This window comes from Panthera tigris, chromosome D3 (genome assembly GCF_018350195.1).
Source record: "Panthera tigris isolate Pti1 chromosome D3, P.tigris_Pti1_mat1.1, whole genome shotgun sequence".
In the NCBI taxonomy this organism is placed as follows: Eukaryota; Metazoa; Chordata; class Mammalia; order Carnivora; family Felidae; genus Panthera; species Panthera tigris.
The window spans coordinates 27,948,967-28,087,268 of NC_056671.1; the positions used below are offsets into that span (position 1 = coordinate 27,948,967).

The 138,302-nt window shown below is 53.4% G+C and overlaps 7 protein-coding genes and 1 non-coding gene across 54 annotated transcripts in view; 3 read left to right on the top strand and 5 right to left on the bottom strand.

The window, feature by feature from the left end:
* Positions 1-9,715: 9,715 nt before the first annotated feature.
* Positions 9,716-14,782, top strand: CCDC188 (coiled-coil domain containing 188). Of its 23 annotated transcripts, none has more exons than XM_042962417.1 (10): positions 9,716-10,351; positions 10,539-10,646; positions 10,746-10,910; positions 11,094-11,150; positions 11,259-11,318; positions 11,720-11,777; positions 12,024-12,073; positions 12,351-12,549; positions 12,994-13,062; positions 14,487-14,782. In XM_042962417.1, exons 1-10 carry the CDS (start codon positions 9,818-9,820, stop codon positions 14,741-14,743), a joined length of 1,557 nt encoding a protein of 518 aa, XP_042818351.1. In that variant the 5' UTR covers positions 9,716-9,817; the 3' UTR covers positions 14,744-14,782. The 23 variants fall into 23 exon arrangements, 22 of the variants coding, with proteins under 22 accessions (XP_042818351.1, XP_042818342.1, XP_042818348.1 ...); XM_042962408.1 differs by lacking the exon at positions 12,024-12,073 and adding an exon at positions 11,476-11,540 and having other exon boundaries at positions 11,639-11,777; positions 12,164-12,549; positions 14,487-14,748; XM_042962414.1 differs by lacking the exon at positions 12,024-12,073 and adding an exon at positions 11,476-11,540 and having other exon boundaries at positions 12,164-12,549; positions 14,487-14,748.
* On the bottom strand, positions 13,094-28,893 carry ZDHHC8 (zinc finger DHHC-type palmitoyltransferase 8). 2 transcript variants are annotated; one of them, XM_042962406.1, is made up of 11 exons: positions 28,790-28,893; positions 21,715-21,836; positions 21,383-21,540; positions 21,123-21,295; positions 20,796-20,898; positions 20,257-20,348; positions 19,949-20,090; positions 19,619-19,739; positions 19,437-19,546; positions 17,084-18,084; positions 13,094-14,059 (listed from the first exon to the last, which is right to left on the bottom strand). In XM_042962406.1, the coding sequence occupies exons 1-11, from the start codon at positions 28,891-28,893 to the stop codon at positions 13,834-13,836; spliced, it is 2,352 nt and encodes a 783-aa protein (XP_042818340.1). In that variant the 3' UTR covers positions 13,094-13,833. The 2 variants fall into 2 exon arrangements, with proteins under 2 accessions (XP_042818340.1, XP_042818341.1); XM_042962407.1 differs by lacking the exon at positions 13,094-14,059 and adding an exon at positions 14,669-15,949.
* Positions 28,894-32,873: 3,980 nt separating this feature from the next.
* Positions 32,874-40,672, bottom strand: RANBP1 (RAN binding protein 1). 2 transcript variants are annotated; one of them, XM_042962508.1, is made up of 6 exons: positions 40,542-40,672; positions 39,081-39,217; positions 36,758-36,915; positions 34,533-34,661; positions 33,807-33,872; positions 32,874-33,299 (listed from the first exon to the last, which is right to left on the bottom strand). In XM_042962508.1, exons 1-6 carry the CDS (start codon positions 40,554-40,556, stop codon positions 33,175-33,177), a joined length of 630 nt encoding a protein of 209 aa, XP_042818442.1. In that variant the 5' UTR covers positions 40,557-40,672; the 3' UTR covers positions 32,874-33,174. The 2 variants fall into 2 exon arrangements, with proteins under 2 accessions (XP_042818442.1, XP_042818443.1); XM_042962509.1 differs by having other exon boundaries at positions 32,874-33,296; positions 40,542-40,670.
* LOC122232857 lies at positions 33,650-33,775 on the bottom strand. Its single transcript, XR_006210265.1, has one exon. It is a non-coding gene; the product is annotated as a small nucleolar RNA SNORA77 (small nucleolar RNA).
* Positions 40,673-40,793: 121 nt separating the features above from the next.
* Positions 40,794-45,893, top strand: TRMT2A (tRNA methyltransferase 2 homolog A). Of its 6 annotated transcripts, none has more exons than XM_042962502.1 (13): positions 40,794-41,032; positions 41,195-41,276; positions 41,516-42,072; positions 42,331-42,439; positions 42,725-42,906; positions 43,093-43,207; positions 43,300-43,415; positions 43,494-43,605; positions 44,220-44,342; positions 44,556-44,631; positions 44,868-45,062; positions 45,179-45,275; positions 45,395-45,893. In XM_042962502.1, exons 2-13 carry the CDS (start codon positions 41,253-41,255, stop codon positions 45,624-45,626), a joined length of 1,938 nt encoding a protein of 645 aa, XP_042818436.1. In that variant the 5' UTR covers positions 40,794-41,032; positions 41,195-41,252; the 3' UTR covers positions 45,627-45,893. The 6 variants fall into 6 exon arrangements, with proteins under 6 accessions (XP_042818436.1, XP_042818440.1, XP_042818441.1 ...); XM_042962506.1 differs by having other exon boundaries at positions 44,877-45,062; XM_042962507.1 differs by having other exon boundaries at positions 44,946-45,062.
* Positions 45,894-46,813: 920 nt separating this feature from the next.
* Positions 46,814-83,629, bottom strand: DGCR8 (DGCR8 microprocessor complex subunit). 4 transcript variants are annotated; one of them, XM_042961956.1, is made up of 15 exons: positions 83,479-83,629; positions 78,555-78,783; positions 77,783-78,456; positions 77,142-77,301; positions 74,904-75,046; positions 74,459-74,741; positions 72,128-72,325; positions 71,765-71,866; positions 70,904-71,002; positions 69,300-69,382; positions 53,265-53,365; positions 52,828-52,934; positions 50,929-51,056; positions 49,402-49,515; positions 46,814-48,424 (listed from the first exon to the last, which is right to left on the bottom strand). In XM_042961956.1, exons 3-15 carry the CDS (start codon positions 78,443-78,445, stop codon positions 48,341-48,343), a joined length of 2,265 nt encoding a protein of 754 aa, XP_042817890.1. In that variant the 5' UTR covers positions 78,446-78,456; positions 78,555-78,783; positions 83,479-83,629; the 3' UTR covers positions 46,814-48,340. The 4 variants fall into 4 exon arrangements, with proteins under 4 accessions (XP_042817890.1, XP_042817888.1, XP_042817889.1 ...); XM_042961954.1 differs by having other exon boundaries at positions 77,783-78,783; XM_042961955.1 differs by lacking the exon at positions 83,479-83,629 and adding an exon at positions 83,116-83,235 and having other exon boundaries at positions 77,783-78,783.
* A 5,333-nt stretch (positions 83,630-88,962) lies between these two features.
* TANGO2 (transport and golgi organization 2 homolog) lies at positions 88,963-125,313 on the bottom strand. 8 transcript variants are annotated; one of them, XM_042962073.1, is made up of 11 exons: positions 124,931-125,232; positions 124,428-124,479; positions 113,091-113,187; positions 104,471-104,559; positions 100,609-100,728; positions 99,952-100,066; positions 96,373-96,443; positions 93,654-93,695; positions 93,158-93,311; positions 91,586-91,690; positions 88,963-90,035 (listed from the first exon to the last, which is right to left on the bottom strand). In XM_042962073.1, the coding sequence occupies exons 2-11, from the start codon at positions 124,441-124,443 to the stop codon at positions 89,915-89,917; spliced, it is 930 nt and encodes a 309-aa protein (XP_042818007.1). In that variant the 5' UTR covers positions 124,444-124,479; positions 124,931-125,232; the 3' UTR covers positions 88,963-89,914. The 8 variants fall into 8 exon arrangements, with proteins under 8 accessions (XP_042818007.1, XP_042818006.1, XP_042818008.1 ...); XM_042962072.1 differs by having other exon boundaries at positions 124,428-124,559; XM_042962074.1 differs by lacking the exons at positions 124,428-124,479; positions 124,931-125,232 and adding an exon at positions 125,281-125,313.
* Positions 125,314-125,445: 132 nt separating this feature from the next.
* The window catches only part of ARVCF (ARVCF delta catenin family member), a 53,786-nt gene continuing 40,929 nt past the window's right edge, over positions 125,446-138,302 (top strand). For 6 of the 8 annotated variants that reach the window (XM_042962915.1, XM_042962912.1, XM_042962913.1 and 3 more), the window contains exons 1-3: positions 125,446-125,969; positions 126,589-126,627; positions 135,410-135,463. The gene's annotated coding sequence lies outside the window, so the exon portion shown is untranslated. Of the gene's footprint in view, positions 125,970-126,588; positions 126,628-129,766; positions 129,960-135,409; positions 135,464-138,302 lie in introns of those variants that run through there. The other 2 variants (XM_042962907.1, XM_042962908.1) reach the window with 2 other exon arrangements.

Consider the following 138,302-nt stretch of genomic DNA (forward strand, 5'->3'; position numbering starts at 1 on the left):
TCATCGAGGGATGATACTGCCCTTTATCATCCATGTGGGGCCTTGTTAAGAAGAATGCCTCACGCTACCTCCCGGCAGGTGCCTGCTGGCTCCACCACACAGCCCTGAGTGGGCAGTTGTCAGCTTGAGAGGCGCTCGGCAAGCATGTAGTTGGGCAGGTGGGTGGGCGGCTGGCCCCTTTGCTGGATAGCTGGCTAATGGTGTGGGTGGTTGGCAGGGGGCTGGCCAGTGTCTCAGCCCAGGCCCCCCAGAAATCCAGGCCTGAGTCCGCAGGGAGGGAGAGGTCAGGGAGGGGCAGCAGTGAGTCAGACAGCCCCCTCCTGTTGACCAGAGCTGACCCAGGGAGCCAATTGCCCACTGGGCTGGGCTGGGCACCCAGGGGCCCTGTGGCATCTCAAGGTCAGCCACCTAAGAGGCATGGGGGGTGCAGAAGCAGTGCCAACAGGAAAAGGGAAGTAGGTGACCAGTCACTTGAACGGTCAGTAAGTTTGTTAGCTAGCTTGTTGGTGGGGTTGGTGGTCACAGTTAGATAGTAGGTGAGTTAACCTCTTGCTGCCTGGGTGGGTGGGTGGCCTTTTTTGGGTGGTAGGAAAGTTGAAGCCCCCAGACTGTTGACTGAGTTTGCTACAAGTGTTTGCAGGCTGCACCCAGCAGACCCACCTTCAAAGGACCCAATAGGGACACTACTCACATAAGAAAGCCGAGTGGGGGGAGAAGGAGGGTAGTGTGCTAGTCTCTGTTCTCTGGGGACAGGAAGGGTAAGGCCCAAAGAGCAGCTTTCCACTGAAGACGTCTGGGTGTACTTGGGTCAAGGGAAACAACACAGGGTCACCAGGGGACTGGGATGCTGGTTCTGAAGGTCAAGTGGCCTTGGGACTAAACCCTATGGCAGAGCAACAGAGGGGACTGGAATGGGGAAGCAGGGGAGGCAGGCAAGGGAGGATGATGGACAGCCCCAGGAAAGAACTAAATGCCCTACACCCCACGACTATGCACCCACCACCTCTCTGTATCCCATCCAGCCCTGCAGGCAGCCATGCAGCCCAGGGCTTGTATGGAGGCTCTGCTGGCATTGTTGGTCTTGAAACCCCATGGTCTGGTGGCAAAGTGCGACCTCAGTCCACCTTCCAGCCAAGCGTCCTGATCCTGAGTGAGGGAAGCCCTGACACTCCCTTGTCACACCCTCCCAGCCATGTGGGAATTACAGCTAAAGGGAGAGACTGCCTGGGGCTACAAGGGACAGCGAGGCTGGGCTCAGGCCCCAAAAGCCCAAGGTTGAGACAGCCTGTGTCCCTCACCATCTCTGGCCTGCAGCCCCATGCCTCAACCCAAGAGCCCCTAGCCCATCCCCTGCCCACTTCCCTCTGACCTCACAGGCCCGGCCTCATATTGACCAGGCCCACCCAAGAGCCCTCACAGCCAGGGCACCTTCTCTGGGCCAGGCGCCACGTGGTCACACCAAAACAGTGGCATTGCCTAGCCACCTGGCCAGCCCTCCACCCAGGCCAAAGCCCGGGGTGGCATCTCTGGGCACAGGGTGCCAGTGTCCCCCACCCCACACCACCACTGCCACTGTGGGGTCAAGGCAACTCTTACTTGTGTTTTATGTTTTGTAGGTGACTCCTTTACTGACCCCCTCACTGGCTCCACTGTCTTTTTCCCTCTCAGCACCTGCGCCACTTTCTAGCCAAGCCCATTCCACGGCAGTTGCCAAGCACTGGCCAGGGGCAACCGTGAACCTGGGACCCCTCATGCCATCGTAGCTGTCCACTAACAAGCAGGGCACCATGGGGCCAGCCCAGGTGGCTTGTCAGGAGGGCTCCACCTGGGGAAGGCCCACAGATGGGAGCCCCAGGCCCTTGGGAGGAAGCAGGCGAGGGATCCCTGAGGTATGCAGTGGTAAGAGTCCCAGGGCAACTTATCATGGCATAAACAGTGAGGTGGAACTAGAGAGGAACATTCTGTCCCAGTCAGCCAGACAGACAGAACCGCGACAGAACCGCAGATTCAAGTGGGGAGGAGGTTTCTGCCCCAGCATTGTCTCTCCTCCATCCGGGGCAGCCCCCTGCCCAGGGCCTGGGGTCCCCTAGAGCCATCAGCCTGTTTGCAGAGTTGTGGCGCCATCTGGTGGTAGGTCTTGGGCCCCACACCTGGGCTGGCTGGAAGAAGGTAGGGTGGGAACGCCCTGGCACCCATTGACAGTAGCCAGGCTTCTGACCACTCCAGGTCTCCCCGCCTCACCTGACTCCCAGTTTCTCTCTCAACCTCTTTGAGCACATTTTTTGGGTGCAGTGACACACCCAGGGAGCTCATGGCGCAGCACTGTCCACTCTCAGCAAGAACAAGGTAGGGGCAGAGGGTGGGCAGCAAGGTGGACAATCATCCTGTATCCTGGCCCGGTAAGGACATGTGGAAGTGACCCTGGCACTGACCAGACACTCGGGCCAGGCTTGGCCCCCACGTACTGTCTAGCTAGCAGGGGGCAGTGGGCCATGGGAGTATCAAGAAAGGGACAAGCCTAGCTGGATGGGATATTCTGCAGGGAAAGGTCTCTGGGCCCAGGCAGGAGTAGGCACACCATATTTACCCATTCTGGAGCACAGGGGCTCTGGAAGCCCCCAGAATGACCATCTCCCCAGCCTGGAGCCCTCAATGCCTTCCTTGGCTGATAGTAATTTATTGGGGCTGTGCATCCCTGAGAGGATTTTCCTTGACATTCTTATTATCTCTCTGATTCTTAAATAAAAAATGTGAGCAGTAGGTGTCCAGAGAGTCACCCTGGAAGGGAAGACAAATGTCCTGCCACTGCTCATGATCATGCCAAGGACAGGACAGACATGGGAGCATCGCCTTCTACCCCCAAGCCTCAGCTTTTGAAATGGGACCACCCTAGGTCCTCCCGTAGAACCCTCCCCTCCCAGGGCCCTCCCTGCCCTTCACTGCACCCCATCCTAGGGCCCACCCCCAGTCTGTTCACTATCCAGCAAGGCTGGCCCCACAGGCAGGGAAGAGAGGGAAGGCACCTATCTTGCCTGCCCTTTGGCCCTGGGGGGGTGGTCACTCCCCAGGATGCCCTATCCCTCCCACAGCCACACCCAGTGGACCCATCCGTCCTCTTGCAGATGCAAGACCACCCTTGGAGCCTATGGGCCCCAGCCATAGACCACCCTCTGCTCCATGCTCAGAGCAAAAGAGAATTCACCCCTCCCCAGGCCCTGGAAGGGAAATGAGGGGGCAAGAGTGATCCGAGTCCCCAGGTAAGAGGGTAACTCCCAGTCTCAGGCAGCTCCAGGAAACTTGCAGGGCCTGAGGGACATACAGGCGGCTCTGAGTCCTGGAAAGGGAGAGTTTGGACCAGGACCCTGGATTAGGGGACACAGTGATGGGGCTTCTCCTAAGGGGCTGCACTGGCCCAGGTACCCCAAGTTCCATTTGCTCCAGACCTGTTTCCCAGCTTTTGATATGAATGGGGCATTGAATGCTGAAGCCACCCCAGCTCCCAGCAGGAACACCCCAGCCCGACTCAGGGCAGGAAGGGCATGGTCTGCCACACCACCACTTCCTTAGCCACCCCCTGCTCACAGGCCCCAGGCTCCTTGAGGCCATTGGGCATGGTGGCAATTTGGGCAGGAAGCAGCTGCCATGGCAACTGGCGTCCAGGGAGGTGTGCTGCCAGGCAACAGGGGCCATGGCCTAGTGCTCCCTACAATGCTCTAGAGCCATGCTTTCCGCCCATGGACAGGAATTCCGGCCAGTACCAGGACCCAATACAGATTCACACCCACCCTCACATGGACATCCTGAAGCCCAGACTCACTGCAGAACCCCCCACACCCGAATCCTGGGAAATGCATGCATTAGCCTAACTGTCCCTATTCATGGGAATGTCATCACAACTATGGGTCCTAAGCACCCTCTCTCCCTCTGAGAGTAACCCCCCCCCAACTTGGGGTGTTGTCCAGCTCAGGGCCACATTGCAAGGACCAAGGGAGGGAGTGAGGATGGTTTCAGGGAGTTGGGTCTTCAGGGCTGGGCTCTGAGCCTCCAGCAAGTGGGGGCACAACCTGGGTAAAGGTGAAACCTCAGGGAATGTGAGGTTTCCAGTTTGGGAAGGGAGGTGCCTCAAGGTCACAGGCAGTGGAGCGGGAGCCCCTGTGTCATCAGGGTGCTCTGAGCATCTTCTCAAACCCACTCAGGGATTACCACTGCCCTTGGGCCTAACAGCCTGGCCAGGGTGCCCACAGTGAGATATGAGGACCCCATCCAGTAGTTCTGTGTGACGGCCACTGTCACTGCGGGAATCACCGGTCTCCACAAGGACCTGTTCTCCCTCTCCCATTTCACATTCCTGAGCACCTGCTGGCACCTGGCAAGCTGAAAGACACTGAGGGCAAAATGCAGCACCCCCCTCGCCTGCCCTGTCCTCCCCACAGCAGCCACTCAGGAGCTTTGCCTGGACTGCCCCATGGCTGCCTCACCCAGAGGTCCTCCAAGAAGGCTTCCTTGGCCCTAAACTTGAGTTGCCCTGCCCCCAGAAGGGTACTCTGAACCGAGCACATCCTGAGACCTGTGGGATTCCATAGAGGCATTACAAGATAGAGGCCCATTCTTGCCTCTGGTGGCTGAGCAGTTTGGGGGGCAGCTGATGCCTGAACTGGGCTCCAGGAGCACCTGCCCCAGGTCATCCCCAGCCAGAGCCTGTGGTTACAGGCCGCACAGATGTACCCCGCCCCCTAGAAACACAGAGAGGCCTCCTGGGGCCAGGGCCACGTGTCCAGCCCAACACGACCTATGAACTGTGCACACTGCCTCCTCAGTCACTGAGCCACCCCGCAGTGGTCCCTGCAGTACACCTGCCCCACATGGAAAAAGGACAGCAGAAACACATCTGCAGATGAGGGATTTTGACAAACTTCTTCAGATAGGAAGTGAGGGCTGGCTTAGTGGAATAGCCTGGGTGGGAATAAGCAGGAAAACAGCACTTGCTAGAGGATAGCTTGGGTGACCATCCAACACTGTGGTGAGGCAAACGGTGCTCTATTAATCACGATGGCAGGACCGCAGTTGATCCAGGAACTCTCCACACCGTCCCCTATTCCGGGCCACAGAACTGCAGCAGGTAGACTGCTCAGAGGTGGGAGGACCTCCTTTCAGGGACCTGACATTAGGATGCTCCAGCAGTTCCTAAAGTTAGTGGGGAGAGAATAATGCCAGTCAGCTCTTTCCTGCCTCACTTATACACAGGAGTAGAATAAAAAGGAAAGCCAGACATTTGGGGACAGTGTCTAATAGGAGTTCCCAAGACCAAAGAAGAAAAGAACCACAAAGAGAATAAAAAAATGCAGGAAGCAAAAAGTTCCCCTCACCTCTAAACCTACTATATCCCTAAAACAGAACAGGATGTTCTGGAAAAAGAATAAGGGGCATTCAAAGAACAATAACGATATCTTGGAAATTTAAAACACAATTGCTGATGTTCAAAAGCCCAGCAGCCACGCTCCTAGCAGCACTGAGGACCTTGAGGCCTTCCTCAAATTCCCATGGGAAAGCACCCTCTGAGCTCATTCTCTCCTCAGCCTGACACCCAAAAGGCCCGAGGTCAGAGTAAGGTGCTTTGGGACCTGCGAGTTGTCTCATTATCTATTCCCATGCGATTGGCCACTTCAAAACTTAGTGGCTAAAATAATCACAACGTAACCTGGGGCTTGGAGACCTGGCTCACCTCTCAGAGCAGTTCTTTGAGGGTCATCCTGGGCTAGTCAACCCACCTTTGGGCCCCACTGGGGACAGGCTGTAATGACAGAAACCTTTATCCCCCTTACCTCTCATCTGACAACAAGGCCATGACTTCCCAGTGGCAGAGGGTCCTCAGGGCAGCAAAAGAGGCCCAACACACAAGCCCAAATGATGTACAAGTTTAGCCCAAAATCCAGGTGAATAGAGGAACCCTGTTTCCCTCTCTCTCTCTCTCTTTTTTTTTAAATAATTTATGGTCAAGTTAGCTAACCTATAGTGTATACAGTGTGCCCTTGGCTTCTGGAGTAGATTCCCACAATTCATCACTTACGTACAACACCCAATGCTCATCCCAACAAGTGCTCTTCTCAATGCCCATCTCCCATTTTCCCCACCCACATCAACCCTCAGTTTGTTCTCTGTATTTAAGAGCCTCTTATGGTTTACCTCCTTCTCTGTTTGTAACTTATTTTTCCTTCCCTTCCCCTAAGGTCTTCTGGTAAGTTTCTCAAATTCCACATATGAGTGAAAACATATAATATCTTTTTCTGAATGGCTTATTTCACTTCATAATACCCTCCAGTTCCATCCACATTGCTGCAATTGGCAAGATTTCATTCTTTTTTCATCACCAAGTAGTATTCCATTGCGTATATATATATATATATATATACACATACCACAAGATGTGGTATACCACATCTTCTTTATCCATTCATTAGTTGATGGACATTTGGGTTCTTTCCATGATTTGGCAATTGTTGAAAGCACTGCTATAAACATTGGGGTACATGTACCGCTATGAATCAGCACTCCTGTATCCTTTGGATAAATTCCTAATAGTGCTATTGGTGGGTCATAGGGTAGTTTTATTTTTAATTTTTTGAGGACCCTCCACACTGTTTTCCTGAGTAGCTGTACCAGTTTGCATTTCCATCAAGAGTGCAAGAGGGTAGGAACGTTGTCTCGATGTGAGGAGGGCAAAGTACAAGGAGAGGGACAAGGGCAAGGAGAGAATGGATTTGTGGCCATTTCTACCACTCAAGGACTTAAGTTTTGCCTGATCCACCTTTCTGAGGATGTTACTTGAGGATGGGCTTCCACAGAACAAGGGAAGACACTGAGAAAGAGGAAGGCATGGAATCAGGACTTCCAGGAGCAGTGGGGAAGGCTGTGGTAAGACAGGCCACATAACGCTCTGCTAGAAAGAAGGGAGGAGCAGCAAACCTGGGGCCTGAATCTGGCCCTAGCATTGGATGTGTGATCTGCAGCCATTAAAAAGATTTCTGTTACATAGGGGCGCCTGGGTGGCTCAGTCAGGTAAGTATCCAACTCCAGCTGAGGTCATGATCTTGCGATCCGTGAGTTCGAGCCCCACATCAGGTTCTGTGCTAGAGCCTGCTTTGGATTCTGTGTGTGTGTGTGTGTGTCTCTCTCTCTCTGCCCCTCCCCTGACTTGAGACTCGAACTTCTCTCTCTCTCTCTCTCTCTCTCTCAAAAAAATTATAATAAACATTAAAAAAATTTTTAAAAAGATCTCTGTCACAGAACTACAATGAATAATCCTAAATTTGCATGGAACCACAAAAGACCCCAAATAACCAAAAAATTCTTGAAAAAGAACACGACTGGAGGTATCACACTCTCAGATCTCAGGATTTATTACAAAGCTGTACTAATGGAAACAGTATGGTACAGGCACAAAAACAGACACATAGATCAATGGAACAGAATAGAAAATCCGGAAATAAACCCATTATTATATGATCATTTAATCTTGGACAAAGCAGGAAAGAATATCCAATGGAAAAAAGACAGTCTTTTCAACAAATGGTGTTGGGAAAACTGGACGGCAACATGCAGAAGAATGAAACTGGACCCCTTTCTTATGCTATACATAAAAACAAATTCAAAATGGATGAAAGACCTAAATATGGGACAGGAAACCATCAAAATCCTAGAAGAGAGCAGTAATTTTTTTTTTAATTACAGGCAGTAATTATTCTCTGACATCAGCCATAGCAGCATTTTTCTAGATATGTCTCCTGAGGCAAGAGAAACAAAAGCAAAAACAAACTATTAGGACTTCATTGAAAGAAAAAGCCTCTGCACAACAAAGGACATGGTCAACAAAACTAAAAGACAGCCTCCTGAATGGGAGAAGATACTTGTAAATGACATATCCAATAAAGGGTTACCATCCAAAATATATAAAGAACTTATAAAACTCAACACCCAAAAAATAAATAATCCACTTTAAAAATGGGCAGAAGTAGGGGCACCTGGGTGGCTCAGTCGGTTGAGCGTCCGACTTCGGCTCAGGTCATGATCTCACAGCTCGTGAGTTCGAGCCCCGCGTCGGGCTCTGTGCTGACAGCTCAGAGCCTGGAGCCTGCTTCGGATTCTGTGTCTCCCTCCCTTTCTGCCCCTAACCCACTCGCATTCTATCTCTGTCACTCTCAAAAATAAATAAAGATTAAAAAAACTTTTTTTAATGGGCAGAAGTCATGAACAGACATTTCTCCAAAGAAGACATCCAGATGGCCAACAGACACATGAAAAGATGCTCAACATCATGCATCCTCTGGGAAATACAAAGCAAAACCACAATGATATATCACCTCACACCTGTCAGAATGGCTAAAATCAACAACAGAGGAAACAACAAGTGCCGGCAAGGATGTGGAGAGAAAGGAACCCTCGTGCACTGTCGGTAGGAATGCAAACTGGTGCAGCCACTCTGGAAAACAGTGTGGAGATTCCTCAAAAAATTGAAAATAGAACCACCATATTATCCAGTAATTCCACTACTGGGTATTTACCCAAAGAATACAAAAATGCCAATTCGAAAAGATACATAGATATATCTACCCCCAATGTTTACAGCAGCATCATCAATAATAGCCAAACTACAGAAGCAGCCCAAGTGTCCATCAATAGATGAATGGGTAAAGAAGATGTGGTGTATATATACAATGAAATATTACTCATCCATTAAAAAAAAAAAGGAGTGAAATCTTCCCATTTGCAACAGCAGGGATGGATATAGAGGATATAACCCTCAGTAAAATAAGTCCGTCAAAGACAAATGTCGTATGATTTCACCCATACATGGAATTTATGAAACAAAACAAAGAAAAAAAGAGAGAAACCAAGAAACAGACTCTTAACTATAGAAAAGAGACATGGTTGCCAGAGAGGAGGTGGGGGGGCAGGGAATGGGAAAATAGGTGATGGGGATTAAGGAGGCACTGGTTGTGATGAGCACTGGGTGGTTATGGATGTGTTGAATAACCATATTTTACCCTGAAACTAATATAACACTGTATGCTGACTATACTCCAGTTAAAAATTTTTGAATAAAGTTCTCTGAGAGGTGGGGAAGGCTTCTGAAATGCCGAAGAACAATCTTGAATCTGCTTCCATCACTTAACAGTGATGTGACCTTGGGCAAGTGACACAATGTTTTGTGCCTCAGTTTCCCCACCAATAAAGAGGATGATAATCATCCTTACAGAACCATTAAAGTAAATGTTTAATAAATGATTTTTTAAAAGTAAAATCCCAAAGATAGGTCAGGTAAAAAAGCCAGGTGGTGGGCTAACCTCTTCTGTGTGATGAGGAGGTAAAGGCACAGGGCGCTCAGCTGTGCTGAATGTGCAGCCAACCCCAGAAAGAGCTTCATGATCAGGCTTGTGGGTGGTGGGGGGCGGGGGACTGAGGTGGGAGAGTCACACTGGACACCTTGTTTGGCGTTTGTTTTTGTTTTAACCTTGTGTCTGCATGATCTGTTTTATGTTTTCAGAAAATAGCTAAGGCTGGTGAGTGAGCTAGGGTGAAGAAGAGGCAGAGGGGGTGAGTGGAGGAGGGTACTTCAAAAACAGGGATGGGGTGGGAGGGGCCCCACCAGCCCTGGCTCTGGCCACCGCCCTGACCCATTGTGACCTCCCTGGATGTGCCCAGGCCTTTGTGACAGGCACCCTTGAGGAAGACCTGTGAGCCATGACACCTAGAGGGCCCTCAATAAGAGGGTGGCACGTCAGGCCAGGCTAGAGCCTGGACCTGGGGTTTAGAAGGGGTTATGGAGGGGCCAAAAACCCTGGGTCCCTGTGGCCACTCCCACCCCCAATGCCCCCAACCATCAGCTTCGAGCAGCCATGCAGGTTGCCTGGATCTACCCTGCCAGGGGTTTGTAAGATGGCCCTGCCTGGTACCTCTCAGCTCCACTCTCTCAATAGAGTCGGCCAGACCTTTCCCACCTCCGGGGGTAGGAGGCGGGGGGTCCAGGGTAGGGGCTGAGGTACCTGGGAGCTTTATGGCAAATGAAGAGGGAGAGATGCAGCAACAGAGACCGAGAGACCCAACGGGGACAAAACGAGGGCAAGAGGAGGCAAGGCTGGGGTGGGGCTGGCCCCTGCACTCAGGACGAGAGCAAGGGGCCTCCAGGCCAGGGGGATCCCCCAGCTCAGGGCCCAGACCCGGCCCTTGCCCACCCCTGCCAACAGGGGCAGGAACCCCGGCTTCACCCAAGGCAGCCCCCTCCCAGCTCCAGAACGTGCCCCTGGGTCCTGCAGAGCAGTCCTTCTTCCAGCTGGAGCAGGAAAACCAGAATCTGGTAAGTGAAGAGCCCACCGAGGCTGTGGGGCCAGCCCAGGCTCAGAGCCCATCTGTGCAATGGGTTTGAAGCTGTTCACAGAGCCGCAGCTTCTGCCCCAGCTTCTGCCCCAGCCCCCGCTATCTCAGTCCCCTGCCCAAGAAGTGGCTATGACAAGCACTCCCATCTTTCTGCCTCCCATCCTCAGAAAAGACAGAACCAGGATCTGCGAGAGCAGCTGGGGGCCCTCCTGGGGCCAGGGCAGCAGTTTCTGCCCCTATGCCCGGAGCACTCGAGCTGCACGGCCCTGGCCTGGGTAAGTGCATGGCAGACATCTGGCCCCAGCTGGACAGAGGGCAGCTGTCAGGAATGACCCAGTGACTCCATGTACCATACCCCTGCTCTGGCTCTCAAGCAGTCCGTGACCACAGATGCTGCCCATGGCCTTGGGGCTGACCCAAGGGCTCTTCCACAGACCCCTGAGCAGACCAGTGCCCAGCCCCTGGAGGACGGGGCACCCTTGCAGCTGCTGCGGCAGGAGCTGTGCCGGGGGGAAGAGTCCTTCGTGCAGCAGTCTCAGGTGGGTCCCTGGGAACTGGGCTGAGGGGGCAGGGTCCTTCATGCAGCAGTCTTAGGTGGGTCTCCAGGAGTTGGGCCAGAGGTGGGGGGCAGGGGTTCTTTATGCAGCAGTCCTAAGTGGCTAGAGGAAGAAAGAACTGACACTGCTGGCCTTGCCTGTGCCCACATGGTGACCATCCTCCAGAATGAACTGCAGCAGATCCGACTGTCCTTTGAGAGGAAGAAGATGGCCATTACCGAGGTGCCTGCCTGGCTGGGATGGGACAGCTGCTGGGGGACCCACCTGGTGGGACACATCCATGGGTCTTGTTCCTTGGAGCATGTGACCCAGCCTCCCCTCTCCCACCAGGTATGGGATGGCGTGGCCGAGGTACACATGGCCCTGAACAACCAGGCCACTGGGCTCCTGGTAGGTACTCAAAGGGTGACACCTGGAGAATGAAGGGAACAGGGACTAGGCAAAGTGTGCAGGGGCAGGGGAGCTTTGAGAAACAGGGGAATATAGCAGAATAGTCAGGGTTAAAGGACCTGTCTTACTTCCTTTGCCTCCCCCCGCCCCCCGCCAGAACCTTAAGAAGGACATCCGGGGAGTACTAGACCAGATGGAGGACATTCAGCTGGAGATTCTAGGGTGATGTGCAGGGTCAGGGGTCTGGGGCCCTGGCTGAACTGGGAAAGGGGCTGGTGTTCTGACCAGGATGGGTGGATCAACCCCTGACCCCTCCCCAGTTCCACTACACCAGACCGAGAGGTGCTGCAGGCTGGGGTGGGGGACGTACATGGCCCTGACTATACAGCCCCCGTCCCCAGGGAGCGTGCCCAGTGCCGCACCCAGGCCAGGAAGGAGCAGCAGATGGCATGCATAGCGGTAAGCCCCCCACCCCACACCCTTTCCCAGTCTGACCTCACCCTGGAGGCCCCTCTCAGGGAGGAGATGCAGGCTACAATGGAGGAGGCCCCAGGGAGGGAGCCACACCAGGAGCCAAATGACCCTGAGACATGGCTGCAGGTGCCTGTCCTGGGCACTGGTGGGGTAGTGGGGAGAAGGTAAGAACTCGCAGCACAGGGACCCCTGCCATTGGGGGCAAGCTCTGACCCAGCCCCTCCCCTGCAGAAGGCAAGGCCTCAGCTGGGATGTTCCGAGGGCCTCAAAAGCCAGCTCTGGTAGGTGGCTATGTGAGTGCATTGGTAGAGCCCAGTCCCCTGGGACCATCCCCATGGGCACCCCCGCCCCCTGACCGCCGCCGCCCGCAGGCTGCTGGCCCTGAGGCTGCTGCTGGGCACCCTGCTGGCCTGTACCGCCGCCTACGTGTACGTGGTGGACCCCGCGCCCTTCGAGGGGCTGGTGCCTCCCCTGCTGAGCCGCGCCGCTGTCTGGAAGCTCCGGGCCCTGCTGGGCCCATTCCTGCACCTGGAGGTGGACGACTTCCTGCCCTTCTAGGCCGGAGGCCCAGCGGCCCCAGCGAGGAGGAGGCCAGGCGGCCGGCGCTGCCCCGGGTGCCCAGCGGCCGCGCTGGCCCCTGCCCACGGCACTGCCACACGCCATCCCCACCAGGAGCTGCGGAGAAGGGTGGAGGCGGGGTCTGTCCTGACGGCTGGGCCTGCGGCTGGACATACAGTCGTGACACACACGGCAGCGCGTGAGCTTGTTTCCATGGAAACAGGGGAGAGGGGCAGGAGGTTTTGCAGCCTTCTGAGGGCAATCTCACAGTGGGGATTCCTCAGAGTGGTGCCCCTGCCTCAGTGCCCACACCCCATCTGTCCACTGGTCATCAGCGCCTCCACAGGAAGCCCCCAGCCCACCCCTGGCCACCAGGGAGGGCTCTGAGCAGAGGGTGTAGCAGGAGGGTCTCCACTGAAAGTGAGGATGAGGATCCTCAGGCCTCATCCCTGGGGCTGGGCCCAATCAGTAGACCTCAGGGATGAGGTTCTCAGTCCTGAATCTGCTGACCCACTGACTTCACACCCCTCATGTAACCCTCTGTCCTTATCTAGCCGACCACCCCACCCTCCCCACACTTGACCGGCCATCACCCTCCCACCTCCCACTCCTGTCCCCTCCCTGACCCAGGGTCCCTGTCCAGCCCAGCCTCCTGGCACTGCCCCAAGGCTCGGAGGACAGGGGGACCACGTTGGTGGACAGAGCCATGGAGGTAAACACCAAAAATTTTATTTAGGGCATTAAATGGGGTTGGGGGAAATACCTTTTAGGACAATAGAGAGTAACTTTGTGGCTTGCTCATCCCCAAGTGGGAGAATTAGAGGCACCGCCCAGGCAGGAAAAGGGCTGGCCAGAGCTCTGCCCTGCCCCTGGGGGCGTCCAGGCCCTGGCTGGCTGGCAGGGACTGTAGGGCTGTGGGCAGCCAGGCCGTCTGAGGTCCCCCAGGTGCCACATCTCGGAGTGAAAGAGTGAAGACTGCTGGGTGGGGTCAGGCAGAGCTGTCACCAGGAACACACTGGGCTGGCAGGATCTCCTCCCCGCCCAGGCAGGGCCTGGATGACTCACCAGGCTGGCGGCTCCAAGAGGTTAAGGCATCTGTTCATGTGCTGGGTGTGGGGAGGGGGGAGTGCAGTGACCTGCAGGGGCAACCTGAGACCCCCACCCCAGCCCAACCCACAGAGGCCTGGGCTCCCTGGGGAGGAAGTGGCATCTAAAGTGCTTGGTCAGGCAGGGAGATCGGGGTGATTAGTGCAACACCCCGGGAAGGCCATGCTGGTCCCAGCAGCTCCAGGGCCCCTGCCTGGGGTGTTGGACCCCCTACAGCAGGTGGGGACTTCCTGAGGTGGGTGGGCACAGGGTCACAAGCCCCAGTGGGCTGGGAGTCAGTCAAGGTGCGGCTGGTGGAGAAGGGACCCCCAGCCCACAGCCCAGGGTCTGTGGCAGCCTGGCTTCCTGGGCTGTCCTCTCGGGGCCCCGGAGCTGCCTACTTGGTGTCCCGCTCAGGCCCCGAGAGACCGGGGAAAAGGCTGGAGGCGGCTGAGTGCAGGCGGCACATAGCCCCTCGGGGAGGCGCCCTGGCGGCCGGGCTCCAGGGTGCCCGCAGTGGCGGGCGGTCCTCAGGGAGGCCAAGGTGGCATAGGTGCAGGCCGGGGGGCACCCTGGGCTGGCCACGCCGGCCCCATCCACGGCTGCAGGTGCCGATCCGCCCCCTGTGGGCCGCAGCGTCCCATGAGAGAGAAGCAGAAAGGTGGAGGTCAGCATGGGGCACAGCTGCCCAGTGCAGGGTCCGAGGCCCAGCTAGCCTCCCACGTTGGGCCAGCCCGTGCCCCAGACCCCAAGTCTTTGACCTGGCTGTCTCAGTCCTAAAAAGCTGTGAATTCCCAATTCCCCCACCCCCAACATTTGGCAGTGGGAGGTGGGGGAGTAGGGGAGGCACTCAGGTTGCCAGGAGGGTGAGTTCTAGTAAATGTAGCTACAGGATGCACCACTGGCACCCACAGGGCCCTCAGCTAGCAGGTGGCCCCCAAAGCACCCTCTACTTCCCTTACTCCATCTCCCCCAAAAGCCGCTGGGTTCCCAGGGGGCCCTAGGGTGGCTGCAACCCCAACCTTTCTCTAAATGGCCTGTTACTACCAGGGATGACGCAGACCCATGGGAGCCTCATACCTGGCAGCCAAAGACCCATCGGCCAGCCCCCACCTTCCAGGCTTCCAACTCAGCTTAAGTCAGTGGAAACACCCACGAGGAATGCCCACACCTTTGGCCAACACCTCTCCCAGAGCCTGACCCACTCTGCCCCCTGCCCCTGGAGCCCCCGCATTGCAGCAACAGCCCTGGCCTTGCTGAAGGAAAGGATCAAAATGACTCTTTTTCTTTTTTTAATAAAATTATAGATATATAGATGTAGATATAAAAACATAAAACAGACACAACGCAAGCGGACGCTGCCGTGTGCTTACTCTCGGGTCCCTGGCGCCAGGCAAAACTCTGACCCCCTCCCCGATGTGCTTCCCACAAGGACGCGGAGGCTCCAGTAGGGCCCAGACTTTGCATGCCATGGGGTGGGGAATCTCCAGTTTGGCAGGGAGGGGACTCCTGGTCTCATGGGCACCTTGTAGCAGCGTCCGGCCCGTGCCTGCTCCCACCTGCCCCCAGTCGCCTCCCACAAGAGCATAAAGCAGAGGTTAAGGCTTCAATGAAAGCGAGTTTCCCGGCAGTGGGAGCAGCGGGGGCCCGAGCGTTAACACATGGGACGTGGCATGGCAGCGCAGCGCACAGACACGGGGACGCACCCACCAGCTGGGTGAGACAGGACACACGGAGCCGAGACCCCACCCACAGCTGGCTGTCTGTCTGTCCATCGTCCACCTGTCTGTCAGAACCCAGAGCAGTCCCAGAGCTGGGTGCCTGGAGGCCGGGGCTGGACTCCCCGAAGAAGAACTGGCCTTGCCAAGCTACAAGCTTCCAGCAGGTCCCTGAAAGGCAACGAGTTAGGAGCAGCCGGGCGGTGGGGCCTCGGTCCAGTACAGCCAGGGACCCAGGCCTCTCTGTCCATCTCTGGGCCACAGTGACCCGTCTGTAAGGGGAGTAGGTGGGGACCAGCCTGGGGACAACCTCAGGGGCATGGATGCAGTCGGTGCAGATGCAGTCCGCACCACCTTGCCGCCCCCACCTGTGGGAACAGGGGTACCAACACACAGATCCTGCAGCCTGGGGGCCCTCAGCCCAGCTGTGCCCTGGAGAGCAGATGGGTGGATGGACGGGCGGAGGAAGAGGGACAGGCTCGTGGAGGCGTGGTCTCTTCTGCTGACGTGTCCACACCAGGACTGGGCCTCCTCATCTCCCAGGGCAGAGAAGTCGGGAGGGGGGGCAGCCGCTGGGGGTCCTGGTCCCCGGGGCTCCACGGCGGATGGATGGCAGTCAGTCCTCACACTGAGATCTCGTACGTGGTCCCACCCACGCCGGACACCTTCTTAACGAGCGTGTGCCGGGCAGGGCTGGCGGAGGGCCCTGGGGGGCCAGCAGCAGGCCCCAAGCGGGCCAGGCCCGGGGACTGCCCGTTAAGCTTACTTGGGGGGGTCTTCAGCTGAGGGTGGTCCCTGCATCAAAACAAGCACACACACGCACACCCACAGTGAACACGGGATCACGGCATGACAGAGGCCAGCGGAGGCAACAGGACAGATGACGCAGACGTAGATAGAGCCCAGGGCAGCCCCTGCCTCTGAGCCCAGAAGGTCCCACCAGCAAATGGGTGGGGATGCAGGGCCTGCAGAGGGAGGGCTATTGCTGTCACAGGACAGACAGACAGATGTCAGAATGGCCATCACCCCCCTCCCAGGTCCCTTGGTCCCTCCCACTGGCACAGATCACAGAGTGCAGGGAGGCCAGGTGGACACTGGCCAAAACCCCAAGCCCTGCACTGTTCTAGCGCCCCAAGCTGGGGAGCCCAGGGGTGACTGTGGGACCCCTTCCCTACTACCTCCTAGGAAGATGAGGGGAGGTCTTTCTGCCCTCCAGCCTGCCTAGTATTGACCAATAGCATTTCTGATCTCACTGCCCAAACATCCACAAGGGTGGGAGCCACTCCCTCCTTTAGCTGCCACCCACTGGGACAGTTACACCCACACAACAGGGACCTCCTCCCTGACTGAGCCTGTGCTCAATGTGGCAGGGGTGACACCTTGACGATCCCCATGCACCCACTGTGGGGCTCAGCACACACCATGTGTTCAGCTCATATACTTGGACCCGACCTGGCAAGGCAGCAAGCCTAACTTCCAATTATCCGTCTGCTAGGGACCTAGAACCAGCCTGCCCTGCTAGGCCTCGGTTTCCCCATCTCTGAGCAAAGGCCCTTACTTCCTGGGGCTATGTGCACCCAGGGCAGCATGTTCTGCCATGGGGTGATGTCCCCCAGATACAGCCTCCTGGACAGACACCATTTCCAGAGGAAGAAGCCCTGGGGTCCCTGCTACACTTGATCATGCCAGCTAGGGGAGAAGGTGTTCAAGATGCAAATCCTCCTGCCTCCCATCCTGGGACATGCCGGGGTGTCCTTAAAGCTGGGTGACCCCCATATAGGCTGGCCAGGAGCCTCCAAGGAGGGTGAGGCTCACCCCTGTAGGCAGCCATTGGCTTCCTGGACAACCCCCACGTGCTCAGCCAAGAGGCCCCACAGGCGGTTGGACACTTGATTGGTGCTGGGAAGCCCCCTGCCCCCTGGCACCCACCTCTGCATGGCCAGCGAGGGTGGCGACTCCGGGAGGTCCGTGTGGATGAAGGCGACAGCTTTGGGGCCTGCATAGGAGGGTGAGCGGGGTGTGCTGGGTGGGGAGGGTGGGCCCTGGCGCACCGGGGACCTGTGCGAGCCGCTGCCGGGCCGAGGCCCAGGGGCGTTGTTGTTGGCCAGGTCAGCCTGCAGGGAGGAGGAGGAGGTCCGCGGTGCCCGGCTCACGGCACTGGACAGCGAGGACAGTGAAGTCTGCAGCGCGGGGTTGCGGGCACCACCGAAGCCAGGCCCTGCCACCAGGTCATCTCTGGAGCCATAGCGCAGGGAAGGGCCCCGGGGGCCCTCGGACAGCACACTGGCCTGCTGCAGGCTGTAGGAACTGGGCGCATCATAGACGCCTGAGTCGCCAAAGAGCGAGTCGGCCTGAGAGCGCAGCAGCCGTTCCCGCTCCTCCCTGTCCTTGCGCTCCTGGATGGAGGCCATGATGGTCCTGGACAGGTTGTCATAGCGCACAGGCGAGGGCTCCCGTGGCCGGGGACCCAGCACCGGGCTAAAGCTACGGGGCGGGGGTCGTGGCGGGTCACCCACTGCCCCCGGGTGCAGGTAGGGCGAGCGGTAGCTGGCCATGCCAGCCGAGGGGTGGGCTGGGCACGTGTGGCCACTGGGAGATCCAGGGTTAAGCAGACTGTCATAGGACAAGCTGCCATTGCGGTTGGGCAGCGCGTGGGGGGCAAAGATGCTGCGGTGGGGTGTGGGGGGCCCACCCTCAGAGCGCAGAGGCTGCAGGGCCACGTGGTCCCCGCCCCGCCGGCTTGCTGCCTTGAGGCTCAGGGAGCGCAAGGCACCCGAAAAGGTATCAGCAGCACTGAGTGGCGGGGATGGCGGGTAGGCTGCGTGCAGGCCTCCGGGCGTGTAGTCGGGGAGGTCCAGGCTGGGCTCTGATGCAAAGTCCAGGCTGTGGATGCTGTCCTCCCCTAGTGTCAGGGAGTCAGGGCCCGGGACCTGCAAGGAGAGAGGGCACACCTCTACCACTGCCCAGCCACCATGTCCCACCCAGCCACCACGCGCTCTGTGTCCACACAGAAGCTACAATCCTGGTGACATCAAAAGTAGCCACACGTGCAACCAACAAGCTGTTCCTGGAAGCTCTCCATCCCCTGACTACCTCTTCCTTGCCCACCACAGAGGCAAGTGGGTACAGGGTAGACCAGAGCACCCAGATGCTGCCTCTCCAGAGAAGGCTTTGCACCCTGCTCCTGCTCTTACTTCCCCGGGGAAGAGGAGAGGGCTGTGGGAAACAGCCACAGGAGCTGGACCTTGAGGAGACACAATAACCACACAGTGGCCCAGAGCCCTCTGCTGGGCACCTCACAGCTGAGGATTGGAGTCTCTGCAGGGTAAGACCAGAGCTGGCTGCTACATCCACCCAGGGCAGTACCCTCAGAGCCCACCTGGGCAGGATCTCCTGGGGAGGGGCGGGGGGGCAGCCACAGCAATAGGGAGGAGGGGCCTCTTTGATTTTCCCGGAATCAAGGCATGCCGGAGCCGGATTGGGCTGGGGATGAGAGCCTGCATAACCTCAAAGCCGAGACAGGGTGTTGGTAGGGACAAATGTGGCCTTGGGGTACTTGGCCAACCAGCCAGAATCCTCATGGGATCGAGGACAATCCCAGGAAGGAGATGAGGCAGGTAAGGGTACCTAAAGCCTCCCATTCCCAAGGACACTCCTCCTGGGGCAGGGCTATGGCATGTTGGCCAGGGAAGCCCAGATGCCCTGCCCAGCCCAGAGGGTCCTGAGATGCAGGGTCAAACAGGCCAGGGGTCTTGAGGAAAGGGGAGTGGTCCAGGTATACTGGCCCAGTCACAGGCTAGCCTCTCAGCCAGCCATGAAGGAGGGTGGGCAGCCTGGGAATGTTCAGGGTTCTGGATCATTCCTCAAGCTGTCCAGGGCTGCCAACCGCTCCACAGTGATTGTAGAATACTTATACAACTCAGAAAAAATAAATGTGCTTTCTTAAACAATCTCAAATTCTTCTGAAGCCTTCCCGTGGGCCTTACAGAGTGACTAATGGTGGAATTTCAGGCATCCTGGCACATACTGCTCCTGGGGGCAGCCGCCTACCAGGCCAGTGGGCAATGCCAGCCAAGGAGAAGGGGCCAGCCAGGACTGCTTGTGCCAGGCCTTCCCTCATGCCTAGCAGGGATGCCCACAGGGTGAGGCCCTGCTGGTACCCACAAGGCTCTCTATGACCCTATGGCCCCAGGGGTGGGGCCTCTAGGAGTGGGACCTCTGGGGACAGGGTCTCCAGAAGGGGTAGAGCAGGATCTCCTGGGGCGGGGCCAGGCCTCCTCACCTGCTCACCAGGCCCGCAGAAGGGAGCCTTGGGACCCGAGGGAAAAGCAGGCCGGAACTTGTACATGGCAGGTGTCGGGGGGCTGGTCCTCTGCACCGACAGGGCGCTCTCTGGGGAGATGGACCGCGGTCAGGCTGGGGTCAGTCCATGTCCCTCCCTCTGTCTGGCCACCCCTACCTCACCAGCACTGCTTGGGCGTGGGGTCTGCAGGTCGCCTCCGAACGTGCCGGCCTCCACCTTGGGGGGCAGTGGCGGCCCCAGGTCCAGCGGCTTCTCATCCAGCCGGTCCAGACTGCCCTTGGACTGGGAGGGGGCGTGGTCAGTGGTAGGCAGGGCATGGGCCAGGGGTGGGGCATAATGGGGACTCCTCCCTGGGCCCTGAGCTCTAGACCATTCCCCAGAATCTACCCAATTCCTCCCCCTTCCACTTCTAGGTCCCCTCCAACATAGTTGCTTCCTGCCTTCAAGGGTCTGCCTTCACCCCATCCCCTACCTGACCCCAGGGCCCCCACCTTGCTGCGGCCCAGGCCAGCCTTCAGCCCGTTGTCACTAAGCTTGACCTTGAGTGGGGCAGCTCGCTCCAGGAGCTCAGGCCGAAGGAAGGGAGGCTTCAGGCGAGCAGCCAGCGGCAGCCGGGGAGGCTCCACCACGTACCTGCACCAGGGGCAAAGGGGTCAATGGCCAGGGTGACCTGGCCTGAACGCTCACCAAAGACAAGGCTGGCCACACCTGCCAAGGGCAAAAGTAGACCAGGCTGAGGGTCCGCACCTGCCCACCCCAAACCCTGCAGGGGTCCCTTGACACCCCGTTCAGGCCTCACCGGGGTGCCAGAGGGCTGCACAGCACGTGCTCCACATTCCCATAGCAGCCTCGGGTGAAGGGGTTCACTCCCCCACGGAACTTCCCCGTCACCTGTGGACATGGGACCCCTCAGCCAGCCTGGCCACCCAAGGTCCAGGCCAAGGTGGACCAGGGGACAGGCAGGGACAGCTGGGGTTCCTCAGATGTAGGCTGGGCAGGGTCAGCCCATGAGTGCCCCCCCCCACCCATTTACCCCGAGTGTCCCTGCAGGAAGCTGTAGAATTTCTGGGCCCTGAGTTACTGCTAGTACAGTTGTCCACAGGTAGGAGTGAGCAGGGGGACAGGGCAGGTGAGGTCCCATACTCCATTCCCCCACCCAGAGTCTCCAGGGCCAGATCCTCCCCCTATAGAAGCTGCACAGTCCACCTCACTAGAGGGCTCCAGTAGCCCTTTCCCTGACACCACCCCCACATGGTCCTGGTGTAGTCCTGGCCCTCTTGGCCCATAGGGGACCCCCCCCATTCCCATCACTGCATGGCCCTCTCCTAAGGTCAGCACCTGCTCGTTGGTGGTACGCCCCCGAGTGACTAGCACCACATGGAAGCCAGTGAGGCCGATGACAGGGATGAAGAAGAGGCCAGCCACACACATGACGGCCATGCTGGCCCGTTAAGGCCAATGGCCATAGGCAAAAACATGGAGCAGGTGCCTGTGAACAAACTATTCCCACCACCACCCAACCAGGAATGGCAACCCACCCCCTGGGGACTCCCAGGCAGTCCCCAGCCCACACTGTCAGGCAGTCCCCAACCCACCCCGAGCCTCAGTTTCCCCCGTGGAATGTGCCCCCAGCCCATACTGTCTTTGCGGTTAGGCCAAGGATACGTGATGGTAGTGTGGGCGGCTCCCAGTCCCTCAGCGTGGTTCAGCACATAGACCAGGCCAAAGGCGACGACACCCACCATGTGTGCACTGAGCGACAGCAGGAACAGGAAGAAGTAACGGTAATTGCGGCGCCCGATGCAGTTGTTGACCCAGGGGCAGTGGTGGTCAAAGTCCTGGGCAGGAGCAATGAGTCAGGGCACAAAATGGGTGGGAGAGGAGAGACATGGAGATGGGGGCGGACAGGGTGGTGGGATGGTCACCTCTACGCAGTTGTCGCAGACGCTGCAGTGGGAACAGCGAGGTGGACGGTAGAAGTGGCAGGTTGCACACCATTTCATTCGGACCTGGATGCCCCGTACATCCACATTCTTGTACAGCGGGGCCCGGAAGTCATCCTCCTTATCCTCGTCCTCATCCGCTGTGAGCCAGAACCAGGGGAAGGTGGCAGGAAAGTGACTTCCTTGGCAGGAGAGCCCTTCCCGAATCTCTGCCAGCCCACACACCAGGACCCACCCCACCCCAGGCTCTTTCATGTCAGCCACTTACACTCTAGTGAAAGTGAGCAGATTATGTGCCCGGTACAGGGCCCTACCTCGGGGGAAGACGCCAGGGTCCATGAAGGTGGCCATGCTGAAGTTGGCCAGGACAAAGAGAAAGATGATGCCATTGTAGACGGGAACAGCTGGGGACACAGCTCGAGTCAACCATGGGCACCTGCATTGGACAGCAGGATAGAGGTGGGTCTGGGGGTGCTGAAGCTGGGTGGGGAGGGGAGGTGGCAGCAGATGAATTAGGCATGGCCACACATAGGAAGACTGGGCCACTGAGACCACCATCAGTGCTCAGCGTGGGAGTCAAGAAGGCCACTGCTGCCACATCCCTGCTGGGAGACGCCTGTACATCAGCCTGCTGCTCCTCTACTCAACCATTGGGGCTGAGCACCTTGTGCATGGTGTGCTGGCTCCCTCTATGCCAACACCAACTCCAGCAACCCTCCAGGTGACTATTAGGAGCTCAACTCACAGTTGAAGAAACTGAGGCTCAGAGCAGCCCGTGGGCCGGAGGGGTGGCAGACTGGGGGGCGGGAGCCCAGGATGAGAAATGAGCCCACTCTGCCTGTGTACTATGATAGACAGAGGCCAGCCCCAGCCCTTACCCAGCCCTGTCCCCAAGCCCAGCAAGGCCCCTTCACCAGGGAAAATTCTGTCAGTAAATGCACGGTGGGTTGTCACCCCCGGTTTTCCCTGAGGGGTGCAGTCTCAGTGTCTGGGCCACTGGGCACATCCCCATCCAGGCAGCCCCTTCTTTTCCCTTCTTTTTAGTTTGTCACCTTACTATCCATATGGCAGTGCAGAATACCTGGAGACTCTAGAAAAGCACAATACCCCGCAACCACTCATCATCTCTTTCTACCCCTCAGCCCTTGGCTCCAAGGCTGCCCCCTCTTCCAGGAAGCCTTTCCAGACTCCTGGCACCCCATAAGGGTCACACACACCTCCCTGGTGGGTGTTTTGTCACAGAGAGTGTCCTCTTCAGCCCTCTTGGGACCTGATCAGAGACCCCTCCCTGGAGACAACCAGTACTTGGGCACATGGCCTGTGGTCCCCTGCCCTGACCCTGCAGCAGGGTCCCTGAATCCATTCACTTGATTCCCATAAAGTTCCTCTGGCCTCAGGTTCCTGATCTCTCCCATGGCTCCTGGCTGCTTTGACAAGTGGGGGGCACCCACTTGGGAGTTGGGGGGGTTGTTCCCCTTCCCATAACTAGCCCCTCTGTGGAGTTGGGAGTGCCAGAGGAGATCCCCTACGGTAGCCCTAAGAGGACAGGGCATCGTGGCCTCCAGCAGGGTGAGCAGTACCCATGGCCTTACCCACCGCCCCAGCGCACACTGGCCACGCTGGCGCACCCACGCCTGTCTTGGCCAGGAGCCAGCCCTGCCACCCCAGCAACCACCTCCATGGTAGCAGAACTTCGCTATTTTTAGTGGAAAGCGAGAGGCTATTTAAAGATTCCACTTCCCACGGCAGCAGGCTCAGCGGGCCAGGAGCCGCAAGTTACCCCATCCTCTTCTCCAGGACCTGCTGTGGAGGTGGATGCACTCCCCGAGGACACAGGTCCCCTCTGCCGGGAGGGCTTTTCTCTACCACCCCCTGCCCAGGCAGCCCAGAGCACCCACCAGTAGACGCCTTCCACATTCCCCATCCCTGTGGGCTGAAGCCTGGCATACAGATGGTGCTGAATGTATGCTGTGGTCTCTGATCCAATCCCATTCAGCAAAGTGACAGTGGGTCCCTGAGGCATGGTCTGCTCAGCAAGGCGGGGTGGGGGCAGAAGCCAAAATGCCAGTGGGGATGGGCTCTCCAGGCAAGTGAGAGCTGCCCGCTTAAAAGAACCAGGTACTCCGAGGAGCCAGGGAGAGGTGCGGGACTGTGGGCCCCGCTCAGGTGGTACAAGCCAGCTCTCCATGATGCCTTCTGGGAAGGGCTAGCTATGCAATCTATACAAAATGAAAATGCGGGCGCCCTTGTTTAGAAAGTATCAAGGGGCTTCTGGGTGGCTCAGTCAGTCCAACTTCGGCTTGGGTCATGATCTCGTGTTTCGTGGGTTCGAGTCCCATGTCAGGCTCTTTGCTGACAGCTCCAAGCCTGAGCCCTCTTTAGATTCTGTGTCTCCCTCTCTCTCTGCCCCTCCCCCGCTTGCACTCTGTCTCTCCCTCTCTCTCAAAAGTAAATAAACATTAAAAAAAATTAAAAAGTATCAAGAATTTCAAGACACTGACAGCAAAATCATTAAGGGCAAGTGTGGGCTCTCATGCACCTGTGAGTCCCGTGGCATCAGTGGGGCCAGCCTGCTCTGGGAGAGGAAGGAGCTGAGAGGTCCTGAGGTGCTCCAGGGCCTGCAGATGTGCACACACAAGGTGGAGGTGGGTGGGCACTGAAGGTAAGAGGACACATAGGGGAGGCCAGAGCAAGGGCCCTGTCCATTACTGTTGTCCAGATTTTGCCAGTGGATACTACCTGCCCTGTGCAGTAGAACATGAAATCCACCCTTCCAGCTGTGGGGGGTGGGTGTTTTTCTGTTTTCTCTATTTTAGAGGCAAGGAATAGGTATAGGAGAGCTTGTCACATATCAAGGCCTTGGGGTGAACCTACGTCTGGGCTGGGATTCTAACCATCATGCAGGCAGGCAGGGACTGAACCCCATGGGCAACGCCCCAGCCACACTGACCAGAGTTTCCCGTGGCCCAGGTGGCCTGTCCTCCCTGAGCCTCAATGATCCCGCCAGGCTGCATGGGTGGCCCTGAATGAGATGTCTGGGGCTGGGGGGAGTGGACAGCACCTGCACAGCAATGGGCCCATGTTTGGGATCTGCACTGTGATGGGGCAACGTTTGCATTGAGGTGGTGGGCAGCCTCTGTTCACCGTGGGCGCCAACCCCCTGCATGCCTGGGCCACACATACCAGGGAGAGTGGGGTGGGGCCTCAGCTGGTGTTGGGCAGGCTTTTGGGGAGGTAGTGGGCAGGTTCTTGAACAGGGACCTGAGCCATTGGCCCCTCTGCCCACCATTGCCAAGCCCCCAGGCTTGACTCAGATGCAGGATCAGGCATTCCCCATGCATTCTTGTCCTCCCCATCCTCCCTCAGGGGGCCTTTGCCCCTAAGCCATGCCATAAGGAGGGTCCTAGCCTGGGTCATGCCTAAGGAATACATATCCTCATGAACATGCAGGGACACACGCACATACACATAAGCAATGCACACACAGATACACAATATGCTCCAAGACACACTTGTGTGAATACATGTCCGTACATGCATGCACACAGACGCATGTGCATACATAACCACATTCAAAAGGCACATGTATTCAAGCACACATCGACACGTATTGACACGGAAGACACACATGAATAAATATTTGCAAAGACAGATAGGCCCGCTTGTGCACATGCTGGCACACGTGCAGAAACACACACATAGATGCAGACGTGCCCTTCCTCACACTGACCCCCTTCCCTATGCTTCCCATGGACCAGGCAAGTGCGAGGACATGTGAGGACATGAAAGCTCTGTGGGCAAGGCCTGGCAGGCAGAACTGCTCAGTCCACCTTGAATCTATCCTAGGCTCCAGGAGGGCCCCTCTGCCCACAAGTACAACACTCCATTCCCACCCAGGGGACTGTATACTCCGGGCAGAGGATGGCCACCCCTTGCTCGCTGCAGCCATACTCTGGGCCCAGGGCGGGCCCGAGTGGGGGATGGCCCAGCTCTGAAGCTAGAAGCCCTCCTCCCCATCCAGCCCCCGCCTCCTGAGTGTCAGGGCCACACGCCACCGCCATGGGCCCCACCCAGACTGAGGCCCCAAGTCTGCCTGGCCCAGCAGGGAGACACCACCCAGTGGGGGTGGGGGGTTCTGCAGGGACAGTATGCGCACCGCAGCTAAATGTGGAATGGAAAATTTTACCTCAGGAGTTTTCATTTAAATCGGGTTCTTCATTAACACTGTGTTTAAGAATAATGCTCACACACGGGAGCACCTGGGACCAGAGGGTTTGTGGCCACTCTGCCCTGGTCAGGCCAGGCAGGGCCTCTGTCCTTGTGCACCCATTCCAGTCCCTGCAGACATCTGAGCAGATGGGGAAACTGAGGTTCAGGAGGCCAAAGATACCCTAGGCCACAGGTAGTGAAGCCTGCCAAGGGGCTCACCTCAAGTTTCCTTCCTTCCCATGTGGACCCTGCCAGGAGCTCTGTCCACCTGGGCCTTCTGTCCTTTCTGGGCCTCTGAGTATGGGGAAGGCTCAGGCCCGTCCTGGGAACTAACTGCGACATCCCAGAAGTCAAACCTTTGGTCCTGGACAGACATAAGATGGCCTAGCCTGGCCCCAGGTGTTGGTAGTCTGAAAGCAGCTCCAGTTTTCTGATGTCTACAGGGTCCTCTGTCATTCTGCAGACTGGCTCTGGGAGGAGAAAGGGGCTGAGGTGGAGGCTCTCAGAAACGGCACCTCCCACCCCAGCACCTGACCCAACCTGGCACTGAGCCACAATGTGAAGGGTTTCTGGAGCCCAAGGGGACACGACTGTACCAGGAACCTAGGAAGGCTTCCTGGAGGAGAAATGCCTCTGGATACCTGTCCTTCAGTGTGATGCTCCCCATCCTCCAAGGGGGATGCCCCACCTCTGGTCATCCTATCCACACCCCAGCCTCTCCTGGGCAACATGTCTGAATATCCTGCTTGTCCCAGCCCCCTCAGTGAACTGGCCCGAGGAAGGGGTCCTCGGTCTTCTAGGCTCCTGGCTCCCCACCCTGTATGATGTCAGTGTAGACCTGCCTCAAAGGGGGCAACTCCTGTTTGCTGAACAGAGAGGGGGCCTGGGGCCACACAGCACCCAGTGAAGTTCAAGGGGGAGAGACAGAGAAGAACCCTGTGGGGACCCCAAGGGCAGGGTGGGGAGGACACAGGAGTGGACTGCTCCTTTTTGAGCACATGTCTGAGTCTGCAGAAAGAGAGTAAAAGTGTGGGGGCTAGGGTGACCAGAGGCTTGTCCCAAGGAGGGGACCACTGGGAGCCCTGCTTGCCTGGAATCTGCATGCTGTGAGTGGTGTCACTAGGCCTGGTTTGCCTGGCAGAACCCCTCTCAGGAGCCCAGTTGTCTTGGAGGACTCCAGGGGAGCCAGGGGTGGGGGTGGGTTAGGGCCCCCAGTGGCCTTTTGGCCCGGAGAATGTGGCCTCAGAGGCTCAGGGGAGCCCGGTCCCAAGGGCAATCAAGCCTCCCTTGGCTAGATGGTCACTGAGCCTGGCCCCCAGCTAGTGCCCTTTCACCCCCATCTTACCGCAGGGACACATACCACCTTCTTTCAGGCAGAGTGGGTCACATACAAGGCAGGACACAGGAAAAGGCCTGCAGTGCCCTTGAGGGAAACCTGCACCTCGCTGGGCTGTTGTTCCTGAACCCTGAACCCAGAACCCCAGCTCTGAGAACAGAGGAAGGAAAAACTTGGCAGGGTCCAGGAGCATCAGCGCCCACATCTTGGGAGTCGAGTTCATAGGGCAGTCTTGTAGGGGCCCTCTGAAATCACGGGAAGGGCTCACAACAAACTCACTATAGTGGGGCTTAGGTGAGCCTAGGAGGAGATACAGGCGGGCTCTCTGGGGTAAGGTTGATTTCAATTTCTTTAAAGATTTATTTCCGTGCATTTCACAAGTTCTTGAAAGAGAACACGTATTACTTTTAATGTTAGAGAGGAAAAACACTGAACTGCACTTTGGGAGTGAGAAACCAGGATCAGTAAGTGGAGGTCAGGCTACCAGGAAGCACACCTGAGGCCCTTCCAAGTCCCAGACACTGGCCCCGGGGCCAGGACGACTGGGCCCCACACCTCCAGAAGACCTTGCACCCACTGCCCACCTGCCCCTCTCCTCTCTGCCCCACAGCCAGCAGCATCTGAATAACAAGAACATGCCTGCTTGCCAAAGCCAGAAATAAGCCCGTCCACACAGGCCTTTTTTAAACACACTCTTGGCAGCCTGTGGTGCCCACCCAGTCCCGGCCTCCAGGTAGAGGGCTCCCGCACCTCCATGGGCACCCAGTGCAGACTCGCTATCCTCACAGCTGCTATCCGCACTCTTCCGCGCTCTTGCTAAGGCCAAGGGTGCCAAGCCAGCTCCTGCTCACTCCTGCTCTGGGCTCACACTCCAGGGCTGACCTGCTTCAGAACAGAGGCCTCACTGGCTACAGCCACTTGTCAGGCTTCAGGTTCCCAGGAAGGCTTGAGTGGTCATAGCTTTAGTTACCTGGGCTGTCTCGGCATGGGACCTGTGGAAGGGGGTGGCCCCAAATCTGTACGGCTAAAGCCTGGAACCCCCAACCCCTACTTGTACCTGGGGTGGGGGGTGCCCCACAACAATTGTGTTGTAAACAGGCTGATGTGTGAGCCAACCTGTCTCAGGTAAAGAAGCTATGGCTGCATGGGCCCAGGGCTCTGCCTACCTTCTGACTCAAGGGTCCCAGTGCCTGACATGACTGGTGTCCCTGGATGTGACCTGGTCTGGGCCCTCCTGCTTCGACCCTGAGCCTTCCTGAGAAGGTCAAGGGAGGGTGGAGGGCATTGCCAAGCCAGCATCAAGGGTGGCTTTGGGGCAGGCACGTGGCAGCCAGGCCAGGCCACACCTACGCAGGAACAACTTGGCTCTGGCCCTGGGCTGGACACCCAAGAGCTGCCCTCAGCTCCTTGCTGGAGGCTGGTGGCTCTCTACAGCCCCTGTCCCCTCATGCAGCCTGTTGGGAGGGGAGGGCTGCAGCCACACCTTGGGCAGCCACAGCACACACTCCCCTATTCGGGCCCAGCTCCTCACACTCAGGGCCTGGCACACCCATGAGATGCCCACCAGCCACTAGTGTCCCCACACACAGAACTCACCTGTCCCTGGTGCCCCAGGATAGGTACACTCACTGTTTCTGTCTCAGCCCAGGCGGGGGGCTCACGGGCGCATAGCCCTGGTGCCAGCCCTGCCATGCCCAGCCCTCCCTGCCCCTGCCCCCCTGCCCTGCCCAGCCCGCGGGCCCTGTCCCCCCAGCCCTGCCAAGCTTCATCCCTTGTTGTACCGACCCCTGCCCCTTCTGGCCCGGCTGTGGTCGCCTGTGCCCCCGGTGACGCGGGGGACTCACGTGAACACGAAGAACAGGGTGCTGGAGCCGACCAGCAGCGCGGCGGCCGTGGCCACCGGGATGTACTTGGCGGGTTTGAGGCGCGTCCCGGGGCTGCGGGGCATCCTGGGCGCCGCGCCGCCGCATCCCTCCCCGGGGCCGGGCGGGCGGGGCCGGCCGGGGTCGGGCCGGGGTCGGGCGGGGCGGGCTGGACGCGGCGCAGGACCCGCGGCGGCGGCGGCGGCGGCGGCGGCGGCGGCGGCGGCGGCGGCGGCGGCGGCGGCGGCGGCGGCGGCGGCGGCGGCGGCGGCGGCGGCGGAGGAAATCCCACCCCACGGGTAGCGGCGGCGGCGGCGCGCTGATGTCAGCGCGCCCCTTAAGGTGGACCGGGCGGGGAGGAAGGGGGGCCGCGGGACTGGGGCGGGGCCAGAGGCGGGGCCGGGGCGGGGCGGAGCTCGGACCCAAGGCAGACGCACCCGGCCCCCGCCCCGCCCCACGCCCTCCTCCCGGGGCGCTGCGTGCTGGAACCGCCCAGACTAGGGAGCCACCGAGCTCCCTCGGCCCCGACTGTGCTGGCGTCCTGCGTGGCGTTCGGGACGTGGGCCTGGAGGCGCCGTTCCTCGCCTTGGTGCCCCAGCCAGGCGTGTGCCCGCGGCTCTGTGAAGCCACCCAGCCGTCGCACACCTGCAGTCCCTGCCCGCCGGGTGGACACCGCGGCAAACGCCAGGGCCCCTGTTCCCACTCCGCAGGCCCTGGCGCTGTGGCCTGTAGGTCGCCTCCTGTGCCTCTATTTGCACAGACTTTTCCCTAAACACCTTGGAGCCTGTCCCTGGGATCAGGTTGATGTCCCTGCTATTCCCGGATAGGGCCAGACCCCTCTCACCTGGAGCCCCCCTAGCATTCAAGGGGGTGGAATATTTGTGACACTGTATGGGCACCTTCATTGTTTATCTCCTGTCCATCCCACAGCCCTCGGGCCACTCGACTGAACTGTCCTGCTAGTGGGCAGGGTAAGGAGGGCAGGGGGCGCTGGTGTCTCAGGATCCTGGCCCAAGCTGCATGCTTGGGAATGTGTGCATGTGGGAGAGCTAGGGCCGGATGAGCCCCTCAGCCTCCCCAAAGCAGGGTGGAGTGCCCCTCGGGAAGCGCGGGGCACCCTGCCCCTGCCTGGGATAGGCCTGTGGGCAGGCCCACCTCCTGCAGGAAATCCCACCCGCCAGTGCCGCTGCCGCTTAAGGTGGACCTGCAAGCTTTGCAGTGCCTAGCTGCGGTATGGCTGGAGTGGGCTGAGCAGCCTGGCAGCAGTGCAGAACCTCTGGGAGGTTGGGACCTGGGGCAAGTTCTGAAGCCTCCACAGTGAGGACCAGCCAGTCTGTTCCCTCCTACACACTCCCAGAGCCCTCTGCCCAAAAACCAAGACCCACCAGCCGCCTCCCCAGGTGGGAATACAAGGTGGGGGGGTTGGCAGGGAGGGAATGGTCCCCACCCTCCTCAGCCTGACTTCCACATTTTGGCCAGAATCCCTTGCTGCCCAGGGGCCACCTCTTCAGGCCATGCTACCACAGGCCCTGGGGCTTCTTCACCCTGTGCCCTTCCTGTCTGTGTGAGAGCCTTATGAAGGCCCCAGCAACAGCTCTGCAAGCTGCTGGCTGTGAGCCATTAGAAAAGATGCCAGGCTGGGGGCCGGAACTGGAGCATTAATGCTGCTGCCTGACAGTAAAAATGGTAACGGGCTTTTCTTCCCATAACATCCCAGTTGTAACCTCTGCCCAGTGGGGAGCCCACTCCAGGGGGCCCAGCATGGGGTTGAGGGATACCCTAGCACTAAGTGGGTTAAGGCAGCACGGATGCTTGAGCTGACACGTCCTTACCTCTGCCTCAGCACTCTAGTGGCCTCAGGTCACCAGATAGAAGATCCAGGGTCCTCACATACAAAGACTCCAGCCAATACATGCCCCACCCACAGCTTCGCCTTTGTTCCTGCCCTTCTGCAACCCCAGCACTGGGATCCCAGGCCCCCGGAAGCCTCTGGATGCAGGCCCACCCTTGGGGAGGCATTCCTCCCAACACGCTCCCAACTGGTGGCTCTTGCCCAGGTCTGACTCCAGGTCTGTGTAGGGGTACCAGGATGGCTGAGAGCTGTGAGTGCCAAGCACTGGTCATGGAAAGAAGGGGTGCTTGTTACCTCCTTGGTGACATCCCTGCAGACTTGCCTGGGCAGAGGGGGGTCCTGGTGGGGGAGAGGAGTGCTGGGGGGAGAACCAGTGAGGCCTCCAGCCCAGGAGTCCTCTCCTAAGGAGCTAAGATGCCCAGGAGAAGGAAACCACAGCAGAAAGCTTGCCCAATTTGCAGCCCAGTGGACTGACCTGGAACAGAAAGGTACATCATCTCACTTCTTACTCCATCCCCAATATTGTCAGCATCTCAATTCTGACTTTACCATTGCCTTTTTGCCACAGGGAGGAACCCAGCTGAAAAAACACTGGCTGGGGAGCAAGGCAGAGCCCCCCCTACCCCCCAACACACCCCTGCTGACATCCCTGCTCACTGGTGAGACCCACTGTCAGGACTGCATGTCTCCCTTTCTGCAGCACATTCTGCATTGTCAGCAAGCCACACCTTTATTTTTTATTTTATTTTTTAGCAAGCCACACCTTTAAATGCACCCCGTTAATGTAGCCTGGTCACAGCACAGCTCTGTTCCCCAGCCATTCTGAGGGGCCTACCCCGCTGTCAGGGTTTTAACCCCTTGGAGACACAATTCATCACCCAAGAGGAAAGAAGTCAGCCTGTGGTTTTACATCAAGTGGGATTTATCTTGTTTTGGAGCCCAAAGCAAAGACTATTAAACAACCATTCTGTGCTGAAAGGGATGTGTGACTGCCCTTCCCTGAAGGATCAAGCCCTGGGCAGACTTACACACATCAGTGCATCCAACAGAGGCCCATACAGAAGCAACACCTGTCCTTTACAACATCAAAATTCCAATTCAAGATAGGCAAGGTGCATTTCACAAGCTTCAATGTCCTTCCTTGGCGGGAAGGACCTCTGTGCCAACACCAACTTCAAGAGCATCCAGACCTGTACCTCTAGAGGCCCAAGGCTGCCAGAACACAATGCTGACCAGCAAAGTTTTGTTTGGCTTTCAAAAAAAGAGCAGCTTCCTTTGGAGGTGCATCCCCCAGAGGGAACAAGGATCCAAGGTTTGGAATCAGACACAGGTCACAGGACACATTGGGAAGTTGGACAGAACAGGACACAGCTAAAAGACTGGCCACAACGTAAAGCACCTCTAGCAGGTGTTAATGACCAATAGCCGAGTGAGAGTGCATCCACTCCAGACCCCAGTCCTAACTTGCTCCTCCCCCACTGGAGGGCAGTATGGCCACACTTCATAACCCAGGCGGTCTCCTGGGACCCTTTACCACATATGCTTTTGAAAAGCCTGCTGGTGCACTGAAAAGCCTTTCCCCCACTTAAGATAATGTTTAGAGACCATTTGTTTTATAAGACAAACCCCTAAATGGCACTAACCCATTTGCATTCTTGAAAACGTCCCTTTATTTAAAGCTACTGCAGATGTCCAAAATTGCACCCAGATGGAGACACCATTGAGTGAGCGGGTAAGACAGTTCTCTCCAAGGATGGCAGTGAGCTGTCCAACAAGGGCTGTGGGGCCAAGTCCCACCAACACAGTGCACCAGACTGGACATGTGTGCTATGGGACTGGCCCTTCCCTCCACCAGGGCAGAGGGCCAACCAAACACGGCCTCAACCAAAGCCTGGAAACACACTTGGCCGTCTTGCACCAAAAGCCAGGGTACTCTGGCAGTCTTCCTTTCCCTACCTCAGAGGCAAAAAAACAACAAAAAAGCCTATTCCTTGCCACAGGGCAGAACCGCATGAGTCCCCACCCCCCCACCCCCCAGCACACCTGCCCCACCTCAGCTGCATCATGGCCCCAGGGACCAACAGCTGCCCTGAGCCCACAGCAGAGCCAGAGGCGATGAGTGAGACCCGCAGCGCTGCTCCAACATCCTGGAGCCAGGAGGAACCCACACTGCTCCCAGGACAGGGCCGGCGCACACATGGTCCTGCCTCCGCGCAGGTTTCAAATGTGTTGTTTATTCACTATTTTTGATGACTATAAATAAGTGTTTCCACTATGGAAAAGAAAGTTAGCACAGTACATTTTCATGACTGGGGAATGGATTTTCTGAAGTCATCTTCAATAGGGCAAAAACTTAGAAAAAAACCACCTGAATGTTGGAATTCAGTTCTTTATATAAAGTCCCTTGTAAAAACAAAACAGAATAAAAACAAACTGAAAAGAAGGGGCAGGGCAAAATTTTAAAAAAGAAAAAAGAGGAAAAGAATGGAAGGAAGAGAAAACAAGGGAAGGCGGCTTATTGCTCCTCCTCCGCTCTATCCTTGGTCTCGGCGTCTTCCGACTCCTTGCTCTCCTCCTTCACCGAGAGAGCTTCTAGCTTCTCGGCCACCTTCTCAGCATTGTCGTTTTTGCCCGACCCTGCTAAGACATAGGGGGACACAGTAAGAAAACAGAGAAGCACCACTCTTCCCAGCCCACCCACCTCCTGTGACCCTGGGCGAAGGCCACAGGGCAGGCCACTTCACCATGTGCCAGCCAAGGCAGCCTCCAGGGTCACCCAAATTAAGAGCTCACACCTAGGACCATGGTCAGGCAGCTCAGTTATATCGGGCTCCAAGTAAGCAAGTGACTGTGAGGACCTCTTGAAGCCCCTTTGGCCTCTGGTGGGCTCTAGCCAGACGTCATTTTACTTGACGGCCAGCCTGGGTGCTGTGAGGCCAGGCCAGTGAGCACATGCTTGGGGCCTCTATGGCTACCTCACTCCCCAGAAGCACCGTGTCCCCAGACAACTGCATCACCCTTGATAGGTCAAGGTGGTCACAGCACCCTGGGATGTTACTCTGGCAGACGGAAAAAGCACCCGCCTGGGGCTGCAGCCAGGTGCAGAGTGAGTCTGCGAGGCAGTCCCCACCCCCAACTCCACGTCACCTTTCTTTTCTCTCTCTTCAATCTCTTTCCTGCATTCTTCAAACTTTGTTTTAAATTTCTGTGCATCTGCAGAAAGAAGAGAAGAGACCTCCTAAGAGCCCTAAAACGTCTGAAGAGCCAAGATTCACAAAGGGCTCGTCCCATGGGTGACTTAAGGACACAGCCCTGGGCTCACTCTTGCCTGGACCAAGCAGTGACTGTTTCTCAAGTCCCTCCAGGGACTGGTAGCTAGGTTGGCCCACCTCCCTCCACCTGACTCTGTGACAATTTGGGCAGAATGGTACACAGCACTGGTGGCCGTGTAAAACCAAGGGGTCAGGAGCCTCCTGGCCAGACACTCTGCTCTCCACTCATGTAGCTACTAGATGAGGCCCACTGGGCACTTGTGACAATCAGGGCTGGAAAAGACATCCAAGCTGGGGAGAGGTCACCATGGGCCTGGGATCCCAGCACCTGCTGGCAGTCAGGTGGCTGCGAGGGGACATGCCTGCCCTGGGTAGACTGGATGCCCAGCTCCCTTTGAGGTTAAGAGGGAAAAGGCACTGCTCTCATCAGAGCCCACATGAAGCCTCAAGGGTACACAGGTCGACTGCAGCACTCACATTCCTGCCCCTGAGAGAGCACCAGACAGCACAGTGAGACTGGTCCCTCCCACAAGCTTCTCACAGGCACTATCAGTTCTTCCTGAAAAGCAGTACCCAAGGGCCTGGTGGCTCTTCTGCTTACTTTCAGCATTTAGGAAGCGGATGGCCAGCAGCTCTGGCTTGGGGCACTCATCGGCAAAGTCGGCGTGGGTGTTCCAGACCCAGGCACGGTCGCTGCCTGCGTTCGGCTTCAGCTCCATCATTGGCGTGACTGGGGAAGAAGAGCCATGTGAGGATCCTGACAACTGCTGCGAGACTACCCCGCCAACAGGAGGTCCCGCCTTGGGGTCCACCAACCAGGCCTAGACAAACTCCTGTGGGATACAGGATCTTACTCAAACCTCTTTGAAAATGTCCCATGTTCACTTAAAACCAGGACTGTCCTGGAGTGTCTGGGTGGCTCAGTCAGTTAAGTGGCCCAGTTTGGCTCAGGTCATGATCTCACAGCTCGAGGGTTGTGAGTTCGAGTCCCACATCGGGCTATGTGCTGACAGCTCAGAGCCTGGAGCCTGCTTCTGATTCTGTGTATCCCTCTCTCTCTGCCCTGCTCGCGCACTGTCTCTTTCTCTCTCTCAAAAATAAACAAACATTGAAAAAAAAACCAGAAAAAAAACAAAAAAACCCCAGAGGACTGTCCTAAATCTGGGAACAGGGTGACCTGCTCCCTGACGAGAAGAACACCTCAGAAAGGATCTCCAATCCCACTGGAACAAGGGCTCCAACGCCAACAGAGCCACTCATGCCCAGCCCTTCCTGTGGAGCACCCATCATGTAGCTATGTCCTTGCTCAACCACACCATCAGGTAGCTGGCCCATTGGGAAGTGGGGGACAGAAGCCATAAGTGGGGTAATCATCCAGGAGGACATGGAGTCAGCTTTGCACTTGCCAGGGTCCCTAGGAGACAAGGCCACCACAAGTAGATACCATGGGCCCTAGTGACATGCACATACACCATGGAATAAGTAGGAATCTGGAATAAGCAGATACACCCATGTCCTCAGGCTCTGCACAGACCCAAAAGGAGAAACTGACTGCGCAAAGAACAAGAGCACACTTGTGCACCCCTGTGCCCCTGGCAGAGGTCTCCTGAGCATATACTGACCACCTGAACCGGGAACAGTCACACCATCCCCATGCAGACACCTGGCGAGCCCTTGACCTCTACAGAGCACAGAGATGCCATGGCCTCCTGCTGCCACCACCCACCTGGCACATTAAGGGTCTATGGTATGTAGGGGTCCCAGAACACACCTGCAACTCAGAAACAACCCAGTGATCTGACAAGGCTCCTGAAGAAGCATAGGGTGTCAGGAAGTCCCCTGGGGAGCGATTCAAATTGGAGTGGAGGCCAGGGGCCAGAGCAGACAGGTGGGGGAAGAGGGAGAGACACAAGAGGACTACCAGAATGGCCCCTAAGGAAGGCAAGAAAGCCCCTCCCTGCCACCTCTCAGGACTTCTGCGAACCCGCCCATCTTTCCACATCACCCTCAAGAGCTGCTCTGCTCAGGTTCCTGCCAGGTCACCCCAGGTGTCCAGAAGAGGGGCCCTCCCTTGCCAGACATGCATTCTACCCAGTAACACAGACACAGCACCGGATCAGGAATGGAGCCCAAGACATATCTACTTCCAAACACACATAGCACTGCAGAACAACCTAGCAGCCAAAAGACTGATATGGCGGGGACTTACTGTCACCCCTTCACAGGCCAGGCCTGGTGTGGCTTTCCCCAGACCCTCCCATCCCCCAACCATGTTGAGCCCAGGGTTAATGCATCACACCTGTTCAAGGGCCTCAACCTGTCACCACCCACTACCTGTTTGGTCTCACAGACACCTAAAGATGAGGCAGCCACCTTCTCTCTGCACCCCTTCCCCTCTGTGTTCTCACCAGGGAACACCCGGCAGGGACAGAACACACCAAAGAGTGGGAAGGCTGCCTACTGGGCACATCAAAATACAAATGGGAGCACACATCCTCACAGCACTGCCCAATCCTTGGGCAGGTGCTCCACGGACCTAAGCCCACACTGGGGCTCTGCTTCCACCCCATCATGTCCTTTCTGCTTGGGCTCCACATCTTGTGTGCTATAAGCTTCTCTGCAGGTCTGCTCTGAGTACAGAGCATGCTGGAAAACTTCATTTCCTATTTTAAATTCAAAACACACTGCAAATATGCACTCTATGTCATAATGCACTCCCAGATTCCTAGCCCAGCACTGAAAGCAACCTGCCCAAAGATCTGAAAGGTATCCTCATGTGCAGCGCTGGAACTTAGAGTGAAAACACACTCCCAAGAGGCCACCTACTGTAGTGGTTGGCGCATATCTTCAGGGTCTTGTCCCTCCTCATGAGGAGGCGGATGGTCCCTTTCTCCTTATGCTTCAGAAGCTTGACATCACCTGTGCCTCGTTCCTTCCATTCTGGGAGATCGTTCTCTGAAGCAAATCGGAATAGCTTTGCCCGCCTTCAAGAAAAGCCATTACAAGAGAGCTTAAATGTGTGTGAAGACAGAATAAACAGTCAAACGTTTGCTGGCAAACAACACTTATTTCCTGTACCTGGCGTCTCCACGGACGCCCCTTCCTTTCTTTGTACTTCTAGGACGATTAAGTCAAAAAATTACCAAAAAAGCAAAACAACATTCCTAGTATTTACTTGGAATAATGAAGTGAAAAAGAAAAGGGATTTCTACAACCACAGAACTTTCCAATTTTAGTATATGTGCTGCCAAAGCGAGTACAACAACCACAAAACTTTCCAACAGAAAGACACAACTTCTCAACAAAGACACCTCCTGAATATGCTGGGCTTGCCTGTGACCGTAGTGCAGGGGAGCCCCTGGTGTCCCATAGGGCTGCAGAGGGTAGCAAGGAAGCAGATGGAGGTTGAGGACCCCTGCCCTCCACAGGGCCAGCCCTTCCCTCTGCTGTGAGATGCACCCTGTGTTTCCCAGGCCCCCCAACCCAGAGAGACCTCTGCAGACCTCTCTGTTCAGGCCACGAGGCTCTGGCCCAAAGTCTTGCCTTTTTGCTCTGAGTAGCACCTCACACTGGGCCCAGCCAAGGCTCCCACCCAGATGGGCTCCCATGGTGAGCCCAGCAGTCCTGCCTTTAGGACTTCAGGCTGATGTCCTCCATTGCCTTACCCACAGGACCCCAGCCTTGCTGGTCCATTTCCTGCACCACACTCTGCTCTCTCTCCCAAACTCAATTCCGTTACGGGAGACAGTGCCTTCACAAGGATGCCCCCAAAGCTTTCACCTGGAGCCCAAGGGCCCAGACGCAAAGGCCTGACCTGCTGGCCTCACTTCCCTCAGGAAAGGCCTGTGTCCAGGACACTGAAAGCAGTTCTCGGCCCTGTGAGGGCTGAAGAGGGTAAGAACAGCAGCACCAGCTGCTGGGAGGAGCCAGCCCCTGGCTGCAGCACCATTTCCGGGCAAACCAGAGACGTGGAAAACCAGTATCTTCAGGGACTCACCTACCACTCTGAGACCAAGAGGATGTATATGACTCTCCTTCCCCAGGCCTTTGGGGGTGGTGGGAAAGGGCTGGTCTCCCCAGTCTGCCTTCCTCAGAGGGAGGGATCACTGTTCCTGCCCCCCACTCACAGCAAAGCACTCAAATCCTCATCTGGCTTCTTCGTTAGAATCTGAAGAAGGTGGGGGAACTCCACTTGGACAGGAAAAACGCTCCAGCCTGTTTCCATTAACTTGTGACTGAGTCTAACGTTCCCTGTGATTCTGAGTACAGACAACAGGTCAGTCTCAGCAGTGTGGATTTTGTCGCAGACATCTCAACACATGGCTGGTGCCAGTAATACTTAAAAACGACACATGCTGTCATAGCCTCACACTGAAGGTGTCAAACACATGCAGGATAGTATTTAGAAAGTAATCTCGATAAGCATAACACATCCATTTTCATTTGTAATTCCAGGCATTATTTTGTGCATTAAAAACGCTGAATTGGGAGTTCACAAACTTCAGGATGCCAAAGTCTGGCGTGCAAAAGAAAAATAATATTAATAATGGTAGAGACTCCCTATTCAACCAGAAGAAGGGGGCCATGGGAGTTTTGGGAGGTAGCAAGCCTGTAAGGTGACATGAACAGGAGGCTGTGGAGATGCACCTTGGTGGGCAGAGCAGCAGGGACAGGACACCAGGGAGCACCTGTGCTCTCCACAGCACTGGCCGCTGGGAAACAGGGGCACCCAGTGAAGAGTTATCCAAAGAGTAGATTCTAACAGCAGCCCTGATTTTCCACGTAGGATTAGTCATCACACAATTCCAAGCCCTTTCTTCAGCCCCAGTCCAATTTAAGGTCAGGCCAAGACCTTGACACCTGTAAAAACTGTAACTTCAATCTTACATTAAAAGATACGTGTTTCTCAGGATGCCTGGGTGGCTCAGTTGGTTAAGCCTCCAACTTTGACTCAGGTCATGATCTCATGGTTCATGGGTTCGAACCCTGCGTCGGGCTCTGTGCTGACACCTCTGAGCCTGGAACCTGCTTCAAATTCTGTCTGCCTCTCTCTCTGCCCCTCCCCTGCTCACACTCTGTCTCTCAAAAAACAAACATAAAAAAAAAAAAAAAAAGATACATGTTTCTGGAGCAACATGAGCTTACTTACATTTTAAAAAGCTCTTCTTCATCTTCTTCCAGCGTTTTAATTTCTTGCTCAGGAAGAGACACTATAGGCTCAAACTGGGGGTCATGGTTGGACTCATCTGCATTCTCAGTGGAGGTGTCATGGTCCTCATGGGTGTCCTGTGGAGTGAGGTGCAGAGAGGTGACTCTGCTGGTGCCAGAGCGTGCCCCTCACCCAGAGCTCAGCAGTGGGCACCCCTCCTAGTGGACGGCCTCATCCCCAAACAAGAGATTAAGCCCACAGTCTTTCACATAAGGGTTTGCATGCACAGAGTGCAATAAGATGCTGAATTTCAGCACCCTCCCCAGATGCATCAATCACATCTGTGCACATACTGGGGATCCTAAATTGAGCCACCTACTGGCAGATGAGAAACTGCCTCATCACTTGAACCTCAGTTTCCTCATCTGTAAAATGTGGATAATCACAAGGGCAAATGATTAAAAGATGCAATGACAGAAGAGGGTCTCAAGTGGAGTTGTCACCCTTTAATCAAAAAGCAACCATTTGGGTTTTTACTGGTTGAGAAAAATCTGTGCTCTTGCTTAATAGAAAGGAAAAAGGTTGCTACAGGATGGCTAGTGCTCACACGCAATTCACAGTTCTATCAGCAATTTGATCTTAAATCAGAAAGTTGATGTGTCAACAGAAATCGTACAATGAACCCTAAGATTCTGATGCAATTTATTAAACTACAGGGCACAAAGAATCATATTTGAGGTTCAAGTCTCACAGAACACGTGGCTTGATGATCTATAAATCTGTAAGCTGGGAGACCTCCCTACCAGACTCGAGCCAAAAAAGAAAATATATAAGCTTTCATTGCTTTCCTTGGTTGGATAAGCACTGCGGCTCCACCAGGGTCAGCTCACCCGAGCAGATGCCCTCGGACAACAAAGCCACCCCGACTCTGGGTCGGTTCGACCAGGACCCGTCCACCCCGCTGAAACGTGAGTTTCTGCCACAGAGGCCTGTGGCGGCTCAAGACGTGAGAACAGAATGAATGAAGTACTGCGTAGGCGACGGGAGGAAGGGACGCACGGTTTTGGTGGGAAGCCTGCAAGTGGGCCGAGCCAGGGGAAACCCGCCACCCGCCCCACTTCTCAGGCGAGCGGCGAAGTAAACTCGAGACCGAGGAGTCGGGGCGGCGGGCCGCCCCACGCCTGGATGGAGCTTCCCGGCCCCACTTGGGACCGCCCCAAGGTCACGCGGGCGCCAGGCAGCCCCCGAGCCCGCGGAGCCATCGTGCGACCTGGCTCCGAAGGCCTCCAGCCCCCAGGCCGCGCTCCCCAAAGTTCCGACCCCGCGCCACCGAGGCCCCACAGGAGCCGAGCCCACAGGCCAGCGGGGGTTGGCAACGGCGGCGCGGGCCGCCCACGTGGCCGCCGATAGCGGCCTCGGCCTCCCGGCCCCCGCCCAGTCCCCACCCGAGCCCGGCCGCACCTTGGCGGCCGCCATGGGGACGCGGCGGCGGCGGCTCGGCTGGCTCGGTCGTCGCTGGCTCCGCGGCCTCTCGGCGGCTAGTCGTGGCTCCTTTCCTCCGCGTCTGGCGCCGGCGCCTCCCGCCCTCCCGCTCTTCCCTCCGCCCCGCGACCCGAACCCCGACCCCTGACCCCGGCGGCGGGAAACGCGACGCGATTCAAAACCAGTGCAGCTTTATTGGCTCACACGGCGGACATCTCATTGTCCAGCCCACCCCGCGCTTCCCGCCAAAACGCCCGCGGCGCATGCCCGGCCCGCCCGGCAGCCAGGGGAGTGAGTACTCCCGGCGGCCCCCGCGCGCGCTTCCGCCCCACCGCAGCGCGTGCCCCTCGAGCACGAGAAAAGGGCTGGGGGTAGGAGGTGACGCGTGGTGATGATGTCACCGGAAGCCAGGATGATAGAGACGCGCGGCCTCGGCTGCACGCGCTGGCGGCGGGAGAGCGGCCGGCTAGGTGAGCGGCCGGCGCAGGCCCCTGGCGGGCAGGCGGCACACCCCATGCCCGAGGCCCGAACCTGAGCACGGAGGGTTCGAGTCCCGCCTTGTCCGGGGTGGAGCCGGGGATAGACCTCGCGGCGTCGCACCCGCCCTCTGAGCGCCTGCCTCCCTTTGCCAGGACCAGGACGAGGTGGCGGAGGCAGCCCTCGTGGAGCCCCCAGTCCGGGCAGCGGACGATGAGTGATAAACTCGACAGTGAAGTAAAGTGAAGGGAGATTCTGATGGGAGACCGGGTGGGAAGGGATGGAGATGGGGGCGGAGGGGGAAACCCCTGGGAGAAAAGTGGGATCGGAGGTGAGTTGGGAGAGGAGGGAAGGGAATGGGGGGTGAGGCTGGGCATAGGGTCCACTAATGGAGGTCTGGATGTGGGGCTAGCGAACTGGGGCGTTCAGGTTCTAGGGTGCAGCCCGCAGCCCAGCCCCTGCCTGTCTCCACACAGGGCCCTGTGCCCATGGAGGGCTGCAGCCAGGACAGCAACAGTGCCCAGGGCAGCCCTGAAGCCCTAGCCCCTCAGGAGGAGGAGGAGGAAGGTGGGGCTGGGGTGGCTGCAGAGTCTGTACCTCAGCCTGGGCTCTACAGCTACATCAGGGACGACTTGTTTACCTCGGAGATCTTCAAGTTGGAGCTGCAGAATGTGCCTCGCCACGCCAGCTTCAGTGATGTCCGACGCTTTCTGGGCCGCTTTGGCCTACAGCCTCATAAGACCAAACTCTTTGGGCAACCTCCCTGCGCCTTTGTGACATTCCGTAGCGCTGCTGAGCGGGACAAGGCCCTGCGCGTGCTGCACGGTGCCCTCTGGAAGGGCCGTCCACTCAGCGTGCGCTTGGCCCGACCCAAGGCTGATCCCATGGCCAGAAAGAGGCGGCGTGAGGATGAGGGTGAGCCCACGGCCACATGCATCGCAGATGTAGTGACCCCATTTTGGACCGTGCCCTATGCTGAGCAGCTTGAGCGGAAGCGGTTGGAGTGCGAGCAGGTGCTACAGAAGCTCGCCAAGTGAGTGCGGGTGATCACCCTCTTGGCCCTGGAACTTTGCTCAGCTCTATGCTTGTTCAGCCATCCCGTGCTCTGTATAGACATCCTTAAGGCCTGCATGGTCTCTTGGGTAGCTAACCACTGAGACCCATGTGTAACCAGTGGGGACACTGAGATCCCAAGGGAGGGGCCCAGAAGACCTGGGTATTTGGAGAGTGGCTGGGGAGGGTTGCAGGGGCAGCGGGCTGAGTCCAACCTTGGCCCCACCTCATCCTGCAGGGAAATTGGGAGCACCAACCGCGCCCTGCTGCCCTGGCTGCTCTCACAGAGGCACAAGCACAACAAGGCCTGCTGCCCGCTGGAGGGGGTTAGGCCATCACCCCAGCAGGTCAGGCCCGGCTGGTGTGGCCAGAAACTCACCTCATGTTCTTAAAGGAGCTCTTCTCACTTATCTTTGCCATCCCTTTTCATGCTTTGTATTTATTTTTCCTATTTCTCACATGACTGTTACTTGTTGTCAGCCCCATCTCCTGGACTGCCAGGCACTGTGGGGGAACTAGAGCCTCTTGCTCACCACCATCTCACTTGATGAGCTGTTCTGTCCACTCACAAGTGCTGGATGGCCAGGGTAAGGTCAGGCATGTCTCTCTGCCTCCCTCTACCCTCCCTGCAGACCGAATATCGTAATAAGTGTGAGTTTCTGGTTGGCGTCGGGGTGGACGGGGAGGACAACACAGTCGGCTGTCGGCTTGGCAAGTACAAGGGCGGGACATGTGCTGTGGCAGCCCCCTTTGACACCGTGCACATCCCTGGGGCCACCAAGCAAGTGGTGAAGGCTTTCCAGGAGTTCATCCGGTGAGGGCTTATGGCTGGGCTAGGGGCCCCAAGAAGTCCTGAGGTGGTAGGAGCAGAGGGCCTGCCTGGGGGATCCTGGGATTGTGATCTGGTGGGTGGGGCTGGAGGGGAGAGCAGGGAGACTGCTCGCCCAGTCCTGGTTGGCAGATATTGAGGACTCAGGGCCGCTCATGGCTCCCACCACAGGTCCACTCCATACTCAGCGTACAACCCAGAGACATACTCAGGCCACTGGAAGCAGCTGACTGTGCGCACCAGCCGCCGTGGCCAAGCCATGGCCATTGTTTACTTCCACCCTCAGGTCTCAGGCAAGGAGGCCCTGCTGGGGGAGGGTGTCTGGGCCACAGTGAGTTGTGATGCAACTTTACAAGGCCTTTTCTACTGCTTACCCAGAAGCTGAGCCCTGAGGAACTGGCTGGGCTGAAGGCCTCCTTGGCACAGCACTTCATGGCAGGGCCAGGCAAGGCCACTGGGGTGACCTGCCTCTACTTTGTAGAGGAGGGACAGCGGTGAGGACCCTGGGTAGGGATGGGGTGGGTCTCTGCAAGGGCTAGTGATACTGATGGACCTTACCCTACCATCCACAGAAAGACTCCCAGTCTGGAGGGCCTGCCCCTGGAGCACGTGGCTGGAGACCGATGCATCCACGAGGACCTGCTGGGGTTGACCTTCCGGATCTCCCCTCATGCTTTCTTTCAGGTAGCCCCAAATTTCTTAGGATCATGAGGACACATGGAGGGAGACCTGACATGATATCAAGATGTGATGGAGACAGTGGGCTAGGGCAGTGACAAAGGATTAGCCTGGCAAGAGACCTGGGGATAATGTCCAGGCAGGGGAGCCACAAGGATTGTAAAGTAGATGAAAGATCATTTGCCATTGGATTCTTTGACAACCCTCTTGGAGAGCCATATGTGGGGTGTGAGAACAGGAGCTGGAGTAATGCCAGGGCTCTGGTGTGAGCTCTAGTACTCAGAAAAGAGCAATTATGAAAATTGATCGAGGGGTGGTGATATCAGCATCGTTGCCTTTTAAAGCTAGGAGACTGAGGTTGCCAGGCAACCCTCATGGGATTGAGGGTCAGTCTGAGGACTAGGCTTCTGGCTCCCTGATGGTTAGACGTAGGGGAGGGGTAGGATCGGGAGACCTAGGAAGAAAGTGAGCGAGCCAGGAATTGGGCCACAGAGGCAGGAAAGATGCCCAGGGAATGCAAGTGTTTGGCATGGGGCAGTGGGGGAGGTGGGCAGGAGGGGAAGCCAACTTGGGCAGCAGGGCTCCCCTGACATCCTTGACACTGCCGGCTCACCCTCCAGGTGAACACCCCAGCAGCCGAGGTGCTCTACACAGTCATCCAGGACTGGGCCCAGCTGGACACAGGGAGCACGGTGCTAGACGTGTGCTGCGGCACTGGCACCATTGGCCTGGCACTGGCCCCGGTGAGCCCTCCTGCCCTGCCTGTGGATACCCTCCCCACACTACCCATATTGTCACCTGCCTCATGATCCTCCGTGATCCCCAGCCCGAAGACTAAGGTTAACCGTAGTCTGCCAGATTCTCTTCCACTCTCCAAATGCCTCCTGCTGTTCCCTTCCCTAAGAAGTCCCCAGGATGGGTCAGAATGCCATGAGTCTGTCCTTTACTGGTTTCAGAAGGTGAAGAGAGTTGTAGGAATTGAGCTGTGCCAGGAGGCTGTGGAAGATGCCCGGGTGAATGCCCAAGACAATGGTGAGAGCCAGCGCCCCACAAAGGTGGGCAGCAGATGCCTCTGCTGCATACCTCAGCACAGCACCTGGGACCCACCAGGTGGTTCTTAGGGCCCATGGTGGGTGGGGTGAGGGCAGAGTACAGGAGGGCTCCTATTACGTGAACTTAACACATGTCCAGGATGCCTGAGGCTGCCTGATGGGGGAAGGTGAACAGTCTCCCTAGACAACAGGCTTTCCTAATACATCTCTGGCCAGGGACTTCAGGACACCAGGCAAAGCCCTGTGGGGGAGAGTGTCCTTGGTCCCCTGACAGGGCTGTCATGCCATGTCCAGAGTTGAGCAATGTTGAGTTCCATTGTGGGAGAGCCGAGGACCTGGTGCCCGCTCTGGTGAGCAGACTGGCCTCCCAGCAGCTCGTTGCCATCCTGGACCCTCCTCGTGCTGGCCTGCGTAAGTGGTCTCCATTTGGGGGTTGTTAAGGGGAAGACGGCGGGCAGGGATGTTGGGATGGCACACCAAGCTGTGCAGCCTCAGACCTGATGCCCATCCCATCTGGGTCTCCTCAGATTCCAAAGTGATCCTGGCTGTCCGAAGAGCCGAGAACCTCAAACGGCTCCTGTATGTCTCTTGCAACCCCCGGGCAGCCATGGGCAACTTTGTCGAGTGAGTGTGAGGTGGGGGGATCTGGGGTGGATTGGGGCCCTGCACACAACCTCCCCCTCCTCCACAGGAGCCTTTTCCAGACTCACGTGGCTGATCTTGACACTCCTTTCTCACCACAGCCTCTGCAGGGCCCCATCTAATCGGGTGAAGGGCACTCCCTTCCGGCCTGTCAAGGCTATGGCCGTGGACCTGTTCCCGCAGACCCCGCATTGTGAGATGCTCATCCTGTTTGAGAGGGTGGAGTACCCCAATGGCACAGGGGCCCTGGAGCCCCAGGACCCTCCAGCCCAGCCCCCACCAGGGTCCCCAGATGATACCCTGCAGGAAACTGGGGCTTCCACCTCTTCCTAGGTCCCTGGAGCACTAGAAACTTGCCCTTTCAGAATAGGGCCCAGTCTTCATCACTGGGGCAGAAGCCAAGGGGCTCCCCAAGTCCTTGCCTCATCTCAGGATGCTCAGGCAAGCACCTTGAGAGCATGAGACACAGCTGCCCCAACCAGGGTCAGCCTGTCCCCATGGACCCTACGCTCTTGTCCCCTACCCACCCACCCCCACACACACTCCTCTTCCCAAGTTCCTTTTGGGCTAGCTGGGGCACAGGGTCAGAATAAACCATTGCTGAACTACTGGCATGACTGATGAGCATTCAAGGTTGGCAGATGGGGCCTGCCCCTACTTTAGCCCCTACTGCGGGTGGGGGAGTGGGGGGGCGGTGGGAAGCCAGCAGGGCCCCTTGAGAACCCTGCCAAGACTAAGTCTGACCCCCCAGCTGCCAGTCCCTCCACATGGCCGGGAGTCACAGAAAATGTGCCAACAGTGCCAGATCTCATGCTTATTATCCTAAGAGAAGAAACCGGGAGCTCATGGCTCAGAGCCAGTTGTGCATGTGGGGTGAAGACATGGCAGGGGGCCAGGCCTATCTGCTGCAGGTCAGCCCAGCAGGCTGCACCACTCTTCCTGCACCCCGAGGGGAGGTTCCATCCCCAATCTGGCCCTGAGCTCTGAAGGGAGGCCACTGTTATGACCAAAGGCCAGGCTGGGACACTGCTCAGATGTTGCAAAAGCAGTGTCCCCAGGCAAATGCCTCAGCCCTGTGAGACAGGCTAAAGAGGGGGATACTGGCCAGCTGAGGGTCCACAAAGCCCCATAGCCTCACATGGTTAGAAGAAACAAACGCCAGTCATTCCCTTTTGGGACAGTTTTGCTTTATGCATTCAGACAATCAAGGCTCACCCTTAGAGCCACAGCTTAGCCACCACCTGGAAGGTACACAACAGGCAGTGGCCACATGGAGGTGGCATCAGTACAGGCTCCACCTGCCCTCTGCAGCCACAGCGTGGCTGTGTGCACACAACACTCACACCCACATAGGAGGGACAGAGGAAGGACACGGGGAGGCTGCAGCAAAGCTCGCTGCCTCTAGTAACGTGTGCACGAAGCTTTGGTTCACAATGGCGCATCTGGCTGTTCTGAGAGCAAACAGTCACAGTCAAATGATTATTCACAGCTGCAGACAGGAGGCAAGACAGAAGCAAGTGTCTAATTACAGCAACTTGATTTAAGGGTTTTGTTTATAAACGTCAACACAGAAGCCAACCTCAGTCGCATAGGTGGCAAGGGAGGGATACACTGTGGGTGGCACACAAGACCCAACATTGTCTTCCTGAAAACAAATGCCATCAACACCAACCACGGGGGACATGATGGAGAACAGGCACACCCGTGGAATGTGACAATGCAACCCAGCACTGGGCTCCTGCAGCTGACAGTGCACCAGGAGCACACAGCACCCTGAGCAGGCCCTGGTGATAGGGAACTGATGACTACCTGTACCTTGCACATGGGGACAACCAAGGGCCCTAAGCACACCCACATCCTCTGGGGTTCAGGGCAGGAACACACTTATCCCTGCACTGGTCCACAGGAGCCACTTGGAACACACAGGCTGCTGGTCAAAGTAACAAGCTGGCCACCAGGTCTGGCTGCATAGGGCAACTGCCCTTGAAATCCAGTGAAGCCATTGTCACAGGGAAGACAGCCACCATCCATGTGTTTATGCCAGGTCTGGAGAAGAGTGCCACTTTGTGATCACGGATGGATTGCACTGAGGGTCCTTATTTCCTCTTTTAAAATCCCCATGCTAAAATGCATTAACTTGTTTATATCTGCTACGTGACTCCAAATCTACCTTCTACTCTCACTGTAAAAGTTTCTTTCCAAATGCTAAAATTTCATAAAAGCTTTAAAAATTGATGGGTGGACAGATGGACTTGACTGTGCAAAAATCATTAGTAAAAAGTTGCCAGAGGCCAGTGAAGGTGAGGGGCCTCAGTGTCTTAAGAAGGCGTGTTTTTAGGACATTAAGACTTACTCAGAAAAATGGACCGCACGCCAACCCAGGACCAGGGCAACAAGCCAGGCATACACTGGCAATGCATTTCAAGGATGGTAAATAATCACCTTGAGGGTTTGCCTACAGTCTCTGAAAAATAGTTCTGATTCTAAAATTGTGTTTATTTTAAACCAAAAAGGTCTGAAATACTCCTTCCTGTTATAACCTTTTCAGAGAAAAAGGGAAAACACAAGAGGCAGGGAAGGGGATGGGGGTCCCAGCGTGCGCCTTCTGACCAGGTCCCTGCAGTGGTCTGCGGGAACCCTGGGCACAGGGTACCACAGAACTTTGCCACCACTTTCTCATTTTATCTGACATTTGTCAGTGCATGTTATGTACTGACACACATGAAAACCTTCATCAAACCAGTCTGCAGCAAGTCCACATAAGCAGAGGTTATCCACAGTTATTGTCAAGCTCTTGGCGTCCACCTGTGTGGACAAGCAGAGTCCATCCTTGAACACGCCCACTCAGACCTGTGGGCGGCCCCCAAGGAAGAGCTTTGTGGCCCTGCTGTCCCCCTGCACCAGAGCCCCACCCCTCTGGCCCTGACGGCAGATGCCTGGCCGCAGGGGAGGAACTCAGATCGGAGGCCCGAAGCTGCAGAGTGAGTGGCGTGAGGTCTCCCTGGCAGCAGAGCTGGCAGTCCCCGCGCCTGACCCTGCTGCCTCCCTCATACATCCACAGTGCACAGGGGCTCGCCACCAGGCTGGGCAGACGCCACAATAGACATCTTGGGTTTCTTTCGTGTCTCCTCCTGAAAGAACAACAAAGGTCAGGGATGCCAACAAAGTAGGAACATGAGGCCAAGCGCAACTTCAGGCAAGAGGCTCCTGAGGCAGGGTGGATATGTGAGGGGGCAAGCTCAGCACACTGGTGCCAGGTAGCCTCTGGAGTAGGAGGGCACCACTGCTTTGCAGTATACCACATGAGAAGGAAGGTCTGAGGAGTGGACCAGATGGGGGCTGGCTGGGTCTCCCTGGATGCCATCTCAGAGAACTGTGTGCTGGTGCTTCCCTGGGAAGCAGACCACACACCCAGAAGTGAAGGGCCAAGGAAGTTACAGCCACCAGGGACAATCACGTAGGTGGTTCTCTCTCCCCATCCCAACTTGAGGGCAGGTTCTCTCTCCCCGCCCCAACTTGAGGCATCTCCTGGACCAGAAAGGCCAAACATACAACAGATTCTCATTCCCCACCTCCCCCTCCCTGGGGTTTTATATAGGCCTCCAGGCAAATACCACAGCTTCACAAGGTCCTAGCCTAGAAGACCCTCAGGCAAGTGGTTTTAGGAAGCTTCATCAGGACTAAGCCTTACCCAGGTTCAATGTTCTGTGAACCATGCTCCTCCCTCACAGAAATGACAAGGACCCAAAGAAGAAGAGGCCCAGGATGGCAGTCTGTGTCCCACAAGACCCTGAGAATGGGAGGCCTGGCTGGTATAACGTCCCTGCCTTCAAACTGAGTACTGAGTGGAAATACCCAGAAGGCAGGTCCTTCACAACCACAGGCCAGGGCTGAGAGTTCTATAATGTAACTAAAAAGTGAATTGATCTGATGCAAATGTCATGAATGCTGAAACGCAAGGAAAAGCACATCTACCCTAGAAGTGTTGAGGCTGACTTCCCTCCCATAGCTGCCAATGTGGCTGTGCTAGGTGCCCCTCCCCTCCCTTGAGGGCAAGAAGATGAGGGTGCGGAGGGGCCTTTGGTGCTGGCCGGGCCTGCACACTCACCCTCTCCTCAGCCAGCCTCTTCATCTCCTCCTGTAGTTTGCTCAGGATGTGCAGGTTTGGCTTGTTCTTCTTGGCATATTGCTGCAGCTCAATCACACTTTTGTCCGAGGTCTCCTGGGGAGCACAGCACCTTGCTCTCAGGACTGCCTGGGGCAGGCCCCACAGACATATTACGGCCAGCAGCCAGAGCTGCACTCCCAACCCACACCTGGCAGCTGACACAGCCACAGAGAACGCAGACCAGTCCACAGCTGCCCAGCTCACTTTCTGACCATACTACCCCCACTTCTGCCTCACCCTGAGCAGGTAGAAGCCACAGCCTCTTCCCTTCATGGGGCAAAGGCATCCTGGCACCCAGCTGCCTCCACTCCTGCCATCGGCTGGGCACTCGTACTGCCCAGACCCTCAGAGTGGAACGATCAGAGTACGGCCTCCGCCAGCAGGGACAGCATGCTGCCCAATGGGATAAACCCTGGCACTGGAGCCCAGCTGGGAGCCCATCAGCCCTAGACACTGCGCTCTCTGCATATCTGCAAACCCTCCAACTTTGAGAACAGGATCAAGCTGTCCTGAGGCCCTCCCTGTCTGAAAAGGCCATCTCTGAGGCCGCCTGCTGTGCCTTCGAGTGTCAGACTCCACCTGTCCTCCAAAAGATACAGGCTGAGGCTGTGCCTAGACTGGACGCTCATCCTCCAACTTAGGGAGAGTTCCCACTCACAGGCCAAAGCAGGCTTTTCTCAATCTTAGCCCAAACAAGATACAGCACAAAAGTAAAGGCACGTGAAGGCAGAACTCAGCCTCATCTGTAGTCATTGGAGTTTTCTCAGCAACACATATCTGGAGGTTCCTCTCTAAGCACCTTGGGGGCCCAGTGTCACCTTAGATGCCACATGGCCACCCCTCCCCTCACTGGGATGCAGGTAACCCAGACTATTTCTGGAAACATCAGGGTAAAAATAAACGTAAACACCTCCCAGGACTTCCCTCCACCCCACAAAACATACAAACCTAAGGGTACTGGTTTAAATCTCTCGATCCCGGCAAAACAGCAGAAACTAAACAGATGACGTGTACAGGTGTTTAGTTAAAAAAAACTGGTGTTCATAAGCAGGAAGAGGTGCCCTGCATCTCTTACTCTCCCTTAAGCTTCTAGGGGTCCTCAAATTAATCCAAGGGCTTGCAGTTCCAGTGTGGGGGAAGGGGAGACACCAGGTCTCAGCTCAGAAGCTTCCTCTCCACTGGGGCTGGCAGCACTCACCACCTGTACGTCCTGCTGGACAGGCTCACCCCACACAGCCAGAGCCAGGCCCAGGCTTCTCAGGGAGGGAGACACAGCATGAATGACCACCTCCCACCCTCAAGGTCACAGACATGGCCCAGCAAAGCGCCTGAGAAGCAGCCTTGAACAAGAGCAGAGCTGCCCAACACTATCTCCGGTGACAGCAGGACCTCAAACAGGTGTGCCACGGTGGAGGGAGGATGATAAGCACAGAGGCTGCCCTAGGTCCTAGGGAGGAGCCTGGTTACCTGTTTGACCATCTTGCTGCTTTCGCGACCATACATGCGCAATAAAGACCCCCAATTCTTGACATGTGGGTGCAGCAGCTGAAGGATTTTCTGAGAGGCTAACTGTTTTCCAACTCTCTTATTCTTACCTGTGAGGAAGGAAGAGGAAATGTGGAGAGGGAGTCACTAGAACATTCAGCTGTCAACATGGCCACCTTGCCTAGAGAGGAGACACACCTGCCATTCCCCCACCCAGCAAACGGCATGTTCTACAGGAGGGGGTACAGACGTCTTCCACCACTGCAGTCGGCACTGGAGTCTCACAAAGCTGAGACCAGGACCCACCCTAACCCCATTTAGCAGAACAGCTCCCTCAAAGGCTTCAGAAAATCAGAATGGGCCCAAGGTCATAACTTACAAGGCCTCCCTCCCACCACACCCTACACTTCCAGAGATACAGACAAGCAAAACGAGCACCATGAAGCACATGGCCCAAGGCTCCTTGGGGACAGGCACAGGGGAGGGAGGCTCTGCCAGAAAGCCCAGAGGAGTTTCCAGAGGGTGTATGAACTTTGAAAGAGGAGTTTCTATGTATGCAGAGGGAAGGTGGGGCCAGGGAGCAGAGTGGGTCTGGAGAACAGAGTGGGTCTGAGTGCCAGGAGATGCCTATGGCCAGACAAACCAAGGTGGCCACACTTCCCAGATAGGGAGGTCAATGGTGCCAGCACTCCTTCTATGCCACACCTGCCTGCTCCAGAAGGGGGCTCAGTGAGGACTAATATCTGCTGAATCACAGGGGACACCCAGGTCTGTGAGTTCTGTGATTTTCCCAAGGTCAACTTGTGTGTTACTTTCTAGTTTACACAGCACTGGGTTTGTGTTTATAGTAGTCATACAAAGTTTTCTTTTAAAATAAAGTTGTTTTCAGAAGTGGTTACTTTAGGGGTGCCTGGGTGGCTCAGTCAATTAAGCATCTGACTCTTGATTTCAGTTCAGGTCATGATCTCAGTGTGTGAGTTTGAGCCCCACGTAAGATTCTGCACTGACAGTGCAAAGCCTGCTTGGGATTCTCTGTCTCCCTCTTTCTCTGCCCTTCCCCCCACTCGTACATGGCACACTCTCTCAAAAATAAACATTAAAAGATAAGATAAAATAAAACGTAGTTATTTCAAAAACCAAATTCAGTGGGGCACCTGGGTGGCTCAGCCAGTTAAGCATCCACTGGCTCAGGTCACGATCTCATGGTTTGTGAGTTTGAGTCCTGGATCAGGCTCTATGCTGACAGCTAGCTCAGAGCCTGGAGCCTGTCTTCAGATTCTGTGTCTCCCTCTCTCTCTGTCCCTCCCCTGCTCACACTCTCTCTCTCTCTCTCAAAAATAAACATAAAAAATTTTTTTTTTAAATAAAGAAGTTAAAAATAAATAACCAACCAAATTTGGTAAATACTGCAGGTGGTGTACACAAAGACCAGAAATGGGGCAGGCACATCACCCAGCACAGGGACACAGAGTAGGGCAGGGCAAGGGCTCTGCTGCCATTCTAGGACATCCCTCCTCCTACCACAGGGACCATGGGCTGGATGGGGCACTAGTGGCAGGAGGGGGAAAACATGGCCTAGCCAAAGTGACCAGCCCAAGCCCAGGAACTAGGAGGATAGGGTTGGTACAGGCAGGACTACCACAGTCCCACCTCAGACTGACCGGCTTTCAGACAGAGGTCGATAGGAGATGCCAGTGGACACGGAGGACTGCGGGTGGTCAGCACACAAGGCAGGAGCTTGGGAGTGATGCCAGGGTAGTGGCCTGAGACTAAGCCCCAGAGGCTCAGGGCTCCCAGACAGGCCACATTGCAGTGTGCAACCTCCCCAGTGGTCAAGGGAAATTGCAGTGGGGTGACAGGGAGGAGGGAGGCAGTCCTTACACCAGCCGCGCACTGTGTGTTTGCCGCACGCCATGACATATTCACTCTTCTGGTTTTTACCAGGAACCACTTCAAACTTGATGGATGTATCACCCATTCCATGGTTTCTTAAAGAAAAAACAAAGACAACCAGTGCCATCGGCTGAGGACAAAGAAATGACAGCTTCAGGAAAGGCTTTAAAGGCTCTCTGAAGACAATGCCAACCCTTTCCCCAAACCGCACTTCTCAGCTGAAAAGGAGGGGATTCTCCTGATCCGATCTCACAGGCTCTGACTGACCAGCAGGCACAGGGGCTTCTGTGCACACAGGGAATACTTGCAATGGCTTGGCCTTTAGCATCACCTCTTGAACCAGGATAAATAGCTAGTAAAGACATTGGGCACCAAAAGAAAAGCCCCCACACAACCCTACTCAGAAGGGGAAGCACCCGCCCTACCTTTTAAGGCACTCGTGAAGGATCTGATAGGGAGACAACAGTCCGGCCTTGCTGGTCAGCTCGTAGACCCGTGAGTCCTCGATACTGATGTGGTTAAAATACTACAAAACAAAGCAGCCACTCCTAAGTGCTGGACCGAGCCTGCTGGCCTCACGGAGCTGTTCCCCATGCTGTCTGCTTCCCCCAGAAGCTTCCTGTCATCTTTACTGCCTTGAAGAGCACATTGCGCCCCCACCTCATTGTCCAGCAGCCCCTCTGAGACAGGACAAGCAGTGCTGTGCTAGGTTGGAGAGTATGCTGCAACGGGGTGGCAAAGCTTGGTGCTGCCTGGGAGCCTTTTCTGAATCTGAGTCTGATCAATTAGTCAGAAATCTAAAGACAGACAACCTTAGAAAAGAATTTTGAAGATCATCATAAGTGAGATTATAGAAGACAAAAGGTAAATCAGACAAAAGAGATGCACTCTAAAAAGGCCAAGCTCTCTGAAGGCTGTGAAGGGCCTGGCCTGGCTCCTGTTTCAAACACAGAGTCATCCTGTCCTAGCTCTGAGACCAACTGCTATGCCCAGAAAACAGAACAATTAAAGGGTTAATGGGAAACCACCTAACCAGTTGAGGGGGAAAAAGAGAAGTTCTGCACAACAGAGGCAGGCAGCAGCCAGGAGGCAGCGTTGACCCCAACCAGACTTGGGCCTCTGCTGAGCCGCCCTCTGTGAACGGAGGATGTGGCCTAGTTCACTCAGCACAGCCCACCTCCCTGGTGGGGACTGCTGGGCTTCTGGGGTTGCCATAGCAAGGTACCACCAAGTGGGTGGCTTATTTATTTTTTCACAATTCTGGAGGCCAGAAGTCCCAAAGCAAGGTGTCAGCAGGCCACGTTCCCTTTGAAACCTCTATGAGAGATTCTTTCTGGACCTTCCCAGGTTTTGGCAGCACCAAGCTTTCTTTAGCATCACTCCCAACTCCACCCAGCCTTCTCTCCACTTCCCTCCCTCTTCTTACAAGAACACAACACTTATAAGAACACTACTCTGGGCAGGGAGGCAGGGGTTCCTCTCTCAGCGGACTGTGACCGAGTCAAGGAAAGCAAGGTGACATTTCTAAAGGGAATTGCTGATTCTGGTGAGCTAGAAATCTCCCTACTCTCATTTGGCTACAGTTTCCAACAGGTCCCCACAAGATACCTCCACTTACGAGCATCTGCATCAGCATGGATCAGTTTCCAGGGAAAGTTATTCACCAAGACATCAGGCCCTAGACCCATCCTTAGTGGCTAGCCAGGCAGCCGACCCATCCATGGTGGCTGGCTCTCTCATTTCAGCCCTTTGATAACCCAGTCTCTAACCAGCAGTCGGCACCTGGGCTGTGGACCTGTGGTCAGACTGAGCAAGACCACCTGTGTACCCACGATCCTCCCTGACAGAGCCGAGGCAGACACACACATGGCAGAAGAACACACACTAAGAAGCCCAAAGATATCCAACAGACGCTGGCAAAGGCCCATACCACAATTACCTGCACCAAGAGCCACAGTCACATGTTGCAGGTTAACCTGCAAGGAGCATGTAGAGACTATAGTACAAAGGGCAGAAGTGGCCCAATGACAACAGTACAGAAGAAGTTTGGATCACTGGTGCCCAACAGATACTGAAAGACCCTGAGAGAGCACCACAGACAGACCAGCACCCATAAACCCAACAATTTAAATAAAATGGACCAATTCCTTGAAAAGTGCAAATTACCCAAACTGCTCTATTCAAGAAGTTGAACTTGTAGTTAAAAGGTCCCTTCAAAGAAAACTCCACACTCAGATCGTTTCATTGGCAACAACTACCAAATATTTAAGAAAAAAAAAATTATACCAATTCTAGACAATCTTTCAAAACACCACAAGAGGAGGGACAATTGCCAATTCATTTTATGATGTTAGCAGTACCCTTATTAACACCAAAGAGAACTACAAAATAATAATCCTCACAAACACAGGTGTAAAAATCCTACATAGAGTATTAGCAATTCGTAACCATTAACACATAAAAACAAATCTATGCCATGCCCAAGAAAGGACTTACTTAGCCCAGGAATGCATTAAAAAAAAAAAAAAAATCTATCAACATAATACATTATATCAACAAATTAAGGAGGAAAAAGTCTGTAATATCAATTGATAAGGAAAGGCATTTGACAAAATGCAACATCCTTTCATGATAAAAATACTCAACAAACTAGGAATAGAAGAATCCTTCCTCAACCTGATAGAGGGCATCAACAAACAACTAACACCTAACATCATATTCAATGGTCAGAGACTATATGCTTCACCCCAAGATCAGGAACAAGACAAGGATGTCCACTCTCCCCACTGCTACTCAACATGTAATGGAGCTTCTAGTCAGAGTAGTAAGGCAAGAAAAAGAAACAAAAGGCATCTAGATTGGAAAGGAAGAAATCAAACCATCACAGTCAACCTGGTCGGTACATAGAAATCCCAAAGAAATCTACAGAAAAACTACTGGAACTAATAAAGCAGTTCAGCAAAGCCACAAGACATACGATCAATATACGACAGTAAATGAGATCGCTATACACTAGCAATCAACACAACTGAAACTAAAGTGCTACTCACAACAGTTCCAAAACACATGTGAAATACTCAAGTCCAAATCTAGTAAAACATGTGAAAGATCTGCATACTAAAAATGACCAAACACTAATAAAAGACATCAAAGACTTCAATAAATGGAGAGATACACTGGGTTTGTGAACTGAAAGACTCAATACTGTTAGGAAGTCCATTCTCTCCAAATTTATCTACAGATGTAACACAATTCCAATCAAAATCTCAACAGAACTTTTTGTACTGACATACTGTTTCTATACGGAAGGGAAAAGTAGCTGGAGTAACCAAAAAGTGCTTTTGAAAAAGAACAAAGTTTGAGGGTTCGCACGGATTCCAAGAATTCATGTCATCAAGAAGGTATGGCATTGGTGAAAGGTCACACAGATCAAGGAGACAGAGTGCAGAGATAGACCCACACACACATGCTCATCTGGCTCGACAGACATGCAAAGGCACCCAGTTGGACATATACTTATCATACGGCCCAGCAAGGCCATCTTGGGTGCTTAGCTACACTCACGTGGAAAACCGGAGAGCCTCACAGCAGCCAAATGCTAATCACCCAAAAATGGAAATGCACTCAACACCCCTCAAGTAAGAAGAACATACTAGGCACTGCCCTGCAGTAGGCACACTCAGCAGCAAAAATTACCCAACCATCGACACCAGCACCAACACAGATGATTCTCAAGTGCATCACTGAGTTGGAGCTTGGTTCTAAGGCTACCTCCCCTGTGACTCCACTGATAAGACATTTGGGAACTGGCTAACCTACAGAGATAGCTCAGTGGCTACCTGGGTAAAAAGAAAGTTTTGACTACAAAGGGGAAGAGGGGGGCAGTTTAAGAAAACTGGGAGGGGGAGAACATTTGAAAATGTCTTGATTGCGCTGTTGGTTACATGACAAAACTACACGTTTCAAAATTCACAGAAGTGTACCAAAAAGTGCATTTACCACTCTATAATTTTTTTTTAATTTTTTGAGAAAGTGAGCAACTGCGAACACACACGAGCAGGGGAGGGACACAGGGATAGGGAGAGAGAGAATCCCAAGCAGGCTCCACACTATCAGTATTGAGCCTGATGGAGGGCTCAATCTCATGACCTGAGCCAAAATTAAGAGTCGGACACTTAACCAATCGAGCCACCTAAGTGCCCCGAACTCTCTATTAAAACCTAAATTGGTTGGGGGCGGGGGAAGGGAGCCAAAAAAAACCAAGTCACTAATGCCTAAATTCTAGAACAAGCATGAACCAACCACAACCCACAGCTACCTAAAAAGCTATAAAATACTAAGAAGAAATCACCCCAGGTCTTGTGAAAAGGCTCAGTACCAGTTCTGCTCATCTGTTTTTGCCTTTTTAATCAACACCAAACATGCTATGCCCTGAGCCTCTGCTTCCATGGCAATTCTAGAATTCTGGATATTCTATATCCACACCACCATTGCATGTGGACTTTGTGCCACTGTACGTCAAGGACAGCAGTGCATAGCGAGAGCTCCCAAAGAACCAGGGCCTGCCCAGCCAACCTTGGCATCCTGCCCCCACAGCTGGAACTCTGGAGCCACACCTCCACAAGGGCACCATGGGGAAGAGGGGCTGCCACCCACCCACCAAGCTACTGACAAGGATGTGACAGAAACACCGTCACAATTTTTCAGGAGCAAGACAGCAATTCCTATCAGTCACGATTGTGCTGCTCTAGTACTTTCAACCTGACAGAAAAGCTACTTACTTCTCTGACAAATTTTAAAATGGGAAATAAGTACACACATATACAATTAAATTCTAAGTGTGAAAAAAAACCTCTCCAGAGGATGAGGACATTTTTGGTCATCAGACACATATCTGGTCCTTGTATCCAGTTCAGGGAGTGCCTAAAACTTTAGAATTTCCTAATAGGAGTATCTTTTGTTATTCAAAGAAGTCCCTCTGGACCTCATCTGAGTTTATGCTAATTAGGCATGGTGGGGGGCAGGGCCTAGACAGCTTCATGATGGGGCTGGTCACCAGAAAGACCAACCATGATTAAGCACCTCTTCATCTGGCTGTCCATTTGTATTCTTTTTTTTTAACGTTCATTTATTTTTGAGACAGAGAGAGACAGAGCATGAACGGGGGAGGGTCAGAGAGAGAGGGAGACACAGAATCTGAAACAGGCTCCAGGCTCTGAGCAGTCAGCACAGAGCCCGATGCGGGGCTCGAACTCACATACCGCGAGATCGTGACCTGAGCCGAAGTCAGACGCTTAACCGACTGAGCCACCCAGGCGCCCCTGTATTCTTAGTAATAAACCAGTAAACGTAAAGAAGTTTCCCTGAGTTCTGAGAGCAAATTCTAAAAAAGTTCTCATTCAAGCAAATTAATGAACCCAAGGGAAGTCACAGAAACCCCTGAATCTGTAGTTGGCTGGTCAATGTGGGTGGCCTGCGCACCCCATTTGTGGCTGGAATGTGAAGTGTGGGCAGTCTTTTGGAACTGAGCCAACTCCATGTAAATAGTGTGAGAACTGAGCAAAGTTGCAGACACCTAGCTGGTGTCAGAGAATTGGAGAACCAACATGAAAAAGTCCTTTGTGTGTACAAGGGAACTTTTATACCTGGGATTTCCGAGCTGCCCACATAGCCTCCTCTACCTGGGAAGACCTCCTCTCTCAAGCTTGCCTTTTCTTTTTTTTTTTTTAATTTTTTAATGTTTATTTATTTTTTAGAGAGAGAGACAGAGTGTGAGTGGGGTAGGAGCAGAGATAGAGAGGGAGACCTAGAATCCGAAACAGGCTCCGGGCTCCGAGCTGTCAGTACAGAGCCTGCTGTGGGGCCAGAACTCGGGACCAGCGAGGTCATGACCTAGGCTGAAGTTGGACACCCAACCAACTGAGCCACCCAGGCACCCCTCTCAGGCTACTTTCTGATGTTATTTCTGGAAAGATCCCTCACTTTCCAGAAGAGCCCCAGAGTACATGGCCAGATCCTGAATCTTACTACTATCCAGCACAACCTGAGGCACAAATTCCAGAAACCTACAGTCTCTGTCACAGCAGATGCCTCACTAGAGGTGCTAATGTAAAAGGCTCCAGGGACAAGGGTGCAGCCACAATGACCTTACAGACTATACAGGGCAGGAGGAAAGGTGGAAAATGAAAGAACTGAGCACAAAGACTGCCAGCTGGTCATCATCAAAACCATGCACTCTAGAGAAGAGGTAACCACCAGTCTCTGACCACCAAGCATGAGGTAGAGACAGGGTTGACATCACAGTCTGGGGCAAGCTTGTAGCCCTCCAAGAGTGTATACCACCAGACAGCCACATATGAGGCCACATGCAGGTGGTGGGACTGCAAAAAGCAGCTGGGACAGAGCAGGTAACTGGAGCGACAGACCATTCTTCAACACACAAGGCTGGGAGAGCCATGGAACACCCCTGGGTCCCTAAGCTGGCCAGAATGAAACTGGGAGGTCCCTGCTTAGGGAACTACAATGGTGCTAAATACAAAAGTGAACTAAAGCCAACAGTAAGCACAGAGACTTTCAGATTAAAAACTGGACTGAAATGCTAATTCATTAAGTTAATAACCAACCAAGCCAGATGCTGGTATCTTAGAGGCCACAACACTAAATGGAGACCGTCTTGGATCTTATCTTGAAACCAGGTGTTCCTAACACTTGCTGTACTAACCCTGGAGAATTTTCCATTATCTCAACATGTCAAAAATTTCTTAAATCAACTATAATTTACTGAGTTACTTTAAACTTTACCACAACAGCCACAGGCAGTGGGGCGTGGGTGCTGCATGCTTAGACAGGTAAGACACACATCCCCACCGCATTGGGCAACAGCAGAGGCTACTCAGATGAGCTGCTATGACAAAGCAAAGCTCCATCTTCCAAAAACGCTGCTGGAGCCGCACATCCCCTGCTTGCCTAGGCCAAGCTGACTCCCAGCACCAGAACCATAGCTACCCCTTCCAGTTTCTGCTACCCCGTATCAGAGAATGGTGGCGTGCAACCTATACAGCCCATGCATCATCAACTGCAACAACCAATCCTAAGGGCCTTGGCAGGCTATGGGTAGAGGTGTAGGTAACAAGTTCTCCAACATGCCTTGGAAGCCTCCCTCAACAACCACTGTTCCATAGTTAGGTTATTGAGAAATAAAGTTGAAAATGTGATTTTTCCTGAAGGAGCTAGTCTTTTTGAGATTTTGTTTGCTGAGTGGGCTCTGTGATCTGTCTATGGCCCATCTATGACAATAAAGCACAAAAAATAGACACCCGAGTGCAATTTAAACTGCCATGGGCACTTTACCATATTTTAGAATAGTCTCAGTCTAAAAAGATTGGAAAAAATGTTTAGTTTTTTTAACGTTAATTTATTTTCGAGAGAGTGTGCACGCGTACGAGTAGGGGAGGGGCAGAGAGAAAGGACAGAGGATCAGAAAAAGGCTCCTCGCTGATAGGAGAGCCCAATGTGGGGCTTGAAACCATGAGATCATGACCTGAGCTGAAGTCAGACTTAACCAACTGAGCCACCCAGGTGAATACTGTTTTATATTTTGTCTTTTTTGTTTTTGAAAAAAAGTTTTAAACACATCCTATACCAGTTCTAGGGTGACAGAATAAAAAAACCTCCAAATTTTGCTCTTCCACAGGATCAACAAGAACACTGACTAAAACTGTCAAAATCAACTTTTTCAGAATTCTGGAAATTAAAGACAACAATCTGGGGAGCATTTATTCAAGAAAAAAATGGCTGAATTTTGCTAAGAACAATGAGCTTTGTAGCATTTTATTTATAAAATTTGGCCCATTCCTGTCTTCTCTTCCCAGCTCTGTGGTAGCCTTGGGAACCAGCAAGGCTGGTTCAATGAAGAAGGCAAACTGGTTCCCCAACAACCCAAGCCCAGAGAACCACTGCTGTCTGGTCCATGTGGCAGCTCTACAGAAAAGCTCATTGTAAAACTTGCCTTTATGCGACCCAACTCAGAGTTCATTCGGTGAAAACAGCCCAATTCCCCAGGAAATCTATCAAAAATAATCAGTGGCAACTGTTTCATACGGCAGTTGCCTGAGGCTGGGATACCAGCTGGCAAGAGACAGGTCAGAAAACATAAAAGGAAAAGCTAGAGAATGAGATGCCCTTAAAAGGCTTTGAAAAGCTCCAACTTGTCTGGAGATCTAGGTGGCCACTTGCATGCCCAGGAAAGTCCTGGGAAGGCCCAAATCTCCTGATTGACTCAGAAGCTCTGTGCAAGTGGGAAGGAAGTAAAGGCTAAGGCACAATTGTCAACTACTAGAGCATTAAAGGTGACCCCAACATGCATAAAGAGCTCCCTAGCAAAGGCTGGGAGACTTACTGATTTAGGTCAGGAAATCTCTGACTTGGATTTCACAAAATAGTCTAGGAAAGTCACTATTATGGGTTCAATTCTGTCCACCCACATATTGATAGGCTGAAATCCTAACTTCCAGTACCTCATTATATAACCTTTTTTGCAGATAAGGTCCTTACAGACATAATCAAGTTAAAATGAGGTCATTAGGGTGGGCCCTAATCCAATATGACTACTGTCACTATAAACAGATTCAGAAACAAACACACAGTACAGGGAGAAGGACTGTTATCAGTTATCTCCAACTGTTATCTCCAAACAGAGAGAGGCCTGAAAGAGATCTTTCTCTCCTAGCCTTCAGAAGAAACCAACCTTGCTGACACCTTGAGTTTAGATGTCCAGTCTCCAGAGCTGTGAGGCAAGAAATATATCCTTGGGATGTCTGGGTGGTTGTCGGTTAAGGGTCTGACTTCAGTTCAGGGAATGATCTTGTGGTTAGTGGGTTTGAGTACTGCATCAGGCTCTGTGCTAACAGTTCATAGCCTGTAGCCTGCTTCAGACTCTATGTCTCCCCCTCTCTCTCTGCCCCTCCCCTGCTTGTGCTCTCTCAAAAATGATAAATATTTTTTTTAAAAAGTTGTCCTCTAACTGGTAATCTTGATATCCACAGCTGCCACATTATTTAAAATGCCCAGATTTAACGAGACATGAACTAAAACACAAATGTATATGCCATACAAGATAAAGAAAAGTAGTCAATACAAACCATCCCTGAGGAGGGGCACCTGGGTGGCTTGGTCAGTTAAGGGTCCAACTCTTGATTTTGGCTCAGGTCATGATCTCACAGTTCGTGGGATCAAGCCCCACATCAGGCTCTGCGCTGACAGCTTGGAGCCTGCTTGGGATTCTCTCCTCTCTCTGCTGCTCCCCCGCTCAAGTGCTCATGCATATGCTTGCACACTCTCTCAAGATAAACATTAAAAAATAAATTAAATAAACCAGCTATAATATGCTCAAAAAACTAAAACAAACCACCACATCTAAAGAATTAAAGGAAAGCATAAGAACAGTATCTCACCAGACTATCAATTAAGACAAAGAAAATAAATAAATAAATAACAGTGCCCCATAGACCTGTGGGATACCCTGAGTGTACTAGGTTACCTATAATGGGATTCCCAGAAAAAGAGGAAACTAAAGGGCAAAAAAAATTATGAGAAAATAAAGGCTGAAACTTCTTAAAGATGGAAAACATTACGTATCCAAGAAGCTCAACAAATTCCAAAAAGAATAAACTAAAGAAATCTATACCTACACATTTCTGTCAAAGGCCAAAGACAAAATCTGAAAACAGTACAAGAAACAACTCATCAATAACGTGATTCTCAGTAAGATTAACAGCCGATTTCTCATTCCTTATAGAGGCCAGAAGGCAGACAGATCACCACTATGAAGAAAAACAATGTCAACTAAGAATTCTATATGCAGGGGTGCCTGGGTGGCTCAGTGAGTTAAGCGTCCAACTCTTGATTTTGGCTCAGGTCATGATCTCACGGTTATTAACTTTGAGCCCCGTACAGGGCTCTGCACTGAGTGTGGAGCCTGCTTGGGATTCTTGCTCTCTCTCCCTCTCTCTTTGCCCCTCCCTGGTTCTCTCTCAAAGTAAATAAATAAACTTAAAAAAAATTCTATACCCAGCCAGCAAAACTATGCTTCAAAAAGAGAATCATTAAGGGACACCTGGGTGGCTCAGTCAGTTAAGCGTCCAGCTGCAGCTCAGGTCACGATCTCATGGTTCAAGGGTTTGAGCACCCACGTCAGGCTCTGTCCTGACAGCTCAGAGCCTGGCACCTGCTTCAGATTCTGTCTCCCCCTCTCTCTCTGCCCCTCACCCACTCGTACTCTCTCTCTCTCTCAAAAAATAACCATTTAAAAAAAAATTTTTTTTAAAGGGAATTGTTAAGACATTCTCAGATAAACAAAAATTGAGAGAATCCACAGCTAGTGGAACTGCCCTCCAAGAAATACTGAAGAGCCTTCAGGATGGGGGGGGGGGGCAGGGGATGTGCCTTCAGGCCAAAATAAAAGGACACTGTAGACCATAAACAAATTGAGGGCATTACAAAAAATAAAGCTAACTACAGTAAATAAAAGACAATATAAACATATATTGTTTCTAATTCTGTTTTTCCTTTCTGAATTAAAGGACAACTATATAGAGGCGTCTGGGTGGCTCAGTTGACTCAGAGTCCAATTTTGACTTAGGCCATAATCTCACAACTTGTCAGTTCAAGCCCAACATCAGGTTCTGCCTGAAGCCTGCTTTGGATTCTGTGTCTCCCTCTCTCTCCCCCTCCCCTGTTAGCAGTCTGTCTCTGTCTATCAAAAATAAACCAACATTAAAAAAAATAAATATAGGGGCGCCTGGGTGGCTCCATCGGTTAAGCATCCAACTTCAGCTCAGGTCATGATCTCACAGTTCGTGGGTTAGAGCCCTGTGTCAGGTTCTGTGCTGGCAGCTCAGAGCCTGGAGCCTACTTCGGATTCTGTGTCTCCCTCTCTCTCTGACCCTCCCTTACTCACGGTCTGTCTCTCTCAAAAATAAACATTAAAAAAAAAAAAAAAAAGATTTAAAGACAACTACGTAAAACAATAATTATAAATCCATGTTTGTGGACACACAACATACAGAGCGGTAATTTGTGACAACATAACCATAAAGGTGAAGGTAAATTGAGCTACAGGAGCAAAATTTTTATATACAACTGAAGTTAGTTGGCATTAGTCCAAACTAGATTGTTTTCAGTTTAGATGTTACAGTTATGCCCTATGACAATCACCAAGAAAATAACTTAAAAATATACAGGGAGGGGCGCCTGGGTGGCTCAGTTGGGTAAGTGTCCAACTTCGGCTCAGGTCATGATCGCATGGCTTGTGAGTTCAAGCCCCACGTCAGGCTCCAGAGCCTGGAGCCTGCTTCAGATTCTGTGTCTCCCTCTCTCTCTGCCCCTCCCCTGCTCACGCTGTCTCTCAAAAATAAATAAATGTTAAAAAAAATTTAAAAATATGTGTATATACAGTGAAGGAAACAAGAGAATTAAAGTGGTACATTAGAAAGTATTTAAAACAGAAGAGGCAGTAACAAAGGAACTGAGGAACAAAAAGACATAAAACAGAAAGCAAACAGTGTAATGGTATATATCAATTCTACCTTATCAGTAATTACATTTCAATTGACTAAGGCCCCTCCAAAAAGAAAAAAAAGTTGATTAACTTTATTTAAAAGGGGCACCTGCGGTTAAGCATCCGACTTCGGCTCAGGTCATGATCTCATGGTCCGGGAGTTCTAGCCCCGCATCGGGCTCTGTGCTGACAGCTCGGAGCCCGGAGCCTGTTTCAGATTCTGTGTCCCCCTCTCTCTGACCCTCCCCCGTTCATGCTCTGTCTCTCTCGGTCTCAAAAATAAATAAATGTTAAAAAAAAAAAAAATTTTTTTTTAAATAAATAAATAAATAAAAGGGGCACCTGGCTTAGTCGGTGGGGCATGTGACTTTTGATCTTAAGGTTATAAATTCAAGCCCTGCACTGGGTGCAGAGATTACTTAAAAATAAAATCTTTGGGGCGCCTGGGTGGCTCCGTCGGTTAAGCGTCCGACTTCAGCTCAGGTCACGATCTCGCGGTCCGTGAGTTCGAGCCCCGCGTCAGGCTCTGGGCTGATGGCTCAGAGCCTGGAGCCTGCTTCCGATTCTGTGTCTCCCTCTCTCTCTCTGCCCCTCCCCCATTCATGCTCTGTCTCTCTCTGTCCCAAAAATAAATAAGCGTTAAAAAAAAATTTTTTTTAAAAATAAAATAAAATCTTTAAAAAACAAATTGATTAAACTCTCTGATCAAAAGGCAGAGATTTGACAGAATGCATAGAAACAAAACCCAGTTTTATGCTGTGTAGAAGAAACACAATTTAGATTCAAACACACAAACGGGTTAAAGGTAAAAAGATGGAAAGACATATCAGAAAGTAGCAATGACTGGACGCCTGGGTGGCTCAGTCAGTTAAGCGTCCGACTTCAGCTCAGGTCGTGATCTGATGGTTCGTGAGTTCAAGCCCCACATCGGGCTCTGTGCTGGCAGCTCAGAGCCTGGAGCCTGCTTTAGATTCTGTGTCTCCCTCTCTCTCTGCCCCTCCCTGCTCACACTCTGTCTCTCTCTCAAAAATAAATATAAAAAAAAAAAAAAAAAAAAAAAAAAGTAGGAATGACTGTATCAGAGAAAACTGACTCTAAGACACTAAGACAAAACATATTACTAAAGATAAAAGATATTTAATAATGACAAAGAGTTCATCCATCAAGGTGACATAACCATTATAAACATTAAATAGAACTGACTTCTGGTTTGAACACTTGTGACACCAAATGAATGTGTTTCCACACCAAGCCGTTCTAATGCTAACTGCCAGGAGTTAGAGCAGATCCTGCAGATTAAGGGCTCAGTCCTACAAGACTATTGCCACCACTTGCCACTAACCTCAAGTCCAGGTTGTCACCTGTGCTTCTGACTGAGCAGCTATATACTGGCGGTTCCCAACCCTTCCTCCGTTTTACTTCCTAGAGCCCTGCTTTATTACAAAAGGATATAACTTAGAAACAGCCCAGATGGAAAAGATAAATAGGGCAAGTATAAAAGAAGGGGTACAGAGCTTCCATGCCTTCTCTGAGCCTGCCATCTTTTCAGCATCTCAATGTGTTCATCAACCAAGAAGCTCTCTGAACCCCTTCAGTTAAGAGTTTTTTAATGGAGGCTTCACTATACAGGCATAACTGATTACCTCACTGGCCATTAGCAATTAGCTCAACATCCAGTGACTCCCCCCAAACACACGGGAAGGGGAAGCCCTGAAAGTCCCAACCCTCTAATTAGATGGTAAATTCCCTGGGCAACCAGCTCCCATCCAAAGGAATGGTCCAAAAGCTACTTCATTAACATAAACTCAGATGTGGTTGAAAGGGGCCTGTTAAGGGGTGCCCGAGTGGCTCAGTCAGTTAAGCATCTGACTTAGGCTCAGGTCATGATTTCACAGTTCATGAGTTTGAGCGCAGCTTCAGGCAAGTTCAAGCCCCACTTCGGGCTCTGCACTGTCATTGTTGTGTGGGATTCCCTTTCTCTCTGTCCCTCATGAGATTCTCTCTCTCCCTCTCTCTCATAAATAAATAAATAGGAAAAAAATCTTAAAAAAAGGAGTCTGTTAAAAATAACAAAAAACATTCACCTTTATCAACCTGCAGCTTTTTAAAGAAATGGGGACAAAAAACGCATTAATGTACTGTATTACATTAGAAGCTCTGCACCAGGAACCAAGAACAAAGACCAAACATACATTTCTAATTACCTCCCAATACCACCAACATATATGTAGCTACCAACAGCCCCAAAATACATGAAGCAAAAACAGAATTGAAAGAAGCTATAATTCAATAACAACAGCAGAAGACTCCAATACCCACATTCAAGAACGGATAGAACTAGGCAGAAGACCAACAAAGGAAGATAACACTATACACCAACTAGACCTAACAGGCATCTGGTTCACTCCATAGTACACTTGCATATAAAACATTCTCTAGGGCAAATCGTATGTTAGGTCATAAAACAAACTTCAATGAATTTAAAAGACTGACTGAAATCATACAAACTATGTTTTTGAACCACACTGGAATTAAAGATCAATAACTAAAGGAAATTTGGGAAATTCACAAATAGATGGAAAGTAGACACTCCGAAAATAACCAATGGTTCAAGAAGAAACCACAAGAGAAATGAGAAAAACACTTTGAGGTGAACAAAAAATAGAACACACACTAGAGCTTATGGGCCGCAGTGAAAGTAGTACATAGAAAAAAATTTATAGCCCAAGCTCCAATATTTAGAAAGAAGATCTCAGGGGGCACCTGGGTGGCTGAGTCAGTTAAGCACCTGACTCTTGATTTCAGCTCAGGTCATGATCCCAGGGTTGTGGGATTGAGCCCTGAGCATGGAGCCTGCTTAAGAATCTCTCTCACACTCTCTACCTCTGCCCCTCTCCCCTACTCGTGTGTACTCTCTCTCTCTCAAAATAAATAAATAAATAAATAAATAAATAAAAAATAACATTAAATGGAATAAATAAAAAGAATAAAAAGAAGATCTCCAATCCATACTCTGAAGACACTAGAAAAGAAAAACAAACTAAACCTAAGGTTGGCAAAAGAAAGGAAACAAAGGCTACAGCAGAAATAAATGAAACAGACAGTAACAAAGCTATTGTGGGGAGGGGTGGGGATCAACAAAACCGGAAGTTAGATCATTGAAAGATCAACAACACTGACAAACTTTAAATTGACCAAGAGAAAAAAAGAGGGACTCAACTACTAAAATCAGTAATGAAAGCAGGAGCAGCACAAACTTACCAAAACAACGTGGATCATAAGGGAACACTACGAATAAATGTATGCCAAAGAATTAGTCTAGATCAAAATGAAAAATTCCTATAAAAACCCAAAGTTTCCATACCAGCTCAAAAAGGAAAAGGATATTTGAACAGAGGTAAAAGTGAAAAGATTGAATTAGTAATTAACTAACCTCAGACAAATTCAAGTCTGGACTCAAATGGTTTCACTGGTGAATTCTATCAAATGTTTAAAAAATTACTACCAACCTTTCACGAAATATTCCACACCAATAGTAGAGAAAGGAACACTTTCCACCTCATTCTGTAAAGACAGTATTACCCCAACACCAACACCAGACATCACAAGTAAACTACAAACAAGTATCCCTTATAAATATAGCTGCAAAAGTCCTTAAAATACCAGCACGCTAAATCCAGCAAACACATCAAACTTACATGCACCGTGACTAAGTGGGATTTATCCCAGAAATCCAAGGTTGGTTTAACATTCAAAAACCTATGCAATATACCACCCCATGACTACAGTAAAAAACAAAAACCTGACAATCATCTCAGTACAAGCAGGAAAAACATTTGACAAAATCCAACATCCATTCCTAAAAAAAACTCTCAGCAAACCAAGAGCAGAAGGAAATTTCCTCAATCTGATAAAACCTACAGCTAAGACAGCATGGTAAGTAAAAGAAGCCAGTCACAAAGGACTACATGTCATATGATTCCATTGGTATGAAGTGTCCAGAACTAGTAAATCCATCAAGACAGAGAGATTAGTGGTCACCAGGGGTTGAGGGGCAAGGAACAGGGAGAATTAGGAGTGACTGCTAATGGGTATGGGGTTTCCTCCCAGAGAGATGAAAATATTCTAAGATTAGAACACTGCAAGCGATGATTGTACAACTCTGAATACACAAAAATCCACTCAACAGTATGGTTTAAAAGAGCAAAACTCATGGTATATAAATTACACATCAATAAAACTGTTAGAGAGGCTTCTGAGTGGCTCAGTTGCTTAAGCATCCGACTCTTGATCTTGGCTCAGGTCATGATCTCATGGTTTGTGAGTCTGAGCCCCACATTGGGCTCTGCACTGACAGCACAGAGCCTGCTTGGGATTCTCTCTCTCTCCCTTTCTGTCCCTCACTCATGCCCTCTCTCTCTAAAATAAACTTTAAAAAAAATCTTTTCAATGAACTTATAAAAAAGAACACCTTCCTCAGAATTTGAGAAGCCCTTACTACAAATATCCATTTTATCATATTTACCCAAGAAAGTTCACAAGTAGTTTTAAGTAGTTCTTAATACAAAGAACAACATAACTTTTACAGACAGTCTCAAAGTTTCATTCTCACCATGGATCTCCAGTCAGGGTAGAGCTGACGAATTCCCGTATACACTTATTATGCACATTCTTTACCACTCACTGCAAGACATGGGACAAAAATCTCTGACAAAAATAACACCTTTCCCCCTGTTTGCACAAAGACAAGCTAGTTTCCCCTTTTATAAAGTATGAACAAAACAAAATCACCTAGAGCTTGGGTGACTAAATCCGTGAGCATAACCTGCACTAGTGAGGAGGGTGGGGTGCGGACACTGCACTGGAACCACAGCTCCAAACAGGGCAGGATCACAACACTCACCTCAAGCTCTTCACTGTCTTTGGGCTTTTCCTCAGAGGTCTGTTTGACAAAGTCAGGGATAAGGATCTCCAGCGTAGCTCGGGCTATGAAAAGAAAAACCCCAAGGGTGAGGGCTCAGGCCCAGCTTGCTTCCTAACTCCAGAGCAAGCTACATGCTGACTCCTGTGTAGGGCCAGAGTACCCACGGCTCAGAGGGAAGCAAGGGCCCTGGGGAACAGCAAGCAGCACTTCACAGGCAGGGAGAGCAGAGGACGGGAGGTGCACATCCTAAACAAAGAGGCCGTGGGACAAGCGTTAAGACTGTGGGCAGCCTTGTAAGCCACACCGAGCTGTGTGTACTCTTGCCCTGAGGTACTTGTAGCAGGCCAGGCAGCGAGGCCTGAGGAGTGAACAGGCTGCTGAGTGTGGCAGGGAAAAGCAGAGCGATTGGACAGATACTTTGGAGAAAGCATCTGCAGGATGGAGCAGAGGGATGACTCAATGCTGAGCACAGGTTTCTGCGTGAGCAGGACTGCCACTCACCACTGGGGTGGGGAAGTGGGGGGTGCTGCAGAACAGGGGAGGGGCAAAAGTCTGACCCTGTAGAGTTGTAGGTGCTGGCAAGACATCCGAGTGAGGAATCAAGAGAGCAGCTGGGGTCTGGGCAGAGAAGTGGATCCTTGCACATGGGGAGAGCAGAGCCCCACTGCCAGGACGTTTCCACTCCCACAGTGAGCCCCACTCTGCTGGTTATGTGCCCCATGACCTTAGTAGCACCAGTTTGTTGAGCTGAAAAAGGCTTTTGTCAGTTTTCTGCCTAAGATGGACAGCAGGCCTTGAGGGAGAACCCGTGACGAAAGGATAGAAAGTAACATATTCTCCCAATCATCCTCAGCATACATCACCAAAGAAAGCAACTCCAAAGGAAATTCTGAGTCACGTGAGCAAAAGCACTTTCACCACCCTCGAGACCTAGTGAGAATGTGATAAACCAACATGCTTCATGCTTTGGAAGACACAACAGAGAAACCTCAAGAATGGAATTGTGGGCGCCAGTGTCTGGGTACACCCAACATGCGCCATGCAATATGCTCTACTCCCAAGAAGAGGTCAAGTAATCCTAATGGTGAGGCAGAACGGTTTCCATTTTAACCAGAAACATAGGCCTTCCCAGGGATCTGACAGGCTATGTTCAATGAATGGCAGTTTGAAGGACTCAGGAAATCGTCCTCGCACATGTCAAAACCACTCAAGGAGAATGCTGACTGCATACGTTCCCACCTGTTTGTCATCTCCTAAGATGCCCACGTTTTGCTCAGTTTAAATACAAACCCGCTCTAGTATGCGTGCTAGGCACAGCCTGGTCAGCTCTGTGAGTGGTGGGGACAAGGTTGGAAGATTCTGGCCCAGCCTCCACCGAGCAGAGGTTTGCATTTTCTACTTTTATTTCTCACACTTTACTTCCTCTACTTGAGTCTTTTCCAAAGAGCACATACTTTTAAAAAACCAAGGTAGATGATTACATAAATAAAATGGATTTGCTCTACCCCCAGCCCTCCCCAGCTAAGGGGAGAGGCAGACACAGTAGGTAGCATGGGTCTCTGACACCCAAATAGGCACATTACCAGCTTTATTCTTCGCAAGTTTTTTGCTGCTTGCAGTTCCGGATCCATAGGTCACACCATCAATGGTCACCGAGGCACCAAAAGGCTCACTTGGGTTCTCTTAAAATTAAAATTATTGTTTTAAAAACACTTGCCAAGACATTAAAAGCATGCACGCACGTATACATACAATCTGCTGGCACCAAAAGACAAGGCAGGGTCAGGGCTGCTGCTGGAGGGCAGAGACAGGGGCTCCCGAGGCATGGAGACAGGGCCAAGGGTTGGTCAGCAGGCAAAGAGCATGCCAGGAAAATCTTGGGAAATGGGAGACTACAGGTTCATAAGCTGGAGGGGAAACAGGAGGCCAGAGGCCAAGCCGGGATAGGGATCAATGTCTATGAAAGATGGACAGAGGGCTGTGAGCAGCGGAGACACACAGATGCAGTTAAGTCAAAGAAACAACATGAAAAATAATGCGTGACTCCTGGGTTCAGACTTCCAAGAAAAGGATAAACTGGTTTTCACAAAGGTGTGATGAGGATGGCCACAGGAGACAGGTGGTGGGAAGTGCAGGCCTAAGGCCACTCCATCCACCTGGGGGCAGGTGGAAACACAGCAAGGGAGGCCTTCCTTGGAGCAAGGAATGAACGGAAGGTGGGGGTGGAGGGAGCATAGATAATGGAAGGGGAAGCAGAGGCACTGGCCCTCAGAAGGGGCACACTACTGTGAAAATGACCTGCCCACCTGCAGTGCCCTTCTCCCTGCCCTGCCTTTTCACTCCTATCCCAAAGAGTGGGGCTAATGGTCAGTTCCCGCCTCCCAGCCATGACCCCAGCAAGGTGTAGGATTCTTCGGGGCTGAGATGGGGGAGGTCAAACTTACCACATTCAAAGAAATTATAAACAGGGCGGACCTTGAGAACTCGCTGCATGTACTCGTGCAGGATGCAGACCTCGGACTTCCCGTTGGGGTTAATGACAAACTCTGTGACAAGAAGGCCTATCTCAGCAACAGCGTGAGGACCTGCCGCAAGCTAGCACTTGGGACCTGGCACCACCAAGTTAGCGACTCACTCACAATTAGGGGCTCACCACCATGAACACAGTGCACCTCTGCATTCATAGGGTAAACATAAGCTTTGAAGTAAACGCAATTCACACACAAAGCATATGTTCTAAGACCATCAAGTGAAAAACAACAGTATAATCAATCTGCCAATGATAAAATTTACAAGCCCCAACTCACCTTTCTTTGTGGGTGCATCCTGCACAGACAGAGTGATGAGTTTCTGATTGGCTGGCAAGATGGGCCTCTCAGACTCCGCCTGTTTCCGTTTCATTTCTCGGTTAAACTGCCGCCGCTCAGCCCAAGTCCTGAATTTCTTCACAGTGACTTGCTCAAAGTCAAAACGCTTTTCCAAGTAGCTCCGAAATTCCTCCAGATCTGTGCGGATTTACCAGAGAACAAAATTGCTAATTTCCAACATAAGAGTCATGTTTTCTCTGCCCACTAAGTTGGGCAGCAACGGGCTGCCCATCAAACAGGTCCCACCACACCATCCCCATTCTTTCACTTTTCCTTTCAAAGAGCAAAGAAAACAAAGGATCAGGTCCCTTCACTCTGGCAGCTCCTCAAATTACTCAAGTTACAAACCTCTAGGATGCTCTTTTAGTTTATTTGGAACAAGAACAATAAGAAAAAAGGAGAAAAAGAAAAAGCTTTAAAAACTAACAAAAAATCAGATGGCCTTCAAGCCTTTTTTCCCTGTATCAAAACAGGTACCACAGCAGCCAAAGCACTATGCACCCAGTGCACACCTTGCACTCTCCCCTCCGGCACCCTGGCCCCAAGCACACTCAGCAACACAAGCAGGTGGCTTGGGCCTTGGCACCTGTCATGCCTCGCCCCACACAGTCCCTGGCCCATCCCCACTGTTCACCACCCACCCCACTCAGTGAAGTTCCCAGGGGCCTCCTGCTTTTACTGTTGCACCCACTACCCCTCTCCCTCCCAGGACATCCTAGAGAATCATGTCAGCCTAACTGGTCTCTTACTCAAGTGTAAGCCCTGAGGCAGGGACTGTCATGGCTCATGGCCAGCCCAAAGAGCAGTGCCGGTGGAAGCGGAGGGAGGAGTTCCATGTGTGAAGACTGAGGAATATACGGTTAAAACACAAAGCTGTGAAACAACGTACCTGCACCTACTTAATTATGCACCAAAACCACATATTTCTTTACACGTGAATGCAGGGAAGTGAGTCTGCAAACAAGTACAAGTGGTCAACCTCTCCCATGGGAATGAAATTAGAAATAAAAGGCAGGTGTTTTCAAAAAAACAGGAACACATTCAGGTGTTTGTGTGCCTAAAAGATAGTATGAAGAAAAAAACCTCTACGATAAAGGCTGAAAGCAAAAGCTCCCTTCAGACAGGTCCTGAGAAAAGCTCCAGCACCCGGAGAGAAGACAGGGGAGGCTGACGTGGATAAGGAGGGAGACAGCAGGCAGGCAGGCGTGGGGAGAACGCAGTCTGTCCACTGGGGAAGCTGGGGGCTAGTGACACACCCTGCCTTTCCCCAGACACCTCTCTCCACAGAGGCCACCCCTCTCTGAGACACCCTCCCCTTCTTCAGCAGTGGTGCTCCCCTGATCCCAGCTCTTCTAGGCTCCTCATAAATAAGAGTTACAAGACAGGCTGGGCAGCAATACTGACAATATCCAAACAGCAATTACCAAAAATCCTCAGAAACACAAAGTCCTCCTTGAAATGAGATTCAGCAGGTGGGCTGAAACGGATCTGCCACCACTATAGAGACAAACTAAGAGTTGAATGAGGAAGCCTAGGGGCGCCTGAGTGGCTCAGTCGGTTGAACGGCCAACTTTGGCTCAGGTCATGATCTCTCAGTTCATGAGTTCGAGCCCCGCGTCAGGCTCTACGCTGACAGCTCAGGGCCTGGAGCCTGCTTCGGATTCTATGTCTCCTTCTCTCTCTCCCTCTTCCCCATTCTCACTTTGTCTCTCTCTCTCTCTCTCTCTCTCTCTCTGTCTCAAAAACAAACATTAAAAGAAAAAGAAACTGAATGGGGAGGCCTAGGCTAAAAAACACACAAAAAAAGAAGAGAAACACCAACACAGCCAAAAACAATAGTGGGATTGAAGCAGGAAATGTCCACAGAATAGTGGCCATCCCCAGTGCTGAGTCCATGGACTGACGAAGCTCACTCTGGGCCCATCAAGGTAAATCAAAACAATGCCAGGAGAGCACATCCTGCTGAAAAACCAGAATTTCAGGAAAGGTCACAAAAGTGACTGGAGAAAAAGGCCGATCTGCACTGACTGTAGCCACCTCTGTGGCAGCACTGGCCATGTGGGGCCTGCAGACCAGGCGGGTTCTAAGATCAGGGAGACGCACCTTTCTAGCCACATAAGAGTGGACACAGGTCCCCAGAAGCCCCTTCCTCACAAACATAACTAGGAACAAGTGGCCTTCAGCAGTAGGAATGTGATTGCAGGGAAGGCGTGGAATATAGCCACATCCCTGCAGATGGGTCCCAACCAACAAGGAAGGAAGGAAACTTACCAACTGATTCATCCTTGCACACCTCGACCTTTGCCTTCACCTGCCCCAGGGCCCCAGGGGCAGCCTCAGCCCCCAGTGGGTCCTTCTCATCAGGGGGCCCTGAGTCAACTCCCATGGAGTCAGGCTCTTCCAGGGGGAACTCCAGCTCCGTAGATCGGCTCAGCGGCTTGACAGGGGACACTTCCCCACTGGGGGCAAGCTCACTGCTTTGCTCTCTTTCCTCATTATCCTTCATTTTCTTATAATGCAGACAGGGAATGCTACTCAGAGGAGGATCATGTTTCTGCGGATAGTGAAATTGCAACACAGATTACAAGGATGACCCCAAAGGTCTGAACATCCGATGCCTTCCACCTGCCTCTGCTTGGCTACGATGCAAGTGCAACGTGTGTGTGTTCAGTCTGCAAACTTACAAGACTAAATTCATGACTGATGCATCCCCTACCCGTATGCTTCCCGTTCCCAGGAAATACGGCCTGGACCAGGTGACCACCCGAGACTCTCTGTGTAGGTACACGGGGACTCCAGAGTTGTGGAATGTCATGATCCATCCATCAGGCAACGGTTCCGTAGGAGGACGGCCACGACCTACATAAAGACAAGAACATCCCACAATCACTTCAAAAACTCTCCGAGTTATGGAAGTCTTCAAAATTACAAGCAGATGAGAACAGTAAAGCCAACCAAGTATTGAAAAAAACCTCTAAGAACTAGGAGAGTAGGGAAGTACCCTGCCCTCCTCAGAGCCTGTCCCAGCCCCATCTGCTGCTCAGCACCTCCTATGCATGAAACTCTGCTCAATTGTGTTTACATAGCTCTAACCCATAGAATCTAAGTTCCTCCTCAACACAGGAAGCTGTCCACCTTGTTCACTGCTGTACTCTTAGACCTAGAACAGCATGTGGTGCGTGAAGGAGCCTGGGATGAGATTCTATAAGACACAAATCATAGCCTCAGCTGCTGCCTGCACAGCTGTGGGCATCAAGGGCATTAATTCCTCACTGCCTGCCTTGGCTGTGGCCAGAGGCACCCCAGGGACTGGGTTAGCTTTGCTAATAAATTGCATGTCTGTCGACCACTGCTCCCTGTGACTGGATAACATGCCTTCATTGTACCTAAGCTGCATGCTCTCACTAGCATGTGAAACACTCACAATTCATAAATTTCTAAGCCAGTTCTTGCTAAACCATGTAAACATGCAGTCATAGAAAAAGACTCAAGACTTGTTACCCACTTGACATCTGCCACTGACAGGCCTGGTTACTGGGAAAAGCACAAAGATTCAACGGAAACTTAATTATCTTACAGGTACTGGGTGCAAGTAAGAAATTTAGAAACAAAAGGAAAAAAGCAAATGAAATCTAAAAAATATACATACAATAAAATGGCACCAGGGACTCTCATGGTAAAGGGAGTGGTATCCCAGTGCCAGGTCCCCACCCAGCAGTGCTAACCCCTGACCTGATACCAGAACATGGCAATACTGGCAGGTGCACCTGGATCACTCATCTGTGACAACCAGCAGTCATAAAGTTGGCCCAGCCATCTGAAGAGCTCACATGCAGCTCACACACCGCCTGTGAGCATGAGGCCCATGCTGCAGCTCCTGGGAGGCTGCACTATGGGGCAGGCTGCCAGGTGGGTGAGGTGGAGAAGGCTGCAGAGAGAAAGGTACAGGACTGCCCAGAGCAGGCAGGCCAAGTGGCATGCCTGCAGTCACAGGCATATTGTGAACCTGTGGGCCACTCAGGATGAACAGGACTTTGTCTGCTCAGATTGCTGAAACCACAGAAAGAGTACAAAGCAAATATCTGGAGGCACCGAAGTAAAGACTGCCCCCACACCCCTTCTTCCCAGAAGCTGAGGCCCTAGGCTTATCCCCATCTACAGCTGATAAACCCAACACCCATTCTGTTCCAACCACTAGCTAACCCAGGCAGACACGTGCCAGCAGCCAGCACTGCTGACACGTCCACTCTAGTCAGAGACAGGACACCACCGGCCCCTCAATTTCCTCCCATCACACCAGGCCACTTTCTGCAACCCGGCCCCCAGCCTAAGGTCTCAACTGTGTGTCCAAGTCCCCACGCATCTGTTCAGCCCCTTTCCACTGCCTAATCTCCACCTGGACACTCACAGGTACCTCCAGGCCAGGAAAGCTAGAAACTGACACCGACTTCTCTTTGACCTATACCACACTGGCAAAGCAGCAGCACAAGCATGTCACTGGGTGCCTCCCAACTCCCTCCACCACCCCCAAAAACCAAGTGCGGCTTCGGAATACCTTTGCCTCTACTGAATCCAGAACCCAGACTGCAACCATTCCCTGCCGTGGTGCTGTACCTGCCTCTGGCCTCGGCCTCCACACTCTCTAGTTGCCTATCTTGTCATCTCCCAGCATACAACATTCCCTCCTCCTCACCCCATCAGAAGTGCCCTCCCCATTCCTCTCCACAACACCAGCCACTCTGTGGTGTGTATCCACAGCCGACACCCCAACCTGCCCCTGGGTTGTCATGCATCTGTTACATCCTTGTGTCTTATCTGTTTCCCCTTCATCAGACATGGCCGTCCTCCATCAAATATGTGCCCACTGCCCAGACCACCACCTGGCACCCGAGGGCTCTCAAACCTACACTTCTGCTGTCCCACAAACACACTACTTTCTAACCGGCTGACTTACTTTTTAGCACGGTTTTAATCTTGGTCATCATTGGCTGCACACTTGTCTCTCCATCAGACGGATGGTCACTGTCTCCTCCGTATTTCTCTTCCATTCGCCTCTTTTTGGGAGCACAAAGGCCCTCTTCCAGCAGAGCATCGACATCGTTGTCAAAATCATCCTGCAAAACATGCTGTTCAGACACCATGGCCCCCGGAGCCCGCGTTCCTGTACCGTAGGCAAATTTAACAGCATTAGTGAGAACAGACACAGAAATGAGGCACTCTCAAGTGGGGCCTCGGTATGCCTTTATGTTGCGTGATCATCTGAAAAACAAACAGGATGAAACTGACAACTGCAACCAACATGCTTGATGCTTGATACAGGTGCACATCCCACCAGGAAGTGCTTCTCGGCAGCACCTTCCAACTCAGGTTGCATAAAGAGTACAAGGTCGACTACTCAGCCAAACCTTTGGAAAACTTAAAAACCTGGACTTCTTACGGCTTTTTCTTTTCCACATTAACGTCATTCCACCTCATACGGGTTTTTGGTTTTGTTTTTTTTTCTCTGCAACATCAGCTTTCAAAAGATGCTGCAGTTCCCAACACCTCTCTTTGGGTTTTGCTAAGAGTGCTCCAAAGGAGGGGTTGCCGACATACCTCATAGGAGAAGTTCAAGGCCTCTTCATCCACTCTGTCTCTCTGCACGATTGCTTTAGCCGTGAACCCGCCTGCTCCTTCTTCATCTAGCTCCAAATTGTCAGTAAAATCTTCTAACTCATCGAGCACTGCGTACTCCACTCTCTTTTCCTGATCCAGCTCATTCTCCTCATCCTTCTTATCAGCACTCTCACCCCCTACGCCTACCCCGTTCCCAACACTCCCGCCAAAAGGACAAGCATGCACGTCTCCACTGACAGGGCTAAGGGCCAGACCGCAATCTGCGCGAGCGTCGCGCTCCACTCCTGTGTACAGCACCTTCCTGTCCTTACTCCTGCAGCTCTCGGTAAAGCTCACGCTAATCTTTACATCCTTAAGCAACTTAAGGTCAGGGGAGAACTTCCGGACCGCAGGTGCGTGCCGGGCGGTGCGCGGGCTGTGGCCACTACAGTTCGGGTCTATGAGGAGGCGGGCCTTAGAGTAGGATCCTTTGGAGAGAAGAGAAGCTCCGTAGAAGTTGAGCGGGTCCTCAGCAGGGGATTCGGCCTGTCCATCACCACCAGAGCCAACGTCCATTACCTCTGCATCACTGGACGTTTGCAGGGGAGGTGGTGGAGACTGTTCACGGGGCAGCGCTTGGAGGGGGCAAGCTCGGTTCTCCATCACTGCTTCTCCTGCGGGCTCACGCGGGAGAGGAGAGGGACTCTCATATGTCTCCATAGTAAAAGTGGTTAAGACTATTTTAAAAGACCAGAGTTTTAAAAAACCTTACATAAATCTATACAGCTAACATGCACAAGTCCGTTGAGACCCGGGTACCGTCCTGCCCGCGCTGCACACGCTGGCGGCTTAGTCAAGCTGGCCACATTGCTCTTTTCATTAATGTAGACAGCTTTTAGAACCACTGCCTCAATTATTGGAAATCACAATGCACTCAGCTTAAATGACTGACGACTAAGCGAGTCTGTCTTCATGCCAAAGTGGCACCTTTCTTCTTCCACCTGCAAAGAGATTTAAAAACATCGTCACAAAATGACAGAAACCTTCTGCTTCATTGGCACTGAGAACCAAGTGCTATTAACAGTGTAGTAAAGAACTTAAAATACTACTGCCTTAGAGAACCTTCTAGGCTTCAAAACAAATTAGCTCTATGCTTTTCCTTCAAAACCTAAATTATAATTTAAGTCCAAAGTTAAATATATTAATTGTCCACTGTAATTCCTACTTCAGAAGCACAAAAACAGTATTATCTTAACACTCAAAAAAGATTTTAAAAAACTAGGCTAAACTTCACCGCAGCATTCCCCTAACTCAGTTTATTAGGTAAGCAAGCTCGCGGTGCAAGGCTGCCCTTTCCAGAATACACATAAGGTGTGTGGCCTCCCTCTGGCCATCAGAGCGACATGGATCCACTCACCTGCTAGGGCTGGGTCAGTCAGAGGGCGAGTGCGAGACCCTCAGCTCAACTCTGCGGCACTAGGGCCTCAGAGATACGGCCAGGCGCTCTGCTACCCAGGGACCCCAGGGCTCTCCTGGGCCCACAAGGTGGCACGTGGACCGGGACAGTGATGCAGCGTGCTGAGGTCGCCAGAGGTGGCATGGTTCTGTTCCCAGTAGAGGAGGGGGTGGTGGCTGTGGGGAAGGGAACCTGGCCAGGGTCGGTCGGGGGAGCCTCAGGAGACAGCTGGAGCCAAGGCATAGGAAGTCCTGGGTGCCATCTGGGGCCTGGCTCCATCCTGGGGGCAATAAGGAGCCACCAAGGGTCAAGTGATTCACACACCACAACTCAGTCCCTATTTGAAAAAGGGGACTGACTGCTGTGCCAGGCCCAGTGCCTATGCCCAAGGCATAGAAGGCAGTCCTCCAAGCCAGAGGACAAAGGTGTGAAAGAGGCTCTGCTGACAGGGCTGGCTGGAGCCCTCAAGAACAGTGAAGACACAGAACTGACCACACTGCTGACCGTGCAGAGGTGGAGAGCAGAGACAAGAGGGAACTGAAGGTGAATGAGGCTTCTCCCCTGGAGGGTCCCCCGTGTTCCAGTATTCAGGCAGAAGCCTGCAGAGGAGAATGGACGGAGCCTCCAGGCAGACTGTCCAACAGGTCTGAGGCGGCAGCTCTGCAACTGTGACTGGCCCAGAAACAGAAGGCCAGAACACATCAGCGAGGTGGTAGTTGCCAAAATCACAGGAGAGAGGCTGCCCAGAGAAGCAACATAGACCAAGAAGAGGGTTGAGGATGTCACTCTGGGAAGCTTCCCTTCGGAGAAAGGACAACAAAATGGATGACATGAAAAGGCAGGTCAGAGGGACAATCCAAAAACCCAGAGGTCCGCGGGAGGGCCAGACATCAAAGCAGGAGAAGCACGTGCAGACGCAAATGTGTATGCACACACACTCCCACGCCATGCTGACACACACACGCATGAACATGCCATGCACATGGGTGCAGATATGCACATGCATGCCCATGCCCACCCAGGGCAGCTTGACTGGCTGCACAGATAGAACAGAAGACAGCAGACATCACACATTTAAGAAGTTTACAGTGAAGGACTAGAGGGTGGTGGTTGTAGTTTCAAGGTGATGCAACATACAAACCAGAGATTTGTTTAGATTTAATTAATTCATTCAATCAATATTCACTGGCCATCTACTCTAAGGGATGTACTACCACGAACAAGAAACAAGGTCCCCACTGCCTGGATGCAGTTGGAAGGGCCATGACCACTGAGCTGTCACTCTTGTTTCCTAGATTCTAAGATGTCCTTACATTTCTGAATTCAATGGAAATTTAATGATACTTCCCCCAAAGGTTTATCTGTTAAAGGTGCTAAAGATCAAGGGAATACAGCATGCGGATAACAAGACACAGAACTGCAGTAAACGCTAAGGTGGCTACAGCCGAACAGGCAGGAGGAGCACCAAGTGGAATAAGGCCAGTCTCCTGGCAACCAACAAAGATCATTTCAGAGAAGGACAGACAGGTCAGCATGTTCAGTACTACAGAACACAGATCAAGAACCAATCTGTGCTTCTCGGGGCTGAAAATGGCGGGGGGAGGGGGGTTGAAAACAATGGGTGGTACAGGAGGAGGACACCTGCCACCATGTTATAAGGCCAAGCAGCTGCCAGGATCAAAGCACAAAGCAAAGATGATAATGACCCTGGAAGAGGTACAGAAGGTGGAGTCAGAGAGCTGTAGAGAAAGAGACCATTCTTTCTCCCTGGGAGATCAGGAAAGCCTGCCCAGCCCTTGGGGGGGGGGGGGGGGAGGGGGCGGGCAGCAGCTCAAGGTTCAGAGCTCACAATGGAGCAGTCTTGGGTAAGTTCCTTACTTTCCTCTAGTAAGCTTGTTCTACTCATTCAACAAGTGTTTGCTGAATGCTTTCCATGTGGCACATGTAACCATTCTAGATGCTAAGGACACAATGGACAAAATCTCTGCCCCACAGAGCTCACATTTTAGCAGGAGAGATGGACAAACAACTAAGAAATGGTGAGAAGTATTCCAGAGAAAACAAAGCAAGGAGTTGGGGGAGGGGAAGCAGTTTCAGAAAGGGCAGACTGAAGGCTGCACAGCCAGAGTCCATCTGTAGGCAGAAGAGAGTGAGCTAGGGGGGTGGGAGGAGGGGATGTTCCAGGTAACAGAGAAGAACAAAGGCCCTGGGGCAGAAGTGCAGGTAAAAGCAGTGTGCTGAAGGGTGGAGTGAGACAAGAACTGTAGCCCTTATCTTGAGAGATGGGCTACTGGACAAGAGGGTCCAAGCAGTGAGGTCACATGATCCAAGGACAGCAGTGGCAGCCAACACTCAGCCAGGCCCTGTTCTAAGAGTGTTAGGCATTCTCACAAAGCACGGAGAGAGGTTAAAGACAGAAAGGTTAAGCAACTTGCTCAAGGTCACACAGCTAGAAAGTAGTGAAGCTGCTTTACCACCCAGGCTAGGTGGCTCCCCTCCTCACTTCCTTGGTTTTACACTATCTTACAGTTTAAAAGTACCATTCTGTGTCCAGAAAAACTACCATGGGTGAGTAGAGGCAAGAGCAAGGGTGAGAGCAAAGAGAAGAACTAAGAGGCTCACCAGGCAGTTCAGAGCAGCGTGATAAGCTGGAGGTGTTAAGAAATGGTCCTGAGTGTTGCACGGAAGCCTAAGAGAGGAATCCAGGTGACTCTAAACTCAAGAACAAAGCTGTCATGCATTGAGGAGATGAAGGCAGCATGAGAAATGTTGTGGGGTGGGTGAAGATCAGGGTTTGGTTTTGGACGTGGCTACTTGACATCAAAGTAATACATGGATATATGGAAGAGGCAGCAGCTCAGAAGGGAGGCCTGGGCTGGAGAAGGCAATGGGAGATGTCAGGAAGAGGGCATTAAAGCCAGGAACCTGGATGAGACCACCAAAAGGGGGAGGGCAACTACTATGAGGGACCAAGACCAGGCAAACCAGTGAAATTCAGGCTTCCTACCCCCAAGGTCATGGTCAGATTATAAAATCATCCCCAGGAAGTGCCCTACAGAGTGCCTGGCCGTAAAGGGGCTCAAAGAGTGACTCCTGCCATCGGCCCCACTACTGCCTCAGCTGACTGAACATATGGACGTAAACCTTGGTTGCCAAGTGGACTGTGAGCCATCAGGAGACTCGCAGCAGGCTCCCCTGGATCCCTGGCACATAGGGTAAAACCAACAGGCTTGGATAGCACCCTTCACTGAAGTCCACTTGCTGGGGTGGCCATCGAGGCAGCAGCTGTGATGTACAATGCTGGGGCTGCTGCCTTTCGGTCAAGCCTCTCACACTGCAGCCTCCCGCCCAACCCAGCAGCAGTATGACCTCATCCATTCCTTTTGTCATCCTCTAACAGACCTCACATCCTGTACTCACAGGCGCACCGCTGACTGGCCATTCACTCTCTTTGGTGAGTGACAGCCTGCGGCAGGGTTTGGGCCAGTCTGCCAAAAGCCCCGTGACTGGGAGTCCAGTCTGCGGCCAGGAAACAGAGGGTCTCCACCTGGTGGTTGTCCTCACAGTCACCAGCCCTAGCCTGGACTGCCGTGCATCAGATAACAAGGTACATGCAAGCATGCAGAACAGCAAATCAAATTCCTACCATGAGCAACCCAAGTCCATCGAATGATACTTGACAGGTATCACTATCAACAGGTTGCCCCGCTCCGTTTATTTTTACCACGACCATTGTTACAACAAAACCACAATCCGTTCATCTACGTGACACTCAATCCATGAGCATTTGGTGGAGAAAAAGACTTGGGCGACTTCTCAGATTTCCCAAACTGTTACACCCGGCAGGGTCCTGGGCGAACACTACTCTTGTTCATACCTTTCCCGCCTGAAAGCGACGCTACAGCTTCGGGCCCACAGAGTAAGGGGCCTCTTTACACTCGGGCTGTTTACCCGGGCGGGAGTGCGACCGGAGTCGGCGTCACCTGGGCCTGGGGCCCGCCCCCCCTCCACCCCCCACAGCGGGACCTCCGCCTCGCGTTCTGAGGCCCGCGGCCATGATGCTTCACAAAGACTGGGACTCCGCGTGGCTGCCCCGCCTCGCGCCCTCCCGCCCCGCCCCGCCTCGCTGCCCGGGCCCTTAGCCCTCGGCCCGAGAAGGAGGGAGGGGAAGGGCGCGCCCTCGCGCAGGCCGCAGCGCCCGCCCCGACCCCGCGGGGCGCCCCTCGCGCCCCGCACCTACCTCCAGCACCCGCGGCCTGCCCGAGCTGCCCGCAGCCCGACCAAAGCAGGGAGACCCTCACGGCCTGGCTGCTACCGCCACGGATACCGCTATCTAGAAAGGCCGCCCAAGCTCTCTCCGGTCGGCGGGACCCGCCTGCCGCGCGGGGCGAGCAGAGGGAGGGCCTTGGCGGCTCGCGGCCAATCCCTGCGCGCGGCCACCCCGCATTGGGGGGGACCGCCGAGCGGGCTGCGGAGGCTGCCAATCGGCGAAGCGCAGCGCTAGCGGCCACGGCGCTAGGCCCAATAGCGCGGCCGCGTGGGCGGAACCAGGCGCTCAGGCCCCGGCCGCGCTAACGGTCGCCTCCTGGGCGGGGCTCACCGTGAGGAGGGCGGCGGCCGCGAGGAGCGCCGGGAACTGGGAGCGCGGCGAATGCCGGGAACAGGAGAGCGCGGGAAGCGCAGGGAATGCCGGGGGAAGGAGGAGCACAGAGGATGCCGGGAACGGGAGAGCGCGGGAAGCGCCGGGAGCATAGGGCGCCTAGCTGCTTTAGATCCTGCGGAGGAAAACATTCGGAAAAAAAAAAAAAAAAATGGGGGCGCCTGGGTGGCTGAGTCGGTTAAGCCTCGGACTTCAGCTCAGGTCATGATCTCACGGTTCGTGGGTTCGAGCCCCGCGTGGACCTCTATGCTGACACCTCTGAGCCTGGACCCCGCTTAGGATTCTGTGTCTCTCTCTCTCTGCCCTTCCCCTGCTTGCACTCTGTTTCTCTCAAAGATAAATAGACGTTAAAAATTTTTTGTTAGATAATGCGGACGACACAGTACACAGACCGGCATTACACGTCTCCAATTAAAACCATTAAACATAATCATTAGGAAAAAAAAAAAAAAACAAAAAAAAACCAGACATATGCTAAACTGTCCGGCATTTTTCCACTCGGTAATAACACACACCGTTTCAGAAACTTAAGAAAAGGGAGGGTATGAGTAAAATGGGAGAAGAGACAGTTTATCCTTAGACCAGAATCCCAGTGAATAAATGGAAATAGAACATCTCCCTTTTGGCAGCCTGCACAAACCTGCAGACAAAAGTCATGGATGCTAAAAATAGCGGGCAAAAGTGTGAGAACTGGCACGGACTTTTTTTGTTGTTTTAGGGAGCTGCAAAGTTTCTCCCCGAGACACTAATTTCAAAGGTAAAATAGTAACTGCAGTGGAGAAAAACCTGAGACACCACCTAGCCAAATGAAAGAGATCACCAGCAAATGTATACACCTCCTAACATAAAATTTACACTTTAAAGATGTACCTTCTGAGGGCTCCTGGGTAGCCCAGTCCGTTAAGTCCGACTTCAGCTTAGGATTTCAGCTCAGGTCATGATCTCATGGTTCGTGGGTTCAAGCCCCAGGTAGGGCTCTCTGCTGAGAGCTCAGAGCCTGGAGCCTGCCTCGAATTCCGTCTCCCTCTCTCTCTGCCCCTCCCTCACTTGCATTTTTTCTCTCTCTCTCTCTGCCTCTCTCTCTCTCTCTCTCTCTCTCAAAAATAAATAAAACATTTTTTAAAATGTACCTTCTGTGGTATACTAATGTAACCTCAATAAAAATAAAGAGAAAAGTCAGCACCAGCAAAGGGACATATTGTGGGCCTCTTGAAGGGACATGCATGACTGACTTGTGGGTATTTCTACCCAAAAGACAAAACCTGAATGAAGAAAGATCAAACCCAAATGAGGTACATTCTACAAAAAAATTGGCAGGTGCTTTTCACGTGTCAAGATCATTCAAGTCAAAGATACACTGAGAAGCTGTCTTCAATTACAGGAGACACAACTAAGTGTGATGTGGGATCATGACTCAGGAACCTGTATTGGAACCTGTACTGGAACCTGACTCAGGAAAGGGATATAAGTGGAACAACTGGTAAAATTCAAATAAGATCTGGGGCACCTGGGTGGCTCAGTCTGTTGAGCATTCGACGCTTGATTTCAGCTCAAGTCATGATCCCAGGGTGGATCCTGCTTAAGATTCTCTTTCTCTCCCTCTGCCCTTCTCTCTCTCCTCTCTCTCAAATTAAAAACAAAAAAATTCAACGTAGGTGGTAGCTGGTGGTATTATATCAACACTAATTTCCTGGTCGTAATTATATTACTAGAGCTAATGATAGGGTGTTAATAGTTGGGGAACTGGGGTGAAGGACACTGGAATATTTTGTTCTATTTTTTCAAGGTTTTAGTTAAGTTGAAATCATTTCAAAATGAAAATATTTTAAAAGGTAGGGAAAGGGGCACCTGACTGGCTCAGTCAGAAGAGCATGTGACTCTTGATCTCAGGGTTGTGAGTTCAAGCCCCATGTTGGGTGTAGAGATTACTAAAAAATAAACTTGAAAAACAAAAACAAAAAGGTGGTGAGAGAGAGTATTGCAGGTGAGGAAGCTAGAGGCCTACCCAGGCTCATCCGTCCCTTCCTACCCCTTTTCTGTTCACCTGGCTGCTCCAGTGGTTAGCACAAGCTACTTCACAATAAAATGTGAACGAGCCCCATGAGGTTCTGGCTCCTGGACTTGGCCAAGGGAGGCCAGCTTCCCTGTGGCTGGGCAAGCTGCTGGCCCTGGCCCAGTGGTCAGAGCTCATAGGATCCATTGGCATGGCACCATCCAGCCTTAGCAACCTCTCCACACTTTGTCATTTGCTTGGCAAGTTGCCTCAGCCTTGAGACCTCAGACACACTACAGCTGGCTTCCCACAGTCTCCATCTGACTCCATCCTCAGATGGATGCCTAGAAGCTGGAACTCTAGCCCAAGCTGTGGGAGGAAACTTTTCTCTCTGGATTCCTGTTTCCACCAGGTATCTGCTGAACCAGGTATCTGCTAAAGAGCCTAGATGATGCTATCTGCTGGCAGATGAGACCAAAAAACCAGGTGTTGGTGGGGGGCAGAGGAGGGGTTGTCGGGGGAGGGAGAGGGATGGGAGGGTGTCTCTGCAGGTAGAAGGCCAGCAGCTCAGACCTGCCAAGACAAGCCCCAAGGCCAAGCTGCATTCCTGGACTGGTCTTGTTTACTCACAGATTTGGCTTCCATATTGGTCAGCTCCACACCTCCAGACTCCATGCCAACATACCTCAACTGGCTGTTCAGAGCTAGAGAGCAGAAGCAGCTCATCTGGGAAGGGGCATCTGAAGAGGCAGTGAATTCCCCATCCATCTGGGAAAAGAGGACCCATACAGGGGACTCAGGGATCCGATGCATCTGGTGATGAGCAGAGAGGACTAGCTAAGCTATGCCAAGGTCAGGTCCAAGCCTTCCGTGCGGCACATCAAAAGCACTTCTAGAAGGGATAGTTTCCTAGGGTCCCTTCTAACTGCAAAAGGGTCTCACTTCAAGGCCTAAATGAATGGCAGTTTGGGAAGTGCCAGCAATATCATACTTGGCTCAAATGTCTACTTGGCCTGAGCATGAGGATACAGTGATGGGCAAAAGAGGAAAGGCCTTGCCTTCCTGGAGCTCTCATTCTGACAGGGAGACTTTCAAGAAACAATCAAGCAAAATGTATAGCATGTTACAGTGCTAACCACTATAGAAAATAGAGCAGGGACCAAGGCAAGGCAGAATGCAACTTTACATGGGATGCCTCCCAAGACTTTACCAAAGAGTTGCAGGATGTGAGGGAGAGTGTGGTTTGGATATAGGGGGAGAAGAGTTCTTCAACCAGAAGGGACAGCAAGTGCAAAGGCCCCGGGGCAGGAGCTGTGCAGAAAGCATGGCCAAGGGTGGGGGCAGGGGCAAGGGCAAGGTAAGTGAGGTGATGGGGGTGGTACAGGGCAGCAGATGAGACCAACATGGGAGGGCCATGGCCCAAGGGAAGACACCCCAGGATGTACCTTGTCCTCATCCTGCTCCCTCCTGGCCTCATGACTCTGCCTTCCCACCTGCCAGGGGACTGACACACTATTATGGTATCTCCCCAAGCTTCAATTTCCTCATCTGTAGAGCGAAGGTCACAATTGTATTAGTTTGCTAGAGTGCCATAACAAAGTACCACAAATGAGTGGCTTAAACCACAGAAATTTATTGTCTCACAGTTCTGGAGGCCAGAAGTCTGAGATTAAGGTGTCAGCAGGGCCACGCTCCCTTGGAAGGCACCAGGGAAGGATCTGTTCCAGGTCTCTCTCAGCTTCTGGTAGTTTCTTAGCATGATGCAGCATAGCTCGTCTTTATAGGCCATTCTGCCTGCATGCATGTCTGTCCCTGTGTCCAAATTTTCCCTTTTTGATACGGACATCAGTCACAATGGATTAGGGCCCACCCTAATGACTTCATTTTATCTTGATTACTTCTGTAAAGACCCTAATTAAGGTCACATTCTGAGGCACGGGCACTAGGACACCAACAGATCTTTCAGGGGGCACACAACTCAACCCATAATGATAGAACTACATCTTGGGCTGCCCTATCTTCAGAGGGCTCAGGCCCTTGGGGAGCTCAGGACAGGCTGAGGGCAGGAGTATTCCATGAAGGCCCTGTCCTTGGGTAGAGGCAAACAACTAGGAAAGTCTTCAGATGGCTTTGCACCAGCCCAGTGGTTCCCCATGAGGGCCGACACGCCTGGCCAGGGTGAGTGCTGGTGTGGAGCACTGGTCCATGATGTGGCATGGCCCACTGAGGCAGACGAAGGGCATCAGCAGTACCCAGGCTAGGAGCCTGGCTCAGTAGGCTCAACCAGCAAACGTGGGACTTGGGGCCAGTTTACCCCTGGGCCTGCAGGCATGGGCTATGCTGCTGCTGGGGATCCCATTCAAACTTGACCGTGCTCAGACACTTTTCCTGAGTTCAAAATGAGCCAAGGAGGACATTGGGCCCCTGAGGGGTGCTTGAGGTGGTAAGAGGGAAGGGTTGAGGACGCAAGTAGGACCCAGTGCAGGTCCACACCCTACCCCAAGCTCTCATTGGCTCTGAAAAGGCCAAGTTGGGGGTCAGCTGCAAAGGCAATGGAAGCCTGGGTCTCAGCACTGGACACACGTGGGACTCCTTGATACTCAGCTGGGGCTAGGGACAAGAATTCCCAAGTGCTTGTCCAAAACCAGGATCCTGGGGTTAAGAGACACTCCACTTGTCCTCTTGCCCTGAAACCCACTCCTTCCTACCATCCCCTGGCCTCCACAGTCCACCCCAAGTGCAGGCTTGATCACACTACACTCTCAGGAGGTTCCTCTTCACCCAGATGAGTCCCTGGTTCCTCAGTCCAGCTCAGGAGGCCCTGTATCTGGTACCTACCGTGTCCCATACACACAAGCTCTCTCAGACCCCAGCCTCTGCCCAAGGACAGATGGATGGATAGGTCAACGGACCCTCAGGTTTCCATCATGGTGCTCAGGAACCCATGAGCAAAAGAAGAAAGTGGGAAGAGGCTCCTTCTGAAGAAAATGTCTTGGCAGCTCCTGCAGGCCAGGAGAGCAACCCCACTGATCCCCTGCACAGCTGTCCCCCCATCACACAAGGATCTGAAATGCATGGACTCACCACACCTCAGAGTTTTATTATCAAGGTCTCACGTTCAAGGACAGATTCCTATGAAGTCCGACTCCCCAAGGAGAAGGGAAATAGCAAGGGTTGGCCGTGTCCCATCGCTGAGATGGGCCTGCTCAGGACCCATGATCCCAGTGGGCAGGCAAGTAGGTGCCTGAGACCGTGGCAAGGTGTTTCAGCATACACAGGACCCCTGGTGCATGCAAGACCGCTCCCCTCCCCCACAGGACCACCCCATGCACATAGGAGATCCCCCAGAGCACAAAGGACAACCAACCAGGCGGTGCTTCTGTTATGAAAGCAGGTTCTTCTGGAGTTGTTCTCATTTCTCATTCCAAATGGGGCCTCTCCTCTCTAAGAGCAAGTCTGGTTGTCCAGAAGTGGACTACAGCCAGGAGAGGAGGAGCCACTCTTAAATAACAGTCTACTCCTGTTGTTTTGGTCAAAGCAAAGACCCACTAGCCAGAAGCACATGTGGATGTGAGAGGCACACCTCCGCCTGTGTGGCACGCATGTGTGGGTATGCCTGGGAGTGTGTGTGTGTACCTCTCTGTTGCTCATATGTGCATGTGTGTGTGTGTGTGTGTGTGTGTGTGTGTGTGTGTGACCATGCACCTGCAGGTATGCGTGGAAACATGTGCCTTGAGTATGTGCCTCTGTGCTTGGGCAGGGGGTAGGCCCAGGTGCCTTCACACATGCATAGCACACCTGAGCCCCCCTCAGACCTGGCCATGTGACTCTGTCACTCCCACTGGCATGAGGGTGGACCCTGAGCTGGACATGACAACACAGACAGGTCACACAAACACCAGAGGACCCTGGTCCTGGGGGATGCTGGCCAAGTCACAGGCAGTACATGTGATAGTTCCTATCCATACTAGCCCTCGAGGCAGGGCCTTCCTGGAGCCCAGTGGCCACATCCAGGGGGAAGGGTTAGCTCTGCAGCTTGAACTCGTGGGTGCTGGTCTCCCAGCAGGAGGGGTCCTTGTCCAGCATGCTACGTTCTGTGAAGGTCACATGCCCATCCGCGTCCACGAGGATGACTGTGTTGGTTCTGAAAGAGAGCAAGGGGCCCACGTTTAGCCCTCTGCCCTCAGCCTCCTGCCTGCCTGTCAGAGCCTCAAATGAGGCCTCGGTCACCGGGAACTCTCTCCTGTCCTCCTTCCCCACTACCCATCCCAAATGCTCAGTGCACCTTCTCTCCTCCTGCCAGCCCTCCCCAAGGCCATACCTCACTTAGTCAGCTCCTGTCTCCCCCTGACAGAGGGCAGGCACCAGGTCCTTGAGCAGCTGAGCACAGGCCAACACCCAGGGTGGGCACACACATGCTGAAGACTGGTCCAGCTGCAGCTGGACCCAGCAGCCACACACTCAGCCAGGGAGCAGACCTGGCACTCTGCCTCATGCACATGAGTACACGTGAGCAGGAAAATAAGAAAATAAGTCTATGACAGAGGACAAGCTTGAAAAAAACTGATGCCCTGCCACTTGCCAAGGGAAAACCCTGCCCAATGGAAAGACCACCATTCAAGTCTATAACACTCAGGTGCTGGAGCATCAGTGCTGGGCATTGACACCACCCTGACCCTGCCTACCATCCTATCCCCCAGCTAGAGGGCTTGAAGTTGTCATTTCCTGGAGGATGGAAGACTTGGGCTGACCTGAACCCGAACACCAAGCATACTTGCAACATCACCATGCACTCAGAGTACATGTGATATCACCCTGGCATCACTCAGCACTTGCCACCACCCAAGCACCCCATCCCTGAGTCCTTACGGCTGTGGGCCCCTAAGAGCTTGGCCTATCCATCATAGTCACAGCAAGCTTCCAGCCTGGAAGGAGGCTGGTACCCACGGGGCCTGGTGTAAGCCAAGTCCAGGCAGATGTGGCTGTGCACACGGCTACAGTCGGCCTATAGGCCAGGTGGGTCAGATGCGCACTCCTGGAGCATCCTGGCTGGTCCAGAAGCCTACCCTCTTCTGTACTTCCCAGGCAGGTCCAAGTATAGCATATGGGCTACCCTGGGCAGAACCACATGGGCGGACTGGGCCTCCCTGACACACACGGAGCCAATCTTCCTCTGCCCAGGAGGGAGAGAGACAGGGAAGGAACTTGTTGGCACAGGAGACACTGATGCCAACAGCTCCTCCCTCCCAGGCATTCTCTCCTTGCAGCTGAGACTAGTAGTTGCCCTTCCGTTAGGTGATGTCCCCAGGCTGAGATAACCTAATAATCCCTGCCCTGGTCACACAGGGAATGTGACAGGCTCAAGGACATAGGGCGAGCGAGGGGAAGTGCCGGGCAGTGGGACCTCTGCGCCCACAGGGATTTGCCAACCCAAGGGTGCCCATAGCCATCCCAGCTCCCCTATGGCTGTGTAGGGAGCAGGAAACAGCCCAGGAACCATTCTTGCAGCACCCATGGGAGCCAGCAGGCATTTCATGCTAACATTAACTAATGTGGTATCTGCTGGCCCCACAACCCCCCAAGCTGAAATAGCACCTGCTTTTAGACAGGGCAGAGGCTCTGGGATCCATAGAGTTGAGGGAAGGCCAGGTTCCTCATGGGACAGGACTGAACACACCCAGCAGCCCCTCGTACCTGGTGCCATAGCCTGGGCAGCGCACACACACAGCTGCGTACTTGCTCAGAAAGGGCTGCACATACTCCCTGCCCTGGTCCTCAATAGCTGGGTCTGGCAGCTGCCTGGAAGGAAAGAGGAGGGGTCACCATTGCCTCCCCCCACCCAACCTGCAGCCCCTCCTGATGTCCTCAAAGCCTGCGGTGTCTAAGGAGCCCACCAGCTTCACGAAGTGGTTGGGGAATCCATGAGGACTGTTCTGTGCACTTTCCTGATGAAGGCCTCAAATCTCAGTCCAATTTTTTATTCAGGACTCCATCACTGAGCCCCGGCTGCCAGATAGTGGTTGCCGGGCCAGTCCCCCTTCCAGAACCACCAGGAGCCTTCCCTAGGACCCAGGGACATGAGCACCTGTGAGCTGAGCACTGGGGAAGGCTCTGATGAATCTGCAAATGTCAGGGGTCCATCTAGTCAGAGCTGTACAGGGCCACCCACAGGAAGGACAGAAGCCATCTCCCGGAGCAAACTCACCTTCCTGTCTTGGTGAGGTTTGAGTGGTTGGGGTGCTAGGGGTGGGGGCCTGGCTGAGGGAGTCACTGGCCCCACACACTCCCTGCCTACTCCAAGAGGTACCCCACGGGCATCCCTCCATGTGACAGGAGCCCATTCAAGCCCTGTGGCTTACCAGCCACTGAAGCTGGTGCTGGGACCACAGCTGTCAATCTAGGCAGCCAGGACCCCATTTCAGGCCAGAGGGGATGGCAGACAGTGACCAAGGGCCACGTGGACTTGCAGCTGAGCATAGGATGCTGGGCCAGCCCAAGTAGGACTTTCCTGAGGGGCGGCTGTGCTGAAGCAGAAGGAGCGTGGTTTGTGGTTTGGAGAAGAGAGGGAGAGTAAGCAAGGGGCCAGGAGGGTCCCAGGAGAGAACAGTGGGAGGCAGCCCGTGGAGGCTCCTCTGAGGGGCTACGGGGGCATCTGGGCAGGATAGTGGCCTGGCCTGAGTATGGGCCACATTACTGAATGGAAGGAAGGTAGCTTGCCAGCACCTTTGACCCCCAGCTGATGGCCAAGACACACCAGGGGGTGGTGTCCCTAGGGCAGGTGCCCTGTGCAGAGGCCACTGAAGTGCCTAAAGGAAGTCAGGTCAGGGGCAACTTTCCCCCAGGCAATTCCTGGGACAGGCATGTCTGTGCCACAGCACTGATAGGACAGCATGTTGAAAGGACAGTTAACCTGATGACATACCCCTAGGTCGTCTGCTTGTTTCTGTGGTTTCTGAACTACCGGGGAGCTTTCTACAATCTCCCAGTAGCTGTGTGCGGACGTGGCGAACCTCCAGCTACTCTCTGTCCCACAAAGGCCTGCATCAAGCCTCTGAGAGCACTGAGCTTCCAAGTGCACTGGCCCAGGAGGGGAGCAGGTAGGAGAGGAGCAAAAAACAGTGTGTCCGTACAGGCTACCCAGGGTGAGGAACGTGTCCCAGTCCCTTCCATGAGCCTCCCAGGACAGGAGAGTCTGCCTGACTCTATGTCCAGGGCTAGGGCAGAAGAGGGATGCTCTGATTGCCCCAGCTGGACCTGCCCACTCACGCCTCATCATTGTTGAGCACGTGCAGGAGCTGGGCGATGAGGGCATCCTTGGGCAGCTCCTGGCTCCGCTCCACGGCCTCCAGGAAGAGCTGCTTTCCAAAGCACAGCTTCCTCCAGGGTGTCTCCAGCAGTGCATTGCTTAGTCCATAGGTCCCTGCAGAAAGGGGGATACTCCAGCCGGTGCAGAGACCTCACTGTCTGAATTCAGGGTAAACTCCCACCCACCCACCTACCCACCCTGGGCAAGGGGCCAAGAGTATGGTCCGGGGGTACTGAGGCCAGGCCACCCCATACTCTAGCACCTTCTCTATGTGTATTTCTGACCCGTCTGTGTGGCAAGGAGTGGAGAACTCAACACAGCAGGGCATTCACAGGAGACCTTGAGGCACAGGTGTCAAGGGGCCTTGATAGGCAGAATAATAGGGAATAGACAACCTAAATTCCGACTGGGCACAGGCAAGGGGATACTCAAGAAGGAACCATCTCCCCATCTCACCGCCATCTCTAAGCTGGAAAAAGCTGCAAGGTATGGATCCACCTGAGAAGGTCAAGGGTGGGAGAATCAGCAACCTGAGGCCAGAGGGGTACATGCTGGATATGTCAGTGGTTAGGGAGCCTGCCAACATCACAAGTGCCTCACTCAGTGAGAGTGGGCAGGGCCCACCTCTACTCTATACTGGCCAGGACCCTGAAGGGGGAGCCATAGAGTCTCAGCGCTACTTTCTCCGAACAAGTTCTCAGTGGGTTAAAAGAATGTGTGACAAGAAAGAAAAGGGTTTCTCATGTCAAAAAAAGGAGAGGCACGGCCTTGAAGTGAAGAGGCCCCTAGAGCCGCAGGCAGCAGTGGCAGGTGAACTCGGAGTCATGCACCCTGAAAGATGCACTGAGGACAGGGAGCCACAAGCTTTCAGGTGAGGATCTCAACCTAAGTCTGAGGTGGCCATAGCCACCTCCAAGGAAGACAGCCCTGGCTCTGCTGGGCCACCAGGCTGGGTTATCATTGTGCTTTATCCATCAAGAGCAACACGTTTTTTTTTAATGCGAAAAAAATTAAAAATAAAAAAAAGAACAACTCAATAATAAAAATACAAAGAACCCAATTTTAAAAAATGGGCAAAGGACTAAAGAAGACAGGTAAATGAATTATAAGTACACGAAAAGAGGCTCAGTATCATTTGCCATCAGAGAAACACAAATCGAAACCACCATAAGATACTTCATATCCACTAGGGTGGCTATAATCAAAAAGACAGACAGGGCACCTGGGTGGCTCAGTCAGTTGAGCATCTGACTTCGGCTCAGGTAGTGATCTCACAGTTCATGAGCTCAAGCCCCACATCAGGCTCTCTGCTGTCAGTGTGGAGCCTGCTTCAGATCCTCTGTCTCCCTCTCCCTCTGTTCCTCCCCCACTCATGCTCTGTCTTTCTCTCAAAAATAAACATTAAAAAAAAAAGACAATAATAACTGTTGGTGAGGATGTGGAAAAATCGGAAACTCACATGCTGCTAGGGAGAACATAAATGGTGCAGCTACTTTGGAAAACAGTTTGGCAGCTCCCAAAAGAGGCTACACAGGGGCCTTACCACCCAGAAATTCCATTCCTAGGTATAAAAACAAGAAAGGTGAAAACACGGGTCCCCACAAAAACTTGTAACAAGTGTTCACGGCAGCATTACCCACAAGAGCCAAAAGGTGAAAGCAACCTGAGTGTCCATCAACCAGATGAATGGAGAAACAACATATAGAATATCTGGGCAACGGAATTAGTATTCAGCTGTAAAAAGGAATGAATCCTTAATTCATGCTACAACATGGATGGACATTGAAAACATGATGGTATGAAAGAAGCCAGTCACAAAAGGCCACATACTGTATGATTGCATTTATATGAAATACATAAAACAAGCAGATCTACAGAGACAGAAAGTAGCTTAGTGGGGGACGCCTGGGTGGCTTAGTTGGTTAAACACCCGACTTTGGCCCAGGTCATGATCTCACAGTCTGTGAGTCTGGGCCCCACATGAGGCTCAACACTGACAGTGTGGAGCCTACTTGGGATTCTCTGTCTCTCTCTCTCTCTCAAAATATAAATAAACTTAAAAAAAAAAAGAAAGAAAGAAAGAGGGGTGCCTGGGTGGCTCAGTCGGTTGAGCATCCGACATCAGCTCAGGTCATGATCTCACAGTTAGTGAGTTCGAGCCCCGCATTGGGCTCTGTGCTGACAGCTCAGAGCCTGGAGCCGCTTTGGATTCTGCGTCTCCCTAGAACTGAGGGGTAGGAAGAGTGGGGGGTAAATGCTAATGGGGATGGGGGTTTCCCTTTAGGGTGATGAAAATGTGACAGAATTCAATAGCAGTTCAACAGCAGGTGTGATAATTGCACACCTTTGAGAATAGACTCAAACCTACTGAATGGTACAGTTAAAATGAGTAAATTATATGATACATGAATTATATCTCAACAAAGCTTCTATTTACATTTTTTTGATGTTTATTTATGTTTTGAGGGCGGGGGAACAGGGTGTGAGCGGGGGAGGGGCAGAGAGAGAAGGAGACACAGAATCTGAAGCAGGCTCCAGGCTCTGAGCTGTCAGCACAGTGCCTGACGCGGAGCTCGAACTCATGGAACATGAGATCATGACCTGAGCTGAAGTCGGATGCCCAATGGACTGAGCTACCCAGGCGCCCCAACAAAGCTGCTATTCAAAAAAAGTGACACGGATCAGGCAAGGTCAAGCTCAAGGAAACAACATGATGTATTTGAAATGATTTCCCTCCCTCCCTCTATCCCATCCTTCCTTTCTTGAGCAGAAAACAAGCATCTCCAGTCACAGAATCTCAAGTACTGATAAACTGAGGGAGGGCATCACAGGGGTGTTTTCCAGATGCTTCCACAAAGGCCTCTGAGCCAATGCATAGAATTGTAAGAGGGGCCTGTGTAAGAAAGGTAAGAGGGGCCTGTGTCCTTTTTTGCCTCTTAGTTTTTGATTCTTTCTGGCAGTTAAGAGCTCAGTGCTAGGGAAGGCTTAAGCTGTGGGCAGGTGGCCTTGGCTGTAGGCAGCCTGACATGTGGACTCTGGGGCCGTAAGATACACAAACAGCAGAAGAGCATAGTCCCAGGAGAGAAATGTGACAGTGACCCAGGCTCTGAAAAGTATACAGGTGTCCCTATAGAAGCAGCCCCCACTTTGTCACCATCCACCAGAGGAGGCTTACCTGGTGCCAGGACGACAGGCTCAGGCTCCCCCCGGTTTCCATAATAGCAAACGACATCTCCCTTCTCTGTGCTGTAGACAGGAGGAGAGAGAGGGTCAGAAGGGAGCCATGGGGGGTTCTGATCTCTTACTGCCTGGCAATCCCCACGGCCCCATTCCCAGCACAGGGACAATGGCTCGCCATAGCCAGGGCAGGAGCTAGTCAGGGCTCCAGCCTCTCAGGGGCCTCTCAGGTAGGCGCTTTGAGTCTCCTGGCTCCTGACTCCCGGCCCACTGCAGGGACCAATGGCTTGGGAGCAGCCTGGGAGGGACAGCATCTAAAAGACCCTCCTGCCTCATTGAATGCTCCCGTGGCATGGGTACTTGCAGGCTCATGTGTCGATAACTGCTCTGTACCCATAAACACCGGTCACCACCCACACAGCTCATCTCTGGATACCTCCAGACAGAGAGGGATGCCCCAGGGTAACAGAGGCTTCAGAACAAAGCATCAAAGATCACATTTGCCTACTTTCATGCACTGCATGTACATTTAAAAATAGTTCAAAATGCTCAGAGCTGAAAATGTTCCCACTCCTACTAAATACCATAGCAAATCTTCCTACTAAGACTTAGAATTGCCTTCTCTGCAAACTGGAGAAGGACTCTTCCTGGCCTGTGAGCCGCCCTCCTGGAGGCACGGAGACCACCACACATGGGACCTGAGCCTTCAAGATGAACAATCGCAAAGACCAGGTGGGGCTACCGGGGAGTTCCACCGGCAATGCCCACTCTGGCCCCACATGGCTTCACATTCTGCTCATCTTCTTCCTCCCCACAGCTGCTGGCTCATTTCTTAAGCTATCTGGCTAATGACTTCAGGAATTTTGTTTGTAGGCAAACCTAGAAAGCATGAAGACCCATGGATTGGACACCAACTCTCCCCATGCCTAGTTAGGGACCAGCTATGATGATGATGGGATTCTTTTCTTCTCGGCCCTGACTTCTTCCCGGCACCTATCGCCAGGGCTGCTTGGTTACCACTGACTCCCTCTGGCCTCTGCCCTGCACACCTGGCCCTCGGGAATAACCCGCTGGGTTCCCCTGGCTGCCACCCGTCCTTGAGGGCTGTGTCTAGGGAGATATGGTCCAACCCTGTGGCCCCAGGAGCCAGGAGAGCTGTTCAGGCACTGATGGGCCCAAGTCCTACCTATAGGAGCCACCTGCCCATGCATGCATCCACTCAGAGCACAGGGCCCTCATCACCCAGCCACTTGACATGGCTGCTGAGCACCAAGTCCTGCTGGGTTACTGGTCTCCCAGACTGGATCAGATGTACACAGAACGACAGATAGGCAAAGTGGTCCCTGTACAGGGGGAGCATGGAGGGCAAGGGAACAAGTGTCTGTGCCAGCACCCACCTCCTCCCATGGACACTTCAGCCTCCACATCAATGCGACTATCCACGCGGCAGGTGTGTGTCCACATGCAGTGGACAATTAAGGCACAGTGGGCCTAGGGCTCCTTGTAGAAGGAAACAGGCTCAGGACAGGCATCTGGTCATTGGCAAACCATGGGGCACTGACCACCTACCCTGATGGAAACTGACGACCTCCACTGACCTCTGGGGCATTGGCAGCAGGGGCACACAAGGAGAGGGCAGCAGGGAGGGAGAATGTGAGAGATGGATGCCCACTTCACCGAAGGGCAAAATACACAAAACGCCTACAGTTCCTGGGCCACATCTCTGAAGCACAAGTCCTGTGGAAGGGAGCACAGGACACCCTACCCACCTTGTCGGGCTGTTCCCACAAATGCCTGAATCCTCCAGCAGCTCTGCAAGGCCTACTCAGAGAAATGCACATGGGCCCTGGGGCATCAGAGGTGGGAACACCCAGCCAGGGCCTCTCCACATTGGCCATCCTTCGTGGCTGTGACATTACCACTCCCCCACCTGACGTGATCTGCCTTATACACCAAGACTGTCAATAGCGTCTACTCTTCTGTCTGCACATTTGTCTGCACGCTTGTAGACAGGGCCAGGCGGGAGACTGGCACCTAACATGCAACCCCAGCCATCCCCCTGCTTCTGCCTGCCATCTGACCGCCAGCCCTAGGCACGGGCTCTGGGATCCCCCCCGCCAGGGACATGGGTCCCGCATGACTCCTGCTAACCTGCACCAAACACCAACAATTACTTCACCACAAAGCTCAGTGTCCGCAGTGGGAAGTGGACCACAGGCAGTGCCCGCTTCTCAACTGACACTCAGCAAATGCTGCTGACCAATAGGCCCTGGGCTACGGGCAGCCCTGTGGAGGTCCAGAGCAGGGTAGCTGGTGTCTGAGCTAATACAGGGTTGTGGCCAGGGTCCAGGCATGGGAGTCACAGAGATAAACACACTCTGAGAAGCCAGGCTACAGCCACTGGCGGCCCAGAAACACAGATGCTACCGGCTGGTGTCCAGTGGCACCACGGCCGTGCGTGCAGTGCTTCTTCCCAACCTGGTGCCCACCTGATGGGATGTGACTACTGTCTCCAGAGGCACCTGGACCCCCCAGCCAGGTGCCCAGAGAAGCACCACAAGACCCCAGCCCTATGTCACTCCAGCAGGGGTCTTAGCCATGTCAGCTGCCTGTCGGAGCTCAGCCACATCAGGTGTACACAGGGTGGTGGCTGTGAGGACGTGCCAAGTGTTGCACATGAAGGGCTCAGCACATCCCCCAAACAGCCAGGCAGGTAACTGCTGGCTGCTGCACCTCTGTGTGCCTCACGTGGACCTGGCAACATCCCCAAATGCCACTTTCCCACATGGCCCAGGCCCTCTGCTGGGTTCCAGCAGCCAGACTCCTAACTCTCAGCCAGCACAGGCACCCCTGAGGCTCCAGGCCCGTGCTTCCTTGGGGACCCTTCCACCTGCCTCTGCTCCTTGCCTACTTGTCTGACTCCAAGTAGGGAAAGACTTGCCCCAAACGCCTGTACAGGCGAGTGTCCATGTCCTCCGGTGACAGGGCCCGTGGGCAGCTGGGACAGCTTTGTTGCCCCTTGACAACTCCAGACAGGCCGAGGGAGCTATCCATTGAGTGCCTTGCAGAACCTGAAATGAGCTGTGCTGCAGGCTCAGACACGCCTCCCTGGAGAAGCCGCCGTGAGGCTCCAGTGCTCAGCAGCACCCGACCACACCGTGGTGCCGGGCTCCACACCAGTCAGCGGTGCTTGGACCTTCCTTCTCTAGCCTGGGACGCTTCTGCCACCAGAGAGCAGGGCATGTGAGGGGCAGCGCCAAAACAGGGGACTCCTTCGCCACAGACATGGGAAGACCTCATGCCTGGAGATGCCCACTGGAGTCATGCTACAGCTGTCGTGCAGGAGCTGGTGGCCCTCACGGCACCACAGAAAGCCCGAGCTCTGTTCGTTGAGTCCCCATGATAGTCGGTTGGTCCTCGGGACCCTCACCATGTCCAACAGGAGCAATGTCCCTGGGGAGGCCACCACAGTACCCCAAGCTTAGTGGCAGGGTGGGAACCCCACTTCCTGTCAAGCCCATGACCCAGCTCTGTGGCAGCACCCAGTGGGTTGCCATCCCCCTCCCAGCAGACCCACCTCAGGTCAGCTGCTATGAGGTTAAAGCCGTTGTACAGGTGGCCCTCCGCAGAGACCTTCTTCAAGTAGGACAAGCTGTCCATGTCTGTAGTCAGAAAGTGGGTCACAAGTTCACCTGTGGGTAGGGGACAGACACACGTGGCCAAGGCAGCAGGGCTGAGTCCCTCTTCATGGGGAGACTGACATGGGGCTGGTACGAGCTAAACACCACCATGCCAGCCATGTCTCGTTGACCTAGCAGCTAAGGAGGTCTGCATCAAGAACTCTGTTTTTGTTGGGTTTTAATTTTTTTTTTCTTCAATTATACCCCCTAATGAAGTACAGCATGAGGGAAAAAAATCTTCCGTGGGAACAATGTATGTCTTCCAAGGGGGTATTGCTCTGCAAACATTTGACAGGTGGGGAACAATGACGACAGTCAGAAGTGACACTTTGGTTGGGGCACAAATGTGGAGAGTGTTCCCTGAGAGGGGCAAACCCTATCTGTGCAGGTGGGTGCTGCGTGGGCCGGGCAGCAGGTGGTTCCCACAGTAATGGCAGCCAGTGGGCCTCAGGACCAGAAACACCCCTCTTCCCCTTCTTCCACCTCCTGTGTCTACATGTGCCCAAGGAAAGCCCACCCCCTGCCCTGCCCGCTCCACCACTGCCCCATGGTACCTCGGCCCCGGGCATCCCGGTCCTGCCGTGGTTGCAGGTAGTTGGTGAGCGCGGCCAGCTTCCCCCGTGTGCTAATGCCCAGCCACGTGCCTCCTTCCTTGCCTTCCTCCATGTCAAGTCCTGTGACAGATGACGGTGTCACCACCAGTAGCACTTACCACGGCCCTGTCCCTATGTCCTAGGGAGACACATAATCAGTCCAGCAGTCCTAGCTATGGGACAGGGGCTTGAACTCCTCATTGCAAGACAGCCCCAAAGCCCACAGGGCACATGAGAGAGACTCTGCCCCCTAGGATGACATCTGATACCCACAGGAGTCCCTGAAAGCTTGCAGTAAAACCTGGCACATGCAGAATGCATGCTGGTGCCTGGACCAGCATTGGGCTGGGAGCACGGTGTCAGCTCTGTCCTAGAAACGGCACCATGCCCCAATCCCACACCCTGGATCAGGTGCAGGGCCACTGGCTGTCCTCTCCCAGTAGGACACACAGGTCCTTAGGGTGGGTACTTCACTAGGAGTCCGGGGTATATCCAGGCCCACCTGTGAGCTTCATCCCCACCCCACAGGCCCAGGCCATGGTTAGTACTCCAAGGGGCCTCGCCACAGGGTCAGTGAGGCCCTTAAAGCCACAGGAAAGCATCTTACTAGACTAGAGGATCATTTTAGTTGAAGATTGGGGTAAAAGCAACTAAGTCATTAAAATGTCATTTTTATAATAATAAGTTATAACAATAAAAGAAATAAGAAATATAAAGATCAGAAAGGAAGAAGTAAAACTGTCTGTTTATAGACAGCAGGATAACATATAAAGAAAATCCAAAAGGAATCTACCCCCTCAACCAAAAAAAAATTTATATTTACATAGATAGATATAGATATAGATGTACAGATATAGGTGATAGAGATAGAGATATAGATATATAGATATATAGATATATAGATATATAGGTATATAGATATAGATATAGATATAGATATAGATATAGATATAGATATATCTAGGGGGCGCCTGGCTGGCTCAGTTGGAAGAGCTTATGACTCTTGATCTCAGGGTCCTGAATTCAAGCTCTACTTTGGGTGTAGAGATTAAAAAATAATAATAATAAATTAATTTTTAAAAATCTATGAGAACTAGTAAGTAAACAGTAGCAAAATCAGAAAATGAAAATTTAATAATACCATTTACAATAGCACTAAACCAAACCAAACCAAAAAGTAGGAAAACATTTAAAGAAAAATGTGTAACACCTAAAGACTAAAAACCACAGAGCAGCGCTGAGAGAAGTCAAGCAGCTCTAATTAAGAGAGAAAAATATGTCCTGTTCTTCAACCAAAGACTCAATATTGGTAAGATGACAGTTCTCTCCAAATGACTAAAAGAGTGAACAGAACTGAAATTCAAATTCCAGCAAGCTTTCTGTTTTATAGAAATTACTACACTGACTCTAAAATTTATGTGCATACACAAAGAAGTCAGGATGGATAAAGAAGTTCTGAGATAGAACAAAGCCGGAGGACTTAATCCTGCCTAATTTCAAAACTTGCTTAAAAACCTGCAGTAATCAAGACAGTGTGGCGTTGGCATCAAGACAGAGGAACAGATCAATGGGACATGAGAGAGTCTAGAATAGACCCACACACATGTGTTCAACCAAGTTGCCCTAGGAATGCAACAGGGGAAAGAGTATCTATTCAATAAATAAGACTAGAAGAACTGGGGAGATGTAGTAGGAGATAGGAACCTCAAACCCTACCTCACACCATGTACGAAAATGTAAGATGGGGCACCTGAGTGGCTAAGCGTCTGAATCTCGATTTCGGATCAGGTCATGATCTCAGGGTAGTGAGATAGAGCCCCGTGTTGGGTTCCATGTTGAGCCTGGAGCCTGGTTGGGACTCTCTTTCTCCCTTTCTCTCTGCCCCTTCCATACGCGCGTGCACGTGCTCTTTCTCTCTCTCAAGATAAATAAATAAGCATTAAAAAAAAGTGCCATCAGGGCCTCATCCCCCTCGTCCCCCCCCCCCACTACAGCCTCCCAATCATGCCCTGCAACAGCGACATGCACAGACTGCCCCATCCCCATGACCCCCTCCCTTTCCATCCTAGCCCAAGAATGGCCAGCATGGTACTGGCCAGGCCCGTAGGTTCCCCTCAGAACCTCATCACATAGCCCCTCAGGCCTGCCCCTTCACTTCTGGGAGAGCCGTGGTTGGCCCAGCTGAGGACCCCACACACAAGCCACCCCCTTCACACAGATTACTGTCCTGCGGTGCCTAGAGCTTACATACAGGGGTCTCCTTGCCAGTCCCAGCCCACCCCTCAGTTCACATGTCTCCTGTGCAGCTTCTGATGAGGCCAATACACAGTCCAGAGCCCCAGCCTCTTCTCCCTCTTGCACTCAGTGAGTGGAGCCTCCTTCACAGACTCACAACAACTTTCCCCACCACCTGCCAGACTTCCTGTCCACAACACTGCCCTTCCTTAGTCTCCCCACTCCTGTCCTCCCACATGGCACCAGGACGATCCAGCCTGGGCAGGGTTTTCCTCACACAACCACCTGACCAGTCTACACAGGAGGCCTTCCATAGAAGTTCCACAGTCAAGCTTTTAAAAAATTTTTTAAGGTTTTTAAAACTTTTAAAGTTTTTGTTTTGTTTTGTTTTGTTTATTTACTTATTTTGAGAGAGAGAAGGAGACAGAGAATCCTAAGCAGACTTTGGGTTGTCAGCCATGAGCCCATTGTAGGGCTCAAATTCATGAACTGTGAGATCATGACCTGAGCCAAAGAGTCGGATGCTTAACCAACTGAGCCAACCCAAGTGCTCCCAGTCGAGCTTTCAGCTACCGCAGGCAAAGCAGGGCACACACAGCCTCCCCAGGCCTCTGAGGCCACCCACTCAGCCCACTGGGCACCTGAGCATCCCTGTCAGCTCTGCCAGGCTCTCTTGTGCTTCCCTGATGCCTGGCTTACAGACAGATGGACCCCTGGCCTGGCCAACACCTGTCCACATCTTTCTAAGTAGACCCCTGCCTGCCCCATGGGCAGGAACTGCACTCTAAGGGACTCAGGGAGGCTGCCACCTGGACTGGCAGGAGACATGACTGTTACCTCCATGACAACTCCTCAGGCAGTTCCCATCTGAATATGCCCCAACCAAGCCTCTACTCCCCAAATTCAGGCCAGTTCTGGAGCAAGGGGTGCTGGTGTGTAAACAGAAATGAGTGCAGGTGTGGGGCACCTGGGTGGCTCAGTCAGTTAAGCGTCCTACCTCGGCTCAGGTCATGATCTCATGGTTCGTGAGTTTGAGCCTCATATCAGGCTCTGTGCTGACAGCTCGGAGCCTGGAGCCTGCTTCAAATTCTGTGTCTCCCTCAATCTCTGCCCCTATCCCGCGTGCACACACACACTCTCTCTTTCTCTCTCAAAAATGAAAAAACATTAAAAAATTTAAAAAACAAAAAACAAAAAACAAAAACATGGAGGCATAAGTGCAGTCATACAAGCACACACACACAACTATGATGCTTCATAGAGTGATCGAGTGTGAACCTGCATTTCATACACACCCAACCATATGCCCACAGTGAAAAGATAAATCCAAATAAAACCAACTGATCCTTCCAGCTACTTTTGTGGGAATCCACAACACATGAAACCATGTGGACAGTGCTGGGTAAACAGTTCTGGGGCTGCTTGCCCCGATGCTGGCCTCAGACCCCAAACTGGGAGCTTGCCCCATGAGTGTCCACTTACTCATTCCACATTTATACTCAGAAGCAGCACCAGGAACAGATAAAACCACTTGGGGGCGCCTACTTTCTGCCATGTTGTGGCCACCCCCCTGGGAGGAAAAACTCACCACTGAGAACCTCATTGTTGTTCCCCCAGAAGTCTGCTAACTTGGATGGTCTGTGGTAAAATTCATCCCTGTTGGCCGCCAAGATGAGCCTGAAAGAGAAAGGATGACTAAGGGTCTCAGGGGAAAACAGAAAAGCCATGTTTTATTTCTCCTGTTACCAAAGAATTCGCCTCAGTAGCAACATAGGCAAGTCCTAGTGAGGACAGGAACCCTCAGGAGACAAAGGTCAGTGATGGCACCAGATAGGGCTGTTTCCTAGGGAGCCTCTGGCCAAGAGTGTGCCCCAGGGCCCTGCCAAAGAAACAAGCAGATGCTGGGTGAAGGTACGTATCCCATCCCACCCTGCATATTCCTACCCACCCAAAAAGGGCCACAAGATCAGGGCCTACGCGGGGGAGGGCTCTGAGCAGCTGGCACCAAGCATGTCCCAGGTGCTCAGGTGGCAGAGGTACTCCCCCTCTGTCCATGTGTTCCTTCCCCTGAGGCCACCCCCAGTGAGCCCGTGAACTTCCTGGAAGTGTAAGCATGCCTCTCAGAAGGGCCCTGGGGACGCGTGTAGCCGGCAGCCAAGCGCAGGAACTCTGGAAGCTGCTGTCCTGTGTTCTGGGGTGTTTGGGGAAAGGAAGCGCATAACGTAAGGATTTCCGCGTTTCTCTAGATTTTTGCATTATGAATCAAACAAGTATTTTGTGGGCAAGTAGAAAAGATGTCCGTGTTTTCAAAAGAGTTCTAGTTCTAGTTTCAAAAGTTTCTAGTCAGCTTTGCCATTTAAAATATAATAAGGCCATAGACAGTGACTGAATGGAAGGGGTCCACCCCTGCTACATCCATGAGACCTCTGGGTCTAGGAAGTGACTGCCAAAGGGTCCTGAACACCTTGGGCAGGTGCACAGAGGACGTGGAGCCAGGAGCTATGGCTTGGCAGCCTGTGGCCATGCTGGGGTTAATATGTGGTCAGATCCTAAAAAGTTTCCAAAAATAATTTTTGATTTTAATCTTAGATTTTTATGAACATTTGCTTGTGGTGAAATGTGAGTTAACAAAGAAGTTCATAAAACTGAAAGTGAAACTGGCACTGGCACCACAGCCCAGGACCACAGATGTGCCTTCATCCTGTGCACAGAGGGTGAGCACCCAACTCTGCACCTCCACAAGCACCAACATGGCCAAGGACTATGGATGGCCATCAAACCCTCTGGGTCTGCCCTGGGAGTCTCACCACCTTAAAGACACCTGTCTGGCCTGCGATAGCTCTCTATCCCGACACAGTGGTCCAGGTCTCAGGGATAGGCCCCTGCGGGGGGGAGGTCACTGTCCCTGATACGAACCCCAGCCACCCATAGAACAATCTTCTGTAGCTCCACGTGCCAGACCCCAGCCCCTGGCTGAGGCAGTCAGCCTTAGGGAGAAGCCAGCTGGGCCCAGACCCCTGCCTCCTGCCACATCTACTCTGTCCCTTTCTTCTGCGACTGAATTTCAGATCCAACCTGGCTGGCACTGCTCCCACAGGTTGCTTCTGTGGGCCGGGCATCCCACCAACCCCTGTGGGTGGAGGTTGTTTCTTGTGGTCAGGAAACAGTGTTCTCCTTCAGACACCCAGCACCCCTCCTCTGCTCACTCATCCCGATACCTGTGGGGAGAGGGGGCTGCAGAGGCCAGGAGGCTGGGAGGCCAGGAAGGCAGCACCTGAATTAAGACTGGTGATGTTGGCTTCTGGTTCTGATTCTTACATAAGTCTCCAGAAAAGGAAAAATTGAGGGGGAAAAAAAAAAAAAAAGCTGACTGAGCAGAACCTTCTGTCCTATGATTCTCAATTCCTATTTTTAAACATGGAGCAGTGACATGCATTTGTTATTAACTAGAAATATTAACTGCTGGGTTATTTTTGTCGCAAGAGTCGCTATTTAGCTGAATTTCTAGTGGTTTGCTGGGGATTTCATTAAATACCTAATTCGGAAACATGTGGGTGTGATGAGTACCCACATCAAGGCTCCAAGTAAGAGAAAGTATTCCCTCACTCACCACTTCTGGGTACTTCAATACCAATAAAAGTCTATCTGTGCCATAGCACCCAGGGGCAGGGCATAGGCCAACCACAGTCAGGGGCTCTGAGGACAGCAAGTCACCCATGGCTTTGTTTTGTTCTAATAACTGAAACTGCTAATTATTCATCACCAACGGGCACTCCTCACCCTGCTACTGAGAGTGTCTGTGCATCACCTGGGTGTGGGTCTGTGCCCCATCTGGGAGGTGGGTCTGTGTCCCACCTGAGGGGGTAAGTCTGCGCACTATCTGGGGGAGTGAGTCTACACACCATCTGGGGGGATGAGTCTGTGTATCATCTGGGGTTAGTGTGCACCATCTGGGATGATGGAGTCGGCTCACCATCTTGAAGGGGGGGTGTCTGTGCACCATCTGGGATGGTAGAGTCTACATACCATCTGGGGGGTGAGTCAGTGCACCATCTGGGGGAGGGGTGTGTACCATCTGGGGGATGAGTTGTGCACCTCTAGAAGCTGAGTCAGTATACCATCTGGGGTGGGCCTATGCACCATCTGGTGGCGGGGGGTGAGTCTGTGCACCATTTGGGGACAGTTTAGTGTCAGGTAGCAGTTGCATGGGCCCATGGCCTAGTGATGTCACCAGCAGTGACATGGAAGCCCCCAGAAGGATGTGACAGCTCACCCAGCAGCCCCTACAGTCTGGAGCCAATAAAGGGAATTAGCTCTGGAGTCTAAACAAACATTTTGATAAAGATGGTGGTTAGGTGATAGCCAGGACGGTGTTACCTGATCAGGAGTGTACTGGTTTTCTATGTGGCCTAACAAATTGCCAAACATTGCGGCTTAGAGCAACACCTACTTCTTATCTTAGTCTGCAGTCAGGAGTGCAGGCCAGGCTGTGCTGGGTACTCTGCTCAGGGCCCCCTGAGGTGGCACTCGAGGTGCCGACTGGCAGGGTCTCACTGAGACTTGGCATCCTCCTTACGTTCCTGAGGTTACTGCAGAATTCCCATCCTTGGCTGGGGTCACACTCAACTCCTGGAGGCCACCCCTGGTTCCCGACTGTGGGCCCCTCCAAGCATGGCAGCTAACCTCTTCAGGAGGGGCCTGGTCCCACTTGGGGGCTCTCCTGACTGGGTCAGACCCATCCAGGATCGCTCTCATTTGATGAACTCCAAGTCAACTGATTAGGGACTTGTATTACATTGGCAAAATCCCTTCACATTTAGCCCCATGGTCCCACACACAACTACGAGAACAGATGACACAGGTATGTACGCAGGGGCAGAAATCTTGGTGGCCATCAGCCTGCCACAAGGGTTATGGGAGCTCCCATTTTACTTTGTATAGCTTGTAGGGTATGACTTTTTTTTGAAAGAGGATATACCCCTTTACAATCAGGGAAATAACTGGAATCCCATGGGAATACAGCTGCCTCTATGGAGTGAGGTCACTTGGGACCCTGGGGCAAGGCTGCAGCCCACACAAAACTTCTAAGTCAGCATCTTATAGGCTGCTAACATAATTTCTTATCTGTTATGCTCCCTGCTGGAGTGCTGCAGATATTGGTACTAAAATTAAAAACAAGCAGAACCAACAGGCACTCAGACAGTCCTCACACTGGGTAACTGTCACCAAAAAATGGAGGTTCTAAGTGGCAGGTAACAACAGGCATGGAAGGCAGAGGCTGGGACCACCCAGGGGAATCACACCCCTGGGCAGGGGTCATGATGCACCATGTCAGGGGTGACCCCAGGAGAGAGTGACACTCAAGGAGCCCACCTTTCCAGGGCCAGCTCAGCACCAAGAAGACAGACAGGAAGGCCCAAGGGCTCTTGGAGGGTCATGCCAGGGAAGTGCCTGGAGGGGAGGGACCAGTGGAATGTGACATGGGGATGGCTGCCACCTCTGGAGGGATGGGCATCCCCAACAGCGAGATGCAGTGACATGGCGGATGGGAGGTGTAGACCCGTGGGATCCATGACACCAGGGCCCAGCCCAGTATCAGGCCTGGAGATGTTCTGCAGAAGGTGCCATGCTCACATTCACTCCCTGAGCACGTGCTGCGCTGGCTCCCCCCTCCCTTCCTGGGCCCCCTGAGTGCCACTCAGCAACAGACTATAACTGCTACATCTGGGCAGACAGATCACAAGATACATGCTGTGCAATGGGCCACACTTTCTCTTGCGGGAAAACAGAGGATATGATGCTTGAATGAGGCCCAAGAGAAGAAGAGATGCTTCAGGAGCCACATCTTTCACAACAGGCCAGCAAAGTGGCAACATCGCTGGGTCAGTCCTAGGAGGGCATGACAGGGACAGGCTCGTCTTCCAGAGACTGACTTCTGGGAAGCCAAAAAACACATTCCCATGAGATCAGCATCTGGCAACGGCAGAGCCATGGATGACACTGCCCACAGCATCAAAAGTGAGGATGTTTCAGTCTTTTCTGTAGGGCAGAGAGGAAACGTTTAAGTTAATATTTACATATGCAGTTGACCGCTGAATACAGGGGTTAGAGGCATCAACTTCCCTCCCTGCACAGTCAAAAATCCACATATAACTTTCGACTCCACCAAAACTTGACTACTACTGGCCTACTGTTCACCACAAACCTCACCAATTATGTAAACAGTTGATTCACACATATTTTATATGCTATGTGTATTACATACCATATTCTTAGTATAAAGTAAGCTACCGAAAATAAAGGAGCACACGACTCTTGATCTAGGGGCAATAAGTTCGAGTCCCACATTGGGTATAGAGATTACTTTAAAAAAAAAAAAATTAAAATCTTAAGGGCACCTGGGTGGCTCAGTAGGTTAAGTATCCGACTTTGGCTCAGGTCATGATCTCGCAGTTTGTGAGTTCAAGCTCCGCGTCAGGCTCTGTGCTGACAGCTCAGAGCCTGGAGCCTGTTTCGGATTCTGTGTCTCCCTCTCTCTCTCTGCTCCTCCCCCACTCATGCTCTGTCTCTCTCAAAAATAAATAAACATTAAAAAAATTTTTTTTCAATTAAGAATCTTAAAAATATTTATAAGGAACAGAAAATACATTTACAGTACTGTACTTTAAAAAATCTGCATGTAAGTAGACCTACACAGTTCAAATCCATGTTGTTTAAAGGTCAACTTTATATGGCAATGATGGCCACCATTCCAGCTATGAAAGTCCCCTTTGGGGCACCTGAGTGGCTCAGTCAGTTGAACATCTGATTTCAGCTCAGGTCATGATCTCCCAGTTCATAAGATCGAGCCCCATGCTGGGCTCTGCACTGACAGCATGGATCCTGCTTCTCTCTCCCCCTTCTCTGCCCCTCCCCCGCTCATGCACACTTTCTCTCAAAATAAATAAACAAATATTTTTTAAAAAAAGTCCCCTCTACAATCATCTGACCTTGGAGCAACACTGACTTCAGGGATGAGCGTAACCCACAAATAAAAACAGGTACTTCCCATTACACTGAGGGTCAAGAGGCTACTGAACACGTGATGATATTGAGGGCGCCCAAGAGAGCGCATGGAGCACAGGGTCTTCAATGGGTCCCAGCCCTGTGTACCAGCTTTATGGGCAGTAGAGTCCAAGTGGATGGTGGCACTAGCACCTGGCTTGTCTGGCTTGGCGCAAAAGGACTTGGTCTGGACAGCACTCAATGATGACACACTGTGAAGACATAACTCTGCCACCAAACAGGACACGGGCTGACATGGCTTGGGAAGCCTATTGCATGGCCATCAAAGATACTTGAGGTAATCAATTGGGCAGTTCTTCAGAAAGTCAAATACAGACTTGCCATATGATCCAGCAATTCTGCTTCTGGGTACATACACAAAAAAATGGAAAGCAAGACTCGAACAGACACTTGAACGCTAATCTTCACGGCAGCGTTACAGCCAAGAAGTGAAAATAGTCCAAGTGTCCATCAATGGATGAATGGATAAAAATACAGTCCATGCATACAATGGGCTGTTACTCACCCGTAAGAAGGAAGGAGATTCTGACAATACTACACCAGGGATGGACCTTGAGGACACTATGCCACGTCAAACAAGCCAGTCACAAAAAAATATTATGATTCCACTAATGAGGTCCCCAGAATAGTCCAGGTCATAGAGACAGAAATTAGAACTGTGGTTGTTAGGAGCTGGTGGGAACAATGGAAAGTTAGTGTTCAGTGGAGACAGAGTTTCATTTGGGGACAATGAAGAGTTCTGGAGATGGACGGTGGGGATGCTTGCACAATAATGTGAATGTGCTTAATGCCACTGTGCTGGACACTTGTAAATGGTTAGAACAGCACGCACTCCCATTCCTGCCAGTTAATAGATGGGGGTAAGATGAAGACACAGCAGCGGATGTTAAGGCGGCAGGCAGAGGCTGGTGCATCCCAGGCCAGGGCAGGGATGGCTAAAGCAGGAGGGAGCCCAAGTAAGGGGCAATGGGGCAGGCCCTGCTGGCCCAGATGGCTCCTGGCAGCACTGCATAGCCAGGATCTCCCCATCACGCTGATGGCCCCAGAGCCTGGCCTGCTCCCCATTTCACTGCAGGCACCGGGAGCCCCTCTGTAATCTCTGATGAGCCTAGGCTCGGCTCACCAGGTGTCTCTTCACTGGCCCTGCTGCAGTGTACCTCCCGAGGCAGCCTCCTCCTTGCTCCTCCCATCCTTTTCTCACATCACAAATGTACAGAAGCGCAGATACCAAGGGCCTGCAGCCCACCCATTCTCATGGGCCAGACAGCCCCACAGCAAGAACAGGACCAGCCACCAGAAGCCCCTCTTGCCCTCCCACAACAGGGAAAACACCAAGTGTATTTGGTCAGTCACCAGAGGTGGCATATATAGTTTTTGGCTTAGAGCTTTGAAATACACTGGAGAGAAACACTGAGGCCATCTTGAATCACAACCCATGAATCACTATAAGGAGAGGTCTTAGCAGTGATGCACAGGTCCTGAGCGAAAGCAAGAGACCTCCTTCCTCCTCCCACACTTGCAGGAGATTGGAGGTAACCTTCAGAAACAGCATATCTAGTGAGGCTGCCCCTAAATCTAGAAGTAATGATATAGCCAGCAACAGACTCAGTAACTGTCAGACTGCTATCAAAATGTGTGAGAAATTCTGCATTTGTCAGGTGGAAGGAGAGTCATTTTATCAGTGTGTAAGAGTTCATGTGAGCATAGAAGGGCACACATGAAACCTCAGTAGCAAGGGGGTAGATTGTGTCAGTTATCCATTTATTATGTCTCAGCCCCAAATTTGCCCTTCATTTTCTCCTCATGATAAAGGAGCTGAACTTTGTGGCTAGTATCATATTAGGTTTTATCAGTAGAGGGCACTGGAGAGACACCGCAGGTGGAGAGGCTTCTTTTCCTGGATGCAATGTGCTTCCTCAGGACATTCCCGCAACATGTGTGGCTTCCCTAAGATCAGTCCAGATACACTTGTGGCTTCCCGCATGCACCCAGTGGCCAGCGCCTTCCCCCAGCATCCTCTTGCAACAGTTGCCAGCACCCTAGAGGGCAGACTCCAAGCAAGTTCTGCTGCCCGTGGCACCCCAGAGATTACTTTGTTATCTAGTGCGCCATGGCTGTGCCCCCAGCAAGGTCTGAATCTCAGCCTGGGGGCGAGGACAGGGCTCTGCCCAGGGTATTCCAATCCTGTTACAGTTAATAATTCTGTCTGTTACACTTCCCTGCTTAAATCACTGCACCTGGATCCCACCCACTGCATCCTGACTCATACAGCTCATGCTGCTGGGGGCTAATCAGGGTCAGCTCCAGGACTCTGGCCTGGCCCCTCTGTCCACTCCTCTGCATGAAGGAAACACTGGACACTCTTCATTCCCCAGCCCCTGGCCTGGAATGAGTTTCATTAAGCACAGTTAGGCAGCATGGTGTCTGTGTAATTCTGCATGGTGACTCAAATCTGAGAAGTTAGTCAAAATCGTTCAAATAATTCCTGGTACAGATTTTAAAACAATGAACACTTCCCAGGCAATTGTACTAGTGATCAGTTTCGAATGTCACTTTTGGCTGTGGGCTACCTCTCAGCCTCAGCCTGGATAAACTTGGATGGATTCCCACTGGGGTGACCTGGGAGATGGAGGGGCACCATCCAGAGCCCAGGGTCATGGGGAGGAGCAGGGAGAACTGGATCACGTCTCACCCCTCTCTGGCCTCAGTTCCCCACCTCCTCTGCTGGTCCCCCAGCTTCCCCACCCCCCCCCCCCATCCTCATTCTCCAGCTCAGGACTGACAGACCCTACGTGTTAGCACCAGCACCCACACTTCCCACTGGCAACACAGACCAGCCAGTCCAAACTGGGCTCTTAGTCATCATCATGCCAGCTCTGTTGCCCCTGGTGCCCCTACAGAGACCACAGAACTGCACTCCCACCTGGACCCCATTGCTCCTCTGTCCTGCCTGCACAGTGACTGTTAGCAAAGTCTCAGCACCTCTGCACGTCAGTTCAGAGCTCCTACCAGCAAGGGGTATTCTCTGCTGTGCCCCACACTGAGTGACCACTGTTGGACAGGACAGGCCCAGGCTGTAGAGCCAGTCCCTACACAGGCACTATGCCAAACAGAGGACAGAAGACACAGAGCAAGGGGGTTACCTGTAAGCATTTTTGGAAACAGGGCGAGGATCAAACTTAAAGAAGATGATGCACATGGGTCCCTGAGAGCAGCTTTGTTCACACGGGGCCACACAGTCTGCGAAAAAAGGAAAAAAAAATGCATTGAGTAAATGGCAGACAACAGAACACTGCCCCCTCCCGAACCTGCAATGCTCCCTGGCCCAGAACAGAACCACCTCTGTGATATCCCTGACCCTCACCGACATGGCAGAACCACGTGCCAGACACTGTGACACTCACCAGCACTACATAACCATCTCCTTAAATGTTCACACATATCAGCACAGGCCAGACTGTCCCCTGATGCCTACAATGCTCACTGGCCCTTGACACACCACAGGAGAGTGGCCATGGCAGCAAGAACAAGAACCACGTGGGGGGGGGGGTGGTGAGGTGGGGGCAGCAGGTGGGTACCCTCCCACACCACACCTGAGTGGCTTTGTGGTTTGCTCCATGCCCACCACCCAGATTGATCCATCCTAGCCCCTGGAAATGGCACCAATTCCAGCCCCCCAGCCCCTCAAGGCAGGGCTGTATCATATCTAACCGGCCTGGGGATGCTCTGCAGCAGTGACCACAGCAGGCCCTCAGCACATGCCCTCATGACAGCACATACAGAGCCAGGGGACCCAGAGGACCCAGAGGACCCTGCACACCCATGCAAGCAGGTGCAGACAAGAGGCAAAGCACATGTGCTAGTGATATGGACATGCATCCAGGTGCTGGGGAGTGGGGACTCAGTGCATACCTTTGCACACACAGGCCCTGTGCCTGGGGACCTCTAGGACCAGCAGGTCTTTTCCCAAACGAAGTTGAGAACAGAGATGAGATCCTGAGGCCACTGACCTGGGATGAGGTGACTTTGAGGGTCTCTAGTCCTGTATGTGTGCATGAGCCAGGGCACCACTCCAGGGCACAGCCAGCTCCTACAGCCATGAAATGGATAGCAAAGAGGCTGCATAGATGCCCTGACCAAAAAGATGCCCCCAAAAGAACCTCACGGGCAAGTATGTGCATGTATGTGAGGTCTGAAGGTCTGTGCACATGTGTAAGTATAAGGACATGTCTGTGTATGTGTGCACATGTGTGCTTCTGCACGTCTGCATGTGTGTGTGTGACTGTGTGCATGTGTGTGTCTAGAGGAGGCAACTGAGCTCCAAGCACGTTAGCCTGGGGTGCCCTAGGATTGGGGAGGGTCTGTGCAGTAGCCTGTCCCCCAAGAGTATTAAGCACACAGTGCCTACCAGAGCAAGGTCTGGGCTCTGCCCTGGGTGGGAGAGGGATCACATCTGTAAAGAAGGTCTATGAGTTGGCCCCCAGCTCATAGAGAAGGTAGAATGAGATGCCCAGACACTGCCCATCCTCGCTCCAGGTTTCAACATAAACCATCAACACTCTGCCTCTCCTGCCCCTCTGCCCCCAAGCCTTGGAGCAGCCACACAGGGGAGGGGACCAGCCTGCTATGAGGGGCACTGGCACAGTCCACCCCCCAGGCATGGGAGCAGCAGGAGTAGGCCAAGGATGGCTCCAGCTCACTGCCCCAAGCTAGGGTCCCTTCCATCCATACACAACAGTTCCAAGAGAAGCCTACCCCAGCCGTGGGGGTGGGTAGGAACTGAAGAGAGCTTAGAGCCCCTCTCTGATGCCAGTGCAATTGCTCCCAGTTCTTGGGTCTGTGAAGTAAAACATTTTGTTTCAGGACTCACAGAAGGAAGTTCCCACCACAACAATCCTGCCATCGAAGCTGTGGCAGTACCCAAGAGTGGGAGGGTGGGTGGACAGGCGGCAAGGGAGCTGGTGACAGAACACAGAAGAGCCAAGGAGGGGCCAAAGCCTGAGGCTGGCACTATGGACACAACCACAGCTCAGAGCCACCTGTAGGTCTTCGTGTGGATGACACCATGTCCCTACCTCTCCATTCATTTCTGCTTACTGGTCTGGCAGGGATGGGAAGTGAGGGGAGGGAGTCAGGGAGAAAGGATCCACTCTGCTAGCCACCACTGGCTCCCACAGGCCCTCGAGGGACCCCCACAACTCAGCCCCAAGTTCCTCCCTGTCCCCAAAGGTACGGACATTGGTGATACCTCAGGGGAACAATCCCTATCTTCAGCAAAGCCCTTGGCTGTGCAGGTGAGACGTCACCATGGTGACCAGTGCCACTGCAGAAGTGCAGGATGCTGGGAGATGAACAGCTATGTGAGATGGGCTGCTGGCCACTGGCCCCCACAGGACAGAGCCAAAGGCAGTGCCTGATGTGGAAGAGGGCCCCGAGTTGACAGGAGCAGGCTGGGTTCCCACCCCTGGGTGCCCTGGTAGTGCCCACTAGGGCCATCATCGTAGGGTCACCTGATATCAATACTGGTGGGCAGGCTGTTGGGACTGACCCTTGTAGCAAAAACAACTCAAAATGCTTAAAACAATATGCAAAAATCTTAAAAGCAGCCAAGAACTAACAAAGTCATGCAGGATTTAGGCAATATCTCAGAGAAGATGAAGACCCAGAGAGGAAAGAAAGCAGAGTACCCTGGCTATGATTCCTGTCCTGAGGCACTGGTCCATCTGGGCAAACCGGACTCTGGTGACCATGGAGCTAAGTGAGACCAAAGACAAGGCCCAGGGCTGCCCCAAGATGGGAATGAAGTAGGAAACCCACCCCCTCCCTCCACCCCGTCAGGGTGAAGCTGGGCCTCTGAAAGGCAATGCTCCTAGGGTAAGGATGGACTATATCCACAGCCACCCCAAGGGGCCACAGGGACAGCACACAGAAGGGGAGAGAATCCCTGAGAAGCCACATGAGCACAGCCAGTCCGCACTGGGGGTCCAGGGATCCTCATGCCAAGACTTGGTTTGAGTGGCTCCTGCACGGGTAAGTGCCCTCAGGCACCTGGCAAGCCAAAGTTCTCATCTTCATGCTAAACCTCCAAGAAGGCTCACAAATCATTTCAAGGACAAAGAGAAGGACAGTCAGAAAGAACCACATAATGAAACAAAGCACCATAAGAGCCAGCAAAAAGTGATCCCCACATGTCTAGTAAACCAACCATGCTCTGACTGCAGAAAAAGCTTGAGAATATGTGCAGCAAAAGTACATGAGACAGAGTAAATCAGGAGGTTCACAAAGCACTGGAGAGGACTTTGAGAAATCAGAAGCTATAGTAACCATGAATTAAAACTCAGCAATGGGGGCACCCGGGTGGCTCAGTCGGTTAAGTGCCTAACTCTTGACTTTGGCTCAGGGCATGATCTCACCATTTGTGAGTTTAAGCCCCTCATCGGGCTCTGTGCTGACAGCGCAGAGCCTGCTTGGGATTCTCTCTCTCCCTCTTTCTGCCCCTCCCCTGTGCGCTCTCTGTCTCTCTCTCTCTGTCTCTCTCTCTCTCTCTGTCTCTCTCTCTCTCTCAAAATAAATAAACTTAAAAAAAAAAAAAACCCCACCTCAGCGGTGGGTTCTAAATTAGCAGATTAGACACAGCTAATGAGACAGACCAACTTGTCCAGAACGCAGTACAGGGAGGTAGGAAGCATGTGGCACCTCCTGGGGACCTAAGTGTCCCACCTGCCACATGGCTGTAGCCCAGCACCGAAGACGTAGGCCTTCTCACCCCCAGGGAGCTGGTCTCTCCCACAAACGAGAATTCTCCAGGTGAGGAGGCCAACTGGCACTGTCTATGGCAACCAGACCAACCATGGTCAGTGGGGGAAACCCTGCCAGCCCATCACTTCTGAAATCCCACCTACCCGAAGCCCCGAGACAGAGGGCTGTTCTGAAGGCTGCTCCCCCAGGGACATGCTGCCCCACCAGGGACATGCAGCTCTGGGTTGTCAGAAGAGGTCATCATGTCTTGGCCTGCTGTGCACCTCTCTGGGCTGTGTGCCCAGTTACTGAGCAAGGCCATTGGCCGGGAGCAGCTCTGGCTACTGAAGCTCACAAGCCAGAAGCAGAGCCCTCCAACTTGGCTGTAGGACCTCACCATCCTAGCCAGCCTGTGTGGGTGGCAGACCAGCCCTCCAGACAGTGGTAGTGGGGAGGGCTCTGCGGTTGGAGGAAAGGCCACTGATGAGTCTCCAGGCAGCCTGGCGCCAGAGTTGTGGGCACAAAGCCCAGGGCTGCGGCCTCGATGAAGACGTGGTCATTGGGAGGGAAGGACCAGAGGAAAGCCAGCCCCTGGGGAGGGGACCATCAGGAACTGCCTTTCTCTCCAATCCCTCACCCCCCACTCAAGCCAGGCCCGCTGCCCACCGGCCCCACCCCTTCGCGGCTTCACTTCCCACCATGCCAGCACCCTCCTTCACCTGGGCAGGTCCCATGGGTGCAAGGCCCTTTTCCCAGCATGCCCCCACCCAGGCCCTGATGAAATGCTACCTGACACTCTGTTTGTTGGGCCACCTTCAGGGCTGACTTTCCGGGCTCCCAGAGCAAGCTCTGGAGACAGCCACCACGGGCTGAACACAGGATAGGCGGGAGGCTGGAACCGCCAACAGTGGCAAACAGTATCCTGCCCCCGTTGCTGTATGCCTGCCTGCCTGGCAACTTGGGACACTAAGAAAACACTGCTCTCCACTTTCCACAGTTCTGAGGCTGGCACCGTGGGAAAGGGAGGGGGAACGGCTTCAATAGACCCCACCATGCCAGGTGGGGCTGGGGCTCATCCATGCTAGGTGGCTTCTCTGCTTGTTTTGGGGAGCTTACCCTCAAAGGACACCAGAGCTGGTAAAATGTGTAAGGGAGGGTGGTGTCCTGGGCAGAAGCATGCCTGGGCTCAATGACATCCTCACCCCACTGGTCCCCACCTCTATGAGGCATGCAAGCCCAAGACTTCATGGAGTATCTGGATGCCCATGGAAGCCCATAAGCCAAGGCTCACCCCAGAGAGCCAGGGCCAGCCCACAGCTGGAGGAAGAGACAGGCAGGAGGGTGCTGAGGGGGTCCGATTAGGAGCCTTGCCCATGTGCCTTGGTAACGGGGTAGCCATCTGATGCTGTACTCAGAGGGAAGGAGCAGGCACATGTGGGGTGCTGGAATCAAGTGGGCCTCCTGACCCTGCACATGTTCCCAGGAAGGCCTCCAGAAGGCCAGACACCCCCAGCACCGCACATCTTCACTGCCCTGGCACATCCATAACCCCCTCCACCCAGCCACATCACAGAAATGCTCAGAAACCGGCATGCCCACTGCAGTGGCCCTGGTGGCCTCACCATTCTCCCAGTGGTCGACCCACCCCAGGACCTGAGAAGCCCCTGGGAAAGCTAGTGATCGGTGACAAAAAAAGTCACCATGTCCACACACGGTCCCACTGGGGCTGCTGTCTCACTCAAGGGTACAGCCGGGCCTCAGAGCTGCCCACAGGGATGGAAGATCCCAGACAGTGGCCCAGGCCGTGCAGGGGAAGCCACATGAGCAATGGGGCTAGAGAGTGAAGCTTGTCAGGTGGCCAACTGTCCTGACAAGTGTCCAAGATACCTGCATGGCACAGTGGCTGGCGGGGGTGGGAACAAATCACTTCATGCTAATTGTGTGCACTGGAAGAGACACTTACTATGGCCTGGACTGTTCGGTAAAGAAAACCACGGGGCTGGGCCCCACTAGCGAGGAGGTGGCATCAGCAGTCAGTTGCTCAAGCTCCATGCCTCTGGAGCATCCTCACCACGGGTTCCTAGCGACGCCACATTCCACAGCTCACACAGACTCTCCTCACTGCACACAGCAACCAGGCAATCTTTGTCATAACCAAGATTTCACATAAAAATCTGTGAGCATGGCCAAGACAACTCTGTTGTACAAAACTACCCAGGACTTTTCTGGCATTAAATAGGGCTCAGCATAAAGTCCTGCAGCAAACAGAAAGGCTGCAGCTCTGGAAGTACGTTCTCTGATGCCATCCGACAAAGGCCCCCAGCCCAGGGACTGTGACTCAGGCCAAGCAGGTGCATGAGGCTGTACTGGGAGCAGCACACCCACCGCCCGCCTCACACCTACCCATTCAGCCTCGGCCTCCTGCTGTGTCCTTGGCATGCCTAGAAACAGCCCTGTGGAAGGAAGCACCATGTCCCCTGGGGTGACAGCCTGAGGGTGCACCTCTGCCCCGTCTTCCACCGGGAGCCTGGGCGGATCCAAGGTAAGCACCTGTGCAGCACAGGCCTGCGCTCCCTGCACACCCCTGGAGCCCCTCAGCACACCTGAGCCCCAGCCTGAAGGACCTACGAGGTGTGAGGCAAAAGCAAGAAGTTTACTTCAAACCAAAGCCAAGGGCTTCCCCTTTCTCTCTGAAAAACCTAGAGGAAGTCTTCCCAGGTCATAACTCCTGCTTTCCTCTGCCCTAACCACTTGAGAATTCTGCAAAACCGGAAGAATGGGTCATGAGTTCGGCACCAGTTATTCTTAGCACACGGTGCTGGCTGCAAAGCACGGAAGCTTTCCAGGCACTCCCAGCCCATCTGCTGATAAGGCTTTCGAGAGTTCTCTGCATGCTCCATTCTGCCTGCTCACCCGCTGCCTCTGAAACCTGCCTTCTCCAGCTGAGGCCTCCTTCTTCCTCCCCTGCCTCCCAGAGAAACCAACAGCACTATCCTAATGGCCAAGTTCAGCCAGGTAAACTCCCTCTTTCAGAAGAACCAGGCTCCTCAGTTGAGTCAAGCCCGAAACCTCACTCCACGTGGCATCTAACAAGAGCGTGACAAGAAAACAACTCAAGCAGGCAGGCAGATAGCCTGGCCAAAGATGGGCCAGGGCCACATGCCAAGAGATGTAGTGACGGCTGCAATGGCTCAGGTGAGGGCTATGTGGGGACAAGGCCTGGCACCTGGACTGACCAATGGTGAAGATCTATTTCCCTGGCCAGGGAGGGCAGGTCAGCAACCTCATGGAGGCTCACTGGGAGAGTAGGCAAGAGGGGCCTAGGGCCACACTGATAGGACCTCACTGTCACTGCCAGCCCAGACGGGGAAGGACCTGGCAGGGGGATGGGACAGACCTCAGTACTGCTGGGTCGCCCATCTCCCTCTTATGTATTCCTGATGCCACACAGCCGCCGGCCCCACACTGCCTGGGGGCTAATGGGCAGCACACACTGACTGTGCCAGCCACTCACCCCACACCGACCAGCATCCTCTCCTCCAGTGTTTGCACCAAGGCTTGCTCCCTTCCCTTCCTCCTGTCCCACCTGTCCTCCTACATCTGCTGCCCTCTCATCCATCCCCAGCCCAAGGCTCCATGCCCCCTGCAGCCACAACCAGCAGCTCCCATGGACCAGCGGAGTCTATGATTGTGGTTTCCACAGCCAGGTTACCCAGGAGCACACTCTCATCTGGAAAGTTTCCAAGCATACACATTCTACAAGAGCCCCGTATCTGGTCAGCTATATGCTTCCAGATCTTTCTCAGCAAAGTATGGGTATGCGTTGTGGGGTTACCCTGACGTCCTGTCTTCCTGCTGACTGGCCGTGCACACCTGTCCTCACTGAGGGGCAATGACCCCCAGCCTGCTAGCTGCTGCACAGCTTTCCCAGGGGACACGTGCCTTCACTCTACCTCTTGGCTCTGCCCGGTGTTTTGGTCCCATCAAGTTTCTACCCCCTGCAGAATGCCACAGGGGAGCCGTGTGCACATGCTCTGCAAATGGGTTGAAGAGGGTACAGAGACCCAGGAGGCAGAATGGCCAGTGAGAGGATGATGCTCTTAGGTGAGCCCAACTCCCTCCAAATATCCGGCACAGGTACCATCTGCTGTGCAAGAGGAGTGTCCTGACCAGCACCACAACCTGCCATGGCAGCCCTCCTCAGGGTGGCAGGAAACACCCTCACCATGGTTTCACTGGCAAATCCCAGGGGTTGTGCATCTTACAGCCACCTACACGCCTTTGTCCACAAATCACCAATTTGGGTACAGGATCCTGGGCTTTTATTGCGCAATCTGTAGTGAGGTACATGTGGTGTGGGCAGGCTCACAACCTGTCTGCTCCAGGAGCTGCAAATATTTTCTTCCCGTACTGCCCTGCCTCGTAGCCTTGCCTGTGGCACTGCCTATCGGAAACTGTGTTACTTTACCACAAGTTTTCCCACTCCTACTACAGAGCAGCAACCCTCCCTGTCCCCAAGTTAGAGCCCATTTCCCTGGGCTTCCTTGTATGGTTGTATTTTGGCTTAGTTCTCAGGTCAGCCTGTGGTCTGCTCTGGTGGGTACTGTGCGGTACGGACCCCCTTGCCTCCCAGCTACTGGGCGTCCATTCGGTCCATGCTGGGCTTCCTACCTCAGCCATACCCAGACACCCAGTCCCAGGTCTCTGCAGGGCCCTGTCATTCATGAAGCCTCTCAGCTTTGGCACATGCTCTGGTATCTGTCTGGAGGACAAGTCTCCCTCTTGGCTAGTCACTGAATTTTCTAAAACTCTAACAAATTGTGCTGGGCCATGCCCCACCCCTGCTTACCACACCTGGCACTGTGCGTGTGCCAGTGTCCAGGAAATGACACAAGCGAGCCCCATGGCAGACAGCACACTGCTCAGCACTTGTACAGAAACCAGAAATAAGCAAGACTCATCCATTAGGACAGAAGTCAGGGCAGGGCCACCTGGTCTGGGGGACAAGAGGGGACACAGGGGACATTGGGGTACTGGCATAGCTTCTTGACATGGATGCTAATGGTATGGCTGGGCCCACTGTACAACCCATGGAGGTGCTCATTTAAAGCATATGCACTCTTACAGGCAGGCTGGCGTGGGGAGGAATTCCGGAAAGGCTGAAGAAGAGGCTGTTTGTTTATGAGAGACTGGGCAAGAGTGGACCCAGCCCTGGCTCAAACCCTTCAAAGCAGGACCCATTGCAGCTGAGCTGCTGTGAGTTCCGCATGACACACAACCCACATGAGCAGAGAGCAAAGCCACACCTGACAACCGGGGTGCCAGAGGAGGGGAGCCTAAGCCCTCCGTGGGATCACTTTCCTTTGTCAATTAAAAAAGCCAACAGGGGGGCGCCTGGGTGGCTCAGTCGGTTGGGCGTCAGACTTCGGCTCAGGTCATGATCTCGCGGTCCGTGAGTTCGAGCCCCGCGTCGGGCTCTGTGCTGACAGCTAGGAGCCTGGAGTCTGTTTCGGATTCTGTGTCTCCCTCTCTCTGACCCTCCCCCGTTCATGCTCTGTCTCTCTCTGTCTCAAAAATAAATAAACGTTAAAAAAAAAAAAATTAAAAAAAAAAAAAAAAGGCCAACAGGCCTCTGGACGACATGCTAGGCCAGAATGCAGCAAAGGATGACAGGAATGCACATGAATGAATGGGAAGGTATTCTGGCCTCAACAGAGCCGAGGGGGCCTAGACACTCGTTAAACTGAGGCTTCCGATTCACATCACATCAGTCTCCTACCAGGCTGGCTGCACACGTTAAGGCTTTGCACAGAGGTTACCTGGACCCAAGAATCTGCAGCCCCATTTCACTCTGCCAAGCACTTTACACGTTTTGGGATAATTTTTAAGGCTAGACAGCCTGACTTTTTCTTTAGAGCATGCAGAGGACAGGGGCCCTCCGGCTTCACACGGCAGGGCTGAGGAGCCAGACACCTCATCCTCGCCCCATGCGGCCCAGGCTATCACTGTGGCAGCCCCCAGGGCCAGAGCTGGAAAGCATCCACTGCTCTTTTCGCATGATGCGTAATGTCTTCCCAGCATCTGCCAGCAGAGGAGGTAAACACACATGGGAACACAGTGTTGCTGTTCTGGGGGCCTTGGCTGAGAAAGCCCTGACGTCTGTAAATATTCTGAGCAGCGGCCCACTGCAACATGCCCCCCCCCCGCCCCGCCGCCGCCAGCACGCCAGCCCAGCTCAGCTCAGCAACTGAGACTCTACAATCTATGCTTTGTCGTTCTGGTTGAGTGGCATTTCACCGTGACAAATTTTCCACAGGGATACTCTCTCCTAAGATCTCCACGATGCTTAGGGAGCACTAATTCAACCCCACACCAAGTGTCACTGTCCCTGCATTTCAAAGGAGTGACACACATGAGGGGAACAATGAATATTACAGAAAGCCCTGGACACAGGACAGCCCCTGTACCTTAACCCTTCCTGGCTTCCCCACAAGCCAGGGGCCAGCCCAGCCTCACAGTGGCCCCACTGCCCCCATGCTTAATAAAGGACAAAGGAGTATTCCCACCAACCCCTCAAAAGATCAAAAGAGGGTGAAAGCAAGCACTTAAAATTAGTGTGGTCCTGAAATCTTTCACAGATGTACCCTGAGTGTCGGTAGCCACCAAGAGATGGTGGACGGCTTTTTTTACTTTTAAGTATATATATATCATTTTTGCAAATCTAAAAAAGAAAAGTTGAGAGAGATTAAAAAAAAAAAAAAGGCTGCACTGATAACCTGGAAAGGCAGCTCAGTGTCCTGAGGCAACCTTGTTTTCATGGAATCCATCACCCAACCCCCATGGTCTGGACCAACAGATTCCATGGTGCTGTCCTCACGAACAGACATGTCACCAAAGGATGGACTCAGTTCTCACACATCTGGTGTGTCAATGACAAGTGTGGCACCACTTCTAAAAGCCCTTCCAGCCTCTCTGCCATAGGCCATTTAACTCCAGACATACTCTGGAGGCCCCTCACTTCTCCACAGAAATCCTCAGAAATAGCAGGCTGAGAAATAGCCTCCACGGGCAGGCACCAAGGATGCCTTCAGAGAGCTTGCCCTCTGGTGCAGAAGCCAGACACAAGAACGAGACCCCAAGACATTGCACAATTACATCCACAGTGAAACATAACTAAAAGCCCACAAAATGAGGTCACAAAAGAAGCATAGGGCAGTAACAACAGCTCAGGGACTGGGCAGCCAGGGCAGAGCTGATGGCCAGTTTCCTTCATTCAGGGAAGGCTGTTGTCACCACATATCCAAGCAGGCAGTGGCAGCAACCCAGTCAGAGTGGCCTGCAGTCTGTGGACACATCAGTATCATGAAGTCACAGGAATGGGGCTAATGATCAAAGGCCAGATAAGGGGGGGGGGGGGCGCACCAGGGTAGCCCACCCACCACACAGGAGCACTATGATCCTGGAGAGGAGGGGACAGAGGCTCTACTGCGTCCTCCTGCCTCCAGGCCACCAGACAGGTCACCCAAAGCAGGCAGGATCCTGAGACAGTGGCCCAGGTGGAACAGAGGCACTGGAACCTGGCCCTGGCTCTGCGTGACCTTGGAAACACCATCTGCCCTTCAGCCTGAGTTTTCTTCGCTGTGGACAGCATCCAATCAATGAAGATTTGCCCAAAAAAGTTGCCCAGAGGATTAACAAGCAAGTTTGAGAAAGCATTCCAAAGTGCTACCAGCTGTAGGCACCTCTTATAGCTGTCATCACATCACATCTGCCTCACGGAAGAAAGCTCTGAGCCTAAACAGCAGCAGCAAAACAGCAGTCAGCAGGTCAGGAGCAGGACGCCAGGCCAGGCCTGAGCCCAGCATGTGATATCCCTGCTGGAGGAAAAGGGCTGAGGCTCAGGGATTGGTCCAAGGGCAGAAGACTCTGTCTAAAGCTGTGGCCCAGGGGTAGGCCATGAAGCACCTGACACGCTGCAGTCAGGGAAGGGGGTCTGAAAGCCCAGCACCAGGGCTAGCCCCTGCCCTGGGTGCAGCCCTGCCCAGCCCCCACCCCCGAAGCCCTGGGAGATGGTCTGACCAACTCCTCCACCCCAGAAAAGGCGTGTCCAAGCGCAGGGATGACCCAGCACTTGCTGCCTATTCAGACATACATCAGCTGTCACCTGGCTGCCCCGCAGCAGGCCACATGGAGGTGGCACCGTGACTCAGGGCTTCAGAGCTGTCTGAGGGCGTAGCCCACCCACCCTGCAGCGACCACGCAGCGACCACGCAGCTCCCAGCCCAGCCAGTCTCTGCTTCCCTGCAGCGAGACCGGCCCTGCCTTGCCAGTGGACCCGGCTTCCCATTCTGGCGGGGATCACTAGAAACGCCTTCCAGTAACGCATGGGGCGCTTCCTCCGGCTCGGTTTAGTCTCTCAGGACCCGGCGTTGGATTTCCATTCCACGCCTCGGGAAGGGGAAACAGGCAGGGCGGGGAGGTGAGGCCCCGCCCCTCTCCTCCCTACCGGCGCCCCCGGAGCCCCGCGCCCCCGATCCCGGGCCGGCCCTGCAGGGAGCAGAGTCCGCAGGCCCGGGCCGCCAGCCACGCACTCACCGCCTCCGCCGCCACAGACTTCCGGGTGCCGCGCCCGCGCGCCGCCGCCGCTGCCCAGGCCCCGCCCCCCCGCCCTCTGAGCGCCCGCCATTGGGCTGCGCCGTTAGGGGCGGGGCGACATAACGCGACCCGGACCACCGTTGGCTGCGCGCGCTGTCGTTCGGGGTCTGCAGCCCTCCCGGCGCCCCGCCCCCAGGGCTGCGCCAAGCCTCCCGGCTGCGTGGGCGTGTGGTGGCCTCGGGGCTCCCGCGGCTTTCCCAGCCTTCCGGGCGCCCCAGCTTGGAGGACGCCCTCAGGAGGTCGCGCCACTTGCAGCGGCCCGAGAGCATGCCTTCGGGGGCCCATTAGGGACGCGGCCTGAGCTCCAGGGGCCGTAGGTCACCTACCTACCTGGCGGCCTTCGCTGGAAGCTATAGGAGGATGCCCACTTCCGGACCCATCCCTCAGGCGGGTTCGTGGCTCTGGACCTGGCCATCCCTCCCTTTTCTTTATGGCCCTCAGTTTTGTCCAGCCTCTGCCACTCTGGCCTTTGGCCTCCCTCCCTACTGCAATCCCTTCCACACTCAGGACAAACCCTGGACCAGGCTCTCCGGACCCACCCAGCCACCGTGGTCTCTGAGCCCACCCGGAGGCCGATCTACAGGTCCAGGCCCCAGGATGAAGAGTTGGCCCACCCTGAGCTGTAATGGGTGAGCAAGTGAGCAAGAGGTGGGAAGGGGCACTGACTGGGGGCCCTCGCAACAGGACAGAGGCATTCACTGGACTCTCTGCCTTCTTTGACCTCTGGGCTGTGTCTGGAGCCTGAGTGTGGGGCGGGGGGAGTGGAGAGTGAGAGGCCCAGGGACCAGGGCCTACTCCAAAGTGGGCGCTCAGCAAACTATGACAAGGATGACAGTTACATTAAGGATAATAATGGACACCTGGCTGGCTCAGTCAGTGGAGCATGCAACACTTGACCTCGGGATTGTACCTTTGAGCCCCATGATGGGTGTAGAGATTACTAAATAAAATCTTTTGGGGCACCTGGGTGGCTCAGTCAGTTGAGCGCCAGACTCTTGATTTCGGCTCAGGTCATGACCTCACAGTTTCATGAGTTCGAGCTCAGCCTAGGGCTCTGCACTGACAGGGCTGAGCCTGCTTGGGATTCTCACTCTCTCTCTGCCCCTCCCCCACTCGCGCTGTCTCTGTTTCTCTCAAAATAAGCAAACTTTAAAAAAATAAAGTAAAATCTTTTTTTAAAAAAAGGATAATAACAATGTGCTACACCCAGGGTCTCAATCCACAGCTGTCATTCCCCCTTTTTTACAGATGCAAACACTGAAGATCGGTGCAGTTACCTCACTTAAGGTAAAAAAAAAAAAAAAAAAAAAAAAAAAAAAAAAAAGATGGCAAGTGTCATTGGCTGGATTAGCTTCCCAGTCCTGTGTGAAGACCTACTGTACTGACCCTGACTCAGAGCACTGATGCCCTGTGGAAAACTGGGGTTTAGAGAAGGAAAGGGCCTGGCTGGTGATCAGCAAAAGCAAGAATTGAACCCAAACCTGTCTGACACACCGAAAGGCCCATTCCAGCCCAACTCTCTGGCCATCTTTTCTGTGTTCCTCCTGGAACCCAACAGAAGCCCTTTACAGCCCTTTACTGAGGACTCCAGACGTCCAAAGGCTCATGGCCAGCAGGCAGCAAACCCAGCCTGATGCATGGTCCTCCTTCCCACCATCCAGCAGGAGAATCCTTCTGGGCTGGTGCCAGTCATTTCCCTCAAGGCAGCCAGACCTTGCAGCCCACCCAAGAGATGGTAGTGTTAGACAAGCAAGACTTGGGGCTTAGGCACATGTGACCATGCCCGGGGATACAGGGCAGCAGCTGCAGACTGGTCTTTCCTAAACACTGGACCACATACCTCAGAGGAGTGGGACACAGAATGGTGCCTTCCCATTGCCAGAAAAAGGGGATGTGGTCATGCGTGGGTTGTACAGAGGTTCAAATCCTGGTCTGCCACGGAAGCATATGGCTCTGGGCCAGCCCCACCTCCAGCTACACTCTCCCCATCTAGATGGAGCCATGGCAGGCACTCTGATATTCTTTGTCACCACTGACTCCAGTCTGGACAACATTTGGTGCCAGGGAGCAGATAAGACCAGATAAGATGGGTTGGGGTTGGAAGCTGAACCCTGGGGTCTCAGGACTGGAAAGAGTTCACTGCCACCCCACCTCAGGTGACACACATCCTTAGATGGGGAGCTCACTACCTTGTTTGGTCACCCTTTCAGTCTCTGAACATTTGTCACTGTTGAGAAGTTCTTCCTGACCTCCAGCTGAAACCTTTTTCCCTCTATAGCTTTCCTCACATGTCCCAGGGATGTCCCTACGTAGATGCCCACCAGCTGGGTGGAGAGGTTGGGAGAGAGGGAGGAGACTGGGTTACTGGTCCCTGTGGCAGTGGTCAAGCACTTGGGGCTATCTATCCTGCTTTTGGACTGTTACTGACCCCTACTTGCAGCCTGGGTCATGGTGGGCCCACTGCCAGAGAGTAGCCTTGAGTCCTCTTGGCACTGACACTGTCTACTCTGCTCCCCTGTATATGGCTGGTAATCCAGCTTGGGGTACAGAATCCTGCCTGGAGTGGGAGGCAGGGAGGCAGTCCTCACTTAGGCCAGTTTTGGAGCACAATTCTCCCCTTTGCTCTCTCAAAGGCCTGTCCAGCCCCTCCTGCACCATCAGCAAGTGTGTGGGAAAGGGATGGTGCTGGACTACAAGCTCACTATGAGAATAGAGCTCCAGGAGGACCAGGGTCCAATGCCCCCGGGGAGCTTTGTAGGACAGCTGGACTAGTGAAATCCACTCCTAATGGAAGGAAGAGAACCCCCAAGCCCACAAAGGAGCTGGGTCAGAATGTCATCAGTGGTGCAGCTCCATAAGATAAGAGCTATCTTGCTCTTAGGGCCCCCTGTGTTCCAGAGAAGGACACTTCATTCTACCTGCTCAGAGCCACAAGCAACATCAGTATGCCAGAGTGTCAAATGTCTCTCACCTCAAGCGTCAACTTCAATTGATTGGTTGTGGCTGCCTGGCTCTAAAAGGCTGTTAGGGTGGATTTACTGTGTGTGCCAGGTACCACAGGAGGGACCCAATGTTGGTACCAGTGGTGAGTTCTGGCCCTACATCACTTCACTTTCTTTCTTCTGATCAAGCAACTATTGGGTGAACACTCTGGCTTCCTGATGTGGGTGGATAAGACATACATGTCTCGTCTCCCCATTAGCACTGTCATGGGCCTGTGACTCCCTGGGTGGACGTGGGGAATACGGTGGGCTGAAAATCTGGTGATTTCCAGGTGTGACCAGGGCTGGAAAGGCTTAGAACTAAGCATGCACCAGAGTCACTGGCCAAGGGGCCATCATATCATGAACTTCCTGAAATAACCCCAATGGGCAGCAACCCCATTGGTTCCTCCTCACACCATAAAGTTAAGAGGAGCTGGCCAAGGATTATGGTCCCATTTGTTGTTATATGTGTGCCTCGTGTCACTGCAGGGAACAGGTGGCTGCTATCTGGCAGAAAAAAAATGCACCTTGTGCTAAACTCTACTCAGGTGGCTGTACCCCACAGTGTTCCTCCAAGACCCCAAGTAGGGTGGAGAAAATGGGACACCAGGAAGTGTTGGGGGGGGCGAGGGGGGTATAACTCCTCCCCACCCCCAGGCCCTGAGCTGTGATTGATGGAGGAGGTTAGGGAGGGCACTCCTGTGGCAGTCCTGCAGGGTGGGCTGAGTCAAAGTGTCCGTAGATTCAGACCTGGTGGAGGAAAACCTCTGGTTCACCGAAAGGCCCTTTCTGCCTCAGAAACACGGCTTCCATCCTGCCTCGCTGAGCCAAGTTCAGACCCGTATCTCTGCTCTGAGAACCCATAGGCCCTAGAGTGTGACGGACTAGATTTGAGCCAGGTGACCTAAAGCAAGTGAGAATTCTGAGCTTCAATTTCCCATCTGTAAAATGGGAAGTCAGTGGAACTCTCTCGCGCGCGGCTTGCGTGAAGAATACCATCAGATATTGAGGGAAGGGCGCGGCGCGCTGCTCCCGGCGAACAGCAGGGGCCGGAGAAAGGACCCTAGCGAACTAGGAACGGTTCCGGCGAGACTGGAAACCGAGAAAGGAGCACGGGGTCTGCCAATCCCCGCTCGGGGCGGACGGCACGGGGACATCCTGGAAGGCGGCCGAGAGTGGGCGGCCCCGAGGATCCCGCGGCCGCCGCAGCGGTCCCGGCAGGTGCCCGGGCCTCGGCCCCTCCACGAAGGGGACGGTCGTGGCTGGGACGGACACCCCGGGAGCCCAATGGCAAGCCGGCGTCTCCCAGCGCCCGTCCAATTGACGCCGGTTGCCGGGCCGCGCTGGGTCTCCCGACCAATCGGAAAATTCGCGTTCGGAGGGGGCGGGGCGGAGGGTCGCGTCGCTGGCCAAACCCGCTTTGCGCACGGGCCGCGCGAGGGGTGGGAAGGGCTGGCCCTGGGGCTGCACGCTGGGCCCAGGAGGGGTCCGCCCCTGCACCCGTCCAAGTTGAGCCCCCGCGGACCGCTAACCGCGCCTCGCCCTGGGGACGTCGCGCCCCGTGAGCCGAGAGACCTGGGGACGCCCGTCTGGGGGCGGGGGCCACGCTGCGGGGCCGCCCACGCCGCGCTCCAGGTAGGCTCGGGCCGGGGGGGGCGGGGTCCGGAGGTTGGGGCCCGGATTGGGACGAGGCCAGAGGTCCGGGACGGGTTCGCAACTGCGGTCTAGCAGGGGCTGGGTCGAGATGGGGTCCTGGGCCGGGAATCGACGTCTGGCCGGGCATAGCTGCCGGGGTAGAAGCCGGGCCCCGCCCCACCTGCACCTTGCCGGCGCTGCGGTGCGCGAAACCCTGAACTACGGGGGGCGGGTCCCTTTGTGCACGGTCTCGGGGCCCTGCCGACTGGGCCAGGGCATCCCGCACCGCGCGTCCCCGTGGAGACTCGGCCGGAACCCGCAGCCTTTACTGCCCTGCGCGACGCCGGGTGCCTTGCGGCTGGGGTCCCGTAGCCACGGAAACTTTACAGCGGTCAGAGGGACGGCGGGGCCGGAGGAACTTTCCCGGGGCGGCGCGCCACCGGAACGCGCGAGGGCACGGCGGGGCCAAGGGGATGTCCCCGCTCCCGGTGTTCCCGCCGCCTAGAGGACGAGGGAGGGGATGCCACCCGGGGTTCCTGCCTGGTGCCCTGAACGGGGACCGCCCCGACCGGGGATCCCCCGTTCCTGACACCCCTGAGTCCCCTCTGTGGGATACCGGGCCCGTGGCAGAGGTGCGTCCTCCCCACCTGGGGTGGTACTCAGCCTAGGTTTGCCAAGGTGTTCCCCCAGGGAAGGCAGCCTCATATCCCGAGCCTTACCATTTTAATCTTTAATTAAACGTTGGGTACTTACAACGTGTCACCGTTTCTAACCTATGCGTAGCGTTATCACTGAAAACATTGCTCAGGGACTTTGTTTTCCCTTTAGACCCAATCATGTTTAGAAACATGGAAAAGTATCACCCCAACAGGGTTTCATCCTTTGGGCTAGGCTCTTCATTGTAACCTCAGGTGATTACCCACCTCTCACACCCCTTCCTGTTGTCACTTGCATCACTGTGCAGGGCACACACCAAGTCAGGATTTATAAGCCCAGGGGCTTGGGCAACTAACTAAGGCTTAGAGGGCAATCTCCTCCCATGAAGACATGCAGCAAAGGTAGACTGACAGCCTCCATCCCCTCCCTCTGCCCCGACCACTAGAGATGTGGGCCACCACCAGAGGTCTGCTGGTCCAGAGCAAGTCCTGCCTGTCCTGTGCTCACTGTATCTCTGGACTTGGGACAGTTCTGGACACAGGAGACAGTCAGAGCCTCTAGGCAGTATACTGGGCCCATGGCCAGTAGTTCCTGAGCAGGTGATCCAGTCCTTGAGTCTCGCCATAGCAAGTGGGGCTGTGAATCAAGAATGCATGCTTTCCAGGGCACCTGGGTGGCTCAGTCGGCCAGACGTCAGACTTCGGCTCAGGTCATGATCTCATTGCTCATGGGTTCGAGCCCCGCGTCGGGCTCTCTGCTGACAGCTCGGAGCCTGGAGCATGCTTCAGATTCTGTGTCTCCCCCTCTCTCTGCCCCTCCCGTGCCCGTGCTCTGTCTCTCTCTGTCTCTCAATAATGAATAAATGTTAAAAAAAAAAAATGCATGCTTTCCTCCAGCCTTGCCCTGTCCCACCCACAGTGCCATGTCTGTCCCCTGCTTCCTCAAGTCTATGGTCCATTAGCACCCAGCACGGGGTTGGGCACAGAGCACTCACTATGCTCAGGTGTCTGGTGCTGGCCTAGGAAGGTCACAGCCAAGCCAGCCCTGCCCTGATCTTCTTTATAGTCTTTTCTACAGACGCAAATACTTGCTGACCAAGACCCTCCCAGATAAACTGGGCTAGTCCTCAGACCTGCTAAGTTAGCTCCCCACCATGCCATATTGGGGTTGCATAGCACCCCCTCCAGAGGTGGCCCCTCAGGTCTCTTCCCAGTTCCAGAGGTCTCTGCATCTCTGAGGCTCTGTAAAGGCAGGACTGTACTTCCATCCCTATTTATGCTGCATAAGGATTCAAGGTAGATGTACTGCACTCTCTTCTCCTCAGGGGCCAGGCCTGAGGGGCATGAGCAGTAGGATCCTGCACCTTCCAGAGGAGCCAAGAGTTACACACAGCTGGGAAGCAAGGGCACTAGGCATGCTAGAGCTCTAGCCAGTCCCTAGCATCTTCCCTGTGACCTGGCCTAGCCTCAGCAGTGGGAGGGAGTGGGGGTCAAGCTTGTCCTGGAGGCAAGCCCTGAGGACTGCCAGGGGGGCCAAAAGGGGTTCTGGGAACTTCTCAGTGGCGGCTCAAGTCAGGGGAAGGCATCTGTTTTATTGACATCAGCCTCCATCAAGACCATGATGCTGTTTTGGGCTGCTCAGCAGAAGACCCAGAATCAGGGAATAAACAGAGGGAACATGGGGTCAGGGATCCCATATTGGGCTTTCCTGACGGGGACAGCTGCACATCTCAGCTTATTTCACAGGTCAGGCCCTGAGCTGATGGACACCCATTTCATTCATCCACATCTTTCCCTCCTCCTTTCCCCTACTGTGTGTCAGGCACAGGCCCTTCCCACTGCTTCAGTGGATCCTGAAGAGCCAACAGCCTCTAGCAAAGCCACAACTAGCTGAATACGGCCACCAGAGGGCACCAGGGACCACCATGGCAGGCAAGACTGGCTCCACCCAGCCTCCCTCTGTGCTGGGACCCCTCCCTGAGGCACCTGGTAGGGCCAGAGCTCTGCTTTCTCCAGTCTGCCTGTCCAGGGTACAAGCTGGAGAGGAGCAAGGATCCCTGGGGTGAGGCCCCTCAGTAACCACCAGAGAGCCCCTCATCACCTTTGGTGCAGGCAAGAGGAGATGCAGGGACTGAATGGGGCTTGGGCAAGGACAACGATAGGCCCTGAGTGAGGCCTTCTTCAGGCCTGTGCCCCAAGGGCCTCCTTAGCTGACCCTGCCACCACCCAGGTGAGGATTCTGAGCCAGCCAGTCAGGATGAGGCTGCACTTCTTCTGTTCATTTGTGAAAGAAGGTGCAACAGAAGTGGGTGCCTTTTCACATTGTATCCAAAGTGGCCAGGGGCCTGGAAGAGCACATTGGGATTTCTCATGGTGGAGGAGGGCATGAGGCTTGAGTGCAGAGCAGGTTCCTAGGCAGACCTGCCTGACCCCCCACGCGGGTTCCTCAGCACCTGCCACAGCCCTGAGTTGCCTGCCCCGCCCACCCAGCCTGGGCCCTGTCTCTCCTCTGGATTCCATTTGTGCTCATGGAGCTGCCTCATGCTACGGACACACGACAAGTCCATGGCTTTGCAGGACTGGCTGCTTGGCAGCCCCTTGTGTCCTGGGCTCTTGCCCCCACCTGAGATGCAGCAGACCTTCCCAAGACTGGGGGCAGACTGGACAGATTTCCGGGGCACCCAGTGTGAGGAGGCCCATGGCAAAATGAGGCCCAGGTTACTATAGGCAGATGGAACTGCTCCATTTCTCAGGACCCTCCCCATTTGAGGATGGAGCCCGATAAGGGGCAGGTTTGGTGGCCCCCTCAGCCCCCAGGCTCCCTTGTTCAGGTGTCCTTGGCCAGATGAGTGACCCCAAAGCCTGCAAGTCAGCCCTGAGAGGGCTCTAAGAAAGGATTCTCAAGACAGGTACCCCCTGCGCTCTCATCACAAATCCCGTCACTGATTCTATTTTCGTATGTCACGTATGTCCACTCCCTCAGGGCTCTGCCCTGCCCCCACCTATGTAGTGTCCTGTGACAGGGGCACCCCAGGGACCTGGGGCCTTCCAAAGCTGCCACCACTTTACATCCTCCAGACCCTCCCATTCCCCCTACCCTCCTGCAGGAAACCTTTAGTGCCCTCCCCCCAACAGCAGCCCTGCAAATGCCCTCCCCTACCCCCCACTGGTGTCTAATACTGGCTCTCCTCTGTATTTATGGAGCTCTGAGCCTGGCCAGAGCCCCACGGGAGGGAACATGTTCTTCTTGTAGAAGACAAATATCCCCAGCTGATGTGGGGGTGCAGGGAGTAGGAAGACTTGAGTTCAAATCCTGGACCCAGTTTCCCCATCTGTAAAATGGGGTGTTGGGCCAATCCAGGGCACTTGGCAAGAGTAAGATGAGGCACTTGGCAGCACCTCGTGAAGCTTTGCACAAGGCCAGCACTGAACAAGAGGCCAGGCCGGCAGTTATCAGGACTAAGGAAGGCATGTGGTGCTCTGTGGGACAAAACCTATATAAACATTTAAACCAAAAACAGAAGTGTCCCAGAAATGTCACACTCCAAGCAAAGCTGCTCCCTGAGCCTCGGACCTCAGGGTAGGAACAGTAGCTCCTCTGCTGCAGGCAGGGCAGATGCAGCAGGGGGGCAGGCTCCCTCCCAGATTGCCCTTTCAGGCACACACAAGAGTGAGTGTGCACGGATATAGGCGTATGTGCAAACATGCCTGGCTCCCTGGCTCAGGCCACCGTTCTTTCCTGCCTCTGAACCCATGCATCCTGTTCCTCCATTGATCCCACTGTGACTCAGAACCCCTCCTCATGATGAAGGGGCTGCTGTGAGGCAGGGATACCCACTCTCAGGGCCCCCAAATAGGCCATGTCCACAAGAGGAAATTAGAGGCTCGGAACAATCTGGAAAACACTGTAGAGCCCAGGGGAGAGAGCTTCTATCACCCCTGACCCCCCAGGGATGACTTTCTCAGACCTCCGCTCCTCTCTGTGCCACCCTGGTTTTGGTTTTTGGTTTTTGTTTTAAAGATTTGGGTTTTGTTTTAAAACCCTACAATCAGCGTAGGGCTCAAACTCAGCAACTCCAAGATTAAGAGTTGCACGCTCTACCGACTGAGCCAGCCAGGTGCCCCTCCACCCTGTTTTTTCATTTTTATAACACACTCTCTGGCATCGTCCCCAGGCCTAGATACAATGACAGGGAATGTGTCTCCTGAGTCATGGGATGAGACAGAAAGCCCATGGGGCTACAGCTCCTGCATGTGAGGTACTCCTAGCTATAGCTCTGGCCCCTGGGTCCTGGGATCTTGAAGTTAGGCTGCCTTTCTCACAGGGACACGAGTTCTGGGCTGGCCCCAAGGAGCATCAGGAGAGGCAGGTGGCCTGCTACACAGGGCAGGAGTGGGGTCCAGGTGGGGAGAGCAGGACTAGGCGGGTGTTGGGTTCGACTCGGTAGGGCCAGTGAGATCCTGATGCAGAAGTTCTCCTTGCTGTGCTGTTTATCACAAGACACACCCAGCTTTCTGGAATGGGGAAGACGTTATTATCATTCTAGAGCTGAACAATCAGTGTTGAAGGAACTAGTGAACAGCATTAGAAATATTTACAAGGGACTGTGGTAGCGGTAGTCCAGGTGAGTGGGGATAAGAGAATGTGCACGAACGTGTGGGTACACATCAGGAGCGCCACAGGATGACCTCGGGGTCAGGGATGACAGTGCCCCCACCAGGGGTCTGGCTTCATCTAGAAAGGACTTAGCCCAACAGGTTGGCTTCACAAGGTATCCTCTGGTTTTCCTGCAGGATCTGGAGACATCAGGATGGATGTTGGGACATGCTAATTTCCCCTCCAGATAGGTAAGCAACCAAGGCTTGGCCTGGGGACATCCCCCTCTTTGCATAGGACAGCAGAGTGTCCTAGTGGGCCTGTCAGGTGTGGTTGACTGAGGGATGGACTATGACCCGGGGTGGTGTATTCTTCTGGTCAGCCTCACCTGGGTGGGCACAGCCCCAATGCTAGACAGGGGTGGGCATGGGGGCCTCCCAATGCTTGGACTCATGGATGCCCTGAGTGTGGTCAGCAGTCACCAGGTTGATATCTGGCTCGAGGGGTGAGCCTGCAGTGGGGTGGACCAACCAGGACATTGGCTGGATCTGATCCTCACTTACCTTGACTTGGATGCCCGCTATAACCATGTCTGGTATCGGCATAGCCCACCAAGCTTGGCTCTTAACTCAGGTGGTCCCTGCTGCCCAGGGGAGACTAGAGCTACCAGCTGGGGACAGGCCATCACGTGCTGGCCCGTGTCCTTGGATGTTTTCTGTGTTTGTGGGTTCATCTGGTAGTCACTCCTCCAGCAAGACTAGGGTATGGTGCTTGGGAAGTATGGCAGAGTTGGGAGGCTGTGTGGTCCCTGTGTCCCCCAGGTCCCTCTGAATGGTGGGAAGATATGTCCTGTTCGAACCCTGGTCTTTCAGGGTTTGCTGTGGTGGCTGTATTTACAGAGACGCCTCATAAAAATGCCTCTGGTCACTCTTGTTCTGCCAGTATGGGTGCCCCGTCCCCAGCCTGGGCATCTGCTCCTGCCCCACTGGGTGATGTCTCTATGGGAGGCTTGGCCAACCCAGTCCTGTGAATTCTCAGTGGTACTGTGTATCCAGCGGGGACGGCCTGGCCCAGCCAGTGACATACTCAAGTGGTGGGGAGAAGGCAGAGGCGACAAACTTGGGAGACCCCAGGCCTCTAGACACCTCAGTGTTCTATGCCAAGGGCTGTAGAACAGGGAGGGACAGGGCCCGGCTCCTTCTTCCTTGTTCCACATGACCGTGGGTGTGGGAAGCTGCCATTTGGTGGTGTACCACCTGGGCAGATCAAGTTCAGGCCAGGCATCTCAGTCGTGGGCTGTTGGGCCACATGGGGACCTCTGGATTGGGATGAAGAGGCCCAGGCTGCATCCTGGGCTCAGAACCTGGCATTGCTTGTGGCATGAGTGACATGGTTTCTAAGGGCAAGGTTGGCAGGGGGCTGGCCCCTGCCCCCCTTAACTCCTGGTAGGCCACCAGGCCTCAGGTCTGCAGACCAGCCAAACACCAAATGATAGCTCTGGTCACAGGGTCTCCCTTATCCTGCCTGCTGCTTTTGCCCGCTTTCCTAGCACTGCTTGCTTGTTTCCTGTCCCTGTGTATCCCTGCCACCTCCTCCTGGTCTTCTCCCAGTTTTTCTCTTGTCTTCTCTGTGCTTCTCTCTGCCTTTTCCTCTCTTTTGTTTCTGTCCTGCTCTTCTTGAATGTGGTGATTGATTATTCTTGTCTGCCATAGTAATTGATTATTCATGTCTGCCATGGGCACTGGAGGGATAGTAGTGGCGTTCATGCCATCTCTGCTCTGGGCTGAAACCATTTCACAAACTGGGAAGCAGAACCTGGGCGCTGGCTAGGAGCTCCCTGCTCTGTAGGCCCTGGGGTGCAGCCCTGCCCATATCAAAAGGGAGATAGGGATGGGGAGGCCTTGGGACTAAATTGGGACAGCAATCGATGGCAAGCACCCATCTATCTCCCATACTCACCTTCAGCCATTCAGCACCCCTGTGCTGAGCTCTATATCAGACACTGGGTTTTGTGACCACATCAGGCACAGACATGCCCCCAGCCTGGCTGAGGAGGCAGCTACAGAGAAAGTGACCACCTGTAGAATAGCCAGGTAGTGAAGAGAGTAGCAGGGCTCCCCGAGAAGGGGGAGCCAGAAGGCGGTAAGGGAGTGATGCTGATACCTGGGGTACATGGGTGCCCTCCATTGCAGCCATGCCAGCACCAATACCACCTCTGGGAAACCACCCCGAGCCTGGCCTTGCCCCTCAGTGGCCTTGTCATTGGCCTCCATGCAGCTGTGCTGAGCATGGCTGTGCTCCTGTGACCACCTGCCCCATGCTGGGTTTTTTTGGCGTTTCGATGTGTATCTCAGCCATTGATAGGAGTCTTTATTATTAAAGTATGAATTCATCCCTCATCTGTTGGCCTACTGCACATTCTTTCCCCATCTTTCAGTTTTTGTTTAGGACAGTTTTTCATCTTCAGAGATCTTTCATATTTTGTGGTGAAATCCATTGAATGTTTTCCCTTTTCAGTTATCCCATTGTCCTTCCTGAGCACCTAATGAGTTAAATACACCCTTATCTTACCCTGAGGTATTTCTAGTTTAACATTTTACACTCAAGATTTCATTCATCTAGAATTTATTTTGATAGAAACAGAAGGTGAGGATTTAACTTTGTTTTTCACTTGTATCTGAACCATTTCCTGACTAACATTTTCTGTCACTGGAAATTGGAAGCATCGTGTAATGTGTTCAGGTTTACGGTGTCTGTGGAAAGCTCCCAGCCCTTAGCCGACACCCACTGCCTAGTTAAAAATTAAGATCAGGCCAGAGCTTCCCCTCAATCAGTCTTTTGTCCTCAAAAGTCATGGTTATTCTGCATGTTTACCCTACATGTGTGTGTTGGAACCACTCTGTCAGGTCCCTCTCCCTGTGACTTCTGTGGGAGTCACCTTAACCTGGCACTCTTTGGAGACAGTTGGCCCTCCCTGTGTGTATCTGTGGCATGTCCTATGCTGGTCTCCCCATGGCTCGGAGCCTTTGCAAGAGAGCCTGTCCCTCCTCTGAGCACTCTTGTTTACTGAGAAGAGGTTCCCGCCCTCGT

What these genes read in the sequence shown, in the direction of transcription:
- CCDC188 (XM_042962408.1), top strand. Translation starts at nt 9,818, where the DNA reads ATGGAGGGGCCAAAAACCCTGGGTCCCTGTGGCCACTCCCACCCCCAA. An exon ending in AGCAGGAAAACCAGAATCTG is followed by an intron (nt 10,352 to 10,538) that starts GTAAGTGAAGAG and finishes TCCCATCCTCAG; the next exon opens with AAAAGACAGAACCAGGATCT. An exon ending in TGGTGGACAGAGCCATGGAG is followed by an intron (nt 13,063 to 14,486) that starts GTAAACACCAAA and finishes TGTTACTACCAG; the next exon opens with GGATGACGCAGACCCATGGG.
- ZDHHC8 (XM_042962406.1), bottom strand. Translation starts at nt 28,893, where the DNA reads ATGCCCCGCAGCCCCGGGACGCGCCTCAAACCCGCCAAGTACATCCCG. An exon ending in TGCAGCCCTCTGGCACCCCG is followed by an intron (nt 20,091 to 20,256) that starts GTGAGGCCTGAA and finishes CCCCTGGTGCAG; the next exon opens with GTACGTGGTGGAGCCTCCCC. An exon ending in TCTGCGGGCCTGGTGAGCAG is followed by an intron (nt 18,085 to 19,436) that starts GTGAGGAGGCCT and finishes CTCTCCTTGCAG; the next exon opens with GTCCCGGGCCCTGACTCCCT.
- RANBP1 (XM_042962508.1), bottom strand. An exon ending in GATATGCGCCAACCACTACA is followed by an intron (nt 34,662 to 36,757) that starts GTAGGTGGCCTC and finishes CTTCTTCCCCAG; the next exon opens with TCACGCCAATGATGGAGCTG. An exon ending in CCGCTTCCTAAATGCTGAAA is followed by an intron (nt 33,873 to 34,532) that starts GTAAGCAGAAGA and finishes TTCTTTCTGCAG; the next exon opens with ATGCACAGAAATTTAAAACA.
- TRMT2A (XM_042962502.1), top strand. Translation starts at nt 41,253, where the DNA reads ATGAGTGATAAACTCGACAGTGAA. An exon ending in GTGATAAACTCGACAGTGAA is followed by an intron (nt 41,277 to 41,515) that starts GTAAAGTGAAGG and finishes GTCTCCACACAG; the next exon opens with GGCCCTGTGCCCATGGAGGG. An exon ending in GTGCTACAGAAGCTCGCCAA is followed by an intron (nt 42,073 to 42,330) that starts GTGAGTGCGGGT and finishes CTCATCCTGCAG; the next exon opens with GGAAATTGGGAGCACCAACC.
- DGCR8 (XM_042961954.1), bottom strand. Translation starts at nt 78,502, where the DNA reads ATGGAGACATATGAGAGTCCCTCTCCTCTCCCGCGTGAGCCCGCAGGA. An exon ending in GATTAAAACCGTGCTAAAAA is followed by an intron (nt 75,047 to 77,141) that starts GTAAGTCAGCCG and finishes GTCTTTATGTAG; the next exon opens with GTCGTGGCCGTCCTCCTACG. An exon ending in GGATGCACCCACAAAGAAAG is followed by an intron (nt 71,867 to 72,127) that starts GTGAGTTGGGGC and finishes TTCTTGTCACAG; the next exon opens with AGTTTGTCATTAACCCCAAC.
- TANGO2 (XM_042962071.1), bottom strand. Translation starts at nt 124,874, where the DNA reads ATGTGGCCTGCTGCGGGGCAGCCAG. An exon ending in GCCTGCTGCGGGGCAGCCAG is followed by an intron (nt 113,188 to 124,849) that starts GTGACAGCTGAT and finishes CTTTTTTCGCAG; the next exon opens with ACTGTGTGGCCCCGTGTGAA. An exon ending in CCGGGATGCCCGGGGCCGAG is followed by an intron (nt 100,067 to 100,608) that starts GTACCATGGGGC and finishes CCCTACCCACAG; the next exon opens with GTGAACTTGTGACCCACTTT.